Source organism: Onychostruthus taczanowskii, unplaced genomic scaffold (genome assembly GCF_017590055.1).
Source record: "Onychostruthus taczanowskii isolate IOZ18803 unplaced genomic scaffold, ASM1759005v1 scaffold37, whole genome shotgun sequence".
NCBI lineage: Eukaryota > Metazoa > Chordata > Aves > Passeriformes > Passeridae > Onychostruthus > Onychostruthus taczanowskii.
In genome coordinates, this window is record NW_024501126.1 from 1,809 (window position 1) to 143,551 (window position 141,743).

General features: G+C 47.7%; 2 protein-coding genes across 10 annotated transcripts in view; one reads left to right on the forward strand and one right to left on the reverse strand.

Annotated features, from left to right (window-relative positions):
- Window positions 1-53,329: 53,329 nt before the first annotated feature.
- On the reverse strand, window positions 53,330-111,630 carry COL6A3 (collagen type VI alpha 3 chain). 9 transcript variants are annotated; one of them, XM_041411720.1, is made up of 46 exons: window positions 111,328-111,630; window positions 102,751-102,897; window positions 101,260-101,877; window positions 96,807-97,409; window positions 92,228-92,830; window positions 89,306-89,905; window positions 87,480-88,046; window positions 84,115-84,735; window positions 82,390-82,989; window positions 81,191-81,793; window positions 80,195-80,797; window positions 78,198-78,544; window positions 77,631-77,709; window positions 77,133-77,278; window positions 75,819-75,911; window positions 75,384-75,437; window positions 74,381-74,452; window positions 73,451-73,477; window positions 73,289-73,333; window positions 73,128-73,181; window positions 72,906-72,968; window positions 72,433-72,498; window positions 71,700-71,753; window positions 70,920-70,955; window positions 70,327-70,389; window positions 69,991-70,053; window positions 69,243-69,305; window positions 68,749-68,811; window positions 68,512-68,562; window positions 68,354-68,389; window positions 68,195-68,257; window positions 67,997-68,059; window positions 67,330-67,362; window positions 67,201-67,237; window positions 67,081-67,092; window positions 66,432-66,925; window positions 65,762-65,861; window positions 64,569-65,267; window positions 63,352-63,460; window positions 62,349-62,617; window positions 60,807-61,061; window positions 59,162-59,236; window positions 57,416-57,595; window positions 57,247-57,300; window positions 54,283-54,453; window positions 53,330-54,164 (listed from the first exon to the last, which is right to left on the reverse strand). In XM_041411720.1, the coding sequence occupies exons 2-46, from the start codon at window positions 102,836-102,838 to the stop codon at window positions 54,124-54,126; spliced, it is 9,636 nt and encodes a 3,211-aa protein (XP_041267654.1). In that variant the 5' UTR covers window positions 102,839-102,897; window positions 111,328-111,630; the 3' UTR covers window positions 53,330-54,123. The 9 variants fall into 9 exon arrangements, with proteins under 9 accessions (XP_041267654.1, XP_041267648.1, XP_041267646.1 ...); XM_041411712.1 differs by lacking the exon at window positions 101,260-101,877 and having other exon boundaries at window positions 53,332-54,164; window positions 84,115-84,732; XM_041411711.1 differs by lacking the exon at window positions 101,260-101,877 and having other exon boundaries at window positions 53,332-54,164.
- A 14,336-nt stretch (window positions 111,631-125,966) lies between these two features.
- MLPH (melanophilin) overlaps window positions 125,967-141,743 on the forward strand; it is a 24,547-nt gene continuing 8,770 nt past the window's right edge. The window contains exons 1-9 of the mRNA XM_041411745.1: window positions 125,967-126,091; window positions 130,062-130,283; window positions 131,371-131,507; window positions 132,932-132,970; window positions 133,540-133,634; window positions 134,311-134,439; window positions 136,040-136,226; window positions 137,891-138,042; window positions 141,421-141,504. Of these exons, the coding sequence (XP_041267679.1) occupies window positions 125,982-126,091; window positions 130,062-130,283; window positions 131,371-131,507; window positions 132,932-132,970; window positions 133,540-133,634; window positions 134,311-134,439; window positions 136,040-136,226; window positions 137,891-138,042; window positions 141,421-141,504 (1,155 nt within the window). The 5' untranslated portion in view covers window positions 125,967-125,981. The remainder of the gene's footprint in view (window positions 126,092-130,061; window positions 130,284-131,370; window positions 131,508-132,931; window positions 132,971-133,539; window positions 133,635-134,310; window positions 134,440-136,039; window positions 136,227-137,890; window positions 138,043-141,420; window positions 141,505-141,743) is intronic.

The following is a 141,743-nucleotide window of genomic DNA, read 5'->3' on the forward strand; positions in this document are numbered from 1 at the left end:
CACAAGAAGAGATGTTGATTTAAAAGAAAACCATGCCCAACTTGGGGAATCAGAGGGAGAGCTGAGCTTGAATGAGAAATGAAAATATGCTGTGGAGTAGAAAAAGACTGAACAGCTAATCAGGATAATATAGTGTGGCTCTGGGAATGCAGTTAATTTTTAGAAACAAGACCCCTAGGCTTGGTCCCCTACCATAGGGAAATGTAATTTGCTCACATTCTCCCTGTTCCTGTGTAGATAGGAAGGCAGGGTTCTGTGAGAATTTTTTATTATGCTTTGTGAGATTCATGCTAGCAGAATGAATATTCACTATTTCCAGACTTCTTTGGAGAGCACCTTCACAGCTTGTCTTGTCCAGAGTTAGTGTGTTGAACACTTGTTTTTCTTGAGACGTGGGAAATATTTGTGCTGTCAAACCTGCATGGCTTTCACGTCTGTTTTCAGAGAACCTTTAATATTTACTTGGAGATTTTATTGTCTCTGTGTTGGTGGAAACCCTCCCTTTTTTGTTCTCATTAAGAACTTTGAAGTCTTTCCATTTTTCTGAAGATAATGCAATGCACTGCAAGAGCCAAGAGAATGTTTGAGAGGTCTAAACCTTTTTTCTTGTGAATAACTAATTCACATAGAGCATCAGGGATTTCATTTCCACACAATCTGCAAAATGCAAGTTTTCATTTCTTCTGTGCTATTAGCTGAAGCTGGAAATACTCTACAGTGATAACAAAAAGTCAGTAAGATATTGTGACTGTCTAGGGGAGGAATGGAAGTCTTTGCCTTTGCTGTTTTAGAACCATGTTTGTTTTAAATCTTTTGGCCTTAGCAAAAAGCTGAACAAGAACAATGTGTTTCTGTAGTTTCCTAGAGTTTTCTCGCTTTGGGGGCGAGAGGTCTCTCTTTAAAACCCATTTTCCATTCAGTTTATCTCTTCCGACTTCCATCCAGTCCCACTCTAGTCAGTCACAAGTCTTCTGACATGACAGCAAGTTGATTTGGGTCAAGATCCATGATTTTAACAGTGTGGAGGAAGTTAGGAGAACTGGCTAACACCTCCAAACAAGGCCCTGCTGCAAATTACATGGATTTTTTTTTCCTCCATCTCCTCCAAAGATGAGCAGGAATATTGACTCTGAAATGATAAGTTTCAATGTTGGCATTTTTTTTAATCATGAGAAGTGACAGATGAGGGGGTTTTTTTTCCCCAGAGAAGGGCACAATTTTTTGCATTGTTGGTTTTGTTTTTTTTTTTTTTTTTAAATAAGCAACTCCACTGCTTAACTTTTTTTAGTAAAAATAACATTCCAGTGTGAGTGGGATGTCCTCCCTATGAGACACCGCTGGGAAGGATGTGAGGCTCTGATCCAGTTGAGAGAGAAGTTCTTTCCCCTTTTAGAAAATTCTTATTGTAACTTGCACTTACCCAATTTTCAGGTCTTTCACGGTATCTGAAGAGCCTATAATGAAGTATTCTTCACTAGAACGACTCTTTCTGGCATTTGCAAAAATGTTCCTAGAGTCTCAAGAAAAAGCCATTTAGAAAGAATTTCACAGGAGTCCTGGAGTGCTTTGGGTTGGAAAGGGCCTTAAAGCCCATCTTGTTCTATCCCCTGCCATGGGCAGGGACACCTTGTGCTCCGAACCCTGTCCAACCTGACCTTGGACACTTCCAGGATCCAAGAGCAGCCACAGCTTCTCTGGGCACTCTGGGCCTCACCACCCTCACAGGGAAGGATTTCTTCCCAATTTCTTATCTAACCCTGCCCTCTGTCAGTGGGAAGCCGTTCCCTGTGTCCTGTCACCCCACGCTTTTGTAAACAGTCTGAGAGAGGCCCCAGTCCTTGCTGTGTGTCTGCAGGCAGAGCAATGCTTCTCTGTGTGTTGGGGCCTTCTGAAAGTGAGGCAGAGCAGTTGGGAATCTACAAAAGACTGGGAAGTACATTAATTAATCTTTGCGTCCCAGTTTCTTCCAATGTCTTTGCAAAATAGTCACGATGAGTCATCCTGAAGCCTGGTCATTTTTCCTGCGGTTAAGAGTTCCCAGACTTTTGTAGGATGTGTCCTGTTGGAAGCATGGATTTACTCCAGACTTTTTTACAAGGATCTAAGCTATCATAAATAAAAGTCAGGAAACCTTAGCTGAAAGCCTTTTAAAAATAAAAATTTAAACTGTCAAGGTAACTATAAGGGGCCATGTTCTGGTTTATGTATGGATATAAACCAAATCCTATTCCTTGTAGGCAGGATTTAAGTCATATTGTTGCAGCGCTGCTCCCACAGAAGCCCATGGAAAATCTTCCAGTGAATTCAGAGAAGACAAAGATCCCATCTCAGATCTAGCACAGCCTCTAGAGAACATATCTGGCTAGTGAGAAGAGGACAACTGTGATAAGGAATTTTGCAGGCTCTGTTAGGAAGCTTTAAGTACAAGACTGCCTAAAGCATAGGAAACAGCAGAGAGGGAAGGAAAAATAAAAAAATACTGACCTGTTCAACCCTAAATTCAAATTTATTTCTGCTTTTCAGTGTCTTTTACATGAGGGAGAAGGCAGTGCTACTTTTACCTCTACCTCTAAACTTCCTGCCGTCTCTAGGCACATAGTACAGAACTTAGATTCTCGTAAAGGAGTAAATTTACCACTTATGCCACCAGAATTATGGAGTTGGGGAGGCTGAACTCAGAAATACCAGCGTATCTGTTCTGCTCAACTTAACAGCACACCACAGGAGCACTTTCTTCTGGTTGTCTTGTGTCCCTCACAATGGCAAATGATGCTTTTCCCAGTAATATTTGCCTTGGACAGAAGTCATGCAGTGGGAGGGTAGACTCAAAAACCAAAGTTTTGACTCCAAAAGAGGTCTTATTGAGAATTACTAGAGGACTTTTCTTGTATACCATAGATGCAGCTGGAAAACTCGAAACAACTCTTAGCTTCTTGTCCCTGTAGAATTTGTTACAGAATTTGGCATCCTTCAACACTCATGTTTGAAACCTATTGGGTTTTTAGCTGTTTGTATTCTGTGTTTGTTTGTGGAACTGGTATCAGCTCTTGCCTCCACAGTGTGTGTGTTGTCCTTTGTGAGTGGTCAGCTCTGCAGCAGCAAAACCAGTCAGCGGGAGGAATAATTTTGGGAAATTCAAGTTACTGCACTGAAAGCATGTGCATTTTAATGTTTTGGCCTGGCACATTGTTTACTCACACAGTCCAAATTAGCTAAAACTCATAAAATGTAATAATAGTTGCTGACAAAGGGACTTTAAGGATGAACTATGATATTTAGTATTGTATTCACAACCTGAGTGTGACTGGGGGACAGAGTCAGAAAAGGAAATTATAAGAAATACCATAATTTGAAGCACTTACCCCACATGTGATGTGTGATGTTTTTGTGTGCCTAAGCACTCTGGACCCTCTGCGATGACTGGGGAGACGGATTTAGCCTGAAGGGCCTGGGGAAGGAGCTTAGAATTGAAAGGAAGATAAGGCACTGTGAACTCAGAGATCTCTTGGCAAGTTCATTAACTCACCAAAGGCTTGTCCTAGGTTTCAGACTGGGTTTAGAGCTGGATCCTATGATTCTGTTTTTTAATTTTTTAATTAGGTCTTGAGCACCTTGGCAGTTTTGCAGCCCTCCCAGACACACTCTGTGGCCAAAACAGAAACTCTCTAGAGCCTGGCAGCTCAGGGATCTCTCAAATACTTTCTAGGGCTCTCTCAAACATTTTGCAGTGTCTGTGACACTGAAGGACCATGACAGGCCTGTTAAAACCCCTGTGTCCTGCACGATCACCTGGGCATCCTTGTGTCTGTCAGCCCAGTGGCATACTGAGGAGTGAATCAGTGGGGAGAAAAGCTGGCAGAAGTTCTGCTAGACAATTTGTCCCCATGGCAATCCAGAACAGTTCCTTGAACTGTTTTGGAGCTTGACTCATGCCAGGAGGGGACCTTTCTCTCAGCAATTTCCCGACTGCTTTCTGGGCTCATTTGTTTTTCTTGCAGGGGTGGTTTGTGCTGCAGGGACTGCAAGGAGAGGGCATTCATCCTTCCTCTGACACGTCCCTGCCTTGCCCACTCCTGCTCCTGGAGAGCACAGCTGGCACAAAGCCCTGCTTGAAGAGGTTAACCAAATGGATGGGATCCATGGCAGAATGGGGCTGGTAGGAAATGCAGTGGTGTGCAGTGCCAAAGCCATGATGTGTGTGCTCTTTCCATTGGGAACACTGACTCATAAAATGGAATAAAAAGCTGTTACATTTCTGCATGATGAAAAAAACGGGCCCTAGTCTAGTCCCTCTTATGCATTCACACAATCTCTGTCCAGTGAACACTTTCCCTGTTAGAGCTTGGGAAGCCTGGCTTCCCTTGGTAGGAATTAAATTTATTTCAGCTGAAAAGAATTGGGTGTCACCTTGGATGGGCCTTCTCCTCACCCCTAGCCAGGGCCAAGCACTGGTCTTGTGACTTTCTAAATACAATCCAGATTATTTATTTGCTGTTATTTTAATTCAGCTGAGAAGAGTTTGGCCGTGTCTCCCTTGGGCTGTGCTCTCAGCTGGTTGCTGATCAGTTATCCAAGGTATGCTTGGTAGAAAATAGAGAAAGAAGCCCTTCCCATAGCCATGGTTCCCACTTCTGATTCCTGTTTCAACAGGGAGTGTGAGACACCAGCAGGAGAAGTAAATCAGATAATCAGAGGCAAGGAAGCTTTGGAGAGGGTGGGAGTAGTCTCACTGTATCCAGGACAAGGTGCAATGAAACACTGGATTTTATTGCATGATGTGTTACAAAATGATTGTGATGTGGTGTTAGACCTTGTGCAGTCTTCATTGTAAATAGATAAACCTTAGGCAAAAAACCCTTGAACCTCTAATTATTGCAACTATGAACTAAGATATACAGCTAAGTTGCAGTTTATATTACTGTGACTATTGAGCCATGGGTATCAAACTACCTGAGATTTCTGCAAATGCCTCTTTATGTTGCCTAAAATAGGAACAAATGCAATATAATTCAAATGTGGTGACATCTTGAACTGCCTTTGATAGTAGCAGCATAATAAATGTGGAAGTTAAAGAGACTGTCAAGTCTGGAGTTGGATCAGTGATTCTTGTGGGTCCCTTCCAACTCAAGATGTTCTATGATTAAGAAATAAAAAGAAATATTTTGCTTCACACTGAGGTTCAGACACAGCTCAAGGAATCACTGCTGCTTGCCCACACCCTCACAGTTGATAATTGTGTAGGTTGTGCCTTAGCCAAAACCTGTTCCTCCTTTTTTGTGCAGCCCAGGCTTGGATGCTCAGCTGCTGTGCTTTTGTTAGGAGGGGAGGTCAGTTTTTGGGAGAGTGTAACCTGCCTTCTGTCAGGCTGAATCCATTTCCCTTTGTTCTGTCACCCCAGACCCTTGGAAATAGACTCTCTCCATCTTTTCTCCAGGTTCCTTCAGGAAATGTAAGGCCACAGTTGTATGTCTGATATAGGTGGTGTAAAGAGATGGCGCTGTTGTTGTGGCAAGACTTGTCCTCTCAAGCAATACCTTCCATGATTTATTTTTTAGGAGGAGTCCAGAGGGATGTGAAAGCAAGATTACAGTTTCTTGGTGACTACTGCATCTCTCTCAATGTCCTGTTTGGGCCACTAAGTCCAATTTTCGTGAATTTAAGGCATCCTAGTGAAAAAATTCTTGTTGCTTGGATTGGACTTGGATTTTTCTTGGATTTTCTTTGACCAGTGGGTTTTTTGTGTGCTCTGGGAATGCATCTTTGCCTTTCAGTTCAGTGTTCTGGCTAGATGAACTTATCAGTGCGTGTGAATTTCTGGTGGTTTCCTGCTCATAGTGGGAACAAAGTTAAAGGACAGGAACTCTGCTTAAATCCTTTTGTTGTTAGCAGAATATATGGTGGCCTTTGGTGTCCCCTGATTCGGCTTTTCTGCAAACTGATAGATTATTATGGTGATTATGGTAATTATGGTAATTAGGGTACCTTCCATTTGTGGGAGTGTGGAGGATCCTGGAAAAGAATACAGCCTTTTTAGAATTGCAAACCAGTAAATCTGTTGAGTATTAATGGTTTGTTAAATTTATTGAGCCCTTTGGGACTGCTGAATGAAAGACCTTGTATAAATGACACTTAATTATTGTTATTGCTAGAGAAGGGCTTGCACAAAAGCAGCAGTTATCTGGGAATCTGGGAAACAAAGGTCTGGAGCTCGCTGCCAACATCTGCTACCACTTAAAACTTACAGCATGAGGCACTAATTTGGACAGAAAGATTCTGCAGCCCCTGAGAGAGGCAATCTTTTGGTGAGACATTCATGTCCTGAATGTGTTCTGCCCACCTTAACTCCTTGGGAAGGGACTCTGCCCTGGGTGGTAACAGGGGTTGTGAGACATTCTGGTTACAAATCTGGTTACAAATCCTCTTTAAACACTGTTTCCTTCCTCACAGAATTGAACAGAAAAGGGCAGTGATGTTTTTTACTCACGACCTCAGGTGTCCTCACAAACATATGGGCAGGACTGTGCTTTAGAGTACCAAGCAAAGTTTTCCAAGGCAGGTAAGGAAGCTTTCTATTTCTAGGAGCTCCTTCAAGCTCTTGAGTCTCAGCATGTGGAAAAAATCCATTAATGTGTGGTGTTTGGCTTTGCTTCTGGAGCAGTGGGAAGCTCCACCCCTCCATTTGAAGAGAACCTGGGAACTTTGCAACACCAATTTTCTGTGAGTCATGTACTCAGTGGCTTCAGAGGAGAGAGGAATAAAACCTTCAACCCCGCCCCCCCCCCCCCCCCGCCCAAGCTGATTGCCAAGGAGTGCTGCCATGTCCTAGCAATTTCATGGGTACTATGATGAATTCACTGACAAGCTTCTTGGAGCCTTTCTGTGCTGCAACAACAGCAGAGGGAACAGGGCAGGGCAAAGACATTTATTTAATGCTTCTATTTCTGTTCCTGTTCTGGACCAATAAACTGTGAACTGGCTTTTGACCAGCAGGTTTGCTCACAGTCATGAGGAGCAGGTAGTGGTGACTAGTGGAGTTTTGTGTGTTGACTGAACTGAACTAAATTCTTCCCATAACAGCTCAAATTGATCACTTAGCCATTTTGGGAGCATATTCAGCTAAAAACAAAGCCCACAATTCAGTAAAGCACTGCTTTCTTTATCCTATTTTGAAAATATAATCCAGGGAGCTTCCAAAGAGGCCAGAACAGCATCTCAGATGTGTGAGCAGCCCTTCTAGGGCACAGAAGATCCAACCTGAGGTTTAGTTTTATGTCAGGTTGAGGAGGAGTTTGCTTTTTGGAGATCTGCTGTGGCACACAGACTTCTGCATCACTAGGGGAAGAGAGGTCTCCTCCTCCATCCCCTCTCTCAACTGACCTCAAGTTCCACCTGCTGCATTTGTGCCACCGATGGTCATAATGGTATTTTAACTCCTTTTGATACATAAATGCTTCATTATTCAGCAAACCCTTTTGTTACTGGTTGGGAGGAAAGAAAAGGTTCTTTTTCTGAGATCTTTCTTCTTCAGCAGCTCAACTACAAATGGAGGCAAAGAAAGAGAAGCAGTGAATGAATACTTTTCCTCCTCTTTGATCTTCCCTGCTCTTAGGACATTTTTGTTGCTCCTTCTACCCCTCAGGGATGAATGTTTCCTTCAGCATCTGCCCTCCCTTGTACCCATCCCCACAAAGGCCTGTGGTTGCTCAGCACACTTGCATTAATAATAATTTGGCTGAGAGCAGTGCCCTGTGCTCAGCACAGCTGGGATTGCTCTTGCACTTGCTTTCCCAGAGTACTAGGAAGGAAGATTGCCTCCACAGCAGCCCTGCATAGCTTAGGAGAGAGTGGAGAATGGAATGCCAAGGATCGGTTGGTTCCCAGATAATTTCATGGTGGCAGGAGCTGTAATTTCCATGGTAGTTGGTTCTGGTTTGGACCAAGAGTCCATGGCCTTCCCATTTGCTTGCTGGACTGGGAGAGTGGAAATATTAATTTGAGCATGGAAGGTTTGTCCCTTTGCTTGGGAGAATGGAGAACTGGTTTTTGTGCATGGATGTGAACTCTGGTTTTGCAGGCATCTTGTTTCTTTATGAAGCAGCAGATACACATTTCCTTCCAAAAGCATGCAAAACCTTTTCACTCAGGATTTGCCCGTGTTTTCATAGACTTTGAGATCAGATCATGCTCAGTAGTTCATGTGCACAATCTAAACTGTTTGGTTTCTGCTCTGCAAAGTTATTTATGCTTAATGTGTAAACTCAGTTAATAAGGAAACTGATTTTTTTCTTCCTGGTCTTGAAGTTTAGGAACAATTCAAGCTGACTCCCTCATACTTTTGACAGAGTCTTTGATACTTTCCTAACAAGGTCTTATGCAAGTATTGTTGGTCCCTAGTGGTTTAGAAACAGTAAGTCAGAACCTCAAAGACTGAAAAATAAAATCCAAATTCCTTTTTTCTGCATCTTCTGTTTCTAAATATTTTGAGGCTTGTTAGTTCCTGTTCCCCAGGCCTTGCTGAACTGTAGCTTTTCCTCACAAAATTAGTCCCAGAGCAGCATTTGGAACGAGATATTGGGTAATCTGAGAGTTGACAGCATTGATTGTGCAGAGTGTTATTGGTTTGTTCCCTGTGCTGATTTTAAACATTTCAGTGATGTTGGGTACTGCTGAGACTCTGATTAACATTTTGATGTGCTCATCCTCGGGTTGTCTGTGCAAGAGGGAAGTACCTGGGCTGGATTTGAGGCAGATGGATTAAAATCTAGGCTCTATATAGAGCACATGGAGCATCTTCCTTGCTTATGCATTCTGTAACAGAGGAACTGAGGTCAGGACAAGCACCAGTATGACTGGAAAAGATCATTCCCAGTGTTGGACTGAGGGCATGTACAGATACAAGAGTTCCTGATGTCAGGGAGAGAGGAATCCTGTGCTGCTGCAGCTCAGTTTGCACTCCAGTCTTTTTGGTTGTGATCTCTCCAGGCACAGCTACTGCTGAATTTGCTCCTTGGGAACATTCAACACATCCATATTGGGGATTTTATTTGGAACTGGAGAGAAAATACAATCCTAGTGCATTTTACGCCCTCTTGGATCAATGGCTGGATGAATTTTCTATCTTCCCCTGCAGTAGTTTCAGGAAATGTTGTTTTGTTTCTGGTGATGCTCCATCAGAGCTGTTCTGAGGAGATACTCTGGCTGACACTCAGCTCCAGCCTTGGAGCCTGCTCCAGAACCATTCCTGCCAAATGCCTGGCCACTGAGTCCCTGCTTCCCAGCACCAAGAACTGGCTCCTTGCAAGGTGGGGAGCTGCTGGGGGAGGGAAGCATTTCATGAATCACAACTCCCACGCCTTTGCATACCCACAACTGCCCAGCCAAAATACTTCCACCCTTATTCACACCAGATCCCACCTTTACTCCAGAATCTTTTCCATCTGTCCTGCAGGCTGCCGTGCAAAAGGGAGATGAGAGAATCTAGGGCTTCTCTGAAAAGACATTTATTGACTTGAAGCCAATAAATGTGTGTGCCTGCATCCAGTGTCCCCTGATCTCCCCTGTTCCTGCTGCCACTGCCATCACCAACACAGGTGACAGCAGGAAGAGGATGGATTTACCAGTCCAAGCTGTAGGAATATCTTGCAGCTGGACAAGAAGCAGTCTCAATTTCTATGTGGGTGCCTTGAGAAGCTTTCTCAGCTCTGAGAGCTTCCAGAGTGTTTCTGCTTGTTTTTCATGGGATGTGTATTTGATAGTAGGCCAAGGAGGATATTTCTTCTCGGTCTTTAGTGGCAAGGATTTCCTGCAGTGTGGACTGTTTGAAGCACCTAAAAGCATGTGCTGACTGGTGTAGGGCACTCTAAAATAGTTTGGTTTGAAGGACCTGGGTAGTTATCAGGCAACACCCGCAGCTTTTGTGCTTTTGGGATATTAGCAGTGCCTGAAAAGGATAAGATGGGGATTTTCTTGCTGGTGGGGAGTGGTGAAAGCAAACCACACTGTTGTTGGAATATTAATAATTAAGGTATAGGCATCTATTGCCCTTTCTACCATATGTTGGGGTGGTAAGAGTGGTGTTCTTCTCCTCCTCTTTCTTTTCCCATATCCATCGAATAAGTATGGTGTCTTGCCTACTTGTCTTCCTAGATGTAATGCAAGGATATTAATCCCATACTCTTTGAGTTGGTGTTTGGATACCCAGTGAAATGGATGGGCATTAAGAGGTCAAATCCCACTAGGCTTATCTTGTCCTCAGAGAGATTCCCAGAGCTGGATCTGCTCCATAAAATAAGAATTTCAATATGAACAGAGCCCCTTGAGCTGGTTGAGGATGCTGGAGGTTGGCAGGAGTGGCTGTAGCTGGCTTATGGTTTGAGGAGGAAATGCCAGGCAGGAGTTTGTCACTGTGTAACTGATATTCTTAGCTCCACCCTGCTCCCCGTCCTCCAGCTAAAGCTTTCCATGGAAAATTTAGCTACCATTGGCTCTGGTTGAGGCTCCAGGCATTGAGGCAGCTTTCATTTGTGCTGTTCAGGTCTTCAAAAAAGCACAGCAGGGACAAAACCCCCAGTGAGGTCATAGTCTGGGTAGTGACTGATGGATGAAAAGTTAGCCTTGTCCCCCAAAACGGTGATTATTACTGTCTTTATAGTCGTGTCTGGGGTGTTCAGGTTACAGAGGGGGTGACTCAGCTCTATCAACATCTGAGCTGCCTTACAACATTGTCTGTATTCATGAAGCACCTTGGGCAGACTGGGAGTGGAGCTTAGTGCCTCCCATCAGCTGGGCTGGGTCTTGGCCCTGGTGGGAAGCAGTTTCACCCCAGCTCAGTGACAAACCACTCTCCAGTTAGGCTGGCACTAAGGGTTGGGAACATTTGCTTTGGAAAGAAATTTGGCATTAGACAACAAAGAGTCAAGATGCTTATTTTGTTCACAACTGAGCTGCAGAGAATGTCAGGATGTGGTTCTGACTTTTTCTTAAGCATTTTGCTTTCCTCACAGCTTTGTCTAATGTGATAAGGTTTCAGAGAGTTGGTTCAGCCAGAGGTGGGTCTTCAAGCATCTGCAGGTATCTGTGTCAGAGCTAGAAATAAAGCCCATGTCTGCAAAAACTTGATCTCATCACTGCCAGGGAGTTAGAGGTGCTTTTTCCTTGTGTTATATGAAAAGAAGGTTAGGCTGGAGTGTCTGCCTTGGCAGACACTGCTTTTCCTTTTCCAGGGAATGAGGGGAAGGGATTCCTTCCAGTGGCAGTGAGAATTGCCTTTGTGCTCAAGCCCATAAACTGCAAGAGATGAGGCTGAACATTATGTACAGATCAGAAATGTAGCTTTGCTCAGGAACTATAGATGCAGGAAAAAGAGTCAGGGCCTTGGCAGCAGCCTGGAATGTACAGCAAGTTCTTATGTTGGGTGTGGGATTAAAGCTTCTTCTTATGGCCATTGCAGGGAAGTCTTTGTGACTGTCTTCCAGTGATTCCTGGAGTTTTCCTGGGAATTGGAGAATGGGTGCCGTGGGGGAATGCTGCAGCATTTCCGTAAACCAGCTGCTTGTTAGCCTTAAAGCTCTACTCCCCAAGCTGAACGTGCTCCACTGCTCCAGGAAAAGTCATGCACTTGAATTAGAAAGCCTGAGGCACTCTGTTGTTCTTTGGTTTTTTTATATGTGGGAGAAGGAGCCACAAATTTTATTTTTTTTCTCTTCACTGTGTTAGGGTGGAGAAGAGTTTTTTTAACAAGAATGAAAAAAAAAGATGAGCTGTAACTTTTTCTGTTTGGAATCCGAGGGGGGTAAAAAAAAAATCACACCTCTAAAAAAAAAGAGAGAAGAATTTTATTGGACCTGTTGAGGACACAAAAAATGTCTTATATTTCAGTTCAGCTTCAACAGCTGAGCTTGGAAAAGACAATTTGTAGAAGAAAGAAACATTGTTTTAAATAAAACCACTTCAAGTTCTAAACTTGGAACTTTTCCCTTAAAAAATGTTACAGCGAAACATTTTGTGAAACTTGAAACTTAAAACTCATATGGACTCACTCTTTCCTATGAATATTTTGATTTTCAACGAGTTCTCTATTTGCTCTAGTGCTCTAGTGAAATATTCCTAAATAATGTATGCCCATAAAAAAGTGTCTTTTCCGTGCATTCAAACCAACTGTCATTCAAAGAACTTTTTCTATGAAGGGAGATGTATCAAGGTGTATTTGCAATAGGGAGAACCTGAAGTACAAAGATACCCTCAGTCATTCTGATCAGCTGGGTGGTGCTGGAAGATGGAGATAGAATTTTTGAAAGGCACGGAGTGATAGAAAAAGAGGGAATGGTTTAAAACTCGATGTTTAGATCAGATATTGGAAAGAAATTCTTCCCTGTGAGGGTGGGCAGGCCCTGGCATTGGTTACCCAGAGAAACTGTGGCTGCCCCTGGATCCCTGGAAGTGCCCAAGGCCAGGCTGGATGGGGCTTGGCTGGGATAGTGAAAGGTGTCCCTGCCCATGGCAGGGGTGGAATGAGATGGGCTTTGAGGTCGCTTCCAACACAAACCGCTCTGGGACTCTGTGACCCCCATGCACCCAGGGCTGCCCCTGCAGTGGCTACACATGGCCTGTTGAGTCCATGCAACACGAGTTCTGGTGCCTCTGTTGGAAGCACAGCCACGAGGAGCACGTTTGGCACTGTGCCTGCTGCGTGACGCTGTGAGCTGCGATTCCTGGACGGCTGCTACGTGCACAGGGAAGAATTTGATCCTGTACAAACAGGACAGCCATGTGCAGTCACAGGCAATTCTATGTTCCCTTTCCCAGGGAATATATGCTGCTCAGCTGACATACATCCCTCTTGGTTTTGCTTGCCAGCACTTTCCAGCTGACATGTTTGCATGAAGGCTGCACTAAATGTGAACTGTATTAACAATTTCATTTTTTACCCCACTCTGATACTCCTATTTTATCCTTTTCTGTTCCCATCTACTATTTTATCTAAAACACTTGGAGTAGAAGTGGGGAGTGGGCTTGTTTTCACTTGCCATACCTTGAGGATAGTGTAAAGTATAAAAATGCAGGCAGAGAGAGACTCTGAAAGGGAGTGATGGAAACAGTGGCATTGTGGTTCTTGAAGTTTTAGACCAACCAGGCTGCTGTCAGCTGTCTGACTTCTCCCAGCTCTCACACTGGTCACTGAGGTAACAGTGTCTATCACTGGAATTGGAAATTCTACAGAGGCTGAATGAGCTCTTGGGTTAGGAAGCCCAGTTTGCTGCCACGAGCAGCCATGTGTGTGCTGTCTGCTCATGGATTCACCTTGGATGCCCTGGCTTTCTGTGTCTGTAAGATGGAGCGTGACAAGGCTTTAGCTTCCACCAGGGCAGCCACATCCCTGTCACTTTTACAAGCACTTTGCCGCTCAGACCAAGCCTAATTTGCATCAGGCAGCACAGGCTGATTAGCTCAAACACATGCAGGGACAATGCCAAGCAGTAACTCTTGCCATATCCCTGGACTGCACTAGAAGTCACTCTTGTTCTGTACTGAGGCTGTTCCAGTAACTAACTGGCAGTTCCTAAAGAAATATGTCACCATGAAAGATGCCATTAAACCTAGCCCATTTGTCTCCTGATGGAGACATTCTTTGTCTGACTTCCTCATGAATCACAGGGAGAGGGAAAACTTGCTTGCCAGGCCTCCTACTCATTTTTATCCTGAGAATATTAATCCAGGCTTCTTCTCCAGAAGCCTCCAAATAGCCAAACCAAGAGAGAGCAGGAAGGACAGTGGGAGATGGTCCAAAGTCCTACGGCTTCCATCCTCATTTGCACCATGAAGTGGCTTTGGAAGACCAGAGAGGCACGCCACCAAACTGAGCAGTGTGTAAGATGCAAGTTCATGAGTTTCAGTGCATCAAACTGAAAAAGAGTAGGTTTAGATCAGATATTGGGGGGAAAATCCTTCCCTGTGAGGGTGGTGAGGCCCTGGCACAGGTTGTCCAGAGAGGCTGTGGCTGCCCCATCCCTGCAAGTGTTCCAGACCAGGTTGGGTTGGGCCAGAGTTTGAATCCCATTCTCAGGAAGGTGGTACAATTTTGCAGGATTTTCCTGTGTTTTAGGCTGACGTGCTTATAGCAACACTGTTACTTTAAAGGCTGATGCCTTCCTCTCCTTTTTGTGCTCTACAGCCTCAACCACAAGCCTTGCTTTAATTTAAATTTTAAACAGCAGACAGACACACATGCAATGAAGAATTATGGGCTGTTGCTGCCAAGGATGCCATCAAATGGCTGAGTGAAAGGGAACATTTACAAACTAATAAAAGTTGTTATTAAGGGGATTATTAATGAAAGGCCTTCAAGCAAAATAACTCCCTATCCCTCCAAATGCCTGAGGTTATTTTTTTGTAACCTCCTCTTTATTTTTCTTTTTACTAAGCTTTTTGGGAAGCTAAATACCAAAAGAAATGATTGAAGAAGCTGTCACCATCATATGGGTCATTTTTTTGGACCTGGTTTCACAAGAGCTCATGTCATGTGTCTGTCCACCCCTGCTCTTTTGCACAGATGTAGTGAACTTCACAGCCTGTTCTAATTAACACCAGGCCTAATGAGCAGCTGTGAGTGGGAATTCAGGAGGGGGAGAAGGAGGGAAGAGAAAAATAATTCATAATGTTATTACTTGGTTTTGGTTAGTTACTGGAGAAAAGTTGTAGGGCTGGAAAATATGACTTGGCACTTAAGGTCTCCTGTGGCAAATGGGGTGAAGAGCTGGGATTCAGGGGAACTGGTGTGTTTTCCTGGGTTTTGGATCATGTAGGTAAGGGTTTGCCTGTCATGTCCTGGTAGGTGTTGCTGTACTGGGCACTGACCTGACAAGGTGACAGCAGAGGTTACTTGCTTTGCTTTGCTTTGCTTTGCTTTGCTCCCAGCTGCTGGGAGGTCACTGATTCCTGGCATTGTGTCCCTCCCAGCAGCTCCAGCTCCTACTCCAAAGTAGGTAGTGCTGTTTCCTGGTGTAACATCAGCAGGTTGGGAACACCTGAGCTGTGCCAGAGCACGCTCTCCATAGGCTAGGCAGGATATATCAGTGCCTGAGGAGCGGATGTTCTCTCTCCTGTGCCACCTTTCCTTGGAAAGAGGTGGGAGGGCAGCTCTCTCAAGTCACTGGATGTCTTCACCCCAGCAGTGTGGGCAGCAGGCACAGGGAGGAGAATCTCCTGCTCTGCTCTGCTCTCCTGAGACCCCACCTGGAATACACTGACCAGTTCTGGTTCCTCCAATGCATGAAGGACATGGAACTGTTGCAGCAAGTCCAGAGGAGGCCACAGAGTTGATAAGGGAACTGGAGCATCTTCCATGTGGAGATAGCCTGAAGAAGTAGGTGCTGTTTAGCCTGGAGAAAGTTAATATATGGAAGAAATCCTTCCCTGTAAGGCCCTGGCACAGGTTGCCCAGAGAAGCTGTGGCTGCCCCATCCCTGGAAGTGTCAAAAACCAGGTTGGGTGGGGCTTGGAGCAGCCAGGTCTGGTGGAAGGTGTCCATGCCCATGGCAGGGGGTGAGATGAGCTGGTGTGAGATGATGATCCCTCATAATGCTGTGTGAGGAAAGTGCATTTCTGAGCTGGATACAGGCTTTTCAGGGAAACCAGGGCTTTTCTGTTAAGCTCAGAGCAGTTTGGCAGATGTTTGTGGATGGAGGTGCCCACAAGAGAAAGGCAGGGATTGATCAGTTTGGGAAGAGGGAGGGCAAGGCCACAGTGCCTGGGATGGAGGAGGCAGCCTGTGCTCCATCTCTGGAAGGGACCAGGCTTGCTCCTGCAGCTCTGGTCTGACTTGGGCTGTGAGCTCAGACAGCTGGTAGAAAATAGATGATGCAGAAGAAACATCTTTGGAGCTGGAAGCAGTAATAGGCTTGGCTTCTTCCACGGCAAATCTTTCCGTGAATCAGGACGGAAAAAAAGTTCAGCTGGATCAGTTGTGTGCAGCTGGGAGAGGGGACTCTGCCAGTTCCTCCCTCCTTGCTGTCACTGTGAAGGAAAATTGGGAATGTCTTTAAAGGGATTTCACATGATGCAAGTGCATCTTCCCTGAGGTTTGGGAGGCAGAGGCCTTGCTGGTGTCTCTCTTGCTTGCATCTGATGTGGATTGTCCCTGAGGGCCACATGCCCCTTGCTCTCAGCCTTTGCAGTCCAGCTGCAGTTAAAATCCTCTGGCCTAAGGAAATCAAGGAGCTGAGCTGCTGCTCTGCTGAATGATGCACCTATCTCGTGTGTGGCACTGGACAGCTCAGTGGGAGCCTGCGAAAGGGAATAAATGGGATTTGCTCTCTGTTAGTGCTCCCCGCTCTCTTCCTGCCATCTCTGTAACCTGTGACAGTGCACAGTCCTCTCAGCACTTCTGAGTGTCTTGTGGCACCTAAGAGGTGCAGCTCCCAGAAATCCCTGGAAAATACAGCTCTAGGTGTGGAGGAGTTGGCATTCACAGGAGCACAGTGTTCCCAGTGAGCAGCCAGCAGTGACTGAAGACAAAACTGAGATCTCCATCAAGTCCTCCTGTTCAGGAGCTGCCTCACCTCAGAAGCAGAACTTTCCATGCTGTTATAACTCCTGCACCTGGAGGAGCTGGGAGGCAGTGAGACAAGGGGTTAGAAATTTAACTTAGAGTAGAAACCAATTTTAGGTTTAAATATAATCTGCTCTTTAAATTTATTTAATCTGTTAACTTGTTGTGCTCACAAAAGGGACTGCAGAGAAAACAAAGGAGATTCAAAGTTACTTAGAAAAGAATGCAAGCATCCAAGCTGAAGAGGGATAAAGATCCAAATCCTTTAACACTGGCCTCCTCGCTGAGAATCAGCCATGAGGATTTGACATGACAGGATGATCTTCATGAAGCTTTTGACTGGCCCAGGGAGCAGGGGACAGGTGTACCAGGGGTTTGGCACAGAGCAAGATGTGGACAGAGAGATCTGTGAGTAGCTGACATAACCTGAGTAACATTTGGGAACGGTTTCCCGGTTGCTTGCCCTTGGGAAAGCTCTGTTGGCTTAACTGGAGAGATTGCTGCCTTGTGGGCTGAGTAGGAGGGGAGGATCATCCATGCAGCCTGCATCCTCTGGTCACTGGGAAGGAGCAATATTCCCAAGAAACATCTCTCCCTTCCCTCTTAACAGTGTAAGATGATCAGGGCAGCTGTGTTTTACAGTTTCTGGTCTAAGTCCACGCCACATTTTTTTCAAAAGCTTTCCTGTCGGGTGCTTGTGGTCCTGCCAGTAAAATGGGGCTTCCTGAGAGCCTTCCTGATAGTTCTCTCTGGTTTCTTTCCTTGTGGGCTGCTACTCTGCTGGTTTGCTTCTGGATTTGCTCTCTCTCCCTGCTTTCTGAACACCCTCTGTGGTAGCCTGAGGTGTGCTCGAGCCTCTCCCAGCTGTTGGTGTGAGTGATGTCCCTCAAACATTTTGAAGTCAGTGCAGCACAGACTGCCACCTCAGGTGACACCACAGTGGGTGCGTGGCCAAGCAGTATCCATGGATTTACTCTGTGTAAGGACAGCAATATCACAGAATCCCAGAATCATCTGGGTTGGAAGGGGCCTTAAAGATCCTCTCAATGCACCCCCTGCCATGGGCAGGGACACCTTCCACCAGACCAGGTTGCCCCAAGCTCTATCCAACCTGGGCGAGAACACTTTTGGGGAAAATTAGATTTAATGTGAAAAATCTCTGTTTTGGTCAGAATACACATTTTCCACTGGAGCCAGGGCAGATGGAACACTTTGCCCATTCGTGCAGCAGTGTCTCTCTCCTGACTGCATGCAGTTGCTTTGGAAGAATAAGCTTATTTAGGGTTCAGGCTATTAAAAACATCTGCTTTCCCATGTATCCTGAAACACTGCAGGGTTTGAAAATGGAGAACATGTATCATGCTTCTCCCAGCCACCACAAAACATCGGCTCCATGGTTTAAATTGTGGGATTCTAATGATGGTGTATCTGTATTATTCAGTCCTGTGTAATGCACTTTTGGTTGTGGTGCTGTGATCTGCCTTCCTGTGTTGGATCTGGGCCACCTAGCCATATTTGCAGTGTGTGGTTAAACATCAAATGCATCAGAATAAGCAAAATAATCACTTCCAGACTAAACACATTTCAGATTTGTTTAGAATATTGAACAAGTTTCATCACTAGGAGATGTCTCTTCTGTGACATCAAGCTACATCGATGTGTCTCTGCTGATGCCAATTTCTTTTTCCCTATGTTTTTAGACTAAAAGCATAAAATCCTCTGAAGATCCTCCTTTGACTGTGGTAACTCTTGGATGAGGATCAGTCTGAGCACCTCTGAGCATAATATCTATGTCTTCCATGGCTCCTGTGGAGCAAAAAGTTAGACAGTTATCCTTCTCTTTCATGTGGGAAAACTGGATCATGAACAGACAATAATCCTCATCTGTTTAGCTTGGAATGAATTGGGAGGAGCTGGTGACAGCGCTGGAGGAAAGCAGAGTTTTGGCATTGGTTGAGTTTCCTACAAGACCCTTACTATTTTTAGCAGAGCTGCTTTCTGGAGATCAGGGCACTACAGCCCTCCTGCTTCCATCTATCCTTCATTTTTTGGGGCTGATTTGTCTGTCTCCTTGCTGGCTGCACTTGTGCAGTTGTGGAAGGAGTTTGTGACGCATCTGTGCTCCTCAGGGATTCTCTGGCTCCCTGTTTCTCTGGAGGGAAGGGTGTAATTAAATAAGAGTCTCCCACCAGATTCCAGTGGGTAATCACACAGGGACCAAACCAGCCCTGACTCAAGCACCAACCACCCTCTGGGTACCACTGCAGGGAGAGCCAGCAGGCTCCTTCCTGGCCTTGAAAAACAGTGGGAATGGGGAGTAAGGGTGGGATAAACAAAATAAAAAATAAAAAAAAGAAAAAAAAAACAACAAAAAAAACCCCAAAAAAAGCCAAAACAACAACAAAAAAAGGTGCCTGCACTCAGCAGGTGTTGTCCAAAGTTAATGCTGAGCTTCCACATGGCCACGGTGAATGTGGATGCTCTGGAATTGTCAGCTTCCCATTGGGAAGCTTTCCTTTGAGTTTAACGAGGCATTTAAGCACATGCCTCAGGGTAGAGAAGAGATTTTGGCAGGATCAGACATAAATCTGATCATCTGACTGGAGTCAGCCTGAGATAAGATTTAAAAAATGAGTTCCTAATTGAGCTCTTCCCCACCCAGAGACAGTTTTTATCTTGGACTTCTGAAGTTCTTTACGAATGAACCCTGGCTTCCCCTTACAAAATATTTCGTCTTGGATAGCAATGTAGTTGATCATTTCAACCTGCTCTTGGAGTGTTTGTGCTTGCAGCAATTATTTTTGCAAACTCAAGTTGTCATTTTTTTCCCTCTCGTACCTAAATAGTAAAAGACACATTACCATGGATAGCACACAGGGGTTTTTTTTTCTCAAATCATTGGAGTACAAGAGTGAGGATGGAGAGTCTGTGACAAATTGTTGTGTTGATAAACAAATAGTCTCAAAGGAATTCGTTTCCCAAAGTAACTGCAGCCATTAAAAAGTCCTTCTGCATATGTTTGGCTTTTCTAAACACATTCTTATCAGTATGTTTAGTTAGAAAAAATACTTTTTTATCTACCAAGAAGTGTCTATTCTGTTTTGGTTTTTTTTTCTAGAACTTGCAGTTTTGAAACTTTAAAAAAAAAAAAAAATTAAAAGCCTCCATTTATATTCCAAGAACAATCAAGACTTTAATTCAGATGCTGCTTTCTTCATAGTTTTAATGTTGTTAAGAACAGGGCATTCAGAGATGAGGTTGGGTGAGTTCTTTCATATTTATAAAATCATGGAAGCATCTGGATACAGTATGGAAATCCTCAACCAAAAACTTACTGAAGTCTCGTTTTAATGTAATCATCCAGGCTTACTCCACTAAACTACATGTTTATTGGATTTGGATGGAAGATGAGACAAGAATCAAACTGATACTGTGGTTAAGATTGCATAGTTTTAGGGAAATATCCCTAATTGTGAATGTTAATTGTATGCACTTTCCAATATGTGTTTGATTCACAGCCATCATGAGCATCAAACAAATCAGCTGGAGAGCAGTATCTGTTTGATATGAAACATTGAATCAACATTGTGCCATGACCTTTTGCTTTCTGAAGTGCCAGGGAGCCAAGAAACAAAATAAACTGTGTGCCCGAAGCTGCAGTGCATCCCGGGTGCTTGGCTTGTTTGGCATCAGTTCCTTAATTACCAAGTGGGAATAAATAATAAATAATAATAAAGAATGAAACCTGAGGCACCCTTTGGGATGTGTTGTCCCAGGAAGAAAAGATTCTCCCTGATTCTCTTTCTTTGTGTCCCTATTGCTGCTAAACCCCAGCAGACGGGCTAATTCAGCATGCATTATCAATGACCTATCCTAATTAGCATTTACCTCCCCACAGGTTAATTAAGCTACTGAGTAATGTGGCTTTCCCTTTTGCCACGTAGCAGGGTCCCAGCAGCTTTGTCTGTAATGGGATTTACCCCTCTGTGACTATTTCCAAAAGAAGCCCCTGAAGTGATTCAAGAAGTCACTTGAAATGATTCCGTGAAAAGAGAATGGGATAGCTGTAACATTTATTTCTTCCTCTTTGCCAGGCCAAAAGGATCTGGAAATGAAAGGAGGAATGCAAGCAGTTATTGAGGAGTGTTGCTCCTCATGTCAGGACATTTTCTGCCACCAGCCCACCAGGACAGCTGGTGACATTTCACTGGAGATGTTCCACAACCTTCTGGACACAATCCTGTGCCCTGGGATGACCCTGCTGGAGCAGGGAGGTTGGACCATTGACCCACTGTGGTCCCTTCCAACCTGACCCATCCAGGGATTCTGTGAAACCGAGGCCAGCCAAGGACTGGAGGAGAATTCCCATTCCCTTGAAATTCCCTCATCCTAGTCCAGGCTTGGGGGATTGCTGGACTGGAACAGGTAAGGGCAACCAGAGCTACCTGCAAAGCTGCCATGGGATAATGGCTTTTATTTGAGCTGGAGACTGTTGGATCAGTTCCCAGCAGCAGCCATGGGGATGGCCTGCAGGAAGCAGCTGAAAGCAAACAAACATTGGGTTTTTACTGTTTCTGAGAACTGTCTGGGTCACCTCCTTATCTGTGATTTGTGTTTCTCAAGAATAGGCTGCTCAACTCTCAGCGTGAGAGGACTCACCGCCTTGGAATTACAGCTGGGAAATGTTTTTGGAAAAACAGAAGATGTGCTGGAGGAAGATAGTGTTGTCTCTCTGGCCTGGCAGGTTTGCATAGGTTTGGGTCTTTTTTTTTTTTCCATTAAGATGAGAAATTGATTATATTATTTGGAGGGAGGTATTCCTTGGAAAACTCATGATTTCCTCACACGCCATGTCTGTGATGTTCTGTTGCTATGACCTCAAAAGAAACAAACAGCTCCCTTGTCAAAAAGCCTCCAGCTCTCTTGAGCAGGCTGCGTCCCAAGAGGTCTGACTGTCTCCCTCCTCCTGAGGGTGTCTCCTGCTCCTTCCTTCAGGATTTCTCCTTAGGTATTTATTTCCTTTCCTTTATATAGGTCTGGTAGATCTCAGAGTCAATCCACAGCTTCCAAAGTAATAATGGGTTTATAATATTCTGGGAGGAAAAAGATTTTAACTTGGGAGTAAACCAAGTTGATATTTTTACTGACTTTTGTGTTGTGTTTGAGTTTGGACTGTGCATTGCATTTTACGTTTCACCCTGTGTTATTCCTTGCCCCTTGTGGACTATAGAATAGGAGGGAAAGAGAGGCATAATGGAGGATAACTGGATTAAAACCAGTATTTGGTTGTGGTCATGTAAGGCTTCTTTCTGTCCTTGGTCTCTGAATTTATAACTGAGGGCCAAGCAGAGCCCAGTGTCAGGGCTGAGTGTGGGGAACAGTGCTGAATCCCAGGAGAGACAGTATCCTACAGCAGGGTGGGATAATCTGCTCCAGGTGGGAGCACAGTGTCTCAGAGCACTGTTATTCCATGCATGATGTTACACTACAGCATTGCAGGAGTGGATTCTGCTCATTCACTTCAGCTCTAAGGGCTGACAGTAGTGAGGAATTCCGTGCCAACCACACCTCCCTGAGGATTTCTTGGCTCTGTAATTCCTTACATGCTGGAGTAGATGCTCTCCAGCAATGTGGGGCTTCCCCTTCTTGGGATGGCTACTGGGATTTCCCAGCACATTCAGGAAGAAATTAATCTGCTTCTTGCATGCAAGGCCCATGTCTGCTGTGGATGTACAATGTGTGCACAACTCTCTGAGAGCTGGATTTCCTATCCCTCATCGTGCAGGTCTCTCAGACACTCGATGAAATCTCTGACTAATGCAGAAAATCTTATTTTATTTTTTTTCCAACTCACCCTGTGGGCAGGAAAAAAGCACAAATGGAGAGAAATATGACATTATCTGACAGGCTCTAAGCTGTGACTGATTTTTGTTCTGTGGTGCAACATGACCCTGCCCTGAGCTGCAACAGAAGGAAACTTGCCTTGCAATCAGAGAGTTGTTAAAAATGTGTCTATTTCTGTCAACCCAAGTGGGGAAACCTTTGGATCCCATTCAACAGGTTGGGATGAGTCAACTCCCAGCTGAGCTGGTCACCCTGCCCCAGTACTTACAGTATGTGACACAAGGATTGATTCTGCTTGGCTCGCTCACTGGGAATTTTTTTGTGGCATGTTTCAAAATCCTGTACTCTTAACCCCCCAGAAACCTTATGGTACAAGCTGGACCTTCATTGCCCTCAATATAAGATGAGGAATAGGAAGTTTCTGACCTAATTCCATCATCTCAATCTCCTCCTTATCACCATTCCCAGGTTCTGTGGGACTTTTCTTCTAACATCTCATCTCTTGTGAGCTCATCTCTTATGGCCTGCAACAGGGAACAAGATTTTCCTAACCCTTTAGCAGCTGTGAGATGGAGGATGGGATGTTTCCAAAGCACTTACCCTGTGAACTGCCCTTCTGTGGAAATAAGTGGTGAGCAATCTCAATTTTTGTGGGATCAGGGTCAGAGCAACAATAGGATTTTTGTATAATCCCACAGATCAAGCCAAGATTTGAGCACTCGCCATCCTGAATTCTCTTTAAGGACAAGAAGGGAAATCCCAACAGGAGACCCCAAAGGAACATAACATTTTCCCTGCTCATTTCAGCACACAGTGTGGGAGCAGAGGCCTCTTGTGAATTTGCCTGAATGCTCCTACCTCTGTTTGTTGTGCAAAAGATGAAATCTGAACAAAAAAAAAATGGGCTTTCTCAGATATTTCCCTGTGTGATCTTGAGTTAAATGTCTTGAAGTACCAGGACATTTTATGAATCACCTTTGCTCTAGAGTGCAAGACAGTGACTTTGGTCTTAGAAGGAACAGATTTCTCCCAAAAGTATCACAATAACAATCATACTGAAAGGGACCTTAAAGCCCATCTCATTCCACCCCCTGCCGTGGGCAGGGACACCTTCCACTATCCCAGGTTGCTCCAAGCCCTGTCCAACCTGGCCTTGGACACTTCCAGGGATCCAGGGGCAGCCACAACTTCTCTGGACAACCTGTGCGAGGGCCTCCCCACCCTCACAAGGAAGGATTCCTTCTTTTCCTTGCCCTGAAATCCATGTCACTAGGCTGTAGAGTTAAAAGAATGGGAGGAAAAAAACCAAACCAAGCAAAAAACCCCCCAAACAAACAAACAAAACACCCAAAAACAAAAGCCAAAACCCCGACAACAACAAAAACAACAACCAAAAAACCCAAACAAGAAAAACTCAACAAAAAAAAAAACCCAAAACTGAGTAAGTTCTATTTCCTTTAGTTATTTTAATGAAGAGATTGGCAGTTTCAGCCTCTGGTCAAGGGCACGATGTGAGACTGAGACTTGCAGATAAAGGAAGTGGGTGACTCCTGTCTGAAATATTTGCCATGTAAATAGATCAAGGTGGTGCTGAGGGAGGGGGGCATAAAATGATACATTTTGTTGAACTATAAGTCTCCAAGTGGTTACTTGATTAGAATTTCCACCAGAATTCAGCCCAGGTTGATTCATCTGCCTAAGGTTGTGTTCTCCATTAGTTTGAGGATGCTGTTTCACTTCCTTGCTGCTGGCTAGCCCAGGGGGCCAAAGCCATGTGTGACAGAGCCCATTTTTTGGAGAAAGGCTGAACTTCAATTCCACTCCTCCACTCTTCTTGAGTCCCAACTAGAAAATGTTGCATCCTCTCAAAAGGAGTTGATACAGCTTTTTCCTGTAGCTGATTAAAATAAAGCAGTGTCCTCAATATCACCTGGCTTGGCAAAAACCCACTGAAATCTGAGGGAAAAGCCAGCTTTTGTTGAAGTTCTCCCTGTCCCAGATGTGAGGGCTCCAGCTGTATCAGCAGCAGCAGCACAGAGCTGCCTCTCCCAGTCTGTGCAGCTCTTGGCTCTCTGCATGTCGGCGTGATAAAAATAACCCTGTTTGAAATCTAAGTGGAAATATTAAGGGCTTAATTATCATCTGCTTTGGAGCTATTTTTTTCAGCTGAGACTGAGGAGATAGGAAGAATTTGGCTGCTGTTCTCTGCTCCTGCACCACCCAGCCACACTGAGAGCTAAAGCAACTTGGTGGCTCCTGTATTTTTAGTGGCCCCACTGGCAGGAAGGGATTAGAGGGAATTGCAGCCACTTCAATACCCCCTTGTTCCAGGCAGGAGTGTGTGCCTGTCCCCAGCAGACCCATTGGCTGTGTGCAGCTTTATGTGAAAGAGGGAAAGTAAAATCTATTTTTAGGCAGTCTGAGTGGCCTGTTATTGGAGGCAAGGTTGTTGACTCATGCCCATCTGATATCATTTAAAGGGTTAGATATTGCCAGCTAACAAAAATAAGTGCTGTTACTCCCTCCTAGTCAATAGAATTAACTGTGCTTAGCTGACATTTGCTTTTATGGCAGAAACTGTGCATCCCCAGGGCCCTGTTAATAATGTATACATGCCTGAGAAGGTGCAAATCTGGATTTTCCTGGGCTTGTGGTGATGGAAACAGAAATATGAAGGCAGCAGAGTTGCCAGGGAGCCTTCAGCTCTCTATTCAAAGAACCTGCAGGAATTATAAAGGAAGGAGACAAAAGGCTGCTCTGTTAACACCAAGGGCTCTTCCCTTTCCATGGCAGAGTCTTGGAAAGGCCCTTTCCTCCTCCTCTTCACCCCAGCCTGCCTCAGGAGCGTTCTCTTTGTTAAACACAAACTCTTCTTCTTCCTGTCTGTTGGTTTTTGGCGTCAGTTTTGAAGGCCTGAATTGCTCCCTGGGGATGTGCACTGGAAAACTGATGGGAACTGCTTTCCTATCAGCAGCTGAGATGCAATTCCTGGCTCCACTTTTCTAGGGAAAAGTGTACAGACCTGGACAGCATCATGTGCACAGTGGAAGAGACCAAGCAGCCCTCGTGGGCTGAGTGTGTGAAATCCTGAGGCAAATGCTTCTTGTAAACTCAGGGCACGTGGGAGATGGGAGGGGAAAGCATCAGCTCATAAAGCTTTGCCTGCTGGCTCAGGAGCAGGGAAAGAAATGCATTAAAAGTGAATATAGTTGTGTTTCTTTTTTAGGTCACAGCTGGAATTAGCCATCAGGCATTTAACACTGAAGTGGAAGAGAAGGATGAGACACCAGGAGGGGGAATTGCTTGAAAACTGGTGAGCCCAGTGTCCCTTTTGAACAAGGAAGATGAAGGCTTTGCTTCGTATAAGGTCGCACTACCTTCAAGATCCTTGTCTTTCCTTCCCTCAGCTGGGATAAGGAAAGCCAGGGCTCCAGGTATCCCACCTGAAATGTGACATGAAGGGGAGATGCCACAGGCAGGTGGCTGTGAGTGAAACAAGCCTCCCAAATACACCTTCCACTGCTTCCACTGCAGCTGCTGCTGGGAAACCACAGCAGGAGCCAGAGAATCCCAGAAAGAATCCCAGAACGGTTTTTGTTGGGAGGGACCTGAAACCCCATCTCATCCCATCCCCTGCCATGGGCAGGGACACCTTCCACTGTCCCAGGTTGCTCCAAGTCCCATCCAACCTGGCCTGGGACAATTCCAGGGATCCAGGGGCAGCCACAGCTGCTCTGGGCAGTGCCAGGGCCTCCCCACCCTCACAGGGAAGGATTTCTTCCTTATACAAAACCTTAATCTGCCCTCTGTCAGTTTAAAGAATCACTGAATCCCAGAATCCTTTAGGTTGGAAAAGCCCTCCCAGGCCATCAAGCCCAAGCTGTGCCCAGTCCCCACCTTGTCCCCAGCCCAGAGCACTGAGTGCCACATCCAGGCCTTCCTTGGACACCTCCAGGGATGGGCACTCCAGCACCTTCCTGAGCAGCCCCTTCCAGTGTCTGACCACCCTTTCCATGGAGAAATTCCTCCTGAACCTCCCCTGGCACAGCTTGAGGCTGATTCCTCTCATCCTGTCACTTGTTGGTTGGGCAAAGCTGCCAATCCCTCCCTGGCTCCTGTTTTGGAGTGAGGAGGTTTCCCCTGAGCCTCTTTTCCTCAGGAGACAGAGCTGAACTCCTCCCTAGAGGTGCCCTCATCCCTTCAGCTGCCCAATTCCCAGCGTGGTGGCCATTCCTCCCATTCAAGGAATGCTCAGAGCTGCTCTCTGGATCACTCTTTGGCTCACCATAGTGCCTTGATAACACTGTTACTATTCAGGCTAATAAACACCAAATGGGGTCTTGCTTTCAGAACAGATTTTTTTTCTGTACCATGATAATAGGGGTAATCTCAGAAATATTCCTGGAAAGGGTTTGTTTTTTCTCCCAGATGAAAATGGGGGCAGAGAGTGGCACTCTAGAGCCAATATCTGAGTCAACCTCAACACTTTGTGGAGTTTGGAAAGACTTCTTTGAAGTGCTGCTCAGTGTCACTGGATGGGTAAAACAAAATTTATGCTGATCCCCAGGTTAACACTGCACATGCTGGGATGTGTTCCCTTTCCTCTAACTAGAAAATTCATTCCAGACCTGAAAAAAAGGTCTTCCCCAATGTAGATAAATTCCTTTCTAATAAAAACACATTTAATTTTTCTGACAAAACAAGATTTTTCACGAGGGGAGTGGAAGAAAACTTCATTCAGAAACACACAACAAGAAGGTACATCACAAGAATATAGGCCAAGTAGTCATCAACAATTAGAATAATTTCTTAGAGAGGGCCCCAAAATAGCAAAAAAACCTTCTTTATTTGTGATATGTTGATTAATGATACGCTAATAGCTGAGGCATGTCTTTAATAATTATTTGTTTTTTAAAGAACCTAAGCAGAGCCAGGATCCTCTTTGGGCTGAAGGGGCTTTTGCAGTTTTCCAGCAAGGCAGACATTGGGATCACACCCAGCAGCAGCTGGGGACCACAGCCATGCTCCAGCACTGCCCAGAAAGCACATGCCCAACTTTACCCTTCCTCCATAAAACTTGTGGCACACAGTGACAAAAGAAATGCTGGATAAAGGGAGGAAAGATGGAGTTGGCCAAGTCAGGCAGGAGGCTGTTGCTGGAGCCAGGAGCTGAAATCACCTCTCCTGAGGACGCTCTTTACCATCACTGCCAGAGGCAGAGCTGACCTTCCCGTGGCTCCCTGTGCAAGGTCCCAGGCTCCACAGGACCTGACACTTGGTTCCAGCTTCCCACTTTTATCTTTTTTGCTCCCTGGCCCTCAGGCTGCTTTCTGAGTGGACCATGAGCATCACGGTGAATTGCTGTCACAGGGCTTTTCCAAGCAGAAAAGAACAAACTAAACCGAACAAACACCCCAAGCTATGACCAAAAACCTTCCCTGAGGGTTTTTTAACCCAAGCTCCCAAAGAAATTTAATGCTCTGGTGGAGGACTGTGTTGTGCAGTGTGGTCTGAAAGGTGGGGGGGAGAAAGGAGAAAAGGAATGAATCCTGTGGCGTGCGGTGAGCCAGATGTTCACCTTGCAGACAGATGCTTTTCAGCAGCTAGTGGGGATGCAGCCTCTGCCTGATTGCATTTAGCCAATCTCTGACCTTTTAGATCAGTGGGAAGAGTCACAGGCAGTCAGCAGATTTGGGAAAAAAGCCCCAAATGACAGAGAAAATGAGACTTTGGGAGTTTTGAACTGTTATTGTTTGACTCATGGCTGCGGGTATTTTCCTCTCTGTGCAGCTGTTGGGAGAACTGGGGGTGGCTACTGGGAGATGATTGAATCCATGTGACATCCCTGAGGTAAAAGAGCTCTGTGGTGAGGCCTTAAAATGTTACAGCAATCCCAAGAACGAACAATCCTGCCTGGCAAGACTGAGTCTGGGAGAGCTCTGCTGTGAAATTCCTGGAGCTGTTTGGGCAGTGGAGGTGGGAGAGGCCAAAGGGATGGGTTGTTGCCCCCAAAAAACTGCTCACAAGAGAAATGAGAAACAGAAATTGCTGTTGCAGATTTGAAACAAGAAACAGGAGGGTTGGTCAGGTGTGGGGGCTGGTGACTCCTCTGGCTGCCTTTAGGTGCCTCCTTGGATGAGCTGACTGTCTAAGAAGGGTTTCAGTGAGGTGAAAAGGAGCTCAGCTGCTCCAGAAGTTAGGACCAAGGATGGCTGTATCCTTGTAAATCCTATATCAGTTGTAGAGAGGAAGAGAGGCTCAGGAAGCTGCACGGCTGTGCTGCTCTCAACTGCTGATTCCTCCCTTCCCAACTCTGCTTCCAAGAGGGGTCAGAGTCAGGGCAGCAGTCAAAGTGCCAGGGAGAAGTTTCAGTGCTGATAGCCATAGTTTCTCCTCCATCTGCAAAACTGAAGATGGAGAGAGACCAAGAAAAAGTCTGAAGTACCACAATGATGATAATAATAATCCCCAATTCCCTCGTAGTCAGTCTCATCTCACCCCACCCTTTAGCTCCTCTCCAGAAATCCTGTTTCCCCAGGATTGCTGGCACCCTGAGGAGGACAGATCTGGTGCAGGAGTCACGCTGGGGGTCACAGAGATAGCATGGGATAGGATGGGATGTGGGTTTCTTTCAGGACAGCAAGTTCAGATCATGCTCTGCCAGAGGTTTTTCCATGCAAACTTAAGCCTACCTTTTAAACTCCTCTCTGCCTCAATTTTCCAGCAATTAAATGGGGTGGTACTTTTCTCTTTAGCTGTTTGGATTGTCAGCTGTCTAAAGCAGAGGCAGTTCCATCTCCCAGCGTGCTGGCTCCTGGCTGCAGCTGCTGCCATGAAATCCCTTTTAATGAGGGAATGAGCCTCTTCCTCTCTCTGCTCAGGACCAGCATCAGGAACAAGGAGCCAGGATTTGCCTCCGAATTGCTAGATCCCAGGGACATTGACAAAAAGCCACAGGACAGTCTCTGCTTGGAGAGGGAGCTCCCTGAAGGTTTTGTTCCAGCCCACACTGTCCCCAGAGCAGCTGGGTCCCTCTGGACTGCTGGGCTCTGAGCAGGTCTTGCAAATTTTCCTGCTTTTGTGGGGTTTTTTTTCCCTTCAATCAGGGCAAGACCATCTGTGATGCTCTGAGGTCATTAATGGTTTCCAGGATTGCCAGGAAATAGAAAATACTTGTGCAGCCTACGACGTGTAGGGCAAGCAGATCTGTGCTCACACATGCAGGAACACAGAGCAGGGTGTAGGGCTTTGTGAAATATTCCAGTGGAGTGGCTTCCAGCGGTTCCTGCCTTCAGGAAGATGCACAGCTGTTCCGAGCTCTCGGGGAGATGAGCTCTATTTGCATGACAAAGGCCAAAACAATGTGCTTGTCTAAGTCACCTTTTCCTCCCTGTGCCAAGCAGGGCTCCCTTCCAGCTCCTTGCTGGGACTGCTTCCACCTGCAGCCAAGGATCTCCCAGGGGTTACCTTAGCCCTCAAACCCACCTGGAGACTTTGGGTGTTTTGGGCTGTAGCCCAAAAATCCAAATGAAAGCCTGCTGGAGCCAGTGGGAATCTTTCCATGAAATGCTCCAGGGTTTGCTTTGGATTTCATTTGCTCTCTGCAAAGCTGAGCCTTGGCCAGTGGAATGACTCTGCTTTGGGATGCTCACGCTATCCCTTGGAGGGCTGTTCCAGAGGTTAGGAAGAGTCTCCAAGCAGGAAGCAAATCCTACCAGGAGCACCAGGGTCTCCTGGATTTAATCACCCCCTGAAACCTTTATGAAGCTCTCTTATGGGGCAAGGCCACTTGGTGCTGCTGTCACTTGTGCACAAATCCTTTGTGGTCTGTGGGAGCTGTGGGTGCTTGGAGGAGAGCTGGGATGTGCCTGTGTAATTTTGCAACTGCTCATCAACATCTGTCTCAGGATCAGTACACATGGATCAGCTATCAGGAACCTGGATCAAGTGGGAGTCATGGTGATAAAAATGTCTGGATGTTTCATTTGCAGCCAGGAAGGGGAGCTGAGTTTTTCTAGGCTGGCATGGGTTTCTCAGGCTTTGACAGAACAGTTTTTGTTTTGACACTGTCAAAACATTTCTCTTTTTTTTTTTTTTTCCATTTTGATGGAGATGCTTTTATCAAAATCTAACTTCAGTATGCTATAGACTGTGTGATTTTTATAGTATGTTAGTAGTCTGCTCTACTGCTTAGCTGCTAGTGCACCAAACTATTTCTACATCTTTGAGAAGAGTTTTTTATGCTAACAGAAAAAAAAAATCAGCTTTACTAAAGCAAACTATACTGATATTTCTGGGTGGTTTTTTAGCAATTCACTGAACAATTTCTACACTTCTCATTTTATTTGCCTTTCTAGGAGCTTATAGAAAAATACTGGGGCTTTCCAGAGACCAAAAATTACACCTCCCAGCCCCCATGAGTGTGGCTCTTTTTGCAGGATGCATTTTTTTGTATCCTTTTGTAAAGATGTATTTATTTCGCTGGTGAGAGGGTCCCTTTATAAACCTATTTCATGATCCAAGTGGTCTGGCAATAAGAATCTGCAATAATTTAATGTTACTGATTTTATATCTGTTATTACACGTACCTGACCTCACCCAAGGGGGTTTCACTGACTCTGAGGCTGGATGCCATACACAGCCAGAGGGATATTGTTAATCCTCCCATTATAACCCAGGGAATTTGGGAATTGAGACAGCAATTATTTTCCAGAGGTGGTGCAGGGAATCAAAGGGAGGTGAAACCATGAAGACTGGTGCCAGAACTCCCATACAGCATCAGGATCCCCAGCAGGTCCAGCAGGTGCTACCTGTGTTTTCCATTTGGTCTTGCCAATGTTTTTCCCAGATCCCAGCCTTCTGTAGAGAGGGGCCTTGTAAATCTCTTTCAGGAGCATCCACTCTGTACTGTTCTAAGCTTTGCTCTGTCCTTGAGGAAATGGAATTTTTCCTCCCTCTCTTGAAACTTGTGCTGTCTTCAGCTGTAGCATGTAGCAGATGAAATTAATTTACATGATCCTGCATAAAACTGATTTTTTTTTAACAGCTTCAGCCCATTCAAAATCCTTGCTTTCTGAAGATGAGAGAGATGGACAGTACATGCATGTTTTTGAATTTGCTCACACTTAGCAGCTCACCAAGATTGTTCCAAACTTTAAAGCCCAGCTTGGGTGAAGTAAAGGGCTTAAACCAGTTTATTTTGGTCCTGCTCAGGTAAAGAAGTGCATGGCCTCTACCCCAGTTTTTCCAGAGGAGAGCCTGATTTCTCTGCCAGCGGAGTTTTGACCCCATCTGGGTGAAACTGGATGGAGTGGCAAGGAATGGGCAGCCCGATTGCAACAGGAGGGCACGGGTTGGAATATCTGTGGAATGCCCAAGCAGGAATCTGGTGCACTGGAGTCTGGCTTGAAGTGGAGACTGCAAGCCCTGCCTGCCCTGGAGAAATCCTGCTGTCCCCTGTAAGGAATTAGAGGGAGCTTCCCAGTGCTCCAGGACAGATTTACAGGGGGGGATTGGAGACAGACAACTCTGCAGCAGTGTTTGTTTGGGTTTGCAGCTTTCAAAGTGCTGTAATTAAATAATAATAATGATAAAATAATAATAATAGCTATTAAATAGCTATTCCTTTATTCAAGGAGACCCTCCTCAAGCTTCCCCAGCCCTGTGGAAATCCAGGAGTCTGGAGACATTTCAGACTGGCCTTGTGCTTTGTGATGTCTAGCATTTTTAAGAAGCGTCAGATGTTACACGTAAAGCAGATCCTAAAGTGAAAGATCTCAGGAAAGGGCTTCCCCTTTCCATGTATTGAGAGATGCAGCCCATCCTCCAGCTTTTGCCCACATTGCAGCTCCCCAGCCTTAGAATAATCTGGTTTAAGATAACATGATAGCATTCAGCTTGCCAGGGGCTGCTTCCTTCAGGCGTTACCCACTAAATGTTTGGGCCAAGCCAGTTCCATTCTTTGTGTTGTTTAGGGTTTGGGTTTTTTTCACCATTCCCTGAGCTTTCTAGGAAAAACAGCTTCCTCTGCAACCAAATATAGTTCTAACTGCTCCACTAAGAGCACTTTTGATTTGCTGTTCAAAGCAAATCCATCGGAGCAGGGTTCTGTTAACAAAACTCTGGAGAAGCAGGAGGTCAAGTGACGTGAGTAAATAGACTTCTCCGTCTCTTTGGAGCTCCCATTCAAAGCCAAGAGGAAATTGTCCTGACAAAAAACATCAGCTTCAACTTCTGAGATTGCTCTTCGAGGCACAAAGGACTAATTCATGCTAGTGGGTTGGATAAAGACACTTATCCACATCTTTCCAGTGCTCCCAGATGTGCCCAGGGATGACAATTTTATCTTTATAAATATACTTTTCCATCAAAAGAATGAAACCCCAAAGCCTAAGTCCTAGAATTTTTTTGGTGTTTCTTATGTTCAGACATAATTTCTGACTGGAGCCAGAGGTGTTTAATCTGAGGAGGAGCTAAGGGTTTGCACAGGGTATCAGCTGGCCAGGTCTGTCTTTACCTCTGTTTCTGAGATCTGCTGGGCTTTGTTGGGGTTTTCTTTCTCCCCAGAGAGAAATCCATGCTACTGCTTTCTTTTGCACATGGCCCAGTGCTTTTAGCTGGCTTTCCACCCTCCTCTTCACATCACTGAGATGCTGCCAGCATGCAAAACATCGCATCTTGCAGAAAATTTATGCCCCAGACACTTTATATGGGACTCACACACAGGTCCCTGGGTGTGGAAAGCCTTTCCTGATGCTGTCACACCCTTGTTTTCCCCAGGATGAGGAACCAGAGTTGAGGATGGCTGAAAATCCCATTTCACATGGCCCACCCAGCCCTGTGGTTTGTGTCTCCACCTCTTGTCATTCAACAGCCTTGAGCTGCTTGCTGGGGAAGAGACCACCAGCAATGATGGAGAGATGTGTTCCCCTCTTGGAAAATATCATTTTCATGTAGCCACAAACCCAGGGCAGTCACTTGCTCCCCACCACTTCCTTCTCCCAGTGTCCAGAAGTGACCTTGCAGAGGCCATTTGCAGGTTTTTCAGCCCTCCAGAAATGCAAGAAGTTCAGCCAAAGAAATCTGGCTTTCTCTCCCAAATCTTGTGTGTAACTGAAATGCCTTGGCACAGGCACTGTGGGTCCTCAGCCTGGCAAAATCTCTATTGTGTGCAAGATTCTGGGTGCCCTGAAACCTCAGTCCTGATGTTCCCATGTAACCTGAACTTATGATTTCTGTCAGGAAAGCTTGAATTAAGGGAAGTCTGTGGTGTTCTTCAAGAGATGAAAAGAAGTAGGTTGGAAAAACCCCAGCCTATGAAATATCCACTTACTGATGGGAAGGGAGTACGTGGGACAGACTCTGTAGGGACTTTCTCCCTTCTTCCCACTCCTTTTGGCTCTGTGCCTTTTGCCAGCAATTTCTATGGCTGTCATTCTGGTGACATTCCTGTCAAATTCACCCCCTTGGCTCTTCAGACTCACTGGACAAAAATCTTGCCCTGGTTTGGCTCAGCACCTAACTGGTCACTGTTCCCAGTCCCTGCATGGGTTTCCATGCCCACAGCTGCCCGTGGCTTTTCCAGATTTCCAAGCAGCCCTGTGAAGCAGCCACATCCCCATGTCCAAGGGGCTTCCCTTTCCTCCAAATGACTCATGGATAAGAGGCCCTTTCTTCCAGAAGGCTCCCAAAGACATTGCAGATGTTGGAAAAAAAAAAAAAAAAGGCAAAAGGTTTCTGGAAATTGCTGGGATAAAATGTAAAATATTGCAAAGTGGAGTTTTCTTCCCAAGGGAATGGCAGGCTGGTTCAAGTATGCATTCCTTCCACCTATCTTTAGAGAGACTGATTCATCCTGTGGGGCTGCTCCTTTCTCTTTCCATCAGTTGCAGAGTCCTGCACGTGTAGCTTAGATGAGCATTTAACTTCCAGGGTCTTTGAAGGACTCTGTAACATCGTAATTTCTCTTTTCAGGTTGGTAATGGCCAGCCCAGCTCCTGGGCAGCTGACTTGTGCTTTAATCATAAAATGAATCATAAAATTATAGATGGTTTGGGTTGGAGGGGACCCCAAAGCTCATCCCATCCCGCCCCTTTCCATGGGCAGGGACACCTCCCACTATTCCAGGCTGCTCCAAGCCCCATCCAACCTGGCCTTGGACCCTTCCAGGGATGGAGCAGCCACAGCTTCTCTGGGCAGCCTGTGCCAGGGCCTCACCACCCTCACAGGGAAGAATTTCTTCAGTGATGCAGTAAATAGGTAAAACGTGCAGAACTTCTTGTTTTAAGCCAGGCACAATTACCTGGGTGCATACCAATGATGTTTGCAAATTTGGGGTTAACGTGTCTGAAGGCAGAGTTCGGATTTAGAGATCAGTTCTTTGTGCTGAGTGAGAGGAAGCTGGTTTTATTAAAGATACTTTTTGCAGGGTTTTTCATATTTCTCTGACTGCACACCCCCACTGACCTAAAGAACAGCCCTCACCACAAGCTATTACATCATGAACTTGATATCTCTCCCTGGGAAAAGAAACACTTTTTAGGAAAAAAGGCAAATGGAGTATCGGGGGGGAAGAAGGAAGTGTTCAGAGGAGTTCAGAAAGCCTGAGATTCCTCCAGGGTCCCCAGCTGTGCTGTATGTTGTCCCAGCTGACCACCAGATATTTCCGCTCTGCGCATTAATGCGTTCACAGGGAGATCAAAGCCCTGCCCTGGGCCTGCTCCGGGCCAAGTGTGGATGTCCTTCCTCCAAACAGCCCGATCCCAGAGCTTCCAGCCCTTTATCCCTCCCTCCTGGTATGGCTGGGGCTGAGCACGGGCTCTCTGCAGCTCATTGTGGGCAGCTGAAGTGATGGACGATTCTCCGCGGAAGCCGCCTCCGTTGCCGGAGTATTGCGGGTGATGGAAGCAATTTTCCTTCCGCGTTGAGGGGAAGGAGAGCAGCACATCTCTGATGGTCCCACCACAGGACATGTCCTCTGCTGCCACTCTGCAGAGGTGCCCCTGCAGAGGCAGGTGCTGGTGGGTGGCCTTGGGACAGCCCAGCTCATGCAGTGTTAAGAAGCTGGAGGAATCCAGTTTGGAAGGCTCCTCCAGCTCTCTTGCCCCACAGGGTTGGTTCGTGATGCAGCCCAGATCCTTTACCAGTCAGAATATGCTTCAAAACATTATTTACATCTCCACAGTATTTTTTTTCAGAGGATGGTTCTGAAATTATAGAATCGCAGAGTTGTTTGTGTTGGAAGGAACCTTAAAAACCCTCTTGGTTCCAAGCCCTGAAGAGGTACGCTTTCCACTAGAGCCAGTCCTGGCATCTTGCCTTGCCAAGCACTCTGAGCAACCATCACTGAGCACAAAGGGACAGGAGGATCTGCTGAAAATTGAAAGTGCTGGAGGCAGCGGAGTGTGTTGTGCGAGGGCCCTGTCCCTGATCGGTGTCAAATTGCACAAATCAATGTTGGCCAGAAGGAGTGAAGCAACAGCTCACTTCCTAACATGGGAATATCCCCACATGCTGTTCCTGGCTGGGGGCAAGAGCAGCAAGGGGCTGGCAGTGGCTGCAGAGTGTCCCTTGCCCCCACAGTGCCCAAGGGAAGGAGAACAGCGCTGTTTGCCATGGATCTGACAAGTACCAGGGCATTTTGCACCCTATAAAATCCCCCTGGTGTCACTTTAAACCCAAATAATGCATCTTCCTTGAAAAGAAGCTGCTGTTTTCTGGGATCCAACCTCTTCTGGGATCCAACCTCTTCTGGTTAGATTCCCTGGGGCTTGCATGTTTCAGGCATGTTGCTAGCACAACAAGTTAAAATGGGAACTTGTAAAATCCTATATTTGGGGTTTATTGGCACAGTTAAGCAGCAGAAGGCTGTTCTTCGAAAGGGGAGAGCAGTCAAGGTCCATCTGTGCAGTGTGGGGCAAACAAGTGGTAGGTGCCAGTGGAGGAAACCCAAATATACCATGGGACTCCTCGCCCTAAGAATGAGCCATTATTCCATCCAGAGGAGCATGCAGCCTCTCTCTGCCTGGCATTCTAAGGTTGCAGGTTTATTTTGATCCTAGTTTTAACTACACTCACCATTTAGCCCTGTCCCAAGGCTTTGTGACCTTCCCGAGACCTAAGGTGCTGCTCGTGTTCTGCTCCCACAATTTTTACCTCTTCTTTTTTTTTTTTTTTTTTTTTTTTCCTCTTAAATGGCCACAGCTGGGTTGTATCCTGAAGGTTTTTCCAGAGGAGTTATTTATCCAGATGGCATGTTTGTTTAGCAGTAGCTCTGGACACCAGTTCCTCCCAGATGTCCTTGAAGGAGCAGAGTGTCTTGCCCACAGCTCATCAATCCTGCGGTCTCTGCCTTGCCAAAGCTTGTGGACAGCATCTGTCCTGATGTTGCTTCCAATGTATCCCAGCATTTTTATCCATTTAAGGGCTAGGGATTTGGATTTCTCCTCCTTCCATGTGAGTTTCCCCATCATTTTGACCAATGCAAGTTTTTATTTTGCAGTGAACTGCTCCCCACATTCATTTGTTCCCTCCGATCATGACTTGCCCGCTTAGCACTCCAGAATTTTCTCTCTCGCTCATTTTCTCCTGAAAGATCCTTGATGGTCTCTGTGAACCTCTTGTTGGAGCAAAACTCCCCTCTTTTGTGAGAGTTTCATGGCTTGCCCCTGCAGTCTAGCTCAGCTTGGCATTTTATCCATGTCAGTCCCCCCAGCTCTCACCCACCTCTCACATCTCCTGCAGCCTGACCCTCCACAGGGCTCACTGGAGCTTCTCAAGGCATTCAAAGGCATTCAAAAAGCAGGGGTTTTTTTGTTTTTTTTTTTTACAGAATTGATGAAAATCACATCCAGCCCACAGGTGTTCATGCAGTGGATATTTGCAGCCTTGCCTTCCAGCACGATGAGCTGGGCATGGAGCTGGAGGGGTGGGGAAGGTGTTGGGAAACCTGAATTTTGCCTGCCCTTGCTCCATGGCACGATTTCATTTCAGCCTTCCTTCAGCAGTGACTGGCTCAGGTGCTGTCAACAGACAAAGCAGGAATTTCTGCTTCAAAACCAAGGGAAACATTTAATTGGTTTTTCTTTTGCTCTGTTTTTTCCTTTCAGAAATAAGAAAAAGAAGAGTGAAAATTGCAGCAGTCATGGGTTGTGGAGCTGCCTGCTTTTCACACAGCCCTCCTGGGGAAGGATTTACAGGTGAATTTCAGCATGAAACCCCCAATGCCCACAGGAACAAGCAGAACAAAGATGACATCAATTTTTCTTTAAAACTCCTATTTTTAAGGCAATATCAGGATTTCCCTGAGGTTTGACTTATTTTATTTTATAAGAGCTGGGGCAGAGGTGGAAGCACAGCTTCCTGAGAGGCAGTGGCAAGGCTGGAGCAGGAGACCAGAGGGAGATGAGATGCCCAGCACCAGCTGCTGCAGGGAGGGAGGATCATTGCCATTTCCTTGAGACAGAGCTCACAGAATTTGGGAAAACTGGGAAACACTCAATAACACAAAATTCTTTTAAGAGTCCTCAGCTTGTGGGGTTTTCTGATTTGATCACTGGCCTAAAGCTCAAGGTATTTTGAATTGGAGGTTCCTTTTATTTAACTGAAAGGGTGGCTGTGTGGCTAATGGGATTCCTGGACTAACTGTGTCCACAGCTCATTAGCCCTGGGCTGGGATTCAGTCCCTCAAGGGGCTTTGAATGGGGTTGTTTTCATTTCTGTCCTCCTTGGCACAGGATGGACAGAGGCCATGACTAAACTTTTCTGGTTTCTGTGCCAGTGCAGTCATGTGAGAGGTTCAGGGGCTGAGGGAAATGCTGAGGCCTCTCACATGAAAAAGGAGGGGTTTTTGCACATCGGATGAAAACGAGCAACCTCAGGCAAAATTCAGGGGACAAAAACCATCCAGCCCTTCCCAGTGCTGGTCACAAGTAGCAGCAAGAGCAAAGGGTAAATGCAAAGGGAAAAAAGCTGGATCCAGTGGAAAATGCTGGTCCAAGATCTCCCAGCTGGGTATCTGGTACAGTGCAGGCTTGGGAGACTTCAGCAGCGACCTGAAAATGAAGAAAATTAAGAAAAAATTAAGAAAAGGCTGGCACTGACAGTGAAATCACAGGCATTACAAAGTAGGTACCTCACTTCTGTACTGCTTAGTGACTCGAGAGAGTCCCTGCTCTAAAATCCTGCAGTCAGTGCTTATTAGAAATATTAATGCTTATTAGAAATATCCCTCTGTCCCTTCTCCCTGGTGATGCTGGGGAATGCCAAGGCATTGAGACAAACCTGACCTTGCTTGTAAAGTAGCACATGCTGGCCTTCCTGGGGCTGAGTTCCCCTGAGCTCTTCCAGAGACCTTTGGGAGTGGCTGGAGGAATGTGCCAGTATCCCTTGATGCCAACCCAGGACCTGCCTTTTGCCCATGTTTTCCTTAAATCCTATGGAAGGCTGCTAAAAACACCACCCTGGCACTTCCATGTTAAAGCAAGTCCCGCCTCTGCATCTTCCAGTGGCTTGGCTCCAGCTGCACTCAGCTCAGGCCACAGCAAACACTGCAGAAAGCTCTGGAATGTGCTAGAAGAAAAGGCAAAACCAGCCAGAGGAAGGCCAAGCATCCCCTCCTCTTAGTTTAGTAACTTGGTCCGAAATGGGGACCCAGAAAATCCATGTCACCCCAATCCCTGGGCAGCTTTCTGCCTGCTGCCAATCCCTCAGAGGAGGAGGCTGAGCTGGGGGAAGCTTTCTTGCCACGCTTAGATGGTCACTGCCCCATCAGCAGCACCATCCCTGCCTCTCACCATCCATCTCCCACCCCCTGGCTTTCCCCTTTGGATTCCCTTTTGGAATCCACCCAGCTGCCTCTCATCCCAGGGAGTTGTGTCCCTCACCCCTGATCAAGCTGGGCCATCTTCTCCTCCCTGATGACAGGGATTTGTTGGTGCTGTGGCCCTGCCAGCCACGGGGCAGGATGTCCCTGTGTGCACTTGGGGCTGCACGAACCTGTCACAGCAAACAGTCCCCACCCAAGGTGTCCAAAACTGTTATTTTGGAAGCATGTGGCCAAAAAGTAAATACAGAAATAGAAAAATTAGTTTTTGCCTGTGGTTTTTTTTTCTTTGTGTGGGCGTTTTGTGCGAGGCAAATAAACCACTCAATAACATAATCTCAGCAGAAAAATAAGTGAGGAAAGCAGTTGGGCCATCGAGTGCTACAAAAGCAGCTTTTACAGTGGTGCTCCAAAACAAGGATGTGGCATTGCTGCTCTGCACTGGATGGTGGAGCACCTTTAGTCCCTGAGTGACCATCAGCCCTCCCTGAGGTCTTTCTTTTTCACCCAGTGATTGCCAGAACAGGATCAGGCTCCAACAGAAATAAATTCCTCTGATCCTTGCTGCTGTTTGATGATAGTGGAAGTGAAGCGGCAGCTGCTGGATTTATGGGAGAGCAGGATGATAAGGAGTCAGGAGAGATGCTTTGGCTCTCACACAGGATTTTGGGGCAAAGCTGGTGTGTTTCAGCAACACTTGGCACCTGCTTTAGCTGGTGCCCGGCCAACATGGAACTGAGCAGCACCCACATGGCTCCAGGCAGGATCTTCATGAATTTTAAATGAATGACATTTAAATTAATGCATTTTAAAGTCCTTTGCAGGACTGTTGTGCTGTTACACACCTAGCAACATCAGAGCTGAGCTGAATCAGTGTGTTCCAGCCACCAGAGAGTGCAAGCCCAGTTTTGCAGTGGTGTGAAACAGAATCTTTCGCATGGGTGGGAAGAGAGGTCTGTGTCAGGGTGACACTTAGACCTACAGTGACAGCTTCCAAGCCCTGCCATCCCCCAGTGCAGCATGCTTGGCTCCTTCACCCATCAGTCTGGCCTTGCTAACACATCCCCTGGGATTGCCTGATTCTCATCTGTGGCCATGATGGGGAAGGAACTGGGAAATCTTGCTGCCAGCTGGGCATCTCCCCTGTCTCCTCATGGTTTGGGAATCTTCCTGCTGCTGTGAGGAGCGTGGCAGTCAGACTTCCACTGATTTGCTTGCTTTAAGGCTGTTTCATGGAAAAACTTGTTTTTTCCTGTCTGCTGATCCCGGTTTTTCAGCTGTGGGTGGGATCAGAAGTGGGACAGGGGTGTTTTATCCAGCACAGGCCAGAAGAGTGTGCAGTTACCTGCCAGCTTCACGCCCCAAGTGGCTGCCAGGAAAGTCGGGCTCTCACGCCTGGCTTTGATTTGCTGCAAAATGTTGTTTCATCTGAAAAAATGACAGGGAAAGCAGCCAAAGAGCAAAGCTTTTGAGGACACGCTTTGAGGCAGCCCTGTGCCACTGGGAGATGGAGCAGGAATTCTGGACAAGCAGTTTTCTCCTGTGGCAAAGGACCCAAGGAATCAGAGGGTGCAAAGTTAAATTAAAGCTTGAGGGTTTTCCCATATTAAGGTATTATTTGATTAAGTATTACTAGAAAGTGCTGAGTTTCTTTAAGCCCAGCTTGGGATGTTTCAAGAAGGTGTGTGGCCATCCCCGTAAAACACGAGACACCACATGCTGCAGAAAAGCTCTCTGCAGAAAATTGTGTCAGTGAAGTAAAGGAAAAATATGCTAATTGGAGGAAATTACTCAAATTTCTGCCTTGGATCAGCCAGTACCAACCCCTGCATTTCTGGAAAAGAGCAGAGCCAAGGGCTCGGAGTGCTGGAGGAGTTCCTGGCTTGTTTCCTGAGGATTAGCCACGTTGGTAGGGTTGCAAGGGAATCAAAGCTCATTTAGCAGCCTGGTTAAGGACTGGGATAGTATAGGAACACTGTGAGTTAAAAAGGCATGGGGAGAAAGCTGCAAAGTCAAGGGAAGAAGGATGGAAAAGCCCCATCCCAGTGCCAGTCTCACACTTTAGGGTAGGAGCACAAGCCTGCAGGGGATGGATGGATGGATGGATGGATGGATGGATGGATGGATGGATGGATGGAGAATCAGCCCCCTACTCCACTCCAAGCTCCCCACAGCTCATCTCTGATTCCCACTCTCATGGCAGATGGCTCCAAACATGCTTCAGCCTCACTCCTCACGCATTTTTCAAGATATTAGCAGGGCTGGGTTTTGGGAGAAAGATCTCCTTTTCCACCTTGCCTCACTCATAAAATCATTCCAGAAAAATCCCAGTGAAGCTGGGCTGTAGCTAGACGACGGTTGGGTTCTTCTCAGTCCCCCATGTTTGTTTGCTGGCTCTGGGTGTACAATCCCCCTCCATGGGTGTCCTCTGAGTTGGCTCCCACAGGGAGAGTACAGATAAAATCCTGTCCTGCAGGTGTTTTCCCAATTTCCCAGAGGATGTTTGAGGTTTATCCTGAGGTGGGGTGAGGACTGCTGGAGTACCAAGGTAGGGCAGGTGGGGTTTTGGTAGTTGAGCTCACAAAAGTCACATTTCTGCCAAATTTGGAGAATTTTTCTGGAAAATGTAGTGGTGTTTTTCCCTGTATGGCCTGGCTGTGACGTGGAGAGGTAGAGGATGAGCTGCCCCACCAGCTTTCCCGTGGGATCCTGCTCCATGATGCCATCCCAAGTGCACAGGAACCAGAGCAGACGACGGTGATCTCAGGAGGACTAAACTTGTTTGGCCTGTTGACAAAAGTCTCATTTTTTTTTCCACCAGAGCAGGGACAGCATCCCTAACGTCAACAAGGGACCTCTTCCAGCTCTCACGCAGGGATTCACGGCCACAAATCATCCCCTTGTCTTAACCAGCCCAAAGAGAAGGCCAGCCATTCAAGGTCTCTAAAAACACTTGGCTCTCCACTGATGGGTTTTTTCCTTGCATCCCTCATTGTCTGAGCCAGTGCTGCTGTTGTTGCCCCCCCCCCCACCAGTGAGCAGAGAGGTCCCTGAAGTCCAAAAGTTTCCTTCCTGTCCCTTTCACTGGGATTTCCCTGCTCATCCTTGTGTTCAATACACACAGGGCTCAAAGCATTCACAGGGGCCCAAAAGGCATGGAGATAAGATGATTTTTTCCCCCAGTTCGTGGGGTTGGCAAGGGAACTGTTTCCAGCAGAGAGCAGGTTCCTTTTGCCCTGCCCTGGTCCCCATCCCTCTCCTTGTCCCCTCTGGGAGTTGCTGTTGATCCATGTGGACTTGGCCTGAAAGTATTTCTTTCTTTTTCTCTTTTTTATTTTAATTTTTTTTTTCTATTTTATCTTGCTCCTTTTTCCTGATGTATTTTTCTTTCTTCTTTATTTTATTTTTGTTTTGTATTTTTGTTTTTTTCCTTCCTTTTCCTTTTCCTTTTCCCTTTCTTCTTTCTTTTTCCTTCTCCTTTCTCCATTCTCCCTTTCCCTTTCCCCTTTTTCCTTCTCATTTTCTCGTTTCCCTTTTTCTTATTTTTATACCCACATACACTTCCCATTCCCTTTTTTTGTTTCCTCTTTCCTTTTCCCCTTTCCGTTTTATACACTTTATTTAAATACACATACTTTTCCCTTTTCTGCCTCTTTTTTTCCCCTCCCTTTTTTTCTCTCCAATCCTGCTTTTTTCTGGTGCTGCCTTCCCTTCCCTCTCTGTCCCTTCCCTTCGGGGCCGGGCTGGCGCCACCCCAGCCATGAGCTCATGCAGCTCCCGGCTGGGTCCCGGATCTGCGTGGGAGGCAGGGAGACGCTGCTCAGCCCAGGGCTGGCCACATTTGGGATCTGTGGGGGCCGATCCCGACATCCAAGTGCTCTTTGTGGCTCTGGGAAGGGACGGCAAAAGCCGGCTGCAGTCTGAGCTGGGGGTCAGACCCTTTTCCGTCTGGATGGAGGAGTGCAAGGGGAAAGCAAAGGGGTTGTGCTGCCTCGTTTGGGATAACCATCCCAATCCATTCACAAGGGGCTTTCCAACATAGCCAACATATCCAACATATCCAACTTATCCAACATATCCAGCTTATCCAACATATCCAGCTTATCCAACATATCCAGCTTATCCAACATTATAAACTTCCAGCGATGCTCCTTGGAGTAAGCGTGTGCCCATTTCAAAAATGCAAACATTTATCTCCTCGAACGTGTCCTGCTTGAAACTCAGAGGTGCCTCTGCTGAGGCCAGAAGGGGTGAACCTGCAGTGGAGGGGCCTGTTGGACCTTCAGGGCAAATCCAGGAGCTCTGGAGGGTGTTTGTGGTTTGTGCTTCCCAGTTCTGAGCTTGCCAATCCATGGGAAGCTCATTGCCAGCCTGCAAACCCCTGGCGGCAGGGTGAAGCCGGGGGAGGATTGGCCTCTTCCCCCAGGGAACAAGGGACAGGATGAGAGGAAAGGGCCTCAAGCTGTACCAGGGGAGGTTCAGGTTGGACATCAGGAAGAATTTCTTCATGGAAAGGGTGGTCAGGCATTGGAAGAGGGGTCCCAGGGAGGCGGTGGATCCCACATCCTTGGAGATGTCCCAGGAATGCCTGGACGAGCCACTCAGTGCTCTGGGCTGGGTGACAAGGTGGGGGTCAAGGTTGGACTCGATGATCTTGGAGTTCTTTTCCAACCTTCATGACTTTTTCCAGCCTTAGTGATTCTATGATTTGCTGCTTGGCCACTGCAGCGTTGTCTTTTCCAGCTCTTCCAGAGTCAAACATGGGCTGCTAGCAACATTCCCAGGCCTTTACAGCTGGGAAATAGCAGCGACCCCCTGAGAGAGCCTGATGTCACAAGACTTTTCAGCCTGATTTCCAGAGCAGTGGTCTGGATGTGCTTCAAACTTCTGACTGCTTTTTCCAAGCAGGGTTGTTCAGGATTTTTGTCTCTCCTTTTCTTTCTCCACTCAACCTTCCCCAGCTCTCAGACCTTCTTGTGCAATCTGTGTCCCATCGTAGACACGTCTGGGAGAAATGCGGAGATTTCCTGAGAGCGCTGCCATGGAAATTCCTGAGATTTCTGCTGTGAATGGACACGTAGGGAAGGAGGAGGCAGCCATTTAGGAGGTGCATTTTCCACACAGAAATTAATCCTTTCTGCTCACCCTCTCTGCCCTGCACCTGCCAAAGGGTTTTTCACCCTGTGGTACCCCAGAACCCAGGGAAGGCTCAAGCACTTGCTGCTGCGCCAACTTTTTGTAGCTACTTTGTGCCTCTGGCACGTTGAGAGCTTGGAAATGTGGCTTGGAGCTCTCCCTGCCTGCTGGAAATACCAAGGGAGCAAAGGCATGATGAAAACTCCTGGGGAGGTGGTGGATTTTGGCAGTGGGCTTCTCCCATGCTGCTGCTGAGGCTGGGAAAACTCATCACGTCCGCCTCTGGCATGCCTGGAGGAGTTTGGTGGGATGCACAGTTGTGGGGCATGTAGCAGGGGAAATTAGAGTGGAATTAGATGATCTTTAAGGTCCCTTCCAACCCAAAGCCTCCTGTGATCCTGTGAGTCAGGGTGAGCTGCCCCTGCACAGGGAAACCTCTCTGGGAAAAGATTTGAGCCCACACTGCCTCATGGACATCCAGGGATCAGCACAGCCCCCTTGGAAAAGCCTTCCCTGCCACAGGCTGCTGAAGGAAATGTGCAAGGGGGACGTTCTCCTCCCATCCTTACGTGACCACCAGCATCAGATGTTCCCAGGCTGGGACACAGCTGTAGGGACAACTCACGGGGCTGAGCAGAGTACAGCCTGCTCTTTTGCAAGGAGCTTGGCTGCAGACTGCAAGCAAATCTGCCTTTTTATTCCCAAAAATAAGATTATAAAAGGGAGGTGGCGTTCCAGCTGCTGCCTGTTGCAGCAGCAGGAGAGGAGGGGTGAAAAGGACGAGGAATTTTCAGTCTTCCCAGCCCAGCAATGCCCAAACTCCTGGGGCAGGATGGGGGGCTCAGAGTGGGGGCTTTGAATGGAGAGGGGTCAAATGGAGGGGTGGAAAAAAAGCTATGGAAAAGTAGAAAAAGACCTTGTAGAGTGTGAGGTGCAGGTGTGCAGGTGATGGTTGCTGGTTCCCAAAGAGATGGGGAGCAAGCCCTGGTTAGGAAGAGTCCCCATCGCTTTCCCTATGCCCACACCCCTTCCCAAGGCAGCTGGGGCAGGAAAATAGGGCAGATGTGGCTGATGGGGGGGAAATGCTAAAATTGGGAGGTAACCCTCAAGTCAGAATCATCAAATCACAGAATATCCAGAGCTGAAAGGACCCATGAGGATCATGGAGTCCAACACCCCAACAATCCCACCCTGTGCACCCCTGAGAGCATTGTCCAAATGTTCCTTGGGCTCTGGCAGCCTGGGGCTGTGCCCTTTCCCTGGGGGAGTCTGGGCAGTGCCAGCACTCTCTGGGGGAAGAACCTTTTCCTGATATCCCACCTGACCCTGCCCTGACACAGCTCCAGCCATTCCCTCAGGTTCTATCCCTGTCACAGGGAGCAGAGATTGGAGCTGTCCCTTGGGAGGAAGGTGCAGCCCTCGGTGAGCCTGACCTCCATTTCCTCATCAGCTGTTCAAGCTGAGATTAACCCCATCCCTGCAGGCCCCTGCCCTGCACAGCCAGCACACCTGGCTCCCTTCCTCAGCTCCCACTTCCAGGATGGAGCTGGCCTTAATCCCAAACACTCCAGAGCTCCTTAAGCTCTTCCAAGCTGCTGGTATTTTTCTAGCACTTAACAAGGCTTTTGCACTTGGGTGTTAAGCCTGGCTTACCTGCCCTGTCCTGCTGGGAAGGGGCAAAAAGGGGCTCTGGGCTGCCTTGGGAGGATGCTCTGACTTGGCCAACTTCAAGAAATAGTCCCACAGTGGGAAGAGAATTCTAATTCTCCTGTGTCTTACCCCTGTGTGATGAGCTGTGGCCGTTCTCAGACACCTGGGGACTTGCCCACTGTGGTTTTTCAGGGTAACATTTCCATTTGTAGGTTTCCCATTGCCCAGCTTGCTGCTTTTGATCCCAGATTGACACCTACAACCTGCAGGCTTTGAAGGTAGGAAGAGGGGGTGCAGCTTCCAGGCTGCTCTGGGGGTGCCCTTCTGCCCTTCTCCCATGGCTGTTTCCATCCTGGGGGAGAAACAGCATTCCCTGATCCATCCTGGGGGAGAAACAGCATTAAATATAATGCCCCTGACATTCTGGGGCCACCTGCATCCACTGCAGAGCTGAGCTGCTTTATAAACCCGAGGAAAAAGGATGGAAGATGAGAAAGCAGGGAGAAAAGAAGGAGAATTACAATGCTAGTGGGGATTTTTGGTGATTATTTTGGAAAAAGCTTCTGGATCTCTGACTTTTTGCTTTGTGTTTAGTCCAGAATCCACCCCTTCATAACTCCAAACACTGGGAGTCCAGGGATCTGGATGTTTCACCCAGCAAGCCATGCAGGGTCCCCAGCACCCAGGGCAGGATTTTGGCTTTTCCAAAAAAATTTCTCATTTCTATCAGCTTTAATTAAAAAAAAAAAAAAATGAACTGGGGCAAATTGCAATGCCATGAGATCTGTGGAGCTGTGGGAAAGGTCAGGCTCACTGGGAGTAACCCTCCTACTGCAAAACTCCCCTTTTAACACTTCTCACTTAGAAAAACCGTTCTTGCCCCCAAGATCAGCAGAATTCCAGGGATAAATGTGTGAGCAGTGAGTGAGCATTTGCCTTGCCTTTCCCAAAGGAAGCTTTCAGCTGCTGGACAGTGAGTGGCAATGCTGCCACCCCAGATTTACCATCAGCAAACGGAGGGATGTTCTAAGGGCTGGAGCAGGGAGGCAGCAGGGGAGCCTGGAATTAGAGGAGCAGCCACAGTGCTCCACTTATTTATTTCCAAAGGCTGTGTCATGGCCTCTGCAATATTCCAGTCAATCTAATGCAATGCTCATTTTTTTTTTCATCAGCCTCCAACGCAACCTCCCCATCTGCCAAATTAATCACTGCTGGAAAGCCAGAGGAGTATTTTAGAAATAACAAACTACTGATTCTGTCCCTAACAACCTCTATTCTTTTTCTTCAGGCCGTTCAGTTCCACTCCAGTTCACTGACCATGCTCTTGCAGAACCCATTTGTAAGGCATAAATATAAAATATATGTATTAACTCTCACACACTTAAATTATTTCTGCCTTTTTTCAAAAACAATGGCTTATTTGGCCCTTGCCCACTAGGACACTCCTGTCTCAGAGGAGATCCCCAGCAGCACATTGGGGTGCTTTCATCCCAGGTTTGGAAGCTAATTTTTGGTGAGAGCTGGATGTTATTCCCAGAGTGCTTCCCTGGCTGCAAGGCGTGGAGCTTTGAGTTTGGAAATCAGAGAATCACAGAATCAGAGAATGGTTCAGGTGGGAAAGGACCTTAAAACTCATCTTGTTCCACCCTGTGCCAGGGACAGGGACACCTTCCACTGTCCCAGGCTGCTCCAAGATCCATCCAGCCTGGCCTTGGGCACTGCCAGGGATCAAGGGGCAGCCACAGCTTCTCTGGGCACCCTGTGCCAGGGCCTGCCCACCCTCACAGGGAGGAATTCCTTCCTAATAACTAATGTAAATCTGATGTATTTCAGTTTGAAACTCATTCATATCAGTTTAAGCCATTCCCTCTTGTCCTGTCACACCAGCCCTTAAAAAATAATTCTCTCTGTGTTTCCTGTAGTGTCTCCGTCTCTCTGGGTGCCTCCCAGTGAACCCCGGCCAGCCCCGGGTCGGCAAACAGCGGGGGGGCAGCCCCGAAGTGACCGACAGTGGGGGGACACTCTCTGGTGCCCTGAGGGTACTGAGGGCAGCTAGGCTAGTCACCTTTGCAGCAGAAGAGACGCTGGAGACATCGGTGGAGGGTAAAAGGCCGACTCTGAACAGGGGGCCAGTCCAAGGTTTATTCGGAGCTCCCCAGAGAGCCCCACACCTCAGGGGTGCGCCGTGCTCAGAGTGAGACAAAGGAATCTCAAGGTTACATTTAAAGGGGGGGAGGAAACCGAGGGTAGATACATTTGCTGACCAATAAAGACCCTCCAGGGATGGAGCCTTAGGGGATGGACATTTGGGATAGCGTATAACATCATCCTTGGGGGGCTGACCCCTGGCTTCGGGCTAATCACTCGACGGCTTTGACCGAAAGATCTGGATAGAAGGGATGGGATGCTGAGTGACTGACAGAGAGCCAGGGCGGGGATTTGGGGGATGATCTCAACACAGGAGAATGGTTACACAGGTAGAGGAAGGGGGTACAAAAAGGGTACATCATCTGTTGAGAATAAGGGGATACAAAATCGGAGCTATTACAAAGTATTACAAAGTATAAAAGCACACTGCAACACTGTAGGGTCCCTTCAGGAACTGGGTGGCCACAATTGCCTCAGAGCCTTCTCCAGGCTGAACAATCCCAATTCTCCCAGCCTTTCCTCACTTCAGAGCTGCTCCATCCCTCTGATCATCTCCATGTCCCTCCTGTCCTGGGGCCCCCAGAGCTGGACACAGAACAGAGAGAAGAATGACCAAAACAATTCTTATCTCATTTGCTACGCCTGTGCTTGTGAACAAGTGGAATGAGTTGGAAGGTTGTTTACCCAAGGTGATCACTTAATTAGACCCTGGTGATGGTGTTTTCATTCATTGACCAGTTGGATCCACGTGTGGGTGTGGGGACTGTCAGCTGCCAGCCACAACAGTTTGAGACAGTTCTTGTCAATACAATACAGTGTCAAATAGTTCCTGTATGATATAGTAAAACAATTAATTAACCTTCTGATATCATAAAGTCGAAAGCACATCATTCTCCCCTGCATCTGGGTTCATCCTAAATCCAACACAGAACTCCCCATTTTTTGTGCTTTTCCCTCCCCGGAGCCTTCTCCCCACAGGGAGCCCTGGGATGCCCGGGCAGCACCCATCACTCCCCCACATCCCCGCTTTGCATCTTACTGCCTGGGCAGGAAAAAAACCCAAAAGACGGGTGTGTGAGCTCCTGCCCTTCCCGGGGAGCAGAGCACAAGGCTCACCCTCAGCCCCCTGCCCGGCTGTGTCTTTCCAAAATCAGGTTTTACGGAGCGGCGCGCTGAGCTCATCGCAGCCGGCCGCGCTTTCATTTCGGCTCGGTCTCCGCGGCGACGGAGGGGGAAACAAAACACGGGGCTGAGCGGCGCAGCGAAGTTTCCTGGCTGCTGGGGCTCGTTTTTCTTCCTGAGCTGGCTTTGGGAGGCTGCGGAGCGGCCGCTCATGGAAACTCAAACGTCGTTCCCTCTCCCCCGTCTGCTCCCCCAGCGATAGAGATAAAGGTTACACATCTGGTTCGGATCTGTTCTGTTTAACCAAAAAAAAAAAAAAAAAAAAAAAAAAAAAAAAAAAAAAAAAACCAGAAGAAGCCGTGCTCCTGGTGTCCCATAAATCATGCCGCAGCTGGAGCGCACTCCCGGCTCTCGCTGGGGCTGTTTATCCCGCCACGTCCCACTGAGCCGTGGGGTTTGCTTTTGGGAAGGCTGCGCTTCCCGAGAGCTGCCTGCTGCCATTTTGAGTGATCCCGACCTCCGGACAAGGTCTGAGAAGTTTAAAGTTATCGTATTAAAGTTTTGGGGATTTAGAATCACCCGGGATGCTCAGCTCAGCTCAGCTGGGGTTTGCTCGCAGTGAGCTCTCTGCCAGGTGCTGCTCCCCAGGACATTCTAATATTCTGTCCCAAAACTCTTGTGGGGCTGCAAAATATAGGCAGAAAGCAATGGAGCACCTAGAAAATCCGGGATCTTCCAAATCCCCTTCTTTTACCTGACCATCTCCATCTTACTTTGGGGTTGGGAGTTGCAGTATTTCCATCCCACGAGCAGCAGACCAAGGAAATGCCCACACTTCTGTCCCCATTTCCCACAGATCCTTTGCTACAGGCTCAGCTGCTCCAGGTTTATCTGCATCTCTGCTCAAGCACGTGGATATAGTCCTAATTTCCAGGAATGCCCTGGACTTTCTCATTTTCCTTGAACTCCTGACCCTGCAATGTCAACACTGGCCGTGTAAGGCATTGCTGGAAAACCCAGGAAGGCTCTGGGCAGGTACATCTGAGCATCCATAGACTTCTAGGCTGGCTTCTTTTAGTGATGTAATAAATTTAATACTGGCTAATAAAATGTGTCAGAGCCACTTTGCCTCTCCTTGTAAAGGTCTCCCTGGAAGGCTGTGATTAATTGCAAAGCTGCAGCATTGAGGGAAGCTAACCAAGCATTAAATGCTGATGCTGTCCTAAACTTAAGGGTCTGGCTTCAGTGTTGAACTCCAGGACACATCCTGCTCTTCATTTTTATGGCACCACTGGTACCATAAGTGCTTATGTCTGTGCTCTAGGGTTGAACCCTGGAGTTCTCACCAGCTCGTAGCTTTCTGGTCTCCAAGGGCAGCAGAGTCATCCAGAACCCTCTGGATTTCAGCTGGAAAAAGTGAGATTTGACAGTGGCTTTTTGTAACAGTTTGTCCCAGGGACTGTCCACTGTCACTCTTTAAGGATGAAGTGTGGGTGTAGGATTTTGTGGCTTCTTCTGGGCAGCCTGACTGTGAAATGCTCCATGAGGAAATTCCCTGGTAAAACAAGGGCTGGTGACTCTGCTGATTGTGCCTCACCCCTCTCCCTTCAGGACCTGAAGGACAATACAAGAAAGATGTAGTGACAGGACAAAGGGGAATGAATTCAAACTGAGGGTTTAGACAGGATATTGGGGAGGAATTCTCCCCTGTGAGGTGGGTAGGCCCTGGCAGAGGGTGCCCAGAGAAGCTGTGGCTGCTCCATCCCTGACAGTGCCCCAGTCCAGGTTGGACAGGGCTTGGAGCATCCTAGGCTGCTGGAAGTTGTCCCTGCCATGGCAGGGGGTGGAACAAGATGAGCTTTAAGGTCCCTCCAACCCAGACCATTCTGTGGTTCTTTCCTTGGGGCAGAATCAGCACTTGGATTTGAGGACACAGCATCACATTCCAGGCTCACCCGGACTTTATGCAGGTCCCCGAGGCAGGGTCACCTGCCTTGTGAAGGTTTCCCTGGAAAACTCCAGAGATTTAGAGCAATTCCAGCCACAATCTTTCACCTCACAACATGCCCTCAGCTTGCAGGGAAATTCTAGCCCGGGTCTGGCTTTTATGGCTGGCTCTCCCCCTCCAGGGCAGCGCTGTGAGGCTGACCTTTGCAGGCAAGTCCGGGGGCATTTCTGATGCAGAAGAAACCCTGCCTAGACGGGGGTCTGAGGCCACCCCAAAACAGCAGGGCGTGGATCTGGGGGCTCCCCAGCTGCAGCCGGGAGCGGGCCAGGCCAGGCTATTTTTACTCTCCCGCAGCCACGCTGGCAGATGCGCTCCCGGCTGCCGATGACTTCCATGCGCAGCCCCTCGTGGCTGCTGGCCGGGGGCCCGGGGCGTGCCGCGCTTCCTTACAAGGCTCGGGAGGAGCCTGCAACGCCCCGGGGATGGAAAGGGGATGAGGGTCACTTGCCCGAGCCGCTCCTGCCCCCGGAGCAGCTGCGGATCCCCGCGCTGCGCCCCGGCATCCTGGAGGGCTGCACGGGCCAGGGAAAGCGGCTGCCCCGGGAAAAGGAGGCGGCGCAGGCATTGGGAAAAGCTCTCCCGTGCTGCAGAGGGCTGGGAGGACGGAGGGAAGGATGACTTTAACAAAAGTGCAACTTTTGAGAGCAGAAAGTGGGGGGCTTGGCCATGCCCAGTGCAGGGCAGGCTCCTGAGTCCCTCGGAGCCACTGCAAGAGCCAGTTACAATGGTAAATAAATAAAGAAAAAATAGATTTTGCCCATTCCCCTCTTTTTCTAATGAAGCCCTCCTGGTGTGCTCGGGGAAGGTGCCAAATAAACAGCGCAGCCTCTCCAGCTCAGCTGCCACAGCCTGGCTCATCCCCAGCCGCGCTGTCCCCTGTCCCCACGCAAGCGGCTCAGTGCTGACGGGAAGTTTTGGGCTCTGGGCTGCTCCTTCTGCCAAGAATGGGATGCCTGGAGTGTAAATTCCCACCAGAACAAAGCCCAGAGCAGCCCTGTGAGCTTTTCTTGCACCCTTGGAACCCCCTGTATCATGTGCAATAATTCAGGCTTGCAAATGGTACGTGGAGGGCAAATCCTCCTGGGAGATGCCTCCGAAGGCATCGCTGCTGTGTGTACGACACACGTGGGACATCTCCTGTCGTGGCCCGCAGGGACCTGCCCGAAGTGCTTCAGAAAGCAGCAGGACAGCACCAGGTGGCCTTGTCCTCGTGACAGCCCCACCCTGAGCCGTGGAAGAACACCTGGATAAGCCCTGAATGGCAAGGGTCTCCTTTCCAGGATTTAACCAATCCAGCCCAGCTCTCCAGAAGTCAGTGCCCTCTCCCAGTTCTCCCTCACCAATGCCCTGGTTTTGGTGTTCCAGCTGCCCTCTCCATGGTATGTGCCTGTAAGGCTTCATTTTTCCTTCCAGGCACCTCCAGCAGGCCATGGGAAGCATTATCAAGCCCTCCTGGGGACAGCAATGGAGCTCAGGGAAACTGAGGACGTCAGCCCCACAGCCCAGAGCTGCCCTGTGCCCTGGGGTGGCCACTTTCATCTGCTTTCTGCTTTCAGGGGGGTGGTTTTGAAGGGGCAGGGAAATGTCCATTGTTTCTGGGAATTTTATCTTCCTTGGGTGAGCTCAGAGAAGGAGAGGAAGGGTGAAAATCATGGCTGCGGAAAGCAAAGGAGACAGATGAAAATACTTATGGGATCATTGAGTCACACAGGGACACCCAGGACTGGCTGAGGCCAAGTTGCTAAATGCCATGTCCAGCTCAGTTCAAATTCCTTCAGAATGGAGGTTTCACAACCAAGATATCTGTGTTTCCACATTTTTTTCCAAGCTGGAAACCTCCAGGTTGCCAGAAGCCTCTCAGTGCTGTCCCCCTGAATACCCTTACTACCTCCATATTCCCTTGGAGGAACAGTGGGATTCCCCCCACCCCACAAATAATTGCATTCCAGACCCTGGAAAATTATTCCATTGATGCCCACACTGGCTTTAACAAAGACAGACCCACAAGTTTCTCAAAACCTCCATTAGACTTTATTTAAAAGTTCGTTGTATAGACTTCCTGACACAGAATCCACAATAAAAATAAAACCCCCCTCCCTCCCACTGCTCCCCCTCCCCAGACTGCTTTGCTTTGTATTTTATAAAACATACAACATCAGAAGAATGCCAGAGGCATCCTACACCACAATTTAAAGATTTGTTAACTGAGGCCTTGGTCCCAGCAGTGCATTTGCATTTGGAAAATTTGCTTCCTTTTCCTTGCTAGTTTGGTTGGCCACATGTGGTACAAATGCATACAAGAGATCTAGTCTGAGATCAAATCCAGCAAAAGGACAAAAAAAAAAAAAAAAAAAAAAGAGGAAGAGTGAAAATGGAACCAATTTTTAATCAGAATCAGCCACTCTCTTACACAAAGGCTTCCCCTGTAAAATTACACTCAGTTATGAGAAGGCTAAAAGCAAGCAGGTAACAAGTTGCAGTGAAATTATGATGATTTTTTTTTTTTTTTACTCATTTTTATGGTGCCTTAGATAGGCAGACAGCCAGAACTGGGGGGAAAAAGGCTAATTTAGAGACATGTTGAGAGACAATGACAATCTGCACTTGGGTAAATATTTGGCAATGTTGAAGCTATACAATATAACCCGGGCACGTGTAGCACTCAGTCCACAAACAGTTTAGCACCATATTGATAGGTCATGCAGCAAAACCCTCTCCTCGGGGTTTGCTTGGGAGTTAAAAGCATGAAATATTACAGTGCAAGGTTGTCTATACCCTTAGCTTCTATAGGGGCAAGGTGGCAAAGGTGATGCTGTCTCAGAGGTAAGTGTTGGCCAGCCCATGGCTCTATGTCCCCATCGTCGTCACCGCGCCGGGGTTGATGGCACCTGGTGGGGAAAGAAGGAATAAATAAGGTTTTGATGCAGGATATCGAGGGAAGATAAACGAGGTAACTGCCAGGAGCAGCAGAGGGGGAATACCAGGGATTTGGCTGGTCCCTCTTACCAGGGGAGCAGAGTTTTTCACATTCTTTCTGCGTGTTGAACCTGTTCTCGTTGCCGCCGCAGCCGCCGTACCAGAAGCGGGCGCAGCTCTTGGTCTCGGGGTCGTAGTACCACTTCAGCACAAAGTTCCTGCAGGTGCCCTCGTCCTTCTGCAGCCGGCAGATATCCATGACTGTGGAAAAAAAAGCAGGAGCAACAGTGGTCAGTAGCACTCCTGGGTGAAGCACAGCCTTTTCTGGGTGTGTCTGCAGGGCAGGGCTGGAATGCAAGCTGAGAAAGGGCATCCACAGCTCAGACTGTGCAATCTCCTGGTTTAGAGGACTAAATCCCATCTCCTTCTTTGCAAAGAGAGCCTCTTTCCCTGGAGGTCACAAGTTTGTTTGTCTCCTGTGTTGCTGCCACGCATCCAGGAGCGATGAAGGAAGAGTGTTGCATGGCAGTGGCTGTCTGTAAATCCCTTGGATCTGTGGGAAATGAGTTGGCAGGTTCCAGAACTGGGAGAGGACTGGCTGGGCTGCAAGGCAAGAAGTAGTGGCACCACTAAAAGGACTGACTTCATTTAAAAGAGAAATTTTCCTTGTGAAGATGCTCCTGGGTCCACCACACACTGCCCATGGCATCTCGCATCCCTCACTGGGTGAGCAGGGAGCAAAACAACAGAGCACATTTTGCACATTTTGGATGTGGCAAAATGAAATTGCCAAGTGTTTTTATTTAAATGAAATTAAAACACCTCCCTTCACACAGGAAAGCAGAAGGAGCTTGTTCCATCTCTGCTCAGCACAGCATAAACACCACAGATAAGGAGGAGTCAGAAATCAGTATTGACCTTCCAGTCCAGCTTTGTTTTTGGGCTCCTACAGCCAAAAGCTTCCCCGTGCCTTATGCAGGCTCTTTGCCTTTTTTTATATTCAGGTTTTCTTTTTCCAAAGCTCATTTGCCTTCTTCCCCACCTTCCAAAACCCTGAAATCCAGCAGATGTGAAACACAGGAATGACTCTACCCCAAACCCTGCACAGGAATGAAATCCAAACACTAATCAAAACAGAAGGATTTCTTTTGCTTATATAACCTAATTTGCCCCTATTTCAGTCTGAAATGAAACAAAAGTTTACCCAAAAATTTCCAAGAATTGATGGAGAGCAAGAACCAAGAATTGATGGAGTTAAAATGTGTTTTAAAATGTAGCAGGTTGAAAAGATGGGGAGAGACAGGGTTTTAAATCATCCCATGGAGAAACTGAGCTCCTCAGTTACACTTAAAGAGTTTTGTCACTGTAAAAAAGTTAGTAACAATAAAAAAAATAAAACCATAGAATCATCAAGGTTGAAAAAGTCCTCTAAGACCCTTGAGACCAACCATAACTCCAGCACTGCCAAGCCCACCACTAAACCATGCCTCATGTTCCACATCTACACAAGAAAAATGATATAAAAGGTCCATAATTAAAGGGGATCACAACATTTGAAAGGCTTCCAAAGGGAAGTGGTCTGGTGCACGTTTTTGCACCCAAAATGCCTTAAGTTTTGGGGGCTCAACTCATTTCTCATTGTTGCACCTGCTGAGGGCTGAACCCAGAGCCTGAGCCACCACCCAGCACCTGAAAAGGTGACCTGCACTGAAGTCCTGTATCCATTTTCCACGTGGATTCAAGCTCTGGCTTTGCAGAAAATGGAAAGGGAATAAAGCGAGCAGAGCACAGCGGGCAGAGACCTGAACATCCCTCCAGGGCCCCAAGGCTGCTTTTCTTGACTCTGTGCCCAGGGCAGAGCGGTGCCAAGTTGATGAAATATCACTTTAGCCTCAGAAACAGTTGCTGGAAACATCATCAAAGCATGTGACAGTGATCAGAAGGGGCTGGCCTGTGGGACAGGACTAGCAGAAATACGCTGCCTCCAGAGAAAACCTCATCAGGGAGGCTTCCCTGCTTTCCCAAGGTGGAATCCTGCTCTGGAGTGGAGCTGTGTGCTGCTTCCTCTGGCAGCAAAGTGCCCAAACTACAGCCAGAGGATCCATGATGCCCATTTGCATCCCCAAAGCACCTTGAAATCCCTTTTTGCCACCCCAGACATCTCTGTGGCTGGTGGTGGCCGCCTCCTCCTTGCCTCCACATCTCTGCTGGGCTGCCAGTGACAAAAGTTCCCAAACATGATTTAAGGATCCTAAAATGAACCTAAGAAAGTCAAATGAGGTGGAAGGGTCTGTAATTTGCCTTTTCAAACCCTGTCATGCCACTGCATGGAGGACTAAAGCACTGCCTTTAGGTACCAGAGCTGTCTTCGCTCCTTGGTTTCCCTCCCAGCTCCACAAAGGGCCCTAAAACACCTCTGGGAGGGGAAGGCTGCTCTGATAAGGATTTTCTGGGCTCTGCTCCCATCCCAAACCCTTGCTGAACCAACACAGGTGATTTCAAGCCTCTTCTCCCTTCCCAGGTCTTGAAGAGGTTTGCAAACATAACCCCTTAACCTCAGAAACTCCTTGAGGAGAGGAGGGCGTTGCCGTTTCCCTGCGGGCTCCTCCCTCAAGCTTGGCTTTTCTCTTTTGGTGGTGGAGGAAAACGTCTCCATGCAATGCCCAAGCCCCATGGAGACACTTTCCATCAGGTGCTTTAGTTACAGGCAGAGAAATGTTGGGAATTCTCTCCATTCCAGCAGAGGGGTGGCACTTCTTGGTCACACAGAGATAACACAAACCGCTTTGGGACCATGCCACGCTCCAGTTCAGCAACCCCAGCTCCCTCATGAAATCCAGTGAGCTTTGCCACTCAGGCTGTGCCAGCACAGCACATCCTAGTGGGACAGCACACATGCAAAGTGACTGGCTCATGCAAAGCAGATGGAAGGACATGGTCGTGTGAAGGAGCATGTGAAAACTAAGTTTTGGATGCATGCTGTGAAATGGTGAAGGTGAAAGAATGGGTTTGCTTTGTTTGTGATGATTAATTTTTTTTGGGGGGGTGTGTTACCTGATGATAATCTTTTCTCAAGGGGTGGCTGCTGCATGGCTTTCTCATCTGCTGCTGCAGGAGGAAAAAGTGCATGGTTTTGGATTTTAAATGGTGTTTTCTCTCTGATCCGAACATCATTTGACAAGAGGACAAAATGCAAAAGGGTGAATCCTCGTGGGGTACTTACATGGCTTTAAGCATTTGTTATAGCACTCAGCTTCGGTCTCAAATCTATTGGCATTACCTCCACAGCCACCATACCAACCCTGGCTGCAGAACTTGTGTTTGGAGTCAAAGAACCACACAATCTGATAGTCCTTGCACTGCATGCCCATGTCAAAGTCCAGCAAGCAAGGGTCTGGCCAATCTGCATGGCAAAAGGTGCAAAGGTTAAGTGATTCTGAGAGGGTTAAAAGCTGAAAAAGCAAAGAGATTGAAAAGAGGGAAAAAAGGGAAAATAAAGTCTGGTTCGGGACTGGTGGCATTTCCCTCTGGTGTGTTTTGTCTTGCTTTGCTGGATGCAAACCTTTCTCAGCCTCCAGTTTACCTCTTCTTGCTCTTGGTTTTGTCACAGATCTGAACCCCAGATCCTTGGAGCACCATAGTGGGAGCCCGTTACTCCCCACTGGTGCACTCAGGAGTGAGCCTCACGCAAATCCCCCCGCCCTGTTTTCAAAGCTCTTTGTCCTGGCAGCAACTTCTAGTCCTTAAGTGTGTTTATCTCTCAAAGCAAGTTGCACCTGGTATATGTGAAGGCTCAATGAAGACTTAAACATATGTTCCTTTCCTGCCCAAAAAATTATAATTTAGGTCCAAATCCCAGACTTTTTGTTAGTTGTGCTGGGCCATCCATGCTATTTTACCCATATAAGGAGGGCAGAGCATGGGCTTTCCTCAAAGGTCTCTCAGAAGATTTACACATGGGTGTCTCCCATGAACGAGAGGAGGCTCAGCTAAACCCATCCCCAATTCCCTGCCCTCGTTAGAGTCTTTGTCTTGTTGAAAACCCTTGGACTAGCATCCTTGGGGAATGCTCCCCCCGGATTGCTGGCTGCCATAAATCCTCAGGCAGAGGTGTTTGCTGCAAGTGGGTCAGCAAATGGAGCTGAGATGGAGAGGTCTGTGTGGAAGTGCAGAGCAAAGCACGTAGCACATCCCTTTTCCCTGGGGCAGGAGAAGCCCACACACCTGGTTTGCCAAGGGGGTTAAACAAGGGGTTAAACAAAGCCAGGGGGTGCTTGTCACCTGGTGGGAACAAGGGGGGATGAGGGGGATGGCAGCGCCAGGGAGAGGGGCCAAATGAGCAGGAGCACACGGGAAGGGAAGGATGAAGGGTCATGCAGGAAGGAGAAACCAGTTGGTCCAGAACAGGTCCTTGGCCCTTCGGCTGCACAAAGCTCCAGTGGTGCCAGCAGCCAGGCATGAATGAGATCCATGCTCATCCCACTCACCACCAGCAGGCAGAGCTCAACAGCAGCTCCACAGCTGCTGGCTGAACACGCTGAGCAGCAGCATTTCCCCGTGCTCTCAGACCGCTTTGTGAAGAAAATGAGCCACAGCGCAAGCAAAATGTTTGAAGGAAGGCACGGGAGCGATGATTCAGGGATGAGTTTGGGATGGCAGATCCATTGTTGGTGTGCCTGCCGTGGCTGTGCTGCTTGGTGAAGGCTGGGAGCTCTTCCAGGCCCTTGGAGGAGGAGTTGTGACACTGATGGTACCACCGAGTGTGACAGCGCCGGTGTGATGAGCTTGATGTCACCCAAAGCCATGAAAAGAGGCAGAGACCCCAAAGCAGGGCTCTGACCTGTACCACCAAGGGTGTCACCAAGGCCATGATCAGCTGGCTCTGCAAAGCCAAGGACGTGCAGATCCCTTGGTGTTAGGGGACTACGAGAGCCCCCAGCCCAGCAATCCTCCCGTGGCCCGCACTCACCATTCTCAGGCCCTTCCAGTGGCTCAGTGTTGAGCATCATGTTGGCCAGGGGCACCTGGGACTGCGCCAGGGTCTCTGTGGGGAGAGGCAGAGGGTCACTCAAGGGGAGGGCAGCAGCAGCAGCACCCTCGGTGCAGTCACAAACAAACCCCCTGGCCCCAGCTCCAGCACGGGGGCCACGTCTCAATCTGTTTAGCCCAGCACAAAGATATGAGAAATGTTTATTGGAGGCAGCTGATGGGATGAGCAATCCTCAACTGCCTGGCCGTGCCAGAATGGGATCACCTTCCCTCCCCAGTGGCTCTGCTTGGGCTCATCCTTGGAGGTCACCACAGAGGAGCATCCTCAGGACTCCTTATGACTGCTTTGGATGGCCCCACTCAGCCCGCAGCACCGACAGGGCAGGGGCTCAGGAGCTGGATGTGCCCTCTCTGGAGCCAGCTTTGCTTTGGTCTCCCTGGCCCTGGAGATGGCAGAACAAAAATGGCATCCCCCAGGAGAGCCAGTCCGTGAGGGATCTGTCCTCTCTTGTTCCCTCAAGGGCTCTCTTGGAGCACACTCCTCCCATCAGCCCTCACATCCCTCTAGAAGCTATGGTGAGGATTGTCACAGGTGAAAAAAAATTCCATGGAGGGGTCTGCAGCCACTGGAAGGCCTGGATTTACTTTTCTTTAGTGTATGGTTTGGGTGTGGCTAATGGGGACAATCCTACTCAGTGTCCAGGTCACAGCTTGCCACCACTGCCTACTCAGTTTATTCCCATTCAGGATTTATTCCATGGGAAAAGCAGCTTCACTGGGCTTTGGGAGCTCCAATTCAGCACATGCAAATGTTACTTCTACCCACTGATGTCTTTTCTCAACATTTTTGTGGGCATGTTTCTTGCTTGCAAAGGTGAGGGACTGGTCCAAACCCACCGAAGCCAGAGGAAAGGCTCTCCATGGGCACTGGAATTGTCTTGGAAGTGCCAGAGGAAGCCAGACACAGCACTGGCAGGACCAGCACAAACTTCACACCACCAAGCCAAGTCACCTCTGTGCCAACTGTATTAAAAAAAAAATTGGCTGTGTCTTAGACAGCAACTTTTGGCCATGCCAGAGAGTTTGGTGATGGATGTGGAGACATGGAGTTTGGATCCCGAAGGGACTAAACCTTTCGTTTCGTCTCCTCTTTGTGGGTTTTTCTGGATAGTGTGGGAAGCAGATCAGTAGATATGGGAATAGCTATTAGGGAAGCAGATTTTCTTGCTTATTTTGAAATCGGGCTGGACTGAGTTTACAAGTTTGGCTCATTATTAATTGCTGTAGTGCAGACTGGGCCCCCACCAAGACCTTTTGCACCAATGTACAAACCCTCCATCATGTAACAAACCCACTCTGGGACTGCCTTTAATTATTCCACATTCTGTGCTGATTTAACCCCACTGAAGTGCAACCTCCCATTTTTCAAAGAAACACATTTGCCACACCTCATACCCTGCTGGTGACAGCAGACGTGAAGTCACACAACTTAGCACAGCCAGGGCTGGGATTGTTGGTACCAACTGATTCCCGATCCCTTGTTTTTGTTTTTTTCCCCTCTCACTTTTTGTGCCCACTTAATGAAAAAGAAAACAAATGCCCACATGTTTTTAAGAGTCACTTACTCGTGCTGAATGAGCCTGTGTAAGTTACTTTGGGCTGGGATTTTTGGTAGCCAGTGATGACGACGACGTATTTCTGCCCGCTCCGGAGCCCTCGGATCACGTGCTCGGTGCCGGTCAGGTTTTGCCTCTGCACGAGGGACTGGTCGTGTGCCAAGGTGACAGTGACATCAAAGGTGCTGTGGGGCTCGGGGCTGGCCCAGCGCAGCCTGGCACTGCTCTCAGTGACATCTGTGATCTGGATGTCGTGGGTCTTTGCTGCAGGGCAGAGTCAGAATCAGAAGGGACACTGGGCAGTGAATGAAGAGGGAAAGATCTCAAGGAAGAAGTGCCTCAGTGCTGCAGAATCTTCTTTCCATGGCAAGTGCAAGCCAGCTTGGCACCTGGCTGTCTCAAATGCCACTGCAGGGGAGGCTTTGTTTTCCATGGCTCAGATGATTCACCAAGTAGTTTATTTATCTTTAATAATCTGTTGCAATCTAGCAAATCAAAGCCTTTTTTTTCTTTTTTTTTTTTACAAGATTCTCACAGCTTGAAATTCCCAGCACTTTCCCAACCACTGTAAATGTGCCCAGTCAGATCCTTCCTTCCCTAGGGTGCAATGGATTCACTGAGCTGCTGAAGACCTTCAAGCCAAGCCTGCCTAAGAGTGAACATAAAATCACAGACTGCTTTGGGTTGGAAGGGACCTTCAAGCCCATCTCATTCCGACCCCATGCCATGAGCAGGGACATCTTCCCCCAGACCATGTTGCTCCAAGCCCTGTCCAACCTGGTCTTGAACACTTCCAGGGATGATAACCTTAACAGGTCAAAGAAGTTGGTACGGAAAGGTTTTCCTGCTCTGGCAGATCACTGGATGAGACCTTGATTGCTTGAAGCACTGGTGGAGCAGAAACACCCAGAAAAGTTTATTCCCCTCAAGCTGATAAAAGCATTAGCCTTGCAAAAGCTGATTGCTTTTATTTATTGATTTTTATTATTTATGAAGGGACTTGCCATCAGTGACTGGATGAGCTTCCCTGTGCTTGGATACATTCTTTGACCCTTGCTCAGCTAGTGCAGATCTGCCTGTACACCCTTGCCAAAATACCTCTTTGTATGAACTGTGCTCACATGAAAGAGGCTTGGCATTCCCAAACAGGTCTCCACACCGATCCATTGATGGACTAACTATTCCTATTAGCTGAGAGTTCAAACAATGTCATTATATGAACCACCATTAATAGCAAAACTTGGCCAAGGGGCAATGCTCCAAGGAAATAATGGAAACAAATGAGCCACACTTGCAAGAGAAGCTCTCTGTAGCTGGATGTATTGTTCCTGCTTGTGTTTTGCCTAGAGGCACCCATTTTTGCACAAAATTCTTAACACATGTTGACAACGTCCCAGCATAGACTTCCTGATTTACACCTAAAACCGAAATTTGGCCTCTGGGTGACATTTCCCACAGGAATAATCCTCTCAGGGGGCAAGAAGAGCCACAACCTGCTGTGTCTCAGCCCAGAGGAAGGCACTGCCCACATGGGGAGAGCTGCTCACGTACCGCTGTGTCTCCTCCTGCCACCGGCCACGGCGGCTGTGGCGTTGCTGCTGGCCCTGGCTTTGGTGTGGGTGGTGGCACTAGCTGCTCCCTGGGCAGTGGCGTTCCCCGGGGCCACGGGGCTGGCTGAGGTGGTCTCGGGGGCTCTGGCCTGGGCCGTGGTGCTGGCAGGAGTGGTTCTGGCATGGGCACTCGCCACTGGCTTGATGGTTGCGCTGACCGTGGTGCTGGCGGTGAAGGTCCGGCTGGCGGTTGCGTTGGGGGCCACGAACCTGAGCAGAATTGTGGAAACAGAGATGAGTTGACCTAGAAACCACTGGCAAGAACCCACCTGAGGTCAAGAGTCTTTGCCAGCTTTAGATTTGCCCACAGTGGGGAGTGAAAAGTGCTTAGATCCAAGCAGTGCAAAGTGCCCCTAGTGGAAAGTTTCGCTGCCCGTGGCAAGGTCTTGGAAGAAGATCTTCTTTAGGTTCCTTCCAACCCAAACTGTTCTGTGATTCTCTGATAAGGGTGGACTCAGCAGACAGATCTGCAGTGTGCCTCAAGGGGCTTGGCCTTCTAAAGCCAGGACAGCTCTGTGCCACCAGTGAGTCTGGGTGACAACAAGCTTTCACTTCTCTTCAGAAAACATTAGCGTGGGTGCTGTGCTGGATTCTGTGTATCAGACAACCCAGGGCAGCCCAGCCTCTGAAAATAATGTTTGGAGTAGAAAGCCCCAAATTAATAGTAATTTCTGGAATCCCTGACCTACACGATCAAAGTCAGCATATACCTCCTTCATATTTTTATACATTTATAAATATGAAATTTACTCCAAATTTAAAATTATACATTACCCTTCTCTATAAGATATCTCTGTTGCTCTTTTGGTTCCCCCAGTAAAATTAATTGGGGGAACCAGTAAAATTAATTGAAATATTATTAGAATTATATTAATTAAAAGACAATCCTGATTTTTTGAAAGTGAAGTTGCTTTTCCTTTCCTTTTCTCTAAAGCATTACTCACACTGCTTTCTGCCCGATGAGCACGGGGTGCTGGCTCTGGACTTGCTGACCATTCTGGAGCCACTCACACTGTTTCCTTATCTCTGGAGACAGGTAGAAAGCAAATTCACCTGGAGATGGAGAGAGACATTAAATACTGGAGTTGAAGATGGTGGATACCCACCACCAACACATTACATTTATTTCTTCTTAATTAGGGGAAAAAGAAAAAAAAAAAAAAAAAAAAAACAGGAAATAAGTTTCCTTTTCTTGCTTGATTTTTGGTTACTGCAACATCCTGGGTTGGGAGATTTGTTATTCCAGTTTACAAACAAGAGGGCCTTAACTACAAGCGGGCTGTTTGCCTGAGTCTGTCACTTATAAACACATTTCTTGTAACAAGGCACTTCCAACCACACAGGTAATGTTATTTTTTTCAAGAGTTAGAAGTTTCCAGGACTTCTGTAATCAGTAAATGGAAAAAACAAACTGAGATAACCTAAACATTTATTTCCAGATGTTTGCTTCCTATTTAGTGCAAGACATTCCTGAATTAGTGGTATATCAGCCCACTAATGTGGTTTTCAGGAATTTTTGCTAAAAACTAGATTTCCTGAAAGATGTCTACTTCTTATCCTTTCTGGACAGGTGTGTTTAGGATCTGTGGCAGCTGGAGGTCCAGCCTGGGTTCTCTAGCTAAGCTGAGATGTAGATTTTCAAGGCACAGTCAGCACATCCCAAATACAGCAGCTTTATTTATCCCTGAGCAAAGAATCCTGTACATCTGGTCCTTAAATCTGCATAGAGCAACTCCATGTCTCGACCTGAGCCAGCCAAGGGCCTGCTGGACATGATGTTTAGGCTGAAGTTGGGAAGAAAGATTTGCTGGGTGTTCAAGGAGCTCCAAGGAAGTTCTGCAAAGGGCCTCAGTGGGATCTATGTGTGAGGCAAGCCAGGGGGGATGAGATCAGAATCCACAGGTGAGCGCATGGAGACCAAGGCAAAGCACACTGAAGAGCAAACTCTACTTGGAGGATCAACATGGAAGGGGATGGGGAGGCCAAAGTGAACAAAACCCAGATATACTCAACTCGGTAAAGTATGAGCAGCCCAAATGGCACCAAACAGTACAAACCATAAGAAAAGAGACTAACTTCAGTGGGTCCTGCTGCTCAAAGCCTTTCAGAGGCCATGTGTTGCCTCTTCCATGACACTTGGGCTGCAGGATGTTGCACTTACTTCTGATAAAGGATGGCAGCAGTGTCCCAAAACGCAGCAAGGGCTCTTCATGGAGCTCTCCTGGTTTATCAACCAGCTTGAAGAACACGTCGTTTGGCTCGCTGGCAAGGCTGTAGAGGTTCTTGGCATTCACCTTCCTGCCGATGCCCAAGACAACAAAGAAGTACCCTTTGCATTTTGCATTGATGACAGCCCTCTGCAGGTGCTCGAGTTCTTTTTTGTTCACTTTTCCAGTCATCATCAGAACTATGACTTTTAGATCCCGAGGGCTCGGCACATTTTCGAAGACATGAGCGATTGTGTGTTCAATTGCACTTCCCAGAGCCCTCGTGCCCTGGAGCTGGGTCATTTGATTGTGGAGGTAATTAATGATCTTCTCTTTGGACGCATAATCAGTTAGTGAGAACTCAGTTTTTACTGGTGGGAAGCTTGAGTTTGTTTCGTGTTCGTAAGGAGCTTGCTGGAGAACGGCCACTCTGGCATGGTGCTGGGATACTTTTGGCTCTGAGCTGATTTCCAGGTTAGTTACAATGTGGGAAATGTACTTCCTCATCTCACTGAACTGCAGGGGGGTGGTGGACTCGGAGCTGTCCAGGATGAAGGCTATGTCCGTGTCCACGTCGGTGGGGGCTGCCCTTCTGTCTCGGAACCCAGGTCTCTGGCCAGTTCCAGCACAGCTGGGATGGGGGTCACACACATCTGGGGAAGAAACACAAGGGGTTTCACCTGCAGGACCTGAACACAACCCTCCCTCATCACTGTAAACATCTCCTGTGTCACATGAAACACCATCAAGCCCTGGACATTCACTGGTCCATTGCTTGATCCCAAAGTCATTTCGTCCCACAACACATTCAGTTATGTGTTCAGTATTTTTTAATGTGCTCCTTTGTCCAAGGGGATATCTCTGAAGCGCTCTGTCATAAGTGGCAGAAGGCCATTTTTTAGAGCACTTAGCTATCAGTATTTGGGTTGTAAAAGTGGCAACCAGACAAAAAAGGAGCTTCTCTTTACAAAGCGGAGAACACCCAGCAAACCTCATTCACAATGCCAATGTTTTCCGCTCAACCCAAGAATCCCTTGTATCCATCAACGAAAGGGCTGACTCCCAAGTTGGGCTTCCCTTCTTACAACTGACTGCTGCGTGGCCAGAAGGATTTGGAACTGTCTAGAGGAGAAATTGGATACTTTACCCAAACAAATGTGACAGGTCAAAAGCCTCTGGATGGTTTGATTCAGCTGACCGCCACTGGTTGGAAGAACAATGGCGTGACCAACGGCTGTGTTGTTGATCTGGTGAGATGGAAACAGAAACACACTGAGTCAGTAGTGCTGCCTTCTGCTGCTCTCAGCTCAGAGGAGGGCAGGGCAACCCACAGCTCTGAGGAAATCTCTGCTCAGCACAATGCTATTGGTGGATCCCTTTTGGAGGAGCCTCATGTCCCCGATGTCAGTTTAGAGTCATAAACTCCAAGAAAAGGGACCACTTGAACCAGTGCTGTGAGTTTATCTGGGGCTTTTTTGTGGCTTTCAATCTCTGTCTGTACACTCTCCCTCTGCCAACCAAGCTAATGTACTCCCACCTTCCCACCCTTTGCCTTTCTGTCAGACTTTTCCTTCTGTTTCATCCTACACTTTGCACCCTGCAGCCACGGCATGGGAAAAGAGTGGTCTCACTAGCAATTCTCAGCATGTGCTGTGGTAGTAACAAAATTAGGGCTTCCCTCCTAATAGATGGATGAGTTTGGCCAGCCTTCCACATTTGAGAGGCCTCTGAAAGCCAAGCATTGCTTGTGGCATCCAACACTGTGAAATCAGACCGAGGGCATGAGCAGAAAATAAAGAAAGGATGAGGACCCCAACCTCCAGAGCTCTTGCAAGAACTGCATCCTGCCTGCTGGTGAGGAACACCGGCACAACCCCGGCGTCGTAGAGCTTCAGCACAGCATCGTTGAGCTGCGGGGACGCCCTGGTGTCCCCGTTGCTGAAGAAGACAGCCACCTTCCTCATCAGGAAGCCACTGCGGGCACGCTTGAAGGTATTCCTGGCCACGAAGGACATGGCAGTCTCCAGACTGCGTGGCTTTGTGGTCAGCGTTGCCTGGAAGTTTTGGATCTGCTGGAGGAGGCTGGATTTCTTCCTGGCATCAGCAAAGCGGATCTCGGTGGTGACCTCATTGTTGTAGGTGACGAGGGCCACCCGTGCCCCCCGGGGACAGTTGCTCTCAGCAATGGTTAAGTTGTTGACCACTCTGAGCACAGTTTGCTTCATCCTGTTGAAAACCTCCCTCACGACACCAGAGGAGGTGTCAATAGCAAAGGCCAGCTCGGTTGGGAAGACAGGGCACTCCTTGGGACCTGTTGGGAATGGGCATTGGGAACAAGTCATGCCTCAAGCAGCCGTCAGGATTCAAGGACAGTGCCCTCAGCAGGGGTAAATCATTCATACATGGGGAGAGCAACAATTGTGACATGCAGCCACCCCGGGGTTTAAAGGACTGAATGAGACTTACCGTAGCAGCAAGCTGTGGAAAAGATGGAGAGGAAAAAACAGCTTGGTCAGTGCCATTCTTGTAACATGATGGGCAAATAAGGGTAGAGACAGGGACTTAGCAAAGCACTGAGGTACTCACGGCATTTGTCTTTGATGTTCCGCACCAGGGCACATTGCTTTAGGAAATAAAGAAAGGGGGGGAAAGAGATATGTCACACAGCCAACCCAGGGGTGTTCCAAAACAAGAGAGAAATTATGCCACACTTACATCTCTGGATTCTCCTTTCTCGCCTTTAAGGCCCTGTTTCAAAGAATGAAGAGAAGCTGAGTGCAAAGTGCATCTCCAGGGTGCCTTATGAACGCTGTCAGAATAACTACTGAACCATGGGTCATGCAGGAGCCAAGGGAAAATCTGTCTGTTTTCAGCTGTGTTTCCAACAACAGAGTACAGGGCTCTTCTGTGTGAGGAGTAACCTATCTGAGGCCAAACCCAAAAGGGTGGTTGGAACTGGATGATCTTTAAGGTCCCTTCCAACCCAGACCATTCTATGGGTTATGATGCTCCAGGTCCACCTTGGCCTTTCTAGGGAGCCTTGTGCCAGCCAGTTTTGGTCATGGCCAATATCCTTTGTGGGGTATGAATGATAAAGAGATGAGAGTCTCCTAGAAGGAATTTTAAGGGACATATTGCCATGGGGAATTCCTAATGCCTGGTAAGAGCATGTCTCTTGACTTTTTCCTTTGGTTTGAAGAAGGGTAAATATTTGTCAGCAATAAACAGCTGCTTAAAAATTTATAGAGACACATCCAAGACAAATAAAGAAGGATTTCCCCAACTTGAAATCAGCAGGAGATGGTGATGGACTTATTTTTCAACCCCTGGCACCCACAGGGACCATTACATTAAGCCAATCAGCAATGCAAGGAACACTTACAGATGGCCCAGGGTATCCGATCTCTCCCTTCTGACCAGGTGTCCCAGGTACTCCTGCATTTCCCTAGAAAGAGAGAGCAGAGAAGTCCTCTCCATGAACATCTGCAGGAGGACTGCCAGGAGCACTTAGAGGAAAAGATATGTCCGTCTTTCAGGGCATTCATGCACAAGGGAAAATTTGTACCATGGTCCAACTTACTCTGCGGCCTCTGTTTCCTTTGGGGCCGGGGCCTCCAGCAACACCACGGTCACCAGGTCCACCCTAGGAGGGGAAAACCACAAACAGCAGCTCTAAACCTGCACAGGCCCCTGGAAAATTGCTTGGAAAATAAATGCACAGCTCGTGGGCTGCACCTACCTTTGGCCCTGCGTAACCTACGAAGCCACGTTCTCCCTGAAACAACAGAAAGGTTAATTTGGATATGTTCTAGAAAATGCCCTCATCCATCTGCACTGGAGATCTTGGCTGCTTCCTTGTCCTTGTTGAGGAGGTGGGAATGCTGAGCATACACTTACCTTCCTGCCTTTAGGACCTGGGCCACCAATTCCATCTCGTCCATCATCACCCTAAAATTGGAAAGCCAGACTCATTCATATGTAAATGATATGTGATGTGTAAACAACTTAAATCCCACAGGTCCAGCAGCACCAACAGAAAGAACCCACTGAAGCCACAGGGCTTTGTGAAACTCTTAAATGTTCCTTAAATTTCCTCAAGTGCCCTTAGAGGCGTGAGGGCATGACCACACTCACCATCTCTCCTCGTGGGCCTGGCTGTCCGTTCGGCCCTTTGGGTCCAGGGTTTCCAGGCTCACCCTAAAAAGAGGAGCATCTGTTAAAGCATGTGCTGAAACTCCAGGCTGCTCTGAGCCTTCCCCTCCCCATCAACACTGGTTTCTTCTCACAGAGCAGTCTGCAGCCCTCCACATGGCAGAAAGGCACCACTCGACCTACACAGCCTGAAATGCTGCCCTGTGCTCTTTTGTGGGACCTTTGGTGATTTCAGAAAGATAAAACCTTCCCACATGAGCATTTTCTGAGAATCTGCCCAGGAAAGTTGATTGGGAATCTCAGTTGCTCAGTTCACTGAAATGGGAGCCTAATGAGACAACGAGCACAGAGTTGCTTCTGTCCACACTGTGCAAGCCCAAGAGGTTCATCTCATGTATTTCTTTAAGCCCTTGCAAAATCCAGCAGCTTTTCAATGCAGCTTTAGTTGTTGGTGCCCAGGGCTCCTGAAAACATACCTTTCTTCCCAGGGGACCAATCCTGCCACGTTCTCCTGGGGGTCCTGGAGGTCCACTCCCAGCCTGGAATAGAAATGGGGAGAGGCATGTTGGCAATGTTCAAGGAAACTCGGGAGCCAGGAACTAGGGAATTGGATGACCATCGAAATCATATACTGACTACTAGTGTCTCTCAAAAGACCTCAGGAAATTCAGAAGTCTGCTTCATGTTTGGGAAAAGCTGGAGTTCCAGCTCAGTTCAATGCAAATGTCAGCAGCAATTTGTATTGTCCCTAAGAGAACACCCACGGGAAAGCAGGAGGGGGAAAATCATGCTGGGGCTGGGGAAATGCAGTGTGGCTTTGTGTCAGAGGGTGTGGCTGAGGAATGCAGCAGGAGGGAGAAATAAATACATGGGGTGGCCCCTGCAGGCATGTGAGATGGTCATGCTTTGTCTTCAGGGGATGAAACATCACAGAGATGCCCCACCAGTCCTTCAGGGATCCTCTTTAACTAAAATTGGAATAATGTGTCAAACACTGAAGTCCTGACCCCTCTGCGGTTGCTTTTAGCTCTTTCTCTTCTGTAACTTTTGATCAAGAAATCTTGAGCGTAAGTGGAGAGGAGAATCACGCTGGAAGAGAGTGTTAAAAAGAGAGTGGACCAGAGATGGAGCCCTAGGAGAGGGGAATATGAAGACACATTGGAATCTTATTAGTTGGGCAACAGTATAGTTGTGCCAACGTCTGGGAAGCAGCAGAAGGATTACCCTGGGTCCAGGGACACCCTGCTCTCCTCTGATGCCTGGTGTGCCAACCTGGCCAGGGGGACCCTGTGTGGGAAGAAAAGAGAGGCTGTCAGCACACGTGGGCAGAAACACACCAAGATCCAAGGGGAAGCAAACGCTGCAGTGTCTGAGGGATGCTTTGCACACACGTCACACCTTGGCTGGTGTGAACACAGTGGCAGGCGGGACAGCCAGGCCACAGCATACCCGAAAATGCCCAAATCCCAACAGTCTTTGTGGGTGAGACTCTCTGGGGAAGTGGCTGTGATGAAGTAACACCATGAGGCAAGGCCTCTCCTCTGCTGTGAGCTCACTGACCTGTGGCCCTCGCATGCCTTGCTCTCCAGCTGGCCCTGGCTGACCAGGCGAGCCCGTGGTGCCCTGGAAATAAAAAACAGCACAGTGCAGGTTAGCACGGGAAGATGTGGTCAGCACCATGGGAAGGAAAAGGGGAGATCAGGCTTTCCACAGCTGCACAAAGAGCAGGAAAGAATGGATTTTCCTTTTTTTTTTTTTTTTTTTTTTTTTTTTTTTTTCCCAAGATATGGTATTAGCAGACAATAAGCACAGTGATGATGGGGGCAATTTGCCTCCTACAATCAGTGGCCATCAACCATCATGCCTTGGCCCTGTGACACTGCCCCAGCAGCACATGGAATCCCATCCCACCAGGGAATGCTGTGGGAGACAGGCAGGCACGTGGACAGCTTGTTCTGCACTGAGTCCAGCAAGGAGCACACAGGGAGATGAGCCTGAGGAGGAGGAGGAGCTGGGAAATTTGGAGGAGAGAGGAGGCAGAGAGGAAGAAGCAAAGCCTGCATGTGCCTTCTCTTGGCACATCCCTCTGGCTGCTGAGGCTGCCTGGCCCGTGGTGTGGCAGGAGCCCCATGTGTTATTCCACCACCACCTACCTTTACTCCTATGGGTCCCCTTCGTCCTGCCATGCCCTGCAAATGAAGAAACCATGAGGCTTGTTGATCTAATATGCAAGCACACCTTTCCCTATTGCTTGTAGATCAGTGCTTCTTATCAATGCTTCTTATAGTCCAAAAATTACATTTGGCTGCTTTAAACTATTGGGGGGAAAGGGAGAGGGAAATCCACGTGGTCAGATCTCTTAAATCAGACTTGGGCATGTTTTTTCCTCCTCATATCCCCCATGTAGGTGAGCTGCTCCCTCACGCATGTCAGGAGTGTGTCACCCTCCCTGGGACAGGAGGGACACGCAGCAGGGAACACATCCCAGACATCCCAGCTCAGTTTTTGCCTTTCCAAAACCATCAGCCAAATGCGGATGCATATCATGGAATCACAGACTGGTTTGGATTGGAAGGGACCTTCAAGACCATCTAATTCCAATCTCCTGCCATGGGCAAGGACACCTTCCACTAGACCAGGCTGTTCCAAGAACCATCCAACCTGGCCTCATATATAAATCATGTGTAACTCCACTGATCTGAGCACTGAGTTATTTGTATGGGAATAAATTCAACATTTAAAGTCTCTACAAGAAGCCAGGAAGCCATGAGACATTTTCCTTTTGAGATTTTTATCTTTTTTGGAGGGTGGCTTATTAGGCTTTGAAGTTGAATACCTGATGTTTGTGAAACAAAATACATGGAAAGGAAGGAGGGGGAAAGTTATGGTCAGTCTAAGGTTGGGCTGTGCTGACTGGAGGTCTGGCAACTCACCCTCCTTCCCACTTCACCTTCTTGGCCCTCCAGCCCTGCTGGTCCAGGATCTCCCTAAAGGAAAAACAAAACTCAAGTGAGAGCCCTGAGATGAGCAGGCACTGAGAAAACAGATTCAGTTCTCAAAAAATGGCACCTTTCATGCTTTCACACAAGTTAAAAGTCCTGCCTTTGGTGGGAATCCTTCTAACAACTCACAGAGAGTTTCCAGCAAGTTTCTGAGCCAGCAGAAGTCAACATTCCTACTCTTTGGGAAATGCCTTCTGACAAATTAAGATGCATTTTTTTATTGTGAGCTGATGTGAAAACAGACGGGTTTTGAAATTTTCTAAGGAACATGTGGGTTTGTTTTTTTTTTCTTGCAAAGGTTTCAGGTGAATCAGGAGGCTTAGATTTGGTGTAATCTAATCAGTTCTCTGTTTTTGTATATGACCCATGAGAACACACGAAGGTAATTTCCAAGTATAAAGTTCTTTTCAGAGACAATATCCCAAAAAGGCATTGTAAAATAATAATAATTTTTAAAGGTGCTTTTTACACAAAACATCTTCTAAACTGACCTCTTTGGTTGCAAACCAACAACATTTTCTAGTGGAAAAAAATATTCTATCTGACAAGGCACAGTGAGTTTAAGGAATTTCCATCTTTTTGGTAGCATCCTTTTTTCTCCCTTTCTCTGGCCCATTCTGTTGTAAAAACCAAAAAACAACACAAGGTAACAAAGAAATTTTACCATTGGTCCAATTTCACCCTTTTGTCCTCTGGGGCCCCGTTGAGTATTATCAGCTCCTGACTCTCCCTGCAAGCAACAGAGCAATGAGAAACATCTGTGTAAGTGGAACACGAAAATCAAATCTCATAAACCGAGAGAGTTCTCAGCTAGAGCTGAGAACCAACTTTTTTCCTTTTATTTTTTTCTTTTTTTGACTAAAATAGATTAAGTCTTGCTGCTGTTTTCAGACAGACACAGCTTTTCAGCTGAGAAGTAATACTGAAGAAGACAAGGAAGGGGAATTTTAATATGGTGAAGCAGTGATGGATGGGTTGGTATCACGTGGTACCCACATGTCACCTCTGAGTCCTTGCTCTGTCCTGGGACCTGCCACTGTCAAACAGCATTTAATAAGCCAGAGCCAGCCTCTCTGCTGACCCCAGGATCAGTGGAAAGTGTGTGGAAAATCAAGAAGATGCCTTAGCAGTATTTACCGGATCTCCACGGAGCCCACGGTCGCCTCGTTCCCCTCGTTCACCCTTAACTCCCTTATCTCCCTGTGGGAAGAGAGGGAGAGTTAGGAAAAGCAGCTCTTGCTTGTTGAAAGCATCTCTGCCCAGCCCTCAGCCCTGAGGGGAGCACGATGCCTTTCCACCTGGCTCAAATCCACCCCTATGCCATCATTTAGCCCCAGTGTAAAAGGGTTTAAAGCCTACCCTCCTGCCAGAATATCCCTTCTCTCCAGAGGAGCCAGGCAAACCCTTGTCTCCCTAAAAAAAAGAAAAATATTTTAGAATATTTGCCACTTCCAAGGTGCTTTTTAGATACTTCACTGAAGCATCAAGTCATTAAGAGAAAAAATATTAAAATTACTGACCTCTTCTCCATCAATGCCATCCAGACCCATTTCTCCCAGTTCACCCTGTGGAAGGAAGGCAAGGGGCAAATGCTCACCGAGAGGAAGGGGGAATGGGGAGGGGGATACTGATGTGCCACACACTCATGCTCACTGCTGTGGCATGAGGAAATAGCTCCCTACCTTCTCTCCTGGGAATCCCCGAGACCCCTAAGGAGATAAAAAAGAGAGTTACTCCACTTTTGTCCAGCTCACTGCCATAGCAAGCAGTGGAGAAGGAGGGCCGGGCTTGGTGGCAGACCCAGAGCCATGACAGGACTTTTCCTAATTTCTCTTATGTCAATGTTTGTCTTCAGCTGCTTCCCCAACACTTGTGTCAAGATAAAATATGTGGGGCATGGGGGTTAATCCAGCTGATCCAATAAAATATCTCACTCCTTGCCACAACTCTTCCTTCACTGATTTTTGTTTCTTCCTGCAGCCATTTTTATGTTAACCTAGAGCTAGTCTTAGTGCCTTTGTCCAAGGCTGAACAGATTTTTTAATGACACTCAGTGTCTCAGCTAATGGGCCTGGTTCATGCATTCCTCTCCTTCCTGCCAGAGGATCATATGTTCAGACCAAATGGTAGGAAACATCCCCTCAATTTCACTACTTCCCATAAACATTATATGTTTCACCACCTTTTCTGGCTTGGAGTGCAGCTGCTGTCCTGGACCATTAGCTCAAGGTTTCTCTTTAAAACTTCAGCCATGGCTCACTTGTCTCCCTCTTCCCCAGCAGCAGAGTTCCACCCACTCACTGTCCCAGCCCTGTGCCAAGACACGCACATCCACCTCTTCCCAAATCTTTCCCCCAGAGCCAGACTGCAGAAGACAGATCATCCTTGTCTGTGGATTCAGCCTGGCTCTCTGGTGTGCCTTTTTGCTCTTCATAGCAACACCAAAGCCACAAACAGCCTCTGAAAGCCCTGGTGCCTGGCCAGGTGGACACAACCACTCAAGGGCCTGTGGCAGAGGTTGTGGGACCTCCTGAAGCAGCAGGAGTTACCCCTGGGGGACTCCCACCCACTGGACTCTGGGTCTGCTCTGTGCAGGCTTGTTCCACACATACCTTTGTTCCTCTGTGCCCAGGGCATCCCTGGAAACCTTGTGTCCCATTCACACCCGGTGGTCCACGCTCACCCTGGTGCATAGAGGGGGAAAAAACAAGTCAGGAGTTGTCTGCTAAGCCTGTTTCTGTGGCTACCTGTCACAGGAGGTGGCTTGGAGACACAGGAGCAGCAGGTTTTGCCTGGCCACCCCACCATCTCTTGCCCACAACATTCCTCACGTGGAGACCAGCTGCGGGTCTTCACCATCATAGAGAGTTAAACATCCTTCCCAGTCCCTCAGCTGTGAAAGAGCTTTGTGAAACTCCTCTTTCAAAACTAAAATGACAAGATGAAGCCCTCAGAGCTGTGCACAGATGTCTAATCCCATCCTGACCTTCAAGCCCCAGGAAAACATTGCCTGGCATGAGATGTCTCAGAGCAGCCTTTGGCCCCTGCCTGTGCTGCTGAAAAGCCATGAGCACCGTCAGCCCCTTGGCCTCAGCTTCAGCCCTTGGGAGTGATGCATGGAGGGATGTTTATTCCAGGGCTGACGTGGGATTCATGCAGAGTTTGGATGAAGAGTGCTAGTAAGAATTCATGGGATTCACTTTGTCTGCCATGTGACGGATAGGAACACCACTCTTGGTTCCACTTTTGGACTAACTAAGGTGTTTCAGTTGCAGGTGGTATGGATAGCTTTGGCATAGGCTGCAGATTTGATGAAGATGAGGATTTTATTTGCCTTGGGGAATAGCACAGAGACGGGTCACATCAAATAATGGGAGTTATTCCCCCATTATCCTTCCCCAGCTCTTGAGAAGCTCCCTACTGATTTTCTCTCGGGAGAAGCTGGGACCAGCAACTCAGCATGTCAGGTGTGGGAAACTCATAGTTCTGCTGTCTCTTCTAACCCACATCCACATTCCCAGCAGAAAAAAGTTTGGAGGCTTTTCATTTAGTGGAAACACCTCCAAACACTTGACTATGGGTGAGGTCCCCATTTGAACAGGGGCAGTCACTCACCGGTCCTCCTTCATCACCAGGGTAGCCTCCGTAGCCAAGATCCCCTGTGACACCCTAGAAGACAACAAACAAAATTGTGAATTTCCTTCATAGTTCTGTGATTGATATTCAAGGTTTTCTTAGATAAGGACAAAGCAGCTGCTTGGTCATATGTGTTAATGAGAGATATAATCTCCTTTTGATGTCCCTAAACTGTTTCACAGGACATTTCACCCTGTCTTTACAGCCATTTATCCCTGCCCTCTTGGATGTTTTGCAGCACTGAGGCTGTGGGGAAAGGGAAGAAGAGCAGCCCTCAATTGTTCTGCGTGTCCCAGGGTCAGTTTTCAAAGGGGAGGAGTAAATGGAGCTGATGTCCCCATTAACATCACCCACTGCCATCACCACCAGGTTCCCGTGCACAGGGACCCTTCATCCCCAGATGAAGTGACCTACCTTTGGTCCTATAGGGCCTGGCACACCTCTGTCCCCTCTCTGCCCTGAGCACTTGCAGGGGACCTTGCAGCACGTCCTCTCTGCGATGTTGTCCTGCAGGAAAAATGGGAAGTGGAAGCGTTAGAAACCTGCCAGAGCCCCAACACCGGATTTTGGACACCAGAGGGAAGGGTTCAAACAGAAACTGTGTGGGGCAGAATTCGTCCAGTGCATGTAGCAGGACATAAGTCCCCAGAGCTGTGCCTGTCACTGAAAAGAGAAATCCCGTCTCCAAAGGAAAAAATCCAGGCTGTGGAGCAGGCCATGAGAAAGTCGCTGCAGTGAGCAGCTCACCAGCAACCCACAGATTGACAATGATTTGCAAGAATGCAGTAAAGGAGAAAAAAAAAGGTTAAAAAAAATTATATGGACTCAGAGAAACCACAGCTTGGTTTTACATCGTCCAACAGAAAAAAGAGGGAAAAAATCACTTTCTTTGCCAAGTACATTGCTGGCTGCAAACGTTTCCTGCCAGCTTTGCACATTCACATTTTGGAAAGATTTTCCTAGGCTGAATTACCTGGGGAGGGGCTGAGGACCAACTCTTATCCCAAAACCCAAGGCTCACCCACAAGTGGCTGCACTTTGATTGGTGGGGAAGGGCCCAGCAAGGTTACCACAGGGACCAGTGGTTAAGCCCAATCTTATTAAATCTATTGGAAAAGGAGCTCAATTGTGCTGGTAGCTGCTGAGAAGTTGGGAGGAACTGGACATACTGAGGTTGACAGCAAATTAACTCAACACTTGAGAGGGACTATGCATTGGGAAAGAAGTAAACCTACGAAGAAGAAAGAATCATGGAATGGTTAGGTTGGAAGGGACTTTAAAGGGTAACTCCTACATTTGTTAAAAGCATGTCTAAAATACAGGCAGTGCATGAGATCAGGGAAAGAAACCTCGAAAGCAACGCTTCTACAAGAGGTTTAACACTGACCAGGCATGACAGGGCATTACTGTAAGGTTAAAAAAACCAACAGTGTAAACACAGGCAGAGGGCAGGTTTTTGGCACTGCATCTTTTGATGGCATCTTATCCCATCCCATTTGACCTAAAGCCTTGGCTGGAGTAGGGTTCCTTCAGGAGTGGGAAGAGACTGTGATCTGCTCTGAACTTTGTTTGATGTGGCATCTGTGAAAAGAGCTGACGTGAGGCAGGGAGGGGAGAGGAGCAGAGCCAAGAGGGTGTAATCCAGCCACGGCTCAGCCCTGCAGGAGATCCAGCTGTGGGCTTTCCTCCAGCATTACAAGGCAGCACTGCCTGTGCCAAGTTACTTACAAGCTGCTCTGCCAGCTCAAAATCCAAGTCCAGCAGGTTAACTCTGAGTGGTCTGTTGTAGGTGAAGCCACGGCCAAACTCCAGCTGCATCACTCTGTCAAAGTTGGTCACTCTGTCCAGCCCGACGAAGATGAGAGCGTTGACTCCTGGCAGGGAGAAGCAGAAGGGGCTTTGTGATGGGGAGAGGTGTTAACCACGTGTAATCACCCTCCCCTGTGATAACACATGGTTATCCACAGCTTTGATTGCAAACAGAGCCTTGTCAACAGAGAACAAGCATCGTCAGACACATCCAGTGTAAGCTGCCCACATGCTTAGGTGGCAGCAGGCAGCTAAACATCACAGGAAGGCAGTGAAGAACAGCAAGTGCAGTAGAACTCACAAAATCCTTAGCCTTTACTAACAAAAGCAGATTAATTTAGGAGAAATGGTGGTAAAGTGGGCTATATGTTAACATGGACTATAATCACTGCCTGGAAGAGCAAAAAAAATAATTACCTTCTGAGTGTAAAGTAGACGAAGCAGCCTCCAGCTGATTTATTGGCTCATCTACACCATCAGTAAAATGGATTATGACCTGGGAGAGAAACAAATTTCTGTCAGGACCCAGAATATTTCAGGTGTGAAATGCAATCAATGTGCAGTCTGAAGGGCCTTTTTCCAATGCTTCCTCTGAGAGAAGGTGAGGGGACTTCTACACCTTTTCCAGGCCATGAAGATCAGCATTCCTGTGCCAGGCTCCTGTACCTTCCTGTTCCTGTACATCATGCAGGTGTTGCTAGAGCACAACACAGGAAATATCTGGAGAGCAATAATTTGCAGCTAAGCAGTGATTGTGGGAACTGGCTGCAGTGATGCTCATCAATTATCAGGACCTTGACAATGCAGGGAGAGTGCAGCAAACAAGTAGGGTTTAAGTGACTAAATTTATGGTGAATAAATTCAACTAATTAAAATAATTTAAAATATATATTATATTAATTTAGAGATTCTTTATCAACTAAAGGACAGCAGAAGCCAGCTTTGCTGGCCAATACCACCCCAGATGCCTTGGCCCTGACTCACCTTGGTGCTGCCAGCGGGCGAGGACCGGAATTTGCTGAGGTAGGACCTCAGTGTGTCTGCCCTGAGGTAGTAGGGCCCGCGGGTCCGCATGTCCAGGAACCTCTCCAAGAGCTCAGGTTGGTACTCGGAGAAGTCCAGCCCCTCCACGGGCCCCCCCTGGGCCTGGGCCATGATGGCCACCCTGACGTTGGGTGCCTGGTTGCCAGTGCAGCTGATCTTCTGCATCTGGGTTATCCTGTTCAGCACAGACTCCACTCTCGACTCCAGGCCTCGCTGGGAACTGAAGATGTTTTGACCGGGCCCCACATCACTGACGTCGAAGCCAATTATCACTTCTAAGTCACAGTCTGAGAGGGGAATGAAGAAAGAGAGAAGAGCATCATGGAGCAATGCAATGATTTGTTTTCAATTCCTAGTTACTCTTTCAGTAGTTAATGAAGACACTCCATCAAGAACTGACACCACTTGCTGCACAAGTGCCTTCTGTTTCCTTTCACCATAGCAGTGGCAACCTAGGAAAACTTGTTTTATTAATTTACATTTTTTAATTTTAGCAGTGGGATGAGCTGCCTAAACCAAGTCCAAGAGAAATTTGCATTTTCAGCAGGCAGCTAAGACTGCTTCTCTCTCTCTCCAGCACATGCAAAGCTGTCAGTACTTGTACAGTGTGCACTTCTGCCTGTGCTGGAAGTGACACTCAGAGAATCACAGGGAGGTGTTTGAATTCTCTTTGGTATTAGCCTGGTTAATATCTTAACCACACTTGGGATAAGTTAATACCACCAGCAGTGGTTTGCTTTTCCCTGCACTCAGTTTTTCTTCTCAGCTGGAGCAGCTGCTCAGCTCAGGGCTCTTGTGCCTCTCCTTCCACTTCTCCAGAGGTTTAGGAGACGCCTCTACTTAAAGTCAGAGGGCTGAGCCACAATCAGCCGTGCTGGGAGTAGGACTGGCTGCAATGTAGTAAGTAAAACCAGCTGCTGGGAGCCTGATCCAACAGCAATACCAGCTCACTTACTCACCACAATTCCCCTGCTTGGCTTCTGAAGTAGCCAAATCATGGGATTCCTTCTTAAGGCAATTTTACCTTGACTTCAACCACTCGTGCCCTGGTTTTTTCCTCATATACCTGTCATGAGATCAGGTGAGCATCCTGGATGATCTGGCAAGGGAAGTTCTGTTTTTCCCCTCCATTGTTTGAAGGGGTGAGAGATGGACATAGGCTTTGTACAAGATCCTGGAGTGACAGCAGGGGAAAATGGCTTACCACTGCCAGAGGGCAGGGTTAGATGGGATATTGGGAAGAAATTTTTCCCTGTCAGGGTGGACAGGCCCTGGCAGAGGTTGCCCAGAGAAGCTGTAGCTGCCCCATCCCTGGAAGTGTTCAAGGCCAAGTTGGACAGGGCTTGGAGCAACCTGAGATAGTGGGAGGTGTTTCATGGCAGGGAAGTTGGAATGAGATGGTATTTGGGGTGCCCTCCTACTCAAACTACAACAGAATTCTATGGTTCTGTGATTTCCAGCATACCATGCACGCCTGAATGGCCAAAAATTCCAATTATATTGTAATAGACACAGGGAGGGGAAACAGTGGCCATCACTTTTCATTTTGGCAAGAAACAAGTTGTTCTGTCAAGATGATACTGGTATCATGTCCCTGTGAGGAAGTCCAAAGTGGGATTTAGTCCAAAGGCTAAATGTGGTGGTATGAGGCCAGTGATTTAGTGCCTGGCTGTCACATCTGAAATTAATTCCACCACGGTGTCACCTCTGTAGTGATATTACTCAGGTCATTCACAGGCTGAAGGCCATGGACAGGCAAGTCTTGTACCAAAAGTTTGCAGTCTCCATCAGATTCCTGGAGGAGAAATGAGTCCATCCTGCACCTCAGGACATAGGCAAAGCACTACAGTAGGACAGACAAGTCCATCAAAACACACTGGACATTAAAAGCCACCCATGAGAATGACCTGAGAACATAATGAAGGGATTGTCCTTACCTCTTGTCACATCTGTTGTTCCTGGGCACAATCTCTCCTCCATGGCAGCTTCCAGCGTGACCAGGACCTGCTCATTCAGCTCTGACAGCTCCTGAGCTGTGGCTGCTCTGAAACTCATGGCGCTCTCACTGGCCAACAGGCTGACTTCCTTCAGGTCAATGTTCCTCACTCCGACTGCGAACACCTTGACACCTTTCTGCGTGATTTCCAAGGATGCCTTTGGCCCATCATCTGTAGACTTCCCACCCGTGACGATGAAGGCGATCTGGGGCACCCTCTGGTCAATCCTGCTGCCGGCCTCCTTCACAAAGTGTCTTTCCTGGATGTGCCTGATGGCCGCGCCGGTGTTCGCCACGCGCCCGCCTTTGTAAATGACTTTGTTAATAGCATCTAAAATCTGAGCTTTGGTGGAGTGGTCCTTGAGGAAAAACTCGTCAGTGACATCCGAGTTGTACTGGGCCAGTCCTACCTGGATAGAGTCGCCATCCCTGTAAATGGCATCCACCACGGAGTAGACAAACTGGAGGACTTCTTGGAAGTTATCTCTCCCCAGATTGATGGAGCCATCCAGCAAAAACACAATGTCAGCCTGCTTTTTGCCTCCTGAAAAGATTACGAAGAAAACACAGTTGTTAGTAATTGTTTGCAGCATCTATAGCATTTAAGCTGCTCAGGGCTTTGTGAAGTAGCACTTTGCCAATGAAATTTCTCTCTCCTTTCTACCATTTTAATTTCATTGATCCTTGGCAGGATTTTACATCCATACAAGAAAATTTTTGTACAACACTTCATACAGCATTACTTCTGATAGTTACCCTCATCTCCTTTCAGATTTAATTATATTCTTTCCTAATTCAACAACTTCAAAGATTTCTTTTCATCAATGCAACTAAAGGTTTGAGAATCAAAAGGTGTTATTACAGCATCATTTTCACTTCATACAAATACCATCTATACTCTGTTCAGAAAAGTCTCCAGGATGAATAGCAGCCTTACCAGGTAAGAATGGTCCAGGTGAGTCTGTTGTAGGTATTGGGAGCTCATCAAGAATGTTCTGCACCCTCTTTTCTAAGGTTGAGAGTCCTGTGAAGTCCTGTACCACAAGCACACGCCCAGGATCATTGGTAATGACCTGCAGCTGGTCCCTGTCCACATTCCTGGCTCCGACACCCAGAGGTTTGATGTTTGTGGAAGTGATCACTCTGGCAGGTCTGTCCACGTCATCCTGGGACCGGTCTCCAAGGATGACCACCAGGTGCTGGGGCACTCCATCTTCTATCCTGCTCCCCGCAGACTTGATGAAGTAGTTCTTCACTACGAAGTCCAGGGCTTTGCCAGCGTTCAGGGGGGACCCACCTCTAAGCCTCAAGCGGCGGATGGCTTCCAGGACGGAATTTTTGGACTTGTGGGTCTTCAAGTAGAACTCGGGGAAGACACCATTGCTGAACTGCACCACCCCAATCCGCACTTTGTTTGGCCCCACTTCCAGCTGCTGGACAATTCTGCTGATGAAATCCCGAATATGAGCAAGCCCATCCGGCCGAACGCTGTCAGAGCTGTCAATGAGGAAGACTATGTCCTTTTCATCTCCAGAAACATCTGCGGGGAGGCAAGAAGAGAGGAAATCATTGGTGTTTTAAGCCTTTGCTTAAGCTTTGCTGGAGGATTTCTGTGTGATCTGCTGTCATGTGAGGCAGAGCCATGTGGCATATTTTGGCCAACTTTAGGCATGGTGCTTCGGGGAGCCTCTCCAAAAGGGCCTGTGTGCAAGTGGGAATGTGTGTCTGCCTAGAATCTGAAGCATGCATTACTCACAGCCTTATCTGTTTCATTCATTAATACTCTTCTCTGGATTTTACTCTTCTCTGGATTTGTCAGTGTTTCCAGCTTTATTTTGCCCCAGATTTATGCCTGTTTCCTAGAAAGCTGCTAAGTGGGAATAGGCAATTGTATACATTGCATATTTGAATTGAAATTGACCCAAATAGGTGTCATGTTTAAAGTACTTGACTTGAAAATCATAGGTTATAATGTATTTAGTTACTTGGGTAGAATTGCCACCTGTCTAAAGCTTTCCTTCTAAAATTGTACATGTGCTATGATTTTGGTTTTAACTAAGGAAAATCTTGACTTAAAGAGAAGTGTTTTGGGCAATGTTTGTTTGAGTAGCAGCCCAGAGAGAGCTGGTGCCTTACCTATAGGGGGCTGCACATCTCCCAGCAGCCGCCTGATTTGGTCCACAGTCAGGGTTTCAATTGGAGTCAGCAGCTTCTGCTCGAGGCTGGGCAGTTCCTGGAAGCTGGAGACTTGGAATACATATTCAGGACTAAGGGAAATCTGTATCATCTCTTCAGTATCCACATTCTTTGCTATCATCATAGGTGCCACCCCCACTTGCTTGACTTGGAGGGATGGATACTCAAAGTCATCGTCGGACTTGCGGGAGGAGAGGATGACCAAGAACTGCGGGACGCCCTCCTCTATGCGGCTCCCGGAGGGCCGGGTGAAGATGGTCTTGGCCACAAACTCCAGGGCCTCCCCCACGTTCACCAGCTGGCCACCTTTGGACCTCAGCTGCCTCACGGCGTTCTGCACCTCGTCCTTGGTGGAGTGGGTGTTGAGCAGGAACTCCACGTGGGGATGCTCGCTGAACTGGACCACCGAAATCCTGGTGGTGTCGATGCCCACGTCCAGGTTGTTCACGATCCTCCCGATGAGGTCGCGGACGAGGTAGAACTCCTGGGCGGCGGAGCGGGAGCCGTCAACCAGGAACACGACGTCCCTCTTCACACCCGCTGCAGGAGAGAAGGCATTGGTCAGAAGAAGCACCAGGAATTGCTTATGGAGGGCAGCTAAGCTCATCATTTACACTACTGACCCATGCCTCTGGCCATGGGGATAGTACTCCTTGTTTCCCTGCCTGGGATAACTCCTGGGAGCCCCAGCAGGAAGCTCTGGGCTCAACCCAGAGACATGACCAGTCTGCTAAGCCCATCCCAGGGGGTGCAAGAACAGCAAATTCTAGAGCAAAGGAAGAGAGAGAGAGCAATGGGACACCTAGAACAGTAATTCCTTGTGAGATCTCCACCAGAGAAAATGTAGCCTGGTGGTAGTCCTTACTCAGGACAAGTTGCCTTACATTCAGAATCACCCCTCTTTCTTTGGCTTTGCCCTCTAGGAAAGATTTCATCCTATTATTCTCTCAGCTTCTGCCTTTCAGGATGATTTTTTGTTTCCTAATGAAGTTTTTTCTGCAGTGGTAATTCAGGTAATTCAGAGCCTGAATTATCGCAGAATATCACACTGATAAATGGGGATGAAGGAAAGTGGTCTGGCTTAGAAGGGAATGAACAGAGTAGGACAGTGAATCTCTAAGGGACTTCTCCGAGGTGGATACTCTTCATCCCAGGCATATGATGGCTGGATTTCACTCCAAGGGAGATCAGAAATGTAAGATCTGATCCTTCTCCTGATGCCCGCTTCCAATTTCCCTTTCCCCAGTGAATGAGGGAGGAAAAGTAGGAAAAATCAGCATGTCTTACATTTAGCAGAAAGCTGACCTTGATTTATAGTGGTGTGAAGGTGCCCCTGTAGCATCTAAATGACACAATTTCCTTCCGTTCCAGAAGGAACAGCATGGACTTAAAATCCATCCACTTAAGATTAAGGCAATAACTTTCAGTTTGTGGGTCTTCCATGTGGATACAGCATGGACCACCTGGAGGAGCTGGGCTTAAAGGTGGCTCAGTTTAACTGCACAGCTCCTACCAACCCTGAGTGCACCAACAGGGAGACCACGACAGACTTGGAGTCTTAGCCGTGATCATCTTTGCTTTTCTCAGTTTGTGTTGCAGCCATGATGTTACTAAACATCATATTTTTGCCACTGGCTCTCGGTGCAGACACAAACATCTTCTCACCTGGGCTGGGTGATGTAAAAACCAGGTCAGGGGCAAGAGATTCTATCTCTTGCTTGGTCAGCCGGATGACTCTGTTGGAGACGACTTGCTGCACCGAGTCCAGCTGGCTGAAGTCGGGCACAGAGATAGCAAAATCTGGGAGGAAGGAAATGGTCTGCAGCTCTGTGAGGTCAGCATTTCCGATCCCAATGCCAAAGGGCACCGTGCCACTTGTCTTCAGGACCACTGAGGGCCTCCTGACATCGTCCTGGGACCGGTCAGCAGTCAGCAGGATCAGGAACTGCGGGACGCCCTCCGCTATCCTGCTGCCGCTTGACACCGTGAACACGTTCTTGATGAGGTAGTCGAGGGCTGCCCCCGTGTTCAGGGGAGACCCTCCCATGAGCTTCAGCTGCTGGATGGCACTGATGATATCTGCTTTGTCCTCGTGGGTGTCCAGCAAGAACTCAGGCTGTATGGTGTTGCTGTACTGCGCCACAGCCACGCGCACCTTGTCGCGGCCAATGTCCAGGCTCTCAACAACTCTTTGGACAAACGTCTTCAGCAGAGGGAAACCTCTTCTGACACCATCTGAGCCATCGATCAGAAACACCACATCTTTCTTCTCACCTCTCTCAACTACTGTTTGAGACAAGTAAGGGAAGGGGGGGGAAAGTAAGACTCTCTTTTGCAGTGGTTAATATTCTCCTCATACAATGAACCGAAGCAGAACAAAGTTCGGGGAGGGGAAGGTGAGGTGTCAGGAAAGGTGGTTCGGTTCTTTTGCCACTGGATGCAATCCCTGGTGGGGAGGCAGATGGGTGGAAGTTGGTGGAAGCTGGAGTGCAGAGCATTCCATGCCTTACCCACCGAGTCATAGAATCATAGACCCATGGGAAATAGGGTGCCAAGGGACTTCTGGGTGCCATCTGCTACCTGAGGCTGGGAGAAGCCAACAGCTCCCAAGGGACACGGGAAGGTGTCATCTGGCTTTGCAACATGCAATAGGAGCCTGGGATCTTTTGTTCCCAAGAAACAATGAGTTTCTGGATGAAATGGCATATGGGGAGTGCTCACAGGGAGATGGTGAAGAGAGGGAGAGGAAAGCTTTTCTGGCACATCACTGAACTTAGAAATAAATACTTCTGAAAATAAATTAAGAAATTGCTGGAGAGGACATCCAGCTAAAAATGCTGAAATGCTCTTCTAAAATGCTAGATACTGATCTCTGGGGGTTTTTCCTTACTATCTTCAGGCGGGAAAAAACAAACATGCTAATTGTGACCAAACTATTCTTCTCAAAAAAAAAAAAAAAAAAAAAAAAAAAATCAAACAAAAAACCAAAAGAAACAAACAAACAAACAGAAAATCTCAAAATCAAGACCATGAAGTGTCAAAGATCAGAGAACTTTGACCTGTTATGCTATTGACCAAGAGAATTGCTAAGCTTTGGCTGGGCCAAGCAGAAAACATCACTGCCTCTGAAACACAGCAACTGCTGGATGACATCCCAAAAAGTACTGTTGGCTTGTTTAGAGCAAGGTTGAGTCGGACAAGCAGGAGCATGATATACCCCTCTGAAGAAAATATTAATTGTCTACTTTAGAATGCTTAGCCATATAAAGAGTTAACAAGGACAGTTGAATTCTTAATGCAGACTTCAGATCAAATTTATTTCATAGAGGATTGTTGGAAACCTGCTTAGGAGAGGAATATTAATATAGGTGGGAAGAGGGAGCAGACATTGCCTGGTGTATTCCAATTTCATATACTTCCTCTAAAGTTCAGGAACAATGGAAAAGTCCTATTAAAAGTCCCTGTGTAGCAGATAAAGAAGAAAAAAATACAGTTGCTCCTATGGGATGGATGTCTTTTAGCCAAGAATACTAGGAAAACTGGGTGGATGCTGCTGTCTCTGTGCAAATAGCACAATTATTAATAGTCCTTGGTGATCAAAGAAATTCCAAATGGTCTGGACAAGACAGAAATGGTTTTAAAAGGGAGGATGGAATTCAAGAGCACTGATTGCACAAGTCTTGGTTGAGACAGAAGCTGCACTAATGTGGGAAGGGTCATGAATCCGCATGGAAAGGATGGGGTTAGAAATGACCAGGGGATGCCATTGTCACGCTCTGGTCATTTGGAGCAGGCTGATGCTGGGGAGGCAAGGGTGAAAATGTAGAAGAAAACCTACAAGACCTATAAGAAGGATTGAATAAGCTGGGTACACAGCTGGTGACATGAGGACCAAGACAAGACCTACGTGTCAAGCCTAAAGTAGATGAAAAGGCTGCAGAAAAATCTAAAATATTTTCATCTATCTAAAGTAGATGAAAAGATGAAAATGTGGGAGCAAGCTGACATCTGTGTCCTCCTCAGGTTGAATGAGGTGTAGAAGACTTCAGCTATGATTAGGGAGACAAAAGTGTGAGGTGAAGGGAAAATGTTATCTAATAAAAGCAACTGAGAAGATTGGCTATGGAATCTGGGAAGTCTCCCCCAAATGGTTTCCAGAACAGATTAGATCAATGTCATCTAATTCTGGACACAAAGATCCTGCTGGGGACAAGGGCATGTAGCAGATGGCGCCCTGAGGTTCCTTCCAGCCCTGTTTCTTTTTCATGTTTCTATGATTCTAAGTCCATCTGCCCCTTTAGGGAGAGAAGAGATGGATGTTATTACACTTTTCCTTGTTTCCACCTCCTGTTGGGAGACGAGTTAATGCTCCAATTAGGGCTGTCTCAGGAAATCACACAGCTGGACATGCATAATTTCCAGTACTGCAGTGTGAATTTGTTCTTGTGGCCGTAAAATTCTTTTGAAGACCTTTTAAAAATTATTCTTCAATAAATCCATCTCATCTACTGAGCTTGCATGGTAACTGAGTCAAGAGCATCTGGTTTATTGGTGTGTATGTAGAAAATGTAGAAACTGCCATCATATCCTGGAAGAGATAGCACAGCAAGAGTGAATCCACTGTGCTGGAATCCACTCCTCCAGAAAAGGGAAGATTGAAAGAGAAATTGAAACAAGCCAGTATTTGTTTCCTTTAGCCCTTGCCCAGCATTGCACATCAATTAATGCAACATCTCTAGAGCAACAACATCCTGTTATTTCAGGTTTGTCCCATGTTTTACACACTGGAAACAGCACCAGCTGCAGCTCTTGCGGCTGAACAAAGGCATTTTCCCCACTTATCATCAAAATTTGGTTTGGCACTTAATGCTTTGCCAGATCAGAGCGTGAGCAGAGGAAACTCCAAGCACAACAGCAGTTTCTACACAATCATTTTGAACACCACCAGACCCAGATGCTCCAGTTACCAATTGAGCAGGGCAAGTAAGAGATGTCTTTCAGCTTCTTGGAAACCCCGAGGTTCCCTGTACCTGTTGGCTGAAGCTGGACTGTTCTCAGCAGGTTGACTATGCTTGGCTGAAGCTCTGAAATCCGCTGGAGGGATTCGACGTTCAGGAGGAATTGCGGGGCGTAAACAATCCTTTCCAGCTCTACTGGGTCAGCATTTTTGGCTTTGATACCAAAGGTTACCACTCCAGCATGCTTCAGAACATCTGATGGCTCCTCCACATCGTCGGTTGATCTCCCAGCAACAAGGAGAATCAAAAACTGAGGAACGCCTTCTTCGATCCTGCTTCCAGCTTCCTTCACAAACAGCCTCCTTATAGCCTCGTCAAGTGCAGCTCCAATGTTCAGCTGCTTCCCAGTTTTTATCTTCATCCTTTTCACTTTGACAAGCATATCTTGCTTGGATGAGTATTCAGCAAAGTCAAATTCAACTTGAACGGTGTCACTGAACTGAGCTACAGCGACTCGCGTGGCATCGGAGCCCACGTTCAGGTCAGAAATTACTTTGTGCACAAAATCCCGGACGGCAGGAAAGCTGCCCAAGAGGTTGGCTGAGCCATCAATCAGGAATAAAACATCCTTCTTGCTTTCTAGAATAAATTCACAAATGAAAAGAGGGGGGGAAAAAAAAAGAAATGAAAGCATTTTTCTTCTCATACGTCATCCTAGAAAATTGTCTGCAAGTTAGCTGGGTTTTGATCTTTCAGTATTCTCATTTACCAAAGTATTCAAAGTCTGCAGAACTATACAGCATCTGAGGAAGAAGGGAAAGCAAGGACATGTCTATCCTAAAACTCAATAAATTCGGACACCAGACAGAAATATCATATATTGTATCACATCAAGACACATCATGAATTGGCTGGTTCAGTGATGTTTTAGGTCTAGCAATATGTTGGCAATACAGACATGAAGTAAAGCAGCAGTGGAGGGTTGGTTGGGTTTTTTTCCTGTTTAAAGGCTCAGTAGAAAACAAATAGACAGTTCATGCACATGTGCACAAAACATTTTCTGGATCTTCTCCCACTTGCATCACAAGGAGCATCTAAATCCATAAAAGCCTTTCACCTGTTTCAATTTCATGCCCTTTAGATCTCATTGAATACCCAAGGCAAACCAAGCCTCTTGTACCTTCATATTAATCTTAATGGTCTCCTTTCCATACTAACCCATCCCCGTTGTTCCTATGTCTTCATGAGTACATAGCCACAATAATGGAATTAGTGAGAAAATACCTGTTTAAAAAGGGTTAAACTTGCCAAAAGCCTATATTGTAGGATAACTTTGAATTTCTGGAGTCAAATCCAGCCTCTGTGGCGGCCTGATGATATCACTTTGACCAAGTGTTTCTGGGGATGGATTTGTACACCTGTTCCTGGCTAGACCTCTGCTTCCATGTGCTCTTTGACATGATTTTAACCTTTCCACACCACTTCTTGTGCTCAAAATCTCATGCTCCCATTGCCTGATTTACTGCACATGATGCATTTACAGGTTGTGGCTCTATTATGGGAACAGCAAGGGAACATCAGAGAGAGTGACTGGTGGGCACAGACGCACTCAGGTCCTCCTTTGGTCCTGACCTACCAAAAGACTTAAAACTGCGCTTTTAAGGTGTGGTAGCAATGACTTGAACAAAATTAAGAGCTGCCAGTGTCAAGCCATGTATTCATAGAATCATAGAATGGTTTGGTTTGGAAGGGACCTTAAAGATCATCAAGTTAAGCACAGCCATAACCACTTTGATGACTCAGGGCTTGGACACGTGTCAAGGCGTACAGTGGAAACAAGAAATTTACTTAAACAAGATCAACTTCATGCAGTCAGCATGCAGGAAGGTAGGTATTACCTGTTGGGGCGAGTGGAACCTCTTCCACACCTCCACTAACATATGTTGTTATAGGCTTATTTAACTCCTGGGGTAAAGCTGCCAGAGCACTGAAATCATCCACAAAATACACCATTCTTGGATTAAAGGCAATCTGTTCAAGTTCTGCCTGATCCGCATTCCTAACGCCAACAGCAAAGGTCAGCACTCCGGCCCGAGCTAATTCATTGGAAACTTGGAGGAAGGGATCGGCAGAGCTCCCTGCTGTCACCAGGACTAGCACCTGGGGCACTTGTTCATTTATCCTGCTCCCACCGGCCTCCGTGAAGTGATTCGAGAGCACAAAGTTCAGTGCGGAGCCGGTGTTCAGCACCGACCCCCCCTTGGGCCTCAGCTGCCCCAAGCGCTGGATTATGTCAGATTTGGTTTGGTAGGAGTACAGGGAGAACTCGGTTTTGGGAGTGTCGCTAAATTGCACTAAGCCAACTCGCATTTTGTCACTGCCGACATCAAGGTTGTTAACTAGGGTGGCAACAAAGTCCCGCACAAAGGGGAAGTTGGCATTTCCGACGTTGAGTGATCCATCCAAAAGAAAGATGATATCCCTTTTGGTTACTTGAACTGCAGTAGAGCACAGAAAACAACATGAGACATCACACAAAACAAAAAATGGAAAATTTTTTTATCATGTGTGCATGCAGCGTACGCCGTACACGCATGTGAACCGTGTTAGGGTGGAGAGAGAGAGAGAGAGAGAGAGAGAGAGAGGAGCAAGGGTGTGATCAGCACAGAAGTAACAAGGACCTTGCTGGAAATGACTGAATTGGGCAGGGAAGGATCAGCAAGTCTTTTAAATGTCAGGCTCAACAGCTACCTGAGGATATCTGCCTTCTTGAGCTCTGCACTTTACTGTCTGTTTTTACAGACATCCATTTTGTGGGCTGTTGAAAGGGAAGAAATTCCCCACTTTTTGGCAGCTCTTAGTTTCTTTTTTTAAGGTTAAATCCTTCCTGGGCTATCTCCAAGCATCTGAGCTCCAGGAGGTAGGTCTACACCCCAAAGACACTACAGGGTCATCACCCTGTGCTCTTTTTTTTTGCTCTAAAAATGTCCAGATCACAGACCAAAATGCCAAGCTTTTAAATAAAATCTCAGAGAACTGATGTCATCCAAGACATCCCCCTAGATGCCTCCCTCCAAATGAGTTATTCAAGGATTTATTTATGCCCATTGCTTATTCTGCCCATTATATTTCTGTTTAAAGCACTTCTGGCTAGATTCATCCATTCTCTAGCTTGCCTTGTCCTTGTAAGCTTGCTGTCCTATATATAAAATATATAAATACTGAGCTATTCAGAACAAAAAGGAAATAAAGGCTCCTTTGGCATACAGGGATTGCTCTCAGATTTTACAGATTCTCTTGGCTTTCTGTATTTTAAATTTTTCCCAGAAAAGTGCCATTCAAGGCCCAGGGTGAGACAACAGCAAGGTAAAATGCTGTTGAGCCCAGTGTCAAAATCAGTTTTGTTGCTACTGATAATAATTTGTAGGGGCAGGATACAATCCCTTGCTTATTGTGCGTGTGAATAGCTGTGAGTACAAAAAAAAGGACTGGGAAAATAGAGAAGCTGCATGAATGACCTTTAAAGAATGAGAAAACACAGGAACATTTTTAATTTACATTGAAAAATAAGCACATCAGCTTTGGTGTATAGCCATGCAAAACTGTATTAGTGGGAAAACACACTCTGAAACAAAGCTTATTAAATTATAGGTCCTGTGATATTCATCTTCATTAAGGACAAGTATTGGCAAACTGATTTCAAAATGTCTTCTTTTCATGTAAATCAGACACATGCTTTAATTCTTTCAGGATTCTTTCCAAATATTCTGTTTCTTTTCCTCTGCGGTTTATAATTTTAAATTACGTGAGAAACTAGAAAAAAGATGGACACAATTCAACAGCTACTCAAGCCAGTGGGAACCTCACTATTGATCTTACTGGGAGTTGGAAGAAATCCTGGTTTTCTAATGCTCATATGCCGTGAGACAGAAATACAAGGTTCAAATACGATCTACTGCAACATGGATTTCACCTCAAGCCTCTCTATTGTGAAGAAATCCTGAGAAATTTGGTATAAAATCTCTATACACCTAGAACATCTCTTGAAATGCAGGGGGAACTTCCTCAAAAGCCATGACCCTATCAGTTGGTTTCTTCCAAAGTCTACTGATGTCAGTGGCAAGGACAACTAAAAAGAGTCCACTGTCTTTGTGGAGCTTTGGATCATCTTCCAAACAGATTAAATGAAAATCAACACTAAAACATCCTTGGATGCCTCTCTTGGATGCTAAAAAGAGTCCTTGGATCATCTTCCAAACAGATTAAATGAAAATCAACACTAAAACATCCTTGGATGCCTCTTAGAGCTCGAGCTGAGTAAATCATAAGAAAACTAAATATGTTCTTAAAGGGTGAGTTTCAGTCCAACAATGTCGGTTCTGAACACCTCCACAAACAAACTGGCTTATGTTCTTTACACGCCAAAGAAACCTCTGCTCTCCTGAGCAAATACGGATGATTCCCAAACTGAGGAAGAGACTTTAACACTCACAGGTGTCCCATTCATAGGCTACACAGACCCTAAGAAGAGCAAAACCCTCCAATTTGGATACCTAACTACTAAAGCACGTCTTCCACATCATCCAGGCCTTTAAACGTTGGTGACAAAATGAGAACAGGACAAAAATCTCCAGGAAGGAACCATAAATCTGTAACAACAAGCACACTACCAAGTTCACTGACCTGTTCATGCACTCACATTTAACCATGCCAGAACATGCATTTGGTATGGTTTTCCCCATTATCTGTACATGTCATAGAATAAGAACTAGCAAACTTAAAAACCACATCTCCATAATTAGAAAAAGGCCTTTAATTACCTGAGGGTGGCTCTGGGACGATCGGTCCTCCAGAGAGTGTCCGGATAGGTGACAGTACTTCAGGAAGAACGGCTTGCATGAACTGAAGGCGGAAGTCGTTCGGGTTGAACACAAAATCTCGTTCATGAGCAATTTCTTGAAGCTCTGCCAGGTCAGCGTTTCTCGACCCAACGGCAAGGGTCACTATCCTGTTCCTCTTCATCTCTGCTGCAGCTTGGTCAACAGCATCCCTGGACTTACCCCCAGTGATGAGCACCAGCATGGGGAGCACCCCTTCCTCCATCCTGCACCCAGCAGCACTGGTGAAGAAGTTGTTCCTCACAAAGTCCAGTGCTGAGCCAGTGTTGAGTGCCGTGCCACCCATGAGCTTCATCTTCCTCACATTGGCCATCACATCCTTCCTGGTCTGGTGGGTGTTAAAATAAAACTCTGGCTTCACAGTGTCTGCGTACTGTGCCACCGCCACTTGGATCAGGTCGGGTCCAACCTCCAGCCTTTGGACAATTTTGGCAACGAAATCACGAATTGCGTTAAAGGGGGCGGCCCCCAAAGCAGTTGAGCCATCTATCAGGAAGACTATATCCTTCTTGTTCACTTCAATAACTGCAAGTAACACATGAACATCATGTTAGCCTTCAAAATACTCTGCATCTACTCTGTGCCAACAGCTCAGCAATGTTCAGGACCTCTTGTTTGCTTGGAGTACTGTTACTCTCAATACCTTTAAAAAGGTCTTGCTTTCTAAACAGAATTTTTTTAATGCTCTAGCAGAGGACTAATAGTAAATCTGACTGCTTCCCCTTTCTGAAACACCAAAGAGTTGGAGAGTTGCAACAGCTGTGATTTTTTACACAATTGAATATTAAAATATGTGTACATGTCAAAGCAAGAATGAAAGGAAGGAGAAATCTTGGCACTCAGAGGGCACATGAGATAAAATAAACAGGTGATGCTCCTTCCATCTGCAAAGGAACCACCTGAATGGTGGTGGTTTGGTGTGAGAAGTATTAGGTTCCTGAGAGCAATGACACAAGGAAAGAGCAGTCTCCATCTACTCAACATACCTGGATTTTGGGTCTTTGCATCCCAAATCTTATTCCTTATCTAAAAAAGACAAGTTATGGTTTTTCTTGGCACAGCTGGCCCAGTCCTGGATGAGTTGGATTATGTTCTGGTGGCCATGTCTTTAAAAAACAGGTTCCCTGGCTTGTAACTTCTGAAACTTTATTATTGATGATGGCACAGGACACAGAAAGGGCAAAATTTGCTTTCGAGTGCCCTGGCTAAGTTTGAAGAAAGACGGTTAGAGAGGAAAAAAACCCTGTTGTGTGGCATTGGAACCAAAGCATCACGATATTTAATACAGCAAATATATTTTTTTAAAAGGTAGGCATTAACAAGACCAATATGTTTGTGATAACAGCATTATACACGATTATCATGATACCTAACCTTAATACCATCTTTTAGACAAATCCTCTCCTCCCTGATCTCATGCCATTGACGCGAGAAAGGAAACTTTGTGCTGCTTCCAAGTTATGCTGGAGCTCTATGAATCACTGTGTTATGTTGGACTTGGGGTATCCTTAGATCACCCACCCACCTAAGGGCTGAGATGGGTTCAGGATTCAAGGAGGCAGGTCCATCACCTCCCAGGCTTACTGCCACACCCAGTGCACAGCCTGCTTCCTTGGGATCTCACACTCCCAGGGCAAGCGGTAGCAAACACTGCCTTGCCCGGCCTGGACGGAGAAGAGCATCCCCCAGCCCATCAGGGCTCCTCTGCGTGGAGGCTGTTTACTTTGGATTTCAACAAAGAACAAAACTTTGGCTGCAGTCCTCTTTGGCCAGACACCAGCTGGCCACGGATAGCCGTGCTCCCAAAGGCTGGGTGCCGTCAGGTTTCCCACTACGGGTGAGTGCCATGAGACTGGGCTGCCCCGAGGGGTGACATGGAGCTAGGGGTGACATTTGTGACTCAGCTGCCCCTCTTCCCAAAGATCCTGAAAGACATGCCTGCCTTGCAGAACCTTTGCAAACACCTCTCATGGAGTCGTGCTACAAATAGTATCATTAAGGACCAATTGTAAAAAATGGAAGTTTGAAATTGCCTGTCATAGTGCTGTCAGGCATAAAATGGTGAGGACATGCACAAAGCAAACGTGGTGGTGGCCTCCTCAAGCCACAACCTCAAGTGAGCTGACAGGGTCTGCAATTGTCTGCCCAAGCTGTCAGAACAGAACTACGGAAAAAGCAACGAGGGTTCATGTAAATGAACCCTTTCCCAGAGCCATGATTTCCAGCATTCATCCCTCCAGCCAGGTTTTATTTCCTCCTCAGTTACTCCAAGGAGGAGAGGGCTGAAAACAGGAAACTTTCCAATGGATAGCAAGGGCTGGTATCACTGCTTTGTGTGACCCAGGAGAAATGTCCAAAGCACATCCTTTGCTTGTCAGCAGCTAGAAACCCAAAAATGGAGAGCCTGGAAGCTTTTGACTTTTGGGGGAAACATCAAAAGGGCTTTGGAAAGATGAGGGAGGCTGGGAAGGAAGAGTTCTCTCCGCTTCTCATTCCTGTTGCAGCTCTCAAATCCTGCAGTATTTTTCCTCAGAGGAATGCAAGAATCAAACCCAAAACACACAGGAAGAAACAACCCACGGTTATGGTTTGCATGGACAAAATTAATGCAAAAGCCTTTGAGCAGGGCTGTGAACATCTCATAGGGTTTAATCCAAAGCCCTGTAAAGCTGATGGCAAGTCTCCCAAGAATTTAAAAGGGTTTGGGATCAAAGCATTGTATCTTTGAATCTCAAAGTTGGGAATGTTGGAGGGTGTCAGCGCTGAACCCAGCCCTGCAGAGTTCCATCCCCATTGCCACGTCAGCTGTCTGGTGAAGCACCTCATCTAACTTCCTCATTCCAGGCTCCCCCAGTGGGTGAAGGAGCAGAAAGCCACTTTGGAACACCCCTTCATCCCAGGATGAACAGCTGGAGAGCTAAAGGGAAGCGAGATGACTTCAGCATTTCATAGGAGCACTTGGCACCTCAGAGGGTTTGGCATCCCTTTTGGGCTTCAGCGTCTCCCGAACTGCTTTACACTGCAGCCTTCCAAGTTGTGGATGTCAATCAAGCAACCCAGTCAACATTGATTTCCATGGGTTCCAGGGGAAGGATGTTCCCTAAAGATCCTTGGAAAATAATCTACTTCCCCATTTAGCACATCCATCTGTATGTAACTGTACAGGCTGACATAGCGCCTTCCACAAATGAGCTGGAATTTTAAATGAGAAATGTGCAAGTGCAGCTGAAACAAAGTGTACCAAAATTGTTTAATCTTGCCATTCAAACTGCTAAAAATCAGACAAGAGGAAAGAGAGATTTTCCACTGAGTTGCACAGGTCCCAGCATACACATTTTAGCCACACATGGTGACTTCATATTATTTGGCTAAATATGGTTCTTGTAGGGTGCTACAAGAAAAAATTCTTAATGTTCTTTCCTGGAATAATCAAGGCAAGGTCATAAAATGATCTTTAAGGCAAATACCACCCTTTGATTTGAGCCACAGGATAGCAATCATGTTTAGGCATGGATCAGCAAAGACATCTGGAATGCAGTTTTATATGTCAACATACACCATGAGGAACAGTGTGTACAGAACTCCAGACTGACAACGGGATCCCAAAAGTGCTGTTTGCATTAAGCATCCTGTTAATTAAGTGCAGCAGTTCCAGGCTGGCCCCTTCCAGGGGCCTCTGCAATATGTCATATTGTGTCTTTCATAAGTCACTTATTTGCCCCATAAATCCAGGTATTCATTATTCTACCATACCTGAGCTGATGCTAGTCCAGAAATAATGTCAATGGGACTTGTGGGTGAAAAAGTAACCCAAGTGGAATACTAACACCTGCATTTTTAATTCCCATGGCCTCGTGGAAACCAGTAAATTTTCCCAGCTGATGGAACAAAAGTAGGGATTTCACTCAGAAGAACTAAGGGCTGTTCAGTTTTTAAGTTCAACAACACAGGGATATCACCCTTTTACCAAGGGCAGCCCAGAGCTTCAGTGAGTTGTGGAATTTTACTGTTTTAGCAAGCAGATAATTTCAACTCTGGTACATAGGGATCCATTTAGCATTCCTGGTACCTTCCTCAGCCACATTTTATGGTCATGACACTTCCAACTGACATATAATGTAAGCTTACATGGCATAAATAGTTTTACTACTGGCAGTGCTGCAGTGTTTACTCCCAGGGTGCTTAGATATCCCAATAAGGATTATATGAGCTTTTTTTATTATACCCTTTTTTTTCTTATACTCTGCTCCTTTCTTTTAAAGCACCCCATGTCATACCAGTTATAGCAACAAGACCCTCATGGTTTTTGAGAGATGACCCACTGGGCCAATGAGTTTCTGCACAGAAACACTGCTTCTCCATAACCAGACCAGAGAGATTAATTGAAAAAAAAAATTCAAAATTAAAAATACTTAAAGCTTTAAATATGCTCATAAAGCGTGCACAAGCTCAATCATTCATTGATTCACCAAAATGCAAGGGTCTAGAAAGGCATACATACCTTCAGTCACAATGGTTGGGGCCGCTAACAAAATGAGCCTTTGGGCCACTCCAACAATGTTGGGCAGTAATAATTCTTGAAGAGCATCAAGGTTACGGATATCCAGGGCAGTATAGGCGAAGCTTCCATCAGTAGCAATCTGCTGCAGCTCTGCACTGTCAGCATTCAGGACCCCAATGCTAAACGAAAATATACCAGCTTGCTTCACCGCTAACAAGCCCTCTCGGATATCATCACTAGACTCTCCACCACTTATCAGCACTAAAATCTGAGGCACCGCTTCCTCTATCCTGCTGCCTCCCGCCTGGGTGAAGAGGTTCTCCACCACAAACTCCAGTGCCGCACCGGTGTTCGCTTCCTCGCCCCCGCGGAATCCGAGTGCCTTCACGGCATCCAGGACATCCGCTTTTGTGGAGTAGCTGTTCAAAGCGAACTCGGTTCTGGGTTGATCACTATACTGCACCACCCCAATGTGTATCTGCTGAGCTCCAACTCTCAGGGTTTCAATCAAATTTACAAGGAAATCGCGTATGGCTGGAAAATTGACACCTCCGATGTTGTTTGATCCATCAATAAGGAAAATTAGGTCAGCGGACTCTTGAGCTTTAAAAAAAAGAAATGCAAAAGGTGAAAGCATTAAAATGGGTGATTACATGCAGTTGTAATAGTGTTCTGACATGTTTCTTGGAAAACCAGTGAGAAACACAAAAATGAGAAAACAAAACAACGTGATCACTGAGGAGGTGACTTTTGCCTCTTAGTTCTGCATTCTGATTGAATATGAGCCCTCAGACCCTTCCCAGTAGCATCCACAACCCATCAAGGGAGGGCTTGAGTGGACACAACACGAGCCAGTGGCTGTAGTAACATGGGGTCAGCATTATCGGCATGCAAGGAGAAACCTCAGCAAAATACAGTTTTTGGAAATCTGGATACATTCCAACAGTGGCCAGTACTGTTCAAATATTTAGACAGGGCCAAAAGAAAAAGGTGGACTTCAGTGGCAATTCACAGTGAAGGTAGAGGGTGAGGAGGTTTTCATCATTGCTACCTTCTATTTTTTTGAGAGGAAAAGAGCCAACATTTACTGGATGCAGGGAAAGTTTAAGCTTCTTTGTCACGATTCCGCTCTTTTGCTGGTTAAACACAGAATCTGAATATATGGGCTTCTCCCACCATGAATAAATATTATTTAAAACACATTTGTTAGAAACAATTGAAAAGGTTTTAGTTATTTTTCCTTGACTGTAACTCTTTGACCAGCTACCAGCATCCAACTGAAGTTATGTCTATAGTAGGCTGACCCACACAGTTCTCAACCCAGGCCACGCAAAAATTGTGTCACTTTAAACATTTTGCACAAAGATGGGCTGATTATTGCCAGAGGGGTCTGGTATGTATTTTTCATATGGATTCTGGATATTCAATCAAGGAATGCAGAATCAGGTTAAAAAAAGGGTGATGAAATCAGTCATGACACAATTATCCAACTCTAGTTGTTGTGACCATACCCAGACGACCTCAAGCATTTGATGAGAATATACACACATCAAACAAAGCTTGCACATGGCATGAACCTGGTGTTGAGGGGGAGTATCTTTGAGACTTACCAAAGCAGACCCAAAATGGTGTCTGCTCTTACTCCTTTTGCTCAACTAATTTCACCATCGACATCACCAAGAAATGTATGCATGCAAAAAAGAGTGGGGGGAAAATCCCCAAAGCATGCTCAGATGCTTCCATGATGTTACTCTCCACTCAAAATAAGAACTCAAATTTCAGACTGTTTGCAAATGACTGACAAGCAACATTTGGAAATCTCTCTGTCAGCTCTCAACTTTTGAAAGCCAAAGGTGAAGCCAGCAGCAAAGCTGGCGTGTGGTTTAGCAAGGCCAGGAATAAACCCGAGATCTTTGCTATTAACCAGCACTGCCAGTAAATTATTTATTTCTTGCAAATTTAGTTGTTTTTCTAGTACATGTTTTCATAAACCAGGAGATTCAAATAATGCTGCAATTCCAGTGACAAAGGAGAAGGTCTCCAAGTCACCATCGCTCCCCTGGACCAACTAAATGGCCAGTGTTTTCACAGAGGAAGTCACCAGGGTTCAGGATTTCAAGGAGCTCCAGGATTTATTTTTCCATGGAGGCAAAATTTAGGGGTGCTTAGGCTTGGTTTTACTGAGCCATTTTCAGGTGGGATGTACATGTTACACTTCACAGTAAAAATGAAAGGGAAACCTCACAGTGGTTTTACCCAAGGATGTTTTAGATAATCCTGGATATCTTTTTGGAGGAACAAGACTCCAGGCACTAATGGGTTGCTCCCACAGAAGAGAAAATAGATATGAAACAGATGTGTTGGATAATTTGTCATCACTGTAAAAAAACCTTGTACTTCAGTGCACATTTATGGAACAAGCTGGTGTGGAGAACAAATAAAAGCATGCTGGTTACACAACTAAGCAAGGAGGGTCAGATGAGACAGACAGCTCAGATTTAACAAATACTTCAGGGCAAACTCGGGGCTGACTGTTCTACTTATGTGAGTCAGCCCCAGGGACTGCCACAGACCAACAGTTTTGGTTCTCTTCACTAGAACCACTACAGGACTGGGGCTTTTTTACACTTCCATTTCATATTAGGACTCATTTCTAACATAGCATCAATGACAGTTTTAAACATTTTAATGCCACATGTAGTAGTCAGCTGAATAAATGACATTTTAAACTCTTATGCAGATATTTGTACCACGTTTTGCACACTGTTGCCGTCCAAGGTTTAGGACCTGTAACATCTTTTCCCATGTTTAACAATACTCTGTATATCACCCATGCAAGTCACACAGGGACAACACTACAACAGTAGGATTAACTGAAATTTGTGTTATAGGATGGGTAGGAAATCCTTGCAAAAAATACCTTTAAGCAGAAACAAACTTGGAAATGCACGATATACACAAAGTAGGAATTTGGCTTTAAGGCTTTTAAGGGAATGTCTGTGATTCCAGATGTTTCCATTCAATGGGGTTACCTGCTGGCATGGCCCAGAGGAGGACAGCCAGCTTCCAGAGACCAATTTCCCAATTGATTTCAACAGGGAAGCACTGGGGTCCTTCACGGCTAAGATGCCCAACAGAGTGCTGCCAGCAGGTTGGGTGTAACATTCATTTTCCACACATATTGGTGTCATTTCCTTAGCACTGGCAAACCTTTTGTTGTATCTGTGGGGCAGCTACTCCCCTGTGGCTTTCCTGTGACCTGGATATTTGCCCTGTCAAGCGCTTTGCACGACAAAAAACACACATGAGCACGGCCTTCTGGTGTTGCTCGGTGTCATGCAGTGATGGAGAGCGCCCAGTGGGACTGGCGTGAGGGTTAATCAGGCAAGACAACACAGGGGGATTAATGTCACACTGCCTCATCACACTGCTGCTGCCTTACGTCGCCCCACAAGCTCTCGACCTTCAGATGGAGTCTCAGTAATAAAAAGAAAGGTTTGATCCCCAGGACTTCTGTTTTGAAAAACAACAAAGCTGCTCAGAAGGCTCTTGACATGCTGGAATTTCATAAACAGAGAAGGGACGGAGGAAGACTGGTTTGGGGGGGTTTTTGGGGAAATCGGGGCCTGTGTTGCAGTCAGTGCAGGTCTGTTGACGCCAACGTGGTTTGCAGGGAGGTTTCAGTTATGGGAAGGGTCCAGTGCTCCAGCAGGTGGAAGCCATGGGCTTGTAGAGAAGGCTTTTCAACCACACACCTTCTCCAGGTGGATGAGGAGAGAGATTAAGGGACAGCTCAGGGGTGGGCTTTCAGCAGAGAAATTCCCCACCCAGCCTCTTTTGCTGTCTTCAGCCAAGAAGGTAACCAGAAAGGAATTCCAGAAAGGAATGGCAGACTGCCCAAGAATGTGACTTTCTGGAATGGCACACTGCACATCTCCCTGTCTCCCCACCTCGTTCTAAGGGGACATCCAACATGGTGTCCCCACAAAAAGCAGTGACCTTCTCAGTCTCCAGAGGATTTTCAGTCAGGTCGCCCTCAGGTCTGGTGTGTTCACCCCTTGTTTCCCCACCTTGGGAGTAAAGAGGACAGGGCAATTTACTAACTCTGCAGAGCTCCCCATGCTTCAATTTCCATTTCACCCCTTGTTTCCCCACCTTGGGAGTAAAGAGGACAGGGCAATTTACTAACTCTGCAGAGCTCCCCATGTTTCAATTTCCATGCCATATGTGCCAAAGGATGGCCACAAGGTGCCACTGCCCATTCAAGGATTCCTGCCCTGACTCCGGGCAGCCCTGGCTCAGTCTGCAAACAGCACCTCAGCAGCTGCAAACAGGGGGCCACAGGCTTCAAACCTTTATTTTTACACCTCTGAACGTCCATCTCAGTCTTGCCCCTACACAGTGGCAAGGCCAAACAGCACAGCGCCAGCAGATACCACCAGTCAGCCATTACCTGTGATGTCTTTAACCAGTCTTTTGGCTCCAGCCTTTTCTGGAGTCATGGAGGAGTGGACACTCGCCACTAAGTCCCCAACTATGCCGTGGAGAGTGGTAAAATTCTCCAGGTTGAAGCGGTGCGTATCGAGGGGTCCGCTCGCTACTTCCTGCAACTCCCCTTGCACCGCGTCCTGAACGCCGACCGCAAACAGGTTTACACGGGCCGAGTTAAGGAGAGATGAGGGCAGAGCCACATCATCCCGGGGCCGTCCGTCTGTCAGCACTACAATAACCTGGGGCACGCCTTCACTGGCTCTGCTTCCCGCGGCTTTAGTGAGGTGCTTCTCGATTAGGTACTCTAATCCTTTTCCAGGCTCGGCGCCTCCCCCCACGAAAGTCATGTTGGCAATATGGGACAGGACGTCCTGGGTGGAGGGGTAGGTATTTAAGTGGAACTCTGTGTGGGGGTTTCCGCTGAACTGGACCAGGGCAAAGCGAAAATCATTTCCTCCCACATCTAAAGCTTTTACAACATCATACAGAAACTCTCGAACGAGTTGGAAGTGTTCCTTCCCAACGCTCCAGGAGGAATCCACTAGAAATATTATATCAGCCACGGCAACGGTTTTGACAGCTTTAAAAAAACAGATGGGGGTTTAGGATTTTCTATCGGTCAGCACAAGCATGCCTCCTCCTCCTCCTCCTCCTCCTCCTCACCCAAAACAACCAACAGCCTCCTTGACATGGTGAAAGTGAAGCTCAGCTTCCCCTTATCGCCCGCAGCAAAATGAGAAGCGCTGGAGAACAACCACGCAGCCACCAGAGCCCTGGCCCCGCAGGTGCTGGGGGACAGCATGCCACCTGCCCTGCCCAGAGAGGGGGAGCTGAGGTGCTCCTGCCCTCCCACACCCTTGCCCATGGGTTTGGTCACCAGACAGAGACCCTGGCAGCTTCACCTGTTAATTCAGGCTCATTCAGCTTCTAGCTGCCTGTGTCTCTTGCACGGTTTTTGCTGGCTCCATGGTAGTGCTCAAGGAAGGAAGGACAGCTTGGTTTAAGCAGCCTGGCATGAGTTTTCTGCATTTTCCCTGCTGTCACACTTGGTGACACCAGGTCCACTCCCAAAGGTGCCAGCACATCTTTAAACAGCCTTTCTGCAGGTCAGTGGCAGCGCTCTTCTCACTGCTAAAAGCTCCTTCTACACATGCAGGGAGGGCAGAACAGCTCTGCCCAGGAGAAGACCCTCTCAGGACGACCCTGAGTGCAGGTCCCACACCCTGGTGCCCTGCAGAGCATCCTCCCCGGCACAGCACAGGCCAGTGTCATGCTTGGGGAGGCACCATGAGTGTTGGCCAAGGCTGGTGTCCCAAGGACCCTCAGCAAGGTGGGAGCTGAGGAGCAGAAGGTCATCCATCCACAACATCCCACGGACATGCATGTCAAACACCAAACAGTGCCAATGAGTGCTTGTACAGGGCCAAAGTCAGGCGGAGCAGCCCGGGCTTACCTGCTTGCTGCTGAGCACCAACCGAGCCAAAGCCTGAGAGCAGGAGGCAAAACATTGCCACGAGGGGCAAATGTCGATGTTTCCTCATTTTGCTCTTTTATGAGTTTTCCTTTTATTCTCTTTGTTTCAAAGCACCTGACGTGAGACCTAAGGGGAGGAAAAGAGGGAGAGTGAGAAACAGCAGCGGTGCTAGCCAGGCACAGATGAGGCACGAGGGAGAAAAGCCAAACCAGGTGGGTTTACAAGGCTTTTGTGGCACTTTGTCAGGAAAAAAAAAAAAAAGTCTTTGCTGCTGGACAGAGTGACAATTCACATAACTGACCTTTAATCACCTCTGTGGAATTAGATGTTTTTTTTTACCTGGGCTGTCCCAGGCAACATATAGGAAAATGCTTGAGTTTCTCTACCAAAAAACACAGTGGCCTCCCACCTACCCTCCCCACCCATGGATGACCAGCTGATACATCTTTGCCAACACACCTCTTCTTGCTCTTGCCTTTTCTCACTTTATTTCTTCCAACCACCACAATAATCGCCCTGAACATCCCCCCTTGCCTCAGCTCACCTTTTCAGCTGTCCCAAATATACAAATGGAAATTTAAGCACTCTAGACCCAAGTGAGCCACATGATCTGGCTGCACAGCAGAAAGCCCTTGGACTCCCCCAGGCTCAGAGCCCCGGTTGTGGAATAGCCTGCACTGGCTGATCATATTTTGGAAAGGCACCAAGAATAATATTTTATCTGCTGGAGCCAAAAATATAATTTAAGCAAGTTTCTTATCTGTGATCCACCTGGCAAGCCTTCTGAAACTACGTCTCCTCCATGAAGGCTGTGTTTCTGTTGTCATGGAGATGACCACTTGATTATTTAATCTTCATTTCCAAGCCTACAGAGCAGAAACCAGCAAGGCTTGCTTAACTGGGAAAATATCCTCCCAAAAGGGAACACAGTGATTTAATACCTTTCATTCCCCAAAGGGGATCAATTACTCAAATCAGCCAAAAGTGACTCCAATACATCAAACTGTTAACCAGGTCTTTTCATAAAAGAAAAAAAAAAAAAAGTTATTCAATTTTCTTATTACCATCCTTGCTAATTCCATCAATCCAGACAGTTACAACCAATACCTAAGAGGGTTAAGGGGAAGAGTAACTCTTATTTTTGAGGAAAACTGTGATAATTACACTGATGGTTATTGCTGGCATGGCTGGAAACAGAACCAAGAGTTGGGAATATGGGAAAATCCAGGCATAAGGAGCTAATCCTACTTTTGCTGAAGAGACACTTCTCAGGGATACCAGAGGACAGTTCTGTGGAAAGGAGGAGACAACTTCCACCTGGTTTCCTGAAATCAAATGTGATCCTGACACTTCCTCTGGCTCCCTGTGTGTCAAAGCTGGGCTGGGGTCTGGTCTTTCTTGGGAGAAGAGATTTGCAGCATTTGGTCTTTCCTGTGCTCCATATGGAATTTATGAATGCCCTATAGCATGAGTCTGGCAAAAGCTCTCCTCTGGCTTTCCCCCAACATTAATAATAATAATAATAATAATAATAATAATAATAATAATAATAATAATACCACCAGATGGAGAGACATTGAACAGGCCCCCAGAGCCAACAGTTAGCACACAGTATTAATCAAGACATGGCAAAATCTTCCCTTTTATTGGCAACCCCTCAATTCATAGAGGCAGCTGCTGCAGCCCAGAGGTGTCATTGTCATTCCTAAAGAGATTAAACCATCACTTTTGTGAGCTGGCAGCCATCCATCCCCCTGGCTGTTCCAGTGCAAGCCAAACCTCCCAGTGCCTCCAGCAGGAGCAAACCTGCTCAGATGGACTGTGTCCCTGATGGGCATCTTGCTCCCAGAAAAAACAGTTTCACCCAAAGAACTCATGGGAGAGGGTTTGTCCCCTGAGCACACAAATACAGAAGGGTCTGTAGGTCCTAGACCTTTTTTTCTGCAAAAAGCACCAAGCTCATGACAACCACCCACCCAACCCCATGGAAGAGTCTTCCCTCTGGGAAGAAATTTCTGGAAGAGCTGCAAGTTTTTGCGTGGGATTCGCTTGCAGCATCCATTGGGAGTGTATAGAAGCCTAGGAGAGCCTAAAGTGCTGGACAATGCTCTCAGGCATAGGGTGGGATTGTTGGGGTGTCCTGTGCAGGGCCAAGAGTTGGATTTTGATGATCCTTGTGGCTTCCTGACAGCTCAGGATATTCCGTGGTTCTCTGATTCAAGATGTGCATGTCTCAAATCCTCACAGCTGAGCAGCCAACCAAGGATTGCTGGCAGTTACCCACTCTGGGAAAGAACAGGATGTGGCTGGAGAAGAGGCCACATGGAGGTAGGGCAGCATTTTATGGAAGAAACTTCCTTATTCTAGCTAGGGGGGATAAGCACAGCACAGGGTTGATGTTGAGAGGCAGGAAGGCCTCTGGAGCCCCTTGACCCATTTCAAGAAAGGTCTAGGAAAAACTTGTTAGCTAATTTGCATAGAAAGTGAGGAATTTTTCTCCAGGGAGGGGAAAGTGTAGCTATTAAAGGTACAGCCATGAAGCCCACGTGCATCTGTGCCCCTGGACACCCCATCAGCTGAATCAGTGCTGGAGTCAGGAATGGTGATCTCTCTTTCTCACTTCCTTTCCGTCTCTCCCTCTTTAATCCATCACCCTCTCCCTCTTCCCTTTCACTCTGTCCTTTATCCAAAAGCCACTTATACTGAGATCAGGGAGATCAGCGACTAACACACCAAATTCCATGCCAAGTGTCTAATTTGTTAATAAAACTTTGCAAGCTCTTGCAGGCCCTCTCACTTTTGTCTTTTCTTCCAACTGCCAGCATCTACAAACCTTGGGAGCCCCCTTCCCCTTAAGGGTGGGATGCTACAGAGTGAAAAGGCTGCTAGCACTGAATGAGAAACATGGAATAAAATGCATGCTAAGGAAAACAGCCCACTAAAGTAATGTGTGCTGTAAAACTGCTCATATTTCTTTCCCAAAATGCAGGAAGTTATGTTATCATCCTGTTTATTAGCTGCTGGCAGCCAATCCCTCTTCAGACACAACAGCTGGGGATGAGCAGAGCATCAAGATAAACCAGTGAAAATTGATGTCTAAAAAGTGACAGGACTGAAGCAAACATTTGGGGGCTTTTTTGGTTTTAACATCGAGCAGCTGCTCAGAGCCTGTTTACAGCCACAAGATGTATCCAAAGGGAAAAGTGAAACTCCCTGAGGCTGTGGAATCTCCCCTACCCACAGGATCACCCATGAACTCCCACACCAGTGGGAAGCTGAGATTTTCCACAGAACTTCTTAAGCTGGAAAAGACCTCCAAGACGGAGTCCAACCTGGGGACCGATTGCCACCTTGTCACCCAGCCCAGAGCACTGAGTGCCACACCCAGGTGTTCCTTGGACACCTCCAGGGATGGAGACTCCACCTGGGCAGCCCATTTCACCTCATTCCCCATTTTATCTTTTAGGAGGCCTCCAAATCTATCCCCAACTTCCTCTGTGACCTCCATCGTGGTATTTATAGTTCTGTGCAAGCAGGGGGACTTGTCCATCAACAAGAGATGAGTTTGAGCATCACACAAAACCATCCCAAGATCATAGGAGCCAGGATTAGTCATCAGAAGAAAAAAGGCAGCAATGTCTTGCAGGAAGAGGTGATGGATGTCTCTTAGAGACTGACAACTTAAGGAAAAGAAGAGCCTTTAAGAGGAGTTGCTCCTGAGCAGGGTTTTCTCTTATAGCCCGCTCTCCATGGCACTCATTAGCTAATGAGGAAGAGCTCAGTGCTTGCAGAAAGGGGTGGGCAAAGAGATGATTTTCCTGTAGAAGAAGAAGAACATGCAGCAAGGACAGCAACTTTTTTGGTAAAGGTAACGTAGTGGGGGTTGGGTGGGTGGAGGTAATTTATTTTTTCTTTCCTTAGATGGGGGAGTTCACCCAAAACTCTACTCAGCTCTCTTTTGACTGAGCAAAGTCTATGGCTGAGCGAGAAAAGTGGGTTTAAGACAATGAATAATGTGATTTTTATTGCTTGGCTTGCCTCAGTGAGGCACAACAAGTAATTTCTGTTGCTCAATGTGTTCTTGCTTTGTGTCCCAAATTACCAGCAGTCACAGAAGCTGGAGGTGGCACCAGCTTGCAGGGGATGGATGATAAAACCAGAGATGTGAAATCATTTCAATACTTGGTTATGGTAAGTATTTGTGTTGCAACTTTATTCTCTGGCATTGTTGGGTTTTCAATAATGCATTTTCAACAAGGCAACTTAATTGTGGATTTATTTCATTTTTTTAAATTAAAAGTTCCTTGCAGGCCTGTGGGTGAAAGCTCTGGTGAAGCTTTTGCTATATCCATTTCAAGCTGGAAAAAAACGCTGAAAAGCCTGACTCCTTTCCTTTAGGAAAGAAAAGAGTGTTCCTGAAGTAAGTTAGCACCAAAGCCTGGGGAGCCAATTTCTTCATGATTCATGTGCTAAAAGATTAACTCCTGTAGCCTTCAATAATCTGAAAGTTTTATGTCTGTCTCGAGTTTATATAGTGTGTGCCGACCTCTTAATATTACAGTATTTCATCAGAAGAAATACATCTGTTCCTAATACTGCTCTCAAAAAGCAATCATTTCTACCTCCGACACAATGAACTGATTTCCTTAAATATTTTCCCCAGCAGCTATTTTTTGCATATATTGCATACTTTTCTGCACATAAAATTTGTCATTTTACATATTTTTTTCCCTTTGAGTGGATGTTTTAAATTCACTTTCTAAGCTGTTGTTTGCTTGTGTGTGTTGGGGTGGTTTTTTTCACTAGTGTGTAGTTAAAATAGAATAGATGGGATAATGGGAAGAAATTCTTCCCTGTCAGAGTGGTAAGGCCCTGGCACAGAGTGTCCAGAGAAGCTGTGGCTGCCCCATCCCTGGAATTGTTGAAGGGTGATGGAACAAAATGGGTTTTAATGTCCCTTCCAACCCAAACCATTTTGTGACTGCATTTATGACATTTGTTCCCATAATCTCCCCGTTCCTGTGACACATTCCTGCTGGAAGGCTGAGCAGCCTCTGGGAAGGAGCAGAGCATGGCAAGTATGGTAGGCAGAGCCACAACTGGCACATTTTCTGGCGACAAATGGCCTGGATTTAGGCTTGGCCTTGTGTAGCTTTCCCAGCTGGCACACCCAGGGGCCTTTGGGATGCCTCACTGCCCCAGATCACAGGATATCTAGTCCAGCTTTCCTGCCCAGCCATGCAGCATCCACAAAAAATATACTGACCAAAAACCTGAGAAGCAATTGCAGCCCTTAAATTCCCTTGTGTATGTGGGGTGAATTTTGCTTTTCTCATGGGAAAAAGAGGTGCATTTGCAACAGGGTCCCAACAGCTTTTCTGAAAGGGGGTCAGGGAGAGCAAAGCATCATCCCACAGCTGGTGCAGGATGCTGTGAGTATCCTCTAGGCCCCTCTAGAAATCTCTCATGGGGATGTCAGAGCCAAAATAAAGAGGCTTCTGCCTCCACCTGCATTTGCTTTGTGGGGATTTCCCCTTGTCCACCATCACTCTGCTTCCCAACCAAACTGCTCAGCCTCAAATTCCCTCGGCTTGGCTGTTCTCTGCTGCATCCACAAGCCGTGGGGGGCAGCAGTTGTAAGGCCTGCCAGTGGCTTGGAAGTGGACACCAGGCACCCAGAACAACTAAATTCTTTGCATCCCCAGCAGTGGGATAAGATTGCAGCCACAGCTGTGGAGTGAGCAGCTGGGAGAAGCAGCTCCCAAAATCCTGATGTGGAGCCAGGGAGCTGCAGATTGCCCTCTGGAGGTGAGGCATGCTCCTCTCTTGCTTGGATGAATTCCCCCTCAAATTTCCCTGAGCTGGGGAAAACGTTAGCCAAAAGCCACTCCCAGCGTGATTTTGTAGGCTGAATGCCATGATTTTTTCCATGCAAAAAAAAAAAAAAAGCTTGGTCACCTTTTCAAGGGACAGAAGTGTCCCATGCCTGGCCACCCCTCCATCACAAAACACTATTCCACCTGGTTCCACAGCCCTTGGAAGAAGCAAAGCTATTTCCAGAGACTCAGGATGAGCGGAACAGGACAGATCCTGGGTTTATTCATGGCTCCAGGTGGAGACATTAAGATTTGTCTCAGCTCTTTTGAAGTGTAAACGTTGCTGCCAAGTGCTACTGGGAAGGTGAGGCTTGTGGGGTTGAGGGCTGCCCCTGAAAAAATTTATTCCTACAGAGGCAGACCTGAACATTAAAAAAAAAAAAAAAAAAAGAAGAAGACAGAAAGGGTGGGAAAAAATCTCCCTGCTTTTGCAAGCCACTGGAACTCTGATTTTTGAAAACCGGTGTTTAGCAAAGCAATAGAGTTACAGTGCTTCCATATCACACCCAAGCAAGTTCCCTGGGTGCTAGAATTTAATATGAATCACATATTCATTTCTATCCTTCTAAGCACGCTGTTGGCTTAAAATCTAGTTGTTTTCACCATCCAAAGACTGAGACCAAAAATAGAGTTGTTAATAAGAGGAAAGGGAATATTTGCTAAAAAAAAAAAAAAAAAAAAAAAAAAGAGGAAACTCCCTCAAAGATCAATGACTCTTTATGTATAGTAACCGGAGCCTCCCGGAGCCTCTCCACCCAAACAAATCGGCTCCTTAATGTGGAACACAGATCACTTAAAAAGGTGGAAAAAGTGATGGGCATGTGGAGGGGTAAGGCTGGCTGTGATTCACGGCGGGGAGCAGGCACGCAATGCCACCCGGCGCCGTGCACGCCCTGCACAGGGCAGGCCCACCCCTGGAAATCCAGTGGGGAACACAATCCAAGGCTGGCAAGGCTGTGCAGTTACCACAGCGTGTACTGATGGAAGGAATAAGATGTTCCCTCCTGTTCCTGGACAGGCACGTAGCAAAAGTAGAAGAGGAACATTATTTTTTAAAAAATCTTTCCCCCCTCCTTGACATGTGGGAGTAAAGCAGGGGCTGGTTTAGCTCACCCTGAAATCAGGGAAAGTTACTGTGTTTGAATGGAAAATCGTAGAGATGTTTGAAAAACCAGAAAGGGGACTGGGGAGGGTGCTGGAAACTGGAAAGGGAATGAATGAACGATGGTGTGGTGGCAGCAAGCACACAGCCCTGCACTCCTGTCTTCAACACTCTCACAGCCGTGGACATGGTCAACCTCGCTGCAAAGACAGGGAAAGTTTGGGGAGGAAAAGCCTGTTTCCCTGAGCTCTGACTGAAGGGATGGTGCCAGGAAGATGTGGAGTTGAGTCTCTCCTCTGCCACTGCATTCTTACATGACCTTGGAGGAATTCTCCAGTTCCCTGCCACAGCCTTAGTCTGGAGGCATCTCTCTACAAACCTCCTGAACTGAGTATTTGTGCCCCAGAAGCATCACTATATAAGCACTGTAATTACCCAACCACAAATACTGATTTTTTTTTTCCCTAAACCAGCAAGAAATGGGGCAAAGCCAGAATTTTGAAAAACGCAGGAAGGATTCCTCCCCCAAAGGCGCACATGAATCATCACAGCAACCAGAAACCAGCTGAGAGTTTCCCACTGCACTCACTGGAATCAGAGGGGCTTTGGCTACCCCCATTCCAGATAGTTTTGGCCCTTTTGCTTGGTCAGGAAACCAGTTTGGCCACCACAAGCATTTCTCGCCCCAGCTCTACTTGGGAAGGGAGGGCTTTGCTGAGCCCAGCGGGATGGTGGCAGGGTGTCTCCAGATTAGTCATAGCCACCCCCTCAGCACGTCCCAGGAGGCTGAGGGCAACTGGGGCTGTGGGGGGAAAGGGCTGGGGAAGGCAGGAGGGAGAGGAGACAGGAGCTGTGGAAAGGGATGGCGGCCCTGTGCATGGCTAGAGAGCCCCTCCCCTTAGGGGAAAAGCTGCTGTTTGGCTAATTTCCCTCTCTGTGGATGACCACAAGAGGATGAGGATTATCCTTGGAGCCACATGCCGGCCCACCCTGGAGCAGTGGGGACACTGCTGGTAGCAGGACCTGAGTTGGCACGGCTGAGCACCTCTGCTGGGTTTATCCTACCTCACCTTGAGGCAGGAGGGGTGAAGGCAGCTATCCAACATCCCCCAGCCCTGGGAGCAGGAAAGGGGCACTGAGATACCCCCTCAGCACGTTCCTTGCAAGATCCAATTGATGCCCCCACCTCCTTGTGCTGACAGAACTTCCCAAACCACCACATGCCCTCCTTGGGGCACTGCTTCCCGTGTCATCCTGCTCCCATCCCATCACACTGCTGCTGCAGCAATTCCGAGGCATCTAATCCAAAAACCACGCTGAGGCAGCAGGGGAAATACACTGTGCTTTTGAATGGGCTTAGCTCCCCTGCAGCGGTGGCGACAGGAGTGTTCCCGCACACCTGCGGCGCATCAGCTCCGGGAGGAGCTCAGGGGCTGAGCAAGCCGGCAGCATCGCTCCGCTTCTCTAAGAGTGATGCAAACCTGGGGATGGCTGAAAAAACCCCAAATACTGCCACCCCACCAAGGAGAACCATGCCTTAGCGCTGCCGAGTTTAGGCTGAGGACTCCCAGAACTTACCCCTGAGTGAACCTCCAGAAGAGCTGCTTACTCCAGGATTTTCCGCTCGGAAGCGCCTCTCACCCTTGCTTCATGGCGTGCGGTGCTGCTCAGCCTTCCCAGTCCCCTCTGGCCGTGCTGGGCGGGGTGCAGGCAGTGCTGGGATGAGGGAATGGCGGGGCACCGGCGGGACGAGGGCACTGCTGGGACGCTGGTCCCTGCGCGGCGGCTGCCGTGGGTCTGAGCGGGGCCGGAGGAGGCAGCTGGCTCGGGAATGCCGGGGGGCCGGGCGAGCCGGCGTCGCAAATGGGATCCAGATGGTTGGTGCTGGCGTTCCCGGGGCTGAGGTCAGAGCTGCTCATCACACAAAATCCCCCCCGCTTCGGGGGACGCCTCCGCGCCCTGCGGCTTCCCCCTCTCCGCGCTGGCCCTGCCGCGTCCAAAGCGCTGCTCCCTTGGTGGGAAATAGATATTAAAATTGAAAAAAAACCCAAACAGAATAAAAAGAGGGAAGATAAAAAAAAAAGAAAAAAAAAAAAAAAAAAAAAAAAAAAAAAAAAAAAAAAAAAAGCCCTGTGGGACTGGAGGAAGCTGATTAAACTATGTCTTTTGGTCGGAAAGGGCTGGTCCTGGGATGTTTGCAGGAGTCGGGATGTGCCAAGGACCGTACCAAGTTCCGCAGGGCTCCGGAGCAGCGCCGCTCGGAGATGCTCGAGGCTGGGTAAAGCACAGCCTCTCTCCCCGAGCGGCTACAGCACCGGCACAAGGGAGAGAGCCTCTTCTCCGGGCACCTTCCCACCGAAATGTGACAGCAGGTTTTTGTGCCTACCCAGATGGGGAGGCAGGAGTGTTTGTGTTATACATAACTTATAACACCTTACCATAAGGATATGCATTTTAAAATATATATAGGTTTAAAAGGAAAAATGTAAAAGGCAGCAAATCCAGTCTGCAAGTTCCTGTCTGGGGGTTTTAAGATTTTTTTTAAACATATGCGAGGTGAAAGAATTCTTTAACGTTTCATTAACAAATTTGGGGCTAATTTTATTCCTGTGTCTTGAGCGACAGCAGACCACTGGCCAAAGTTAAATATTTCAGGCTGGACTGGGTTGTGTTTTGCAATAAGCCCTGGTATGGAAACTTTAACTCTTATCTCCTGCTCTTGCTTGGTTCCATATAAGGCTGGAGTGGAGATGGTGTCCCTGCAATCAAATAGTCAAGTTCTTTTCTTTTCAAAGGGGGATTTATGATGTTTCCTCTTGGGTTTGTGCTGTTTGAAAGAGCAGCCACATAAAGAAATAGCTGGAATGCTCCAGGGGAGTGCTGAGCCCTTGGACTGAGGCAATAACTCCTTTTAGAAATGGTGCTTGGCTTGGTGCTGGCAGAGACTGAAGACACAGTGCAGAAACTCCCCAGCCTTGTGCCCAAAGGCAAGCAGGGCGTTATGCCACCCCTCCAAAATCTGTCAAGCTGCAGCTTACAGGCAGGGCGTTCCCAAATAATAAATGAGCGTGGCAAAAGGGAGCTGCAGCTCCTCACTGGGTGTCAGTGGGCACTGAACAGGGGGTGGTGGAAACAGGAACTGCTGGAAAGCCATGACAGTGAGCTTATTTTATTTTATTTTATTTTAGTTTTAAAAATATATATATTTTTATTTTCACCCAGGATGAGGGGCAGCTGCTATAAGATAAAATACATACGATGGAGGAGCATTAGTGGGCAGAGCATCCAAACCAAAGGCCTTTCTAGGCGATTTTATCTGTTGGGCAGAGCTCAGCTGGGATGCCCCATCCCTAGAAGTGTTCCTGGGCAGGTGGGACAGGGCTTGGAGCAACCAGGTCTAGTAGAAGATGTCCCTGCCCATTGCAGGGGGATAGAATAAGGTGGTCTTCAAGGTCCCTTCCAACCCAGGCTATTCTGAGATTCAGTAAAGCAAGAACTTAAGGCAAAGGTTGCTATTGTAATGAAGAATTACATCCACCAGTGGTTCCAATCTGCCACCACCAGTGGTAACCAATATGCAGCTGGGATCTGCGTTGCCTTTTCTTCAGATCTGCCTGCAAAACAAGAGTTTTCTGTGTGGCAGTGAGGGAGTGCAGGGAAACACTATAATTGGCAGGAAAAAAAACCCAAAAGAACAAACCACAGGAAAGCTCCATGCACCCCCAGAACAGTAGTGAAAAACAGCCAAGTCAGAGAATTCCAGATAAATAATGTAACAGCACTGGTGAAACGTGTGTGAGCTGTGTTATGTGCCTATCACAGCTCAATTGAGAACATTATTAACTTGGGAGTTAGACTGATTTCTTTTCGTGCTGTTAGCATTTCTTTTTATTTTTTTCCCTTCAGTCTTAACATGGTTTTAATATTGAAGTGACTTTTACCAAGTGCTCCAGTAATTAAATGAGGCTGCAAGAGCTCTTCAATTCCCATCTGACTGCCTCTGTGCCTGTAATAACCAAGCTAGAAGATTTTCCTTTCCAAAAAGGGGCTTTATCACTGACACATAGTGGGGGAGCAGCCTGGCAGGATGCTCAGGGCATTTTGGGGTGGGGTTATTTTTTCCCCCCTTTCACTCACAACCCTTTACAATCCTTCCTTTAGCAGTTCCCTCTCCATTTGTGTTGGTGACTCCCAAAAAAAGTGATTCCCATCCATCCTGGGAACCTAGGCTGTGGCTGGTGTGGCATTCTGGAGGTGGGTGACCCCCCCGGGGAGAAGGTGACATCTGCAGGGACAGACTAGTTTCCACCCCCAGACACCAAACAAACCCTCTGATAATTAGTAAAAGACTGGATCACGTCACACTGGTAATTTCTAGAGGCAGCTGGGACTAAATTCAGTAATATTTCCTCCCTGGTGCATTAATAAGTAGAAGTGATTAATGCTATGAGTCAGGAAGAGGGTTTTGAGGAATTCTCTTTCTACCCATGAAAAAAATTAAAAGCCCTGTGTGCTACATCATCTCCAGGATGCAAAGGTGACTTTGACATCCTCCCACCACCAGAATGAGCGTCCCAGCTTAAAAAAAAAAACATCCAGTGAAACTGGCAGAGAGTGGTTAAATTTTGCAGTGCTTTTCTGATGTGCCTCAGCAGGGCAATTTCTACCCTGACTTAGGAAACCTTTGTGGATTTTGCCCGTGTCTGATTCAGGCAAAGCACACGGTGGCTGGCTGTGGGTCCCTGGTGACACATGGTGACACCCAGGAACATCCCACCCTGGCTCCATCCTTGAGCACCATCTGCTGGCTTTTCCTCCAGGGACTCCTCGGGCATCTGCCAAACCCAAAGTGACCTTTTCCCCCTCAAATAAAAGCTGCTCCTGCAAGACAGAGGAGCTTCTTGCTCTGAAATCAGGGAGTACCACCAAAACCCAGGGTTGCTCCATTACTTTCCCATCATCAGCTGAGCATCTGCGCAGCAGATCAGGGGTGCAGGATCCCACCTCTCACAGCCCTGTTTTAAAGAACAAACTCTTTGTCCTGCTTGGAAATCAAAGCAAAGAGCAGCTCTGCTGGGACAGAGGGCAGGGCTGCAGACTGCATTTTAATTTTGCTTGCAATAGATGGTTTTCATTAGTTCCAAAGGATTTGCTATTGCTTTTATCTGAATGCCTCCCCAGCACCCTGGTTGGGAAGTGGTCCAGGAAATATTTTCCTGAAGTTCTCTTGCTTCTGCTTTTCTCCTTTGCTTTCTGTTGGTCTGTCTGCCTTCATGCAAATATTTCTTGACGTATTTTTGTCCCATCAAATGACTTTGGAATAGTCAGGGAAAGGGGCAAGAGCATCTCTAGATGGGCAGGTCAGAGTGGGAATTAAGAAAAGATAAGAGACACTTGGATCTGCCCTTCCCATCCTGCAGCACTGGCCAAGAATTTAAAACATCTCTGCAAAATCTCCCATCTCCCATCCCTGGAAGTGTTCAAGACTGGGTTAGATGGACCTTGGAGCAACCTGGTCTAGTGGAAAGTGTCCCTGTCCATGGCAGGTAGTTGGAGCAAGGTGAGCTTTAAAGTCCCTCCCAACCCAAACCATTATTTATGATTTTATGATTCTATGATTTTTTTTTTCTTCCCTCTCATAAAAAATCTCAGCAATAAAAACAAGCCCACACCAGGCTGTGTGCGTTATCTGAGTGTATGTACACACACTTAATCCACGGTCTGCAAAAGAGATCATAATTCAAAAGGTGAAAGTTGGAGCTCTAACCAACAACATCCTGCAAAAAGCCCTTCTGCTAGAAGGGATTTTCAGCTTCTGTGATTGCAGAGAACAAACTACACTCAAGTATGTAAATAATGTGGATATTTTCCCCTCTAACACAATGCACAGCCTGTAGGTCAGTAAACTCTAATGTGAACTGTGATGCTTGGCTTCTAGGAAAGATAGCTCAGCTCTTTTTCAGAATAAAAGATAACTCAGGGAGGATGAAATGCATTTTGGCCAACACAGACCTTGCCAGCCTTTGCTTTGGGTTACTCCTGTTTTCTTATTTTAGAGCCTTCCAGGTGATGCCTTGCACAAGAGGATGAAAAAATCTTTCCAAGTCTTGGCCTCAGTGTCCTGTGGCAACTTGTGCTGCACAAAAAAACTGTTAGGAATGGACTGGACTTCACCAGTTCAACGAAACTTCCAACTTCTGTGTTGGAAAAGCCTGTTACTAATTACAGGGAGAGAGGTGAGGTGGCTTGAAAAGAGCTGAAGAGAGAAAAACGGAGAGGCCAGAAATACTCACTGCCCACACGGACAGGATGATGTAACGGCAGACGAGCCGAAGAGGAATTATAGGGAATTATTTGTGCTCAAAGAGGAATTGTGAGGAATTATTCATACCCATGAATGAGTGTTGTGTTATTTGGGAGGATGCAGAGGGGAAAAATAGACCTGGGGGTTTGCTGTAGGCAGTTCCTTGGAAACCTGTGGTCATTGTGCCCCAGTGGTGAAGAGAAAAAATCATGTGTAATGGCAAAAGGGAGAGGAGAGCCCAGGAAATGCAGAGCTCTGTGTTGGTGTGCCACACGTCCCAGGCCCCAGAGGGATGCTCTTGCTAGGGCTCCCTACTAAAGAAATAAGAAAATACATTTTTTTATCTTGCCTCCCTGTTTTTTTACATGATAGACTATTCCATGGCTTTTCTTGCCTGTGAGTAGGGTGAGATGGAAGTTGGGGACCAGCAATGCAGGAGTCTGAAATGATCTGTGGGGATTGTGGCCCACACCCCAACCTTGCTAGGGTTTCTGCTTCTCCCCTGGGGAACCAGGTCCGGAGTCAGCCCTGGCTGTGAGCTCCTGACAGGGGGTCTCTCCAAAATGCTGCTGCTGCTTTTTGATCTATGGGGTTAAGCTGAACAGACTTAATTCAGTTGTGAAAATTGGACCACTCTCCTGACTTGAATTAAGGGGTGGGAAAATCCCTACATGCTGCTCAAGGTGAGCACAGGGGTTTGAGGAGGGTTGAATCCACTTGGCATCTCTTTCCATGAAATCACAGAATGGTTTGGGTTGGAAGGGACCTTAAAGCTCATCCAGTGCCACCCCTGCCATGGGCAGGGACAACTTCCACTAGCTCAGGTTGCTACAAGGCCCATCCAACCTGGTCTGGAACACTTCCAGGGATCCAGGGGCAGCCACTCTGGACAACCTGTGCCAGGGCCTCACCACCCTCACAGGGAAGAATTTCTTCCCAACATCCTATCAAACCCTGCCCTCTGGTAGTGGGAAACTCTTTCCCTTCACCCTGTGATTCCATGCCTCTCCAAGTCCTTCTCCAGCTCTCTTGGAGCTTCTGTAGACACTGGAAGGTGCTCTAAGTTCTCCCTGAAGCCATGGGAATTCCCCTGGGTGGGCACAGGGATCCAGGCTGCATCATCTTGCTCTATTCCTTATAAACTTCCCGTCGGTTGATGGGGGACCTTACATAAACATCATCTCCACATCGTGGCTGTTTTGTTTGGAGCTCATCTCCAAGAAATCCCAGGAAACAGCACGTATGTGGTCGGTATGTATTTATTCCTGAGGGGCTTGTCCACAATTTATATGGAGCATATGGAACAACTTGTGCTTGAGATGTTTGATACATCTGGAGATGCTGAGTTTCTAACAAGGAGGGAAATCTTTGGAAGCTTAAAAGCCAAAGGTTTTGCCTTTAGAAGCTCACTTGAAGCTGGTCTAGGCAATTTTCAGGGAGATGCATTTTGCTGCATGACAGCTCTGTTGGAGAATTTTTCTTAAAGCAAACATCAGCACTGCCAGGTTACTCCCACGCAGTCAAATACAAACTAGTAAGAAAGTGGGAGACCGTAATTCGGTATTGAAGTCATTTTCAAATTGTGAAAAACAAACCAAATTAATCTGGTACAGCAGCACAAGTTACCAGGTGTAAGCTCCTGCTTAAAATTGGGGTAAAAGGGGTAAAAAAAAAAAAAAAAAAAAAAATTAGGAAATTAATTTCCTGAGGAAAATAATGTTGTTTTGCTAATTTGCTTGGCAAGTGGATTTGTTGCTTGTTTGGGTTTTTGGTTTTTTTTTGCTAAGGAAGCCAGCCTGGTTTTACAGAGCCAAAGGACAAGATGAATCTTTTTGTCCTGCAGTTCAGTTTTGGGGAGGAAACAGAGACTCAGGAGGTTGTTATTGGGAAGCATCTCCAAATTAACGGGGAACCTCTAATGAACTTTTCCCCGTACTTAGGCGTCTCTTTGGGCAACCAGCACCTGCAGCTCTCACAGTGCCAGGATCCTGCTGCAGCCCCTGGGCTGGGGATGTCCCTGGATGTGAACGATCAACCTGTGCTGGGACAGGAAGAGGTGGGGATGGCTTTGCATGGTTACAGTTGCTGTTTATCACCCTTTCCAACCACTCGTGGCAGAAGGAGTGGAAAAATAGGCTTCAGCTCTCCATATAAAACCTGGAGCCAGCAGCCTTGCCAGCCTCACAAAGTATCCTCTGTCAAATGGCTCATTCATTCATTCTGCAGCAGGGACACGTGAAAATCACATCATTTCCCCAAGGTGGAACAGCAGCGTGCTTGTCCCTAAAAAATCCCGGTGTGGCAGCGGGTCACCTGTCACCTACAAGCAAGCTGGAACAGGGATGATCTTTATGAGACTAAATATCTGTGGGAATAAAGCTCAGGCAGAATGAGCCTGAGTGCCAGCAAAGCCTGATGGCGACTTCTGGTTCCCTGAGGAAAAAAAAATACCATGGCCGGGAATGCTGTCCCCTTCCCTCTGGGCTGGCACATCACCATGCCTAGGGAGGAGGTGCATGGAGAGGATGAGGTCACAGTGGGTAATGGCCTGTCCTAATCCCTTGCTCCCAAACTGTGACCAGGCACTCGGCACTGTCACCCCCCAGGGTGTCCCTTTCATCTGAACCTGTTCTGCCAAGCTCAGACGCCGGAGTTTTTGGAGTATGGAGCCTGCTCCGCTTCCACAGGGAATGTTTTATCCTCTTGAGAGCAAGTCCAGCTGCCTAGCCCAACCTCCTCCAAATATATGGAACCCCCACCATCCCGTCCCTTTGGCAAACTGCTGCTGCCCAGCCACGTGCCAGGACAAGGCTCTGCATCCAAGACAACTGATGCTCCAGCTCAAAGCCCAGCTTTACCTCCAAGGGATGTATGAAAACAGAGGGGATGAACTCACCAGCCGCTCCTCCTCTGTAGGGATGGGTCCCAAAGCTTGGCTTGTCTTGCTTTAATCTGTGTGGTTTGTCCTGTTTTATCTAATGCTCAGGGGCCTCTGGTCCTCCAAGCAGCAAGGAGAGGGATGGCAAGCTGCCAGCAAGCACCATCCACAAACACCAGCATTTCTTTCACAGTTAATCTGCATTAGGTTCCCTCTCTGCCTTCAGAGCAACCTAATTCTTTGGAATTTTGGGGTTTTGCCATCTGACATGGCAGCTCTGATTCATCAATCCATCAAGCTTACTGTCCTATAATTAGGAGGACCTGCATCCAGCCTGGCCTCTGGTGAGGTTATCACTAGCCAGAAAATCCTTGTGCAATTTATTGGGTGAATACGATCCTTTTTTTCCTCTCTCTGGGAAGTTTTACCCATCTTAATGTATCCTGCAAAGGTACAGCCCAGGCTGCAGCACTGAGGCTCTAGGCAATCCCTCAGCTTTTCCATATTGCCGTTCCCTCCCCAGTTTGGGTGCACACACCAGAAGGTGAGCTCTAGCAGGGCACTGAAATGATCTAATGCCTTCAGAGTGGGAGTGCAGGAACAGGATACCTGGGAGGAGTGGCTTTCCCTATGGCATCATCCTGGCAGCTGGATAAATCCCTCATGGAAGACAGCAAGCTCAGGGATGTTGAAGGGCCATCACTGTGTTCAGTATCTCCCAAGGCCTGCTGACTTCTTGTGATGCTGACTTCTTTGAGGAGGTTGGGGTGCATTATGTGGCTTTAAACTGATTTGTGTGGCTACAGAGATATGAGGTTCTGTATCAAGGAATGCCTTGAAGGCAGTGGTTTCCGCCCAGCTGTGCTTTGGTGGAGCCCAGAAGCAGATATATAGCAAAAGGGGATCAAATCTTCTTTGGGATACAACAACAGGAGCTATTTTTACACAAAGGACCTGGAATTCCTCATAGAAAAGCCAGTTTGGTATTAAGCTAGGATGAGAAATACCAGAGAGACAGAGAAAGAGAGATTTGGGTTTTTTCCTCTGTTAGAGGCCAGCCCTGGCTGGGCTCCACCAGTCATGGGATAGCAGCTGTGATTTTCCTTCTCTATCAGCACAAGGAACAGGGAGGAGAAAACTTTGATTTTAAGCCTTCCATGGAGGGGCTGTGTGGGTCTATAAGTGCTCTGAGGTCTGTGGGGGCTGTTGGGGCTACAGGGGCTGTGCAGAGCTGCAAGGGCTATAGAGATTTTGGGGGCTGTGAGGACTAGAGGGACTTGGAAGGTTATGGGGTCTGTGAGGTCCTTCAGAGCTCTCAGGGCTGTGAGGACTCCGGGGACTGCGGGATCCATGGTGGCTGTGAATATTAAAATGTGGCTTTGAGGTGTTTATCACTTGAGGTGATAAACTTTATCATTTGAGGTGATAAACGTTATCGTGGGCTACGGGGCTAAGATAGCCAAGGGGACAGCAAGGTCATTTACAGGTGGGAGGAGGAGTGATTGACAGGTGGGACTAGGTGATTGACAGGCTATCAGATTGATTGACAGGTGGGACTAAGAATGATTGAGAAGGGTGATGTCAGACAGCGAGGCTGACAAGGGGCAGGGCAGCTGCAGGATTCAAACTGAGGGGGAATATGAGCGAAAAAGAGTGGGAAAGATCAGGGGGAAAGGGAGACAAAAAACGGGAGAGGAATATGATGGGGAAGGGGCAGGAAAAGACATAAAATGAGGGAGAAAGGGCTGGAAATGTGAGGTGAAAAAGGGGCGGGAAAAGGGGGGAATAATGGCGGAAAGGGTAAGGGGGGAAAAGGAAAAGAAAACAAAGGTGGGAAAATGAAAGGGAAAAAAAGGCAAGAAAGATGAGGAGAAAAAGGGAAAGAAAACGAGCCGGCAGCCCCAGCACGGGGAGGACGGACGCGCCCAAAGCCGAGCTGCCGTGCAGAACCTTCCAGGGAAGCTTGGGGTCGCTCCAGGCCTTGGGAATGCAGCAAAGCAGGGCGGCCGGAAGGGAAAGAAGCCGGGAAGGAGCCGTGCCGGACCCTCGGCGTTCCCTGTGCTCACCTGCGTTCCCAGGAGGGCGCAGAAGGAGCTGGGACACGAAGGGCTGGAGCTGGGACACGAAGGGCTGGAGCTGGGACACCCGCCCGGCTGCCATCCCGTCCGCGCCATCGTGTTTCGTTCTGGGGAGGGATTCTACTTATTTATTTGTTTTCGAGGCGGAAAATAAATAAATAAATGAGACGACTCAGACAGACAAGGGAAAAAATAAAACAACCAACCAAACAAAAAGCCACGCTGGAGACGCTCAGCGGTCCCGGGCGCGGCTGAGGGATGAGGCCGAGGGATCGGTGGTGTCACAGCCCGGCCGGGCCCTAGAGCACGCCCGGCCCCGGGTGAGGGATCTTAAACAGATTTAAAGTCAGTTCTTCCCCCCGGAGACCTCACCAAAGGGAGGCTAGGGGGATTTTTTATAATATATTTCATTGGAAGGGATTTCTAAGCTCATCTCGTTCCGCTCCTCTGCTGCAAGCAGGGACACTTTTCCCTATCCCAGGTTGCTCCAAGCCCTGTCCAACCTGGCTTTGGACACCTCCAGGGCAGCCACAACTTCTCTGGGAAACCTCTGCCATGGCCTCCTCACCTTTATTATAAAAATCTTTTCCCGGTGTTTATATCTATATTGACCTCTATCCTTCAGTTTAAAACCATCGCCCCTTGTGCTGAGGGGTGGGGCAGCCCAGGTGTGGCTGGTGAGGGTGAGGAGTGGGACAGCATTTGGGGGTCCTGGGAAGATCTCTTTCCTTTCTCCTTTCCATTTAATCTTCCCCATCCCTCACCAGTGCATCCCAGTGCCCTCAGTTTCTCCTCAGTGCATCCCGGTGACGCCAGAACAAAGGCAGGGAGTTCAGGGGAAAAGGGGTTTAAATTGAGGGAAAAACCTCCTTTTCCATTATTATTATTAAACTGGGGGGGAAGACCCCTTCACCTGTGATTTAAAGGTTATAAATTGAAGGAAAACCTGCCTTTTCTGTGTTTTTAGAGGTATCAATTAATTGACCAGGAATCCTCATTTTCCAGTTGAAGTGGAAGGGAAAGTTCTTTTTTATGTCATATGATGGGTTTGGATTGAGGGCAATCCTAAGGTTTAAATTGAGAGGGAATCCCTGTTGTCCCTCACCTTTTTAGGGTTAAAAATTAAGGCTATTACCCCATTTTCCCACAATTTGGGTATGGGTCCCGTGGGGTTGTGAGGGCTATGGGAGCTCTAAGGCCTGTAGGGTCTGTGTAGGCTATGGGGTCTGTAAGGGCTACCTGATATATGAGGGATGTGACAGCTATGGGGTTTTTAGGGGTTATGGGGTGTGTTAGGGATGTGAGGGCTGTCTATGTGGGCTCTGAGGTCTGTGGAGGGTATGGGGGCTTTGGGGGGCTGTCAGTGCTGTGAGGCTCATGGGGTTTTCGAGGGGGCAGAGAGGGCTCCCTAATAGCCACATTGGTTGGGAAAAATGTCCTTATATCTTCAACCCCATAAATGACACTCCACAAACTTTGTTTTCATGTTCTCAGTGATAGTTTCCTAATTGCTACAGATATCAGAGCATCGTTATCCGTGACAATTAAAGTTGAATGGTTATTTTCTCTAAGTGAGGCTGTTGGGGTCATTCCAAATGAGATGTGGTCATGCCATAGCATAATTTAATTGCTGTATTAATAGATGAAACCCATGGCAATCCCTCGTGAGTCACATACAGAAATAGCAGCGGCATTGTACACTCCTTCCCTGTCCTGCTCTTCTCCAGTATGATGGTAGTGATAAGGTGTCTTTGTAAATCTGCCAGGAAACTGAAAGGAAATAGGAATGCCAGGGAGGATCATCCCAGGGAGATCTCATGACTTGGAGATGATTGCAGGAGGATGGGGGGAGAGGCAGAGGCACCCAGGAAACTTCTGGAATCAGCAGCAACTGGGGTCAGTGCTTGTTGGAGCTCCTGTTTTTATTATGCTCCTGTCAGTAAGGGTCCTGTGACCTCTCTGCTTGTGGCTTTGAAACAGGCTGGAGCTGCTGGTGGATGCTCCTGCTTTGACTCTGTCTGGCTTTTGGAAACTCCTCTAGCTTGGCCAGGTGTTTGGGATGACCCTGTGTTGAGGAAAGCCAAAACACCCATCAGTGGTGTTGGAGTGAGAAGCAAAGCTGGAGCTGACCCCACTGTAAATCACCATTTCAGCACCTGGTGTGGGCGCATCTTCCCTCTGCAGCACTTAAGGCACTGGAGAAATTATTGGGGTTTTGTCCCTTGGTTTGGCCAAACAGGGACCCCTTCAGCAGGAAGAAAATGAGGATGTGGGAGTGTTGGGTGGCTTCATCGAGGTGGTGTCTGCTGTCTTTAGAAGCAACTGGGTATTATCTTCACTCATCTCTTTTGTTGAACTCTGATTATGGATTTGCTTGCAGTTATCAGTTAAAACATTGTGGAATGAATGGCTGGAGGAGGGCCAGGCCACATGTCCCATATATCAGTTCACAGTTGTCTTACAAATCAATTACCAAGAACTGCAAAGATAACAGCTCATGTGACTGTTGTTTTTTAAAGTGGCCCTGCAGCTAGAAGTGCATTTCTCTTAAAGATACCCCAGAAATCCATTATTTTCCTCATGTGGCAACAGTGAAAATCAGAAATGGAGCCTGGGATCCATCCATGCCTGGTTTCCCAGGACAGGCTTAGCTTATGCCACTTCCCTCTCCCATTTTGCCACCAGGTCCCCAATTCGACTGGAATCAAGGTCCATTTGAGCCTCCAGCTAACAGGAAACACATCACTTTTCCTTTACGTCCCTGCTCCTGATCTCCACCCCACACGCGTGGTCACTGCAGGGGCTGGTGGACTTAGGCAGACATATAACATCATCTGGCCCTACAACTTGGAATCATAAAGGGTGGAAAAGGCTTCTAAGGCTGACTCCAACCATTAACCTAACACTGCCATTTCCACCACTAACCATGTCCCCAAGTGCTGCATACACATCTTTTTTGAAGGCTTCCATGTGGCAGTGTCTGCCTCAGAGGTTCTGGGTGTGTGGTTTGGTTTTTTGGGTTTTTTTTTTTTTTCCTTTTGCATGAGTTTGAAAGATTTGGGAGTCTTCATTCACGGTTGTATGATGGGAGAGGGAGCTGTGGGTGGGCAGGTTTAATTGTCCTCCTTTAAGGCAGAGGATTGCTGGAAGCTGGTGATTGCTGGGTCTGAACTGCTACAAAATCCAACAAACTGCTTTGAAAGAGAGGGAAAAAAAAAAAAAAAAAAGAAAACAGTTCTATCTTTGCTGTTATACACATCAGTGAGCTGAGGGAGGAGAGTTTTCCTGACAAGACTCTGTTCCCAGGCAATAGTTTGCCAACGGAATACTTTGAATTTGCTCCTGCACCCGGGACATTTCCCTTGAGGTGGTTTTCTGGCTAAGCCAGCCCTTTTTGGGGGGTATTGGCATTGCTGAACACTTGCATTTCCCCCCATTTTCATTGCAGGCCACATCTTCCCGATTTAACGCAACCTCTTTATCCTTTTGGAGGAGACTGTGTTGGGATCTGGGGCGGTTGGAGCTGCTGGCGTGGTTGGAGCGGTCGGAGCTGCTGGCGTGGTTGGAGCGGGAGGCCCTGGAACAGGGTCTCGTTGTGATGTTAATTAGGAGCTATTGACCGCTCCCTGTTCGGGTGCAGCGGGGCGCAAGGGCTCTCAAACACGCTTACATAAGGACCTGCCCCACTGATGTCTGCCTCCTGCCAATAAACTGATTGCTTTTGCCGGGATCTCTGCTGGACCAGCAGCTGGAAATCAATTCCTGGCTTCCAGAGAAGATCGTGCATTCCCGATATCCAAGCTCAAACGCTGCATCTGTAGGCATCACCTTTCCTGCACAAAATCCATCCTAATTTGGGTTCAAAATGCTTTTCTGGCTCTGTTCGTAGAGTTTAATCTAATCTCTGTTTCAAGTGAGTTACCAGGGTGGATAATTCCCTGTACCCCTGGGTGGGCAGCAGGGATTTTAGTCCCACCAGGCAGAAGTTTTCCTATTTGGTCTTGCTGTCTTGCTCCTTGTTTACATTCCTGTCAGGGTGGAAAAAAATAAATAGAAAATAAAGTACTGTCAATGTTTGCTCAGATGAAGGTGAGAAATGGGTTTACTTTAATATCCCTAGACACAGAGGGAGTGTTTTACTGAGCAAGAGAGCAGCCTCAGCAGTCGGATATATATATATATTACAATTTATATATCTTTGGTTGTGTGGTGTATTTAGCACTTTTCTTAAAATCCTGTCAAACCGTCTTGTCTTGCTCACGGCAAACGAGGGAAGTGCTGCGTCCTAATTAAGCTGTTTGCCACCAGCAAAGCTCAGCTGCCCAAATTGCTGTGGGAGCAGTTCAGGACGCCAGTCTCTGGTGTGGGGCGAAGCCAGATGCGCTCAAGTTTTCCTCACAAACTGCTGCTGGGGGCAAGATCAGTGTGAGGAGATGAGACACAGCAGAGCGGGCAGGGGAGCGGAGCATCCTGGCGGGGCAGGAGGCCCCGCGATGGAGCCGGTCCTCCCGGGCGCGCAGGCACAGCTCCTCCCGGGGATGCTCCGCTCCCTCCCAAAGCCCGTGGCCTGCCTTCCCCGGGGAGGCGTTTGAAGGCTCCCTTTCATCCGCACACCCTGCGCAGAGTAAACATCTCCCGTAGCCCCAGCCAGGCGGGCGAGGTCTGGAGCGGCTGCAGCCGCGGGCAGGACCCCGGGGGAAGGCAGGGCCGGCCTCCCTGGTACCCGGAGTCCCCGCAGCCGATAGGCGCCGTGCCAGCCCTGCTCCGCGGGCAGGATCGCCCGGCAGAGCGGCTGCGGTGCTGGCAGGAGCCGGCTGGCCTGCCCGCAGCTCTGCCCCTGCCCGGTTATATGGGCAGCCGCGGAGGTGGGGCTGAGCTCTTCCCCCTTCGTCAGCAGCATCCCGGGCTGCGGGACAGCGAGCGCTCGGGGGTAGCGAGTAACGGGATCGGCTGCCAGCCTCGCCGCGACGAGATGGGCAGGAAGCTGGACCTCTCCAAGCTCACCGATGAAGAAGCCAAGCATGTCTGGGAGGTCGTTCAGCGGGACTTTGATCTGCGGAAAAAAGAGGAGGAACGGCTGGAGTGAGTATCTGCTCTCCCGTGCCTGAGCTGGGGGCAAACCAAGCGGGACCTCGGGTCCCCGTGGGCTGGAGGGATAAAACAGCCTGCTGAGGCTGTGGGCGAGGAGGCACGGCAGGAGACCGGGCTGTGGAAGCCTTGCACGGTTAATAGATTGCGTTATCAGCGGCAAGGTGACGCATTCGGGCAGCAAAGGTGCAAACTGGCGCCGTGCCACCGGCAGCGATGCGGATCGGTGACACCGCCGCACTTTATGGGGACAAATACCAGGAAATGCCTCTGTGAGGCTGGAGGCTGGTGGGGCTCTCCAGGGGAGGCTTCACCCGGGAGCAGAGCGTGGGGTTTGGCTGCCTTGGTTTTGCTTCATGTGATGGGTCTCGTGTGTTTAGGGCAGGAGTTGTTCAGTGGGTCCTAGGAGTCCTCAGATCCCTGAAGAATCCTGGAAAAATAACTGAGAGGAGTAGTAAACCTACTAGTAGTAGTAAACCTATTTTAGTAGCCTTATATACCCAATACCGGGGGCTGTGCTGTCCTGGGAAGGTTTTAGGGGCCCACAGATTGGGAAAATATTGAAAAGTCACTGGAGCAGCAAATTCTATGAACTTCTCAGTCCTTATAAACAGGGTGTTGGATGAAAGTGCTGTTTAAAAAACGTTCTGTCAGATCAGATTAAATTTTGAGCATGAGAAATCATAGAGGTTCAGGTTTTGTCCATGAACTACATCAGATGCTGAACTTAATAATGCCTTAACATATTTCAAGAAGCTGCAGTGACCCTCTTTGGGGTCTGGCCAAGTTCTCATTATCCCAGAGGGATGGTACATGCTCTCAGACTGGGTTTGGGCTGTGCTGCACTCCCACTGAGTCCTCAGACCCTCCCAGCTCTGAATTTTGTGTGCCAGGGCTGGTGCTGATACCAGTGCCTGGAGAGCAGGAACTCATTAGTTCCTCTATCAGATCCAAAAGGAGGGATGAGGAGCGATAGCCATCCTCGGTTTGGGATATCTGCATGCCCCAAAACCTTTCACTCGTGGGACCCCTCCATTTACACCAAAGGCTACAAGAAACTCTCAGAAACTCTCAGTAGTGTAGTTTTCATCCCCCTGATTTTTTTTTTTTTTTTTTTTTTTTTTTTTTTTTTTTTTTTTTTTTTTTTTTTTTTTTTTTTTTTTTTTGCCTAAGAAAAGCCAGCCTGCGTGGGAGGCAGAGATAATTCAATATCATCAACTACTGCCTTCCTCTGCTGGTAGCTCTGAAGAGCAGGAAAGAGATCAGACAGGGGTGTTTTAAAAAATTATCACCCTGCAAAGGGTGAATGTCTCCCCTGTGATGCATCTGAGCTCAGCCTGGAGGGAGGAGGTGGAGACCTACATTGCTGTGCCCTGCAGCAAAGAATTGGGCGAGGTGAATTCCTTCCTTACTAGGCCTTGGCGCCAGACTGGCTTATCTGTGTCCTCTCTGCTGCCCGGGAAGCTTCCAAATTGAGTTCCATGCTCTGGGAGATGCAGGATAGGGGAAGGTCTTGGGATGCTCCTACCCAGCTGCTGTCTCTCCTCCTAAGGATCATTTCCCCTGGTTTCTTAGTTTTATTTTTTTCTTTAGTCATGCCCTGCAAAGGGCTGGCATTAAGCATTCTGTAGTACAGAAATTTCTGTACTTTCTGAATAATTTCGGCAACAGACCAGACCACCAGCCTGGGAAAGTATGCCACATTCCTGGGTGCTGGACATGGAGCTACACAAGAATTTTCTGCCTGCAACAAGCTGGGACATGATGTGACATTGTGGGGGACCCTGCAGCCATTCACTCTGTGCTCTGACCAGCCCCATTTACTTTTCTATTCACTTACTTTTCTATTCACCGGGCTTGTCTCAACCTGCCAGCCTTGAAGAAATGTCCTGTCCACCCCCTCCCCAGCTTGGTATTTTTCTTCCCTTTTTGCTCCTTCTCTGTATTTTGTTTTTGGCAGAAGCTATTCACCTACAAGGGACAAAGGCTTCAGCTGGCCACAAGCTGCACAGGCATGTGAGGGCAATGCTTTGCCCAAAAAATTAAATAATGGCCATTTTGAGGGGTTTCTCCCTGATTCTTTCCATGCCCACAACCCCATTTTTGGGGGACAGCTCCCTGCATCTCTCCTGGGGCTCTGTAGGTCCAACCCTGCTGCAGCTGGCATCCCAACACCACAGATTTATTCATCCTGCCGTGAGCAGAGCAGGGAAGGGGCTGGCTGGTGCTCCTGCCAGCAAGAGGAGACAAGAGGCATGCGGTTCCTGCGGGTTTTAAACTGGTTTGGCTGAGACTCTTCCTTCCTTTGGCAGGTCTGGTGGGTGAGGGAGGAGAGCTGAAGGGATCCAACCGGTCTCTGGGAACCAGAAAAAGCAGTTCCAGTAAAAAAGATCAGATCCTGCTGGCAACAGCCTTAGCACGGGAGTGGAAAAGGAGTACAGAGTCCAACCCAAGGGTTTTCTGTATGAGGGTTTCTTTTCAGAAGTCACTTAAATTTACGGCTGGGACATTTGCACCAGTTTGTGCAAATCACTGCTGGGATGGTGAACGGCTGATTATACAAACCAGGTGCCCAGTTTTCTCTCTTTATGCTGGTTTTTACATCTCCCAGATGCAAATGCAAGTTGGTGTCACTCCTGCGTGACCACAAGCAGAAGAGTGACACCAAAAAATGTGTCTTGCAGTGCGCTGGCTGCCAGGCGGCCAGAAAATTCTTCCTCAAAAAAAAAAAAAAATCAAAAGCTGAGTCCTAATGTGCAAACTGATTAGGTTAAACAGAGATTAGCTTGCTTGACATGCCTGCCTTTCCCACTGCCAGTCACACCACTGCTCCCAGGGCCAGCCAGGCTCCTGCTGCGGTCACCCCAGCTCCTTTGTGGTCACCCCGGCGTCACTGGGAGCATCACCAGTGCCTCGTGGTCCACACTGTGATCCTGAAGCGGCCTCCAGACCTGATCCCTTGAGGGTTTAACCCAAGCTGACTCCTGCTCTGGAAAACACAGCTTCCTAACCCTGTCTAGAGAGAAAACAACTTTCTAGCACCTTCCCTACAAGTCAAACATTTTCCTTTCAGCCATGGCCCCAAAGGCAAACATACCTGAGGCGGTGCGTGGCACGGGCAGCAAACAGAGAGCTTTTGGGCAGTGCAGGGTGCCACAGCAGCCTGGCAGGCATCTCAGCTGTCCAGACACTCCTTCCCATGGGGATCTGCTCTGGCATCCAGGTCTGGATAGTGAAGGAAGCCTGCAGGGATGCACTGCCAGGTGAAGGTGCTCTTGGAAAGTGCTTCCCTTTCATGGGATTGTCACAAGCCTCTCCTCCTGCTGCATCCTCTGAACAGCCAGAACCTTGCTGCACATAACTTTATAAAGTTGTCTGCTGAATTTTTAGTGCTGTAGGACTATATTAAAACCTCTTTTAATCCTTTTTAATCCCAGATTTTTTTATTTCCCCCCCTCACCCCCCTTTTTTTAAACTAAGAATTCCAGAAAGATTTTAATTCCCTGCAGGACTCCAGGCTTGAAGATTGTGTTATGTTGGGATACAGCCACAGGGTTTGAGAAGAGCTGCTCTCCCGAGGTTCCTGGCATTAATGATCAACACCCTGTGAAACAAACAGGACAGGTTTTGGCACAATCCCTTTTTTTTTTTTTTTGTGATCCTTGTGGGTCCTGTCAAACTCAGAATATTCTGTGATTCTAATATTAAATTAAATCTAGTATTAAACTCCAGTTAACCGTCCTGATTTTGGAGCCCACTTTGTTCTTAGCTTATTTAACTCGTGATATGTTATTTATTAGATTTGCCCTACAGCTGTTTCCACAAGCTGCAGACTTGCAGTGTTCCCTGGAAAATCGTTCCCGAAATGATTGTGGCGTGATGGGCTCTGCCACGTGGGAGTTTGCAGTGAGACAATAACAAACTCAAGCTCCTGCTTTTGTGGGGGGGGGGGTGTTTTCTGCAGGGAGCTGAAATGCAAGATCGACCAGGAGAGCAGCAAGAGAGAGTTCCTGACCAGTCAGTCCCACCTCAACGAAACTCACTGCGTGCACTGCCTGCAGCCCTTCAAGTTCCTGCTGAACAGCAAGCGGCAGTGCCTGGACTGCCGCTTCTACACCTGCAAGAGCTGCAGCCGCTACAACAAGAAGGAGCAGGGCTGGGTCTGCGATCCCTGCCGCCTCTCCAGGTGCTGCTCCTCGGGGAATCACAGGATGGCTTGGGCTGGAGGGCACCTTAAAGCCCATCCAGTTCCACCCCCCTGCCCTTTCATTAGAGACCCATCCAACCTGGCCTGGAACACTTCCAGGAGGCAGCCACAGCTGCTCTGGGCAACCTCTGCCAGGGCCTCCCCACCCCCACAGGGAAGAACTCCTTCCCAATATCCCATCTAATCCTGCCCTCTGGCAGTGGGAAGCCATTCCCCCTAGTCCTGTCACTCCAAGCCCTTGTCTCAAGTCCCTCTCCAGCTTTCCTGGAGCCCCTTTAAACACAGGAAGGGGCTCTGAGGTCTCCCCAGAGCTTTCTCTTCTCCAGCTGAGCACCCCCAGCTCTCCCAGCCTGGCTCTAGAGCAGAGGGGCTCAGAGCACCTTTGTGGCCTCTTCTGGTCTCATTCCAGCAGCTCCATGTCCCTTTTTTGGGGACCCCAGAGCTGGAGGTGGCTCTGCAGGTGGGGTCTTACCTGACTGGGGCAGAGGGGCAGAATCCCCCACTCCCCTGCTGCCCACGCTGGGGGATCAGCCCAGCACATGAGGGGATTTTTGGCTGCCAGTGCACATTTCTGGCTCTTGTCAACAATTTCACCCTCCAGCATCCCCAATTCTTCCTCCCCAGAGCTGTTCCCAATCCATTCTCCACCCAGCCTGTATATTCACTTGGGATTGCTCCAGCCCAGGGGCAGGACCTTGCACTTGGCCTTGTTGAGCCACATGAGTTTCTCACAGCCCCACCTCAGGCTGTCCACAGTCCCTCTGGGTGTCATTCCTTCTCTCCAGCATGTGACAGCACCACGCAGCTTGGTGTGTCAGTGAACTGAGGGAACACTCAATCCCAGTGCCCATGTCACCAACATACATGTTAAAGAATTCCAGTCCCTGTATCAGCCCCTGGGAACACCACTCCTCCTGCTCTGCTCTGAGGGACAAGGTGATGAGGCTCAGCAAGACTTGCCCAAACTCAGCATCCTTTTAGATGAAAGCATGCCGTGTTTTTGTTAAGATACAGTTTTTTTGGGTGAGGATCTGCTCACCTGGGCGTGCCTCCTCTCTTTGGGCAGGATCGTGAAGATCGGCTCCCTGGAGTGGTACTACGAACACGTGCGGTCCCGCTTCAAGAGGTTTGGAAGTGCCAAAGTCCTGCAGTCCCTCTATGGCAGGCTGCAGCCGGGCCAGGGGCTCAACTCTGCCTTTCTGGGTGAGGAATGGCCACTGCTGCTCATGGGGAATCTGTGCTGCACCGCCTCGGCGAGCAGCAGTGGTGGTGCTGCTCTGGTGTTGTGGGGGACCAACCCCAAAACATCCCAGGGAGGAAGCAGAGGTTCAGGGTTGTTCATTCAGACACAGAGCAGGTGTTCTTGATGGCTTTTCTACTGTTAAGTTTTTACCACAGGCTGGAGAATGTAAGATCGTTACAGCTGGAAAACAACTCTGGATCATCCAGTCCAACCCAGTACTACCATGACCACCATTAAACTACATCCCCGTGTGCCAGATCCATGTGTTTTTTGAACACTTCCAAGGATTGTGATTCCACCACTTCCTTTAACACCTTTTCAATGAAAAACATTCCATAATATCTCAATCCCTAATATCTCTCATAATTTTCAAAGTCCCATGTCCTGCAGTTTGTAAGTATGTAAATTTGCAGCTCTTTTTTTTTTCTTTATTATTGGTTTTTTTTCATCACAGAGCTTGTGAAATTAACCCTAGTTTAACCTGCAGGATAAAGCCAGCCCTCATTTTTTTTTCCCCAAGACCTGATGATTTTTGCAACCAACCTGATTGTCCACTGGCACTGACAAAACTGTGCCAAACTTGGTGAGCTACCTGTCACCATAACTTCAGAGCTTCATGGACCTTCCATAGTTCTGATTTTGGTCCAATAGTGCATGAATATATGATTATATTAATATAGCATTATTACTGACCAGCTCCTAGTTGTTATTCATAGACCTCCTACTCCTTGGCCTGTTTCCTTTGGAAGCCAATGTGGAGTTTATTCCCATCTTGAGGAGCCACAGAAAAGTTTGCACACATACCATTGACATGATCTTTTTCAACTGCTCCAATCACTCTTTTAGCCAGGCAACTCATGGCAGAAATAGCAGGAAAAAAAAAATTAATGGACTGAGAGACAATCCATGCATTGTTTGGACCGAAAATGCATCAGAGCACACAAAAACCCAGCCAAGCATGAGGGTAACAGTGCCTTGGGGTGCTTTAAATTGAGATTGTGATGCCTTTTTCAAAGGGAAATTATTTTGTTGTTTATTACTTCATTAACACCAGTGAATTGGCTTGACCCTCGAGCAAGCAAGAATCTCCTCCTGGGATGTATCTCTGGCCATCTGCAGTTGGCTGTGCCTTCCCCTGCAGCTCCCAGGCATGTCACATCAGCCTGGGGAAGCAGTGGCGAGCAGCTCTTTGACTTCTAAAAGTCAAGTCCTGTCTCCAAGCTCCTGTTTTGTTCTCTTTAAAGAGCCTTTTTAACCATTGTTTCTTGTGATGGCTAGAGAATGAGAATTCCAGTCAGCCATGCCTCTGAGGCTTGCTGTCTGCTCGAGGAACAGGAAGAAAATGTGATTATTCATTTTTCCCACCATTTTTCTCTTTGTTTAGGTCTTCATGACAGAGTTTATAGCCTGCCAGACATTAACAGTAAGTAAAAAAGGGGATTGCAGCAGGGGGCTTGCAGTTCAAGCAAGGTTTCCCAAAATCTTTATGTCTTCACATCCCCCCCAGGTGTGGGCACTTCTGAGGAGATTTGGAGTGGTCAGACCAGGGAAAGCGTTACTGCATTGCAGTGGAGATGGCCTGCAGTGCCCAATCCCTGCATTGTGGTACATCTGGGGTAGATTTGGATGCAACAGGGCTTTTAGTTACATGCCAAACTTGAAGTTTGCAAGCACTCCTTGTCTCAAAGCAATGGGTCATTGATAAATAGAAGAACTGTGGGAATCAGGAATAGCTCCTGAGCCTTCAAGCACTGGAGTCACCCAGGTGGCCCTCGGGGTGCTCTCTGTGGTGCAGGTGCCCCTTCACTTCCACATCTGTGTTGGTGCACATCTGGCAGGGGAAGCAATGAGAGGCCAGCAGAAAAAAAAATTTGGGGAGCTGCTTCTAGTCTGGGTTTTTTCACCCCACGTAAGAAGCATGGCCTCGCCTGCAGGCACACTGGTGTGACCACCAGGGTGGGGACACTCACCTTCTGCCTGTGTCCCCTCCAGGAGAGTGCCAGCTGCTCAGCAGCTGTGACGCCGGGGAGGACAGCGATGAGGAAGACAATGTCCTTCGTGGGGCTGAAGCAGAGCGCTACAGCAGGGTGAGTGTTTGCTTCTGCAGCTGCCCCTGCCTCGCTCCGTGTCCCTGGCCTGCCCTGGGTGATGGTGGCGGTGGCTTCCTGTGCCACTTTCAAAACTGGACCTTTCCCTCTGTTTTTCTTCTCTGAGATAAGCTCCTTTCCCAGTCTGTGTAAAAACAACCGTGTCAGTAACTTCACAAATACTTGTGCTCTGGAAAAAAGAACCACTCCTAACACTATGGACATCACCAATTAATATACAAATCCCAGCTCCCACCTGTATAATGAGAACACACCTACTTTGGGGTATTTTTACTAACAACCTCTCAAATATTCAGAGAGATCTGCCTGCAACATCCTCCCTCTGAGGATGGGGAGATGCTTCAGGGCTCAAAAGCATGAGCTCTGAGCTGTAACCTGGCTCAGCTTTCCCAGAGTGCCCTTATAAACCACGAGAGAGATTCTCACTGTGCTTACAGAGGCTGTGGAAATGAGGAACCCACTTTTCCTTGCCTTTAGCACAAGCACACACTGTACCTGCTCCCTTCAAGCAGGACAGCGTCAGGCCCAAATTCTCTCTGCAAAAAGCAGAGCAAACTCAGGCAAACTAAGGAGAGAAAGGTCCTCCCTCCGTCTTTCCTCAAGGTCAACTGTGTCTTACACTGAATTTGCCTTTCTTGCACTTTCTGTGCTAAAGATGTGCAAGACAAAGCGGCTGCTGTCTGTGCACCCCTTTGATTTCGAACTGGACTCGGATTACTCTGCTCAGTCTCGCCGCCAGTCTGTGCAGCTCTCTCCAGCAGCCAGCAGCCCGGATGCTTTCCAGGTACTGGGAGACTCCTGGGGGGGTTCCTTTCCTTTCTTCCTCCTTCTCCTTGCTTGCTGCCACTGCTCCTTCAGCCTCAGAGCTCCTTCAGCTGGTGTTGGGAGGCAATGTGCCAGTCCCTGATCCTCATCACTGTGATCTCTTCTTCCAACTGAAGTCCTTTGCCTCAGGCCAAGTCAGGAGCAGGACATCTGATCCAAGTGAGGACGAGTGCTAAGATGAGACAGCAGGAGGTTCTCTGGCCCTGTCCCTGCAGATTTCCTTGCTCTCAGCAGACAATGGTTTTCTTGTGTTGTCCCAAGGCTGTGGAACACACCCTGGTTTCCAGCAGATTCAGTGCTTGAGGGGTTAAATGAAATCAGGTTCTTCTCCCATATTCTTCCCATCCAATTTGGGGCTGGATTTGCCGTGTGGTGGCACTGGGGTGCAGCTGGCCAGCAGCTCCATGAGGCACACAACCTCTGTGAGGTTGAGATGAATCCCACAGAGCCAGCGTGAGTGAGGGCCAGCCAGAGGGATGAACGCTGGGAGGACAAACACTGCAGGAATGCTGGTTGCTTCTAAATAGGAGACTGGATGTGCCTTAGTATCCAGAGCTTCTGGCCAGGAGCAGGACTCAGGCAGATCCAGACAGTGCAGTCAGCTGTGCCCTGTGATCCCACCTAGGGCCAGGGGCTGACCAACCCCACCTTCCTGCTCTGGGGGGGAACAGAGATGGGGCGACCCTGGGTGTGGCACAAGCTCTTCCAGCCTGAGAGGCTTCAGTTCCAGCTTTTTGGGATGCTCTTGTTTGCCTTTCCTGGTGAAACTGCACTTTTAAAGCATTAAACAGCTCCTTCTTTTTAACAATGCTCTGATTAAACTACTCTTGGGTAGAAATAGGATGTACCGAGATCTGTAACAACAGCTTAAATAAATAAATAAATAAATCTGCACAACTCCACACAAGATTATTAGCGTTTGGGGGAAATAATTAGATCCCTCTGTTTGCTTGTCTTTTCCCCCTCTGTTTGCAGCAGAAGTCAGTGTGAGGGCTGGCCTCTGTCAAACTGGATTTATGGATTACAGATTATTTGAGGTGGTGGCTGTTTGAATAAGTAGAAAGGGATGGCGTTTTAAAAGATCCGAGGGTGTTGCAGCCTGGCTGAAGGAACTCTGTGCTTGTAAAAATTACCACTGCCCCCTGGCAGTGATGGGAAGTATTGCTCAGGGTTCAGCAGCCAGGCAAAGCCTTTAAATGGGATTATTAGGAACTTTTATATTTTATATAAATATAATTGCCATTATAAAAGGTCATTCCATGCATATATTGAAGAATGAAGAGAGGAGCTCTTAGTGGAGGTCAGGAGAGACAAGGAATCTAGAATCTTAGTTTGGGCTGGAGGGACTGTAAAGATCATCTCATTCCACCACCTTCCACTGTCCCAGGTTGCTCCAAGCCCTCCCAGCCTGGCCTTGGGTGCTTCCAGGGATCCAGAAGCAGCCACAGCTCCACACTTTTCTTACTCTGGGGGCCCCTGAGCTGGAGGCAGCACTGCAGGTGGGGTCACACAAGTGAAATCTCCGTGGGCAGCTGCTCAGCAGCATCCTCAACTCTCAGTCCTTCCCAGATTTCCCCAACTCAGCTGAAGATGGCTCCCAGGAGTCCAGGATCACGGATGCAGACCTGGTGTTCCACCACGTCCTGCAGGAGCCAGGGGTGAGCGCTCCGGAGCAGCACTTCAGCACCGAGGTTCGGCTCACCGTCAACGCACGGAGGAGGAGCCTGGAAAGAAACCCAAAGCCTGGTGGGTGTCCTTGGCCAGTTTCCTCTTGTATCCTCTTGGGACAAGCGGTTGCAGGTGTTGGACCAGAGTGAAAACATCTTTGGGGTTTTTTTCTGAACAACCTCAAAGCCACTGAGAGGGTCAACACGATTTATCCGTCTGCAAAAGGGGTTTTTCTTAGGAAAGAGTCTTGCTGATTATTTGTTGTTATTTAGTTGTAAAAGGGCTGGTCTGGTTCCCAACAAAGCCAAAGGATTGTTCCCAAGGTGTCCACACCTTTCATACCTAGTGGTGATTTTCAGGGTAGAAACTAGGCACAATCAAATGCTAGAAACAATGGGATGTGTTTCCCACTGTAGGCAGAGGAGTTCAACTCCTTAGTAAAGGATGTTGTGGCTGCAGAAAGCTTTGAATTTTTAGGGGACTTGGACTAGAACTGGAGGTTGCTAAGTGGCATCCTTGTAGCTGAGCAGGGTGCATGGGTAAGCTAAATGATCTGTGGATCTGTGAGTCTATAAATACCCTCTAAGAGGCAGAATTTGCCTTTTACCACCTCTGTTTTCCCCTCAGTGATGGCAGAACCAGGAGGGTTGGATATTGGCTTGTGCATATGCAAATGTAGAATATGTCCTTCTCTGTCTCCAGTGGCCTGGCTGTATTTTCAGGACATTTGGGAATGCTGGGTAGACCTTAACATGGCTGTTTAAATTCCCATTCCAAGTCCTGCTGGAGCATCACAGAAACAAGGTCCCCTGCCATGTTAATTCCATTTTCTCTCATTGTTTTTGTCTCATTTGAAATTCTCCTTTACACAGGAGACTTTCCACTCTTTTTAAATGCTCCATCCTAGGCTGGCACCTCTCCAGCCTGAGCCTAAACATCTTCCAGCACCTGGGCAGTGCACAAAGGGCAACATCCAAACCTTGGCCCCCAAAAAATTGGGAAGGCAGTAGTGGTTTTGGTGAGGCTGTTCAGGGCATGACAGCAGGGATGGTGCTCCTCGTGTCCTGTGTGGGACCCTGCTGTGCTCAGTGCTGTGTGGGCACAGCCTGTGGGGCTGCAGCCTGATCCATCCTTACCCTTGGTCTGGCTTGCAGAAGCATCTCCTGCCAAAGGGTAGGAAGTCTGATCTGGGGAAATGCCTCTTTATTTCCTTGTCTTAAGGATGGATGTCCTGGAAGGAGCTATGGGGTGTTGATGTCCCCTGAAGGCTGACCTTCAGCAGAGGCTAGACAGAGTTAAAGAATAAAGCAGGGATTTATTAGAAGGTCTTAATGGTTACACCTTGGGCAGCACAAGAGCCCAGCCAGGGCTGCACCCAAGATGAACCAAAATGGTCACAAAATGGATGACAGGTCACGGGGTCTCTCACTTTTATAAGTTCTGGTCCATTTGTATACTGGAGTTAATTGTCCAATTATAGCTTTAGATTATGAAGTCCCATCCTGCTTGTTTTTCTCTCTTCAGTTCATGCTGTTTATGCTGTTGAGCCTGAGATTTGGATCATTTGTCCTTGGTTCCTAGAAAAGGAATTGTTTTGTCTTCCCACTCTGTGAAGAGAGCTTGCTATCCCTTAATATGAAGCGTTTTTCAGGACTACGCACTAAAGCAGCACAGGATCTGAAAACTATGAAAGCTAAACCCTGAGGCATCCCTGTGAATGCCTTGTGCCTTTCTCTCCCAAGGCATCCCCTGGAACGAGCCGCCCCGGGCGCGATACTCGGCCGACATGGACACCTCCGACGAGGACGTGAGGGGAGCCCAGCTCCCACCCCACGCTACCAAACGCAGGAACAGAGCCTCCTCCCAGGAGAACATCAGCCACTCCTCCAACCAGGTACCAAACAGCCTCTGCTGACACCCAGCCCGTGGCCACGTCCCTCTTGTTGCCTCTGAGGTGCAGGGTGGTTCAGGGGAGAAGAGGAGCAGCAATGGCCAGCTGGGGTGTGCTTTTCCACTCACAGCACAAAGAAAAGCAGGCACTGGTTGGTGCTTCCATGGCCCTTGCTGCCATCACAATAACAAACCTGCCCTTGTTGCTGCTCATTTTCCAGCTTGTCCTTATTAATCTGAGTTACTTGTGGGTTCTTGTGTCTCCAGAAAGGCTTGCTTAAATGGGCTGTGCCAGTGCTTAATAACCAGATGGAGGTCTGGAGATGGATATTTAACAAGCACCAAGATCCTTCTCTTCCTCTGCAGTGTGTTCCTGCCTGGGTAGGACTGGGTCAGGATGACCTGTCACATACCTCTCCTGAGTGATGGTAATGGGGGGAACAACCTAAAGAAAGGAATCAAACAGGATCTAAGCTTGTGTTTTAATTGTCAAGCAAGGACCTGTTGTGCCTGGTGCTCCCTTTGCCAGTGGTGCGTGGTGAGGATGGTAAAGCTGGTCTGGTTCCTCAGATCTCATGAGCAGCAGAATGCAGGGTGGTGTTTGGCTGCAGATGCAGGGGCATTATCACTTTCCAGTCTCACAGCTGGTAATTTGGCATGCCCTGGACCCCTCTTTGGGCAATCAGTGTGAGATCTGAGACCACAACCACCCCTCAGCACCACACTTCACGTGCCTGGGTAGGCAAAGCTTCTCTTTGCCATTTTCTTCTGTGGGCACAGGTTTTAATTAGCAAATGCCTTTCCTTCCTCAGCCAGCAGTAAATGGGAGAACGCTGGACTGGGTGTCCTTAATGAGGCCACGCTGTGTTAGGCATGAAATGTGCACCACGCTTTACAGTGGGGAAATGGGCCCAAATTCCTACCAACGCCTCCCACCACTTCCTCCAGGAGCTGGGGAAGCTCCCACGTCCCACATCGGGCTGTGGTTTGTTCCCTCACACCTGGAGGAAGGCTGGTGTGGAGCCTTGTCACCCTAATGGTTATGAGGCATCTTCTGACTCCCACTTTACCCCCATTTGCTCTTGTGGCAGCGTTGCTAATTAGCTTCAATAGCTCCTCATCCTCCCTGCCCTTTGTGCTGCTGATGTGTTTACAGCCAGCAACCATCCTGCCACCCAGCCTGCTCCTCACCCAGCTCTAACTAAATCAGGGGCTGTTCCCTAGTCCTGTGACTCCAGAGCTGAAGCATCAAGAACAAAACTTGAAAAAAAGGGAAAAAAAGCACTTAAACTTGATGAGACACAAAAGAAAAAAAAAAAAAAAAAAAAAAAAAAAAAAAAAAAAAGCCCTGAATTGGTAACTGTGTGGGTGTTTGCCTTCAGGTTTTTAAAAGTCAGGTAGCAACAGGACCAAGCCACAAGGAATAGCTCCAATTTACCAAATTTCTCCCAGAAGCCATCGTGTTGTACCTCTGAGGTCAGTGGTTCTGCACTCCCCAAGATTTGATGGTGTCTGGGTCTTTACAAAAAACTTCTGCTAGAGGCTTGGGTAGAGTAACCTGTCCTCCCTCCTCAGCAGCAAGGGGTGGCTTCCCCTACCTGATGTCATGGGCTGTGCTTTAAGCTTATTTCCCCTGAAGTGTTTTAGTGCAGAGCACAGTTTGCCAGCCTTTGTCACACTGCGAGAAGTGCAGGCTGACCCAGTTCCTGATGGAGATGTGCCCTAACGGGGTGCATTAAAGCCAGCCTTGACTGGGAAGGAGAATGAAGCTTTTCAGCTCCTGTCCTGGTAGGTATCCATCAATACCAACAGCAGCCCGTGCTTTAGGCTCTGATCTCTCCCAACCTCTTCCTTATGGAGATGGGGCAGTGGTGACTCCTGGTTTGTCACCATCTCTGAGGCCAATGCCTCATCAGAAGCTTCTCATTGTCACTGGGAGCCATGCAAGACTCAGGCCTTAGACAGGACTGAAAAACCTCTTAGCAATGGGCTGAAGTGCTTCCTGCCAGGGCGTTTAATGCTGCTTGGAGATGCTTTCACTTCGGGGTGGTAATGACAGCTCTGCTCTCCACAGCGCCGGGTTTTTATATTCATCTTCCCTTAAGCAGATGCAATCATCCCTATCTGTTGTGAGGGTCTAATTAATCAAAGGCTGGCAAGCACAAAAACTAAGCGAGAGGATGGAAATTGTTGTAGAAACAAAGCCCGCCCCTCACATCTCTTTGTTGCCACCTCTGCTTACTGCTTTTGCTGCTTGCTCCCCTTTGAATGGGCAGAAGCCACTCAGAAAAGCAGTGATGCACTGGGAGTGCCATAAACCAGGCAATATTTATCATCATTTATGTTTTATTTGTCTGGATCAAAGGAAACAGACCTTTTTTTTTTTTTTCCAAAGAAAGAAAAACTTCAATTTCTAAAGGGGATTAAAAAAAAAAAAAAAAGCTTCCTTTAATGTTTACAGTGATCATAGATCATAAAGATATTTTGGTTTAAATGGATCTGAAAAATATCGCATTCCACACCCCTGCCATGGGCAGAGACACCTTCCACTATCCCAGGCTGCTCCAAGCCCTGTCCAACCTGGCCTTGGACACTTCCAGGGATCCAGGGGCAGCCACAGCTGCTCTGGGCACCCTGGGCCAGGGCCTCACCACCTTACAGGGAAGAATTTCTTCCTAATGTCTAATCCAAGTCCACCCTCACCACAAAGGTTTGTCTCGGTTCTTGAGCACAGGAAGTAACTTCTCTTTGATTTTCAGGGTATCTGTCTGTCTAATTTCTCTGCCCTTCTCTCCATGCCCCATTTTAGTCAGAAGAGTGAGGGAGAAGAGAGGAGCGGGCATCTGGGTAAATCATGCACAGAGAAGTGAGAAAATTCAAAGTGGTAGGGAAGACTTTCAGGTTTTTCTACTCTGAATTTTTTGTGGATTTCTCTCCACCACTGTGTTGGCAGGCATGTGATGGGGTGGTTACAGCTTGAAAAACATGTTAGTAGGAAGTGAAAATGGATGTTGACTTCAATTTGGGGCAGCATAGGAACGATGGTGAGATGGGTGGCTTTATTACAGGCTGGTGCTTTTAATGGTGCTGGGGTTTTACATTCACTGCTTCAAAGCTCCAGATGTTTTGGTGGGAATTGTTTTGTGCTGGGGGCTCGGCACTGCTTGGAGTTTTTCAGATTTGAGGTTGCTCTGCAGCTCCTGGAGCTCACTGGCACTTTTAAGACATTACTTAAAAGATATTATTTTTTAATGCCTTTTAACTCTGCCCACGGTGGCAGTGCCCTGCTTGCTTTCCTCTGCTGGTTTCCTCACTGTCCTGAGTGGTGGCTGGTCTGTTCTCTCCTCCTTTTCCCTCTCCCTCTCTCTCCCCTTTCCTGTAGATCCATGAGCTCAACACTCGCATGTCCGCAATCGAGCGCGTGCTGAACCGCTTGGAGGAAAAAATCCTGACGCGCCCTGACGAGGTAACCAGGCAGGAATCCTGCAGGGATGCACTCTGGGCTCTGCTGCTCCCTTCCCCTGGCCGCTGCACAGGCTTCTCTGAAGCAGCCAGCACTGCAGGGATAGACAAAATCATGGAAATATTTAGGTTGGAAGAGACCTCTGAGATCACTGAGCCCAACTGTTCCCCCGCCACTGCCAAGTCCTTCACTGAACCCTGTCCCTATGTGCCACAGTGACCTGGGCTCTTTGAGTTCACTCC

Coding starts and splice junctions, on each gene's coding strand:
- COL6A3 (XM_041411720.1), bottom strand. CDS start 102,838: ATGAGGAAACATCGACATTTGCCCCTCGTGGCAATGTTTTGCCTCCTG. Junction 68,060..68,194: donor AAGGAAACAGAGGCCGCAGA/GTAAGTTGGACC, acceptor CTCTCTTTCTAG/GGAAATGCAGGAGTACCTGG. Junction 54,165..54,282: donor TGAAAAACTCTGCTCCCCTG/GTAAGAGGGACC, acceptor TTTCCCCACCAG/GTGCCATCAACCCCGGCGCG.